Below are 144,179 nucleotides of genomic sequence, written 5' to 3' on the forward strand. Positions count from 1 at the left end.
CTAACCTAACCTAACCTAACCTAACCTAACCTAACCTAACCTAACCTAACCTAACCTAACCTAACCTAACCTAACCTAACCTAACCTAACCTAACCTAACCTAACCTAACCTAACCTAACCTAACCTAACCTAACCTAACCTAACCTAACCTAACCTAACCTAACCTAACCTAACCTAACCTAACCTAACCTAACCTAACCTAACCTAACCTAACCTAACCTAACCTAACCTAACCTAACCTAACCTAACCTAACCTAACCTAACCTAACCTAACCTAACCTAACCTAACCTAACCTAACCTAACCTAACCTAACCTAACCTAACCTAACCTAACCTAACCTAACCTAACCTAACCTAACCTAACCTAACCTAACCTAACCTAACCTAACCTAACCTAACCTAACCTAACCTAACCTAACCTAACCTAACCTAACCTAACCTAACCTAACCTAACCTAACCTAACCTAACCTAACCTAACCTAACCTAACCTAACCTAACCTAACCTAACCTAACCTAACCTAACCTAACCTAACCTAACCTAACCTAACCTAACCTAACCTAACCTAACCTAACCTAACCTAACCTAACCTAACCTAACCTAACCTAACCTAACCTAACCTAACCTAACCTAACCTAACCTAACCTAACCTAACCTAACCTAACCTAACCTAACCTAACCTAACCTAACCTAACCTAACCTAACCTAACCTAACCTAACCTAACCTAACCTAACCTAACCTAACCTAACCTAACCTAACCTAACCTAACCTAACCTAACCTAACCTAACCTAACCTAACCTAACCTAACCTAACCTAACCTAACCTAACCTAACCTAACCTAACCTAACCTAACCTAACCTAACCTAACCTAACCTAACCTAACCTAACCTAACCTAACCTAACCTAACCTAACCTAACCTAACCTAACCTAACCTAACCTAACCTAACCTAACCTAACCTAACCTAACCTAACCTAACCTAACCTAACCTAACCTAACCTAACCTAACCTAACCTAACCTAACCTAACCTAACCTAACCTAACCTAACCTAACCTAACCTAACCTAACCTAACCTAACCTAACCTAACCTAACCTAACCTAACCTAACCTAACCTAACCTAACCTAACCTAACCTAACCTAACCTAACCTAACCTAACCTAACCTAACCTAACCTAACCTAACCTAACCTAACCTAACCTAACCTAACCTAACCTAACCTAACCTAACCTAACCTAACCTAACCTAACCTAACCTAACCTAACCTAACCTAACCTAACCTAACCTAACCTAACCTAACCTAACCTAACCTAACCTAACCTAACCTAACCTAACCTAACCTAACCTAACCTAACCTAACCTAACCTAACCTAACCTAACCTAACCTAACCTAACCTAACCTAACCTAACCTAACCTAACCTAACCTAACCTAACCTAACCTAACCTAACCTAACCTAACCTAACCTAACCTAACCTAACCTAACCTAACCTAACCTAACCTAACCTAACCTAACCTAACCTAACCTAACCTAACCTAACCTAACCTAACCTAACCTAACCTAACCTAACCTAACCTAACCTAACCTAACCTAACCTAACCTAACCTAACCTAACCTAACCTAACCTAACCTAACCTAACCTAACCTAACCTAACCTAACCTAACCTAACCTAACCTAACCTAACCTAACCTAACCTAACCTAACCTAACCTAACCTAACCTAACCTAACCTAACCTAACCTAACCTAACCTAACCTAACCTAACCTAACCTAACCTAACCTAACCTAACCTAACCTAACCTAACCTAACCTAACCTAACCTAACCTAACCTAACCTAACCTAACCTAACCTAACCTAACCTAACCTAACCTAACCTAACCTAACCTAACCTAACCTAACCTAACCTAACCTAACCTAACCTAACCTAACCTAACCTAACCTAACCTAACCTAACCTAACCTAACCTAACCTAACCTAACCTAACCTAACCTAACCTAACCTAACCTAACCTAACCTAACCTAACCTAACCTAACCTAACCTAACCTAACCTAACCTAACCTAACCTAACCTAACCTAACCTAACCTAACCTAACCTAACCTAACCTAACCTAACCTAACCTAACCTAACCTAACCTAACCTAACCTAACCTAACCTAACCTAACCTAACCTAACCTAACCTAACCTAACCTAACCTAACCTAACCTAACCTAACCTAACCTAACCTAACCTAACCTAACCTAACCTAACCTAACCTAACCTAACCTAACCTAACCTAACCTAACCTAACCTAACCTAACCTAACCTAACCTAACCTAACCTAACCTAACCTAACCTAACCTAACCTAACCTAACCTAACCTAACCTAACCTAACCTAACCTAACCTAACCTAACCTAACCTAACCTAACCTAACCTAACCTAACCTAACCTAACCTAACCTAACCTAACCTAACCTAACCTAACCTAACCTAACCTAACCTAACCTAACCTAACCTAACCTAACCTAACCTAACCTAACCTAACCTAACCTAACCTAACCTAACCTAACCTAACCTAACCTAACCTAACCTAACCTAACCTAACCTAACCTAACCTAACCTAACCTAACCTAACCTAACCTAACCTAACCTAACCTAACCTAACCTAACCTAACCTAACCTAACCTAACCTAACCTAACCTAACCTAACCTAACCTAACCTAACCTAACCTAACCTAACCTAACCTAACCTAACCTAACCTAACCTAACCTAACCTAACCTAACCTAACCTAACCTAACCTAACCTAACCTAACCTAACCTAACCTAACCTAACCTAACCTAACCTAACCTAACCTAACCTAACCTAACCTAACCTAACCTAACCTAACCTAACCTAACCTAACCTAACCTAACCTAACCTAACCTAACCTAACCTAACCTAACCTAACCTAACCTAACCTAACCTAACCTAACCTAACCTAACCTAACCTAACCTAACCTAACCTAACCTAACCTAACCTAACCTAACCTAACCTAACCTAACCTAACCTAACCTAACCTAACCTAACCTAACCTAACCTAACCTAACCTAACCTAACCTAACCTAACCTAACCTAACCTAACCTAACCTAACCTAACCTAACCTAACCTAACCTAACCTAACCTAACCTAACCTAACCTAACCTAACCTAACCTAACCTAACCTAACCTAACCTAACCTAACCTAACCTAACCTAACCTAACCTAACCTAACCTAACCTAACCTAACCTAACCTAACCTAACCTAACCTAACCTAACCTAACCTAACCTAACCTAACCTAACCTAACCTAACCTAACCTAACCTAACCTAACCTAACCTAACCTAACCTAACCTAACCTAACCTAACCTAACCTAACCTAACCTAACCTAACCTAACCTAACCTAACCTAACCTAACCTAACCTAACCTAACCTAACCTAACCTAACCTAACCTAACCTAACCTAACCTAACCTAACCTAACCTAACCTAACCTAACCTAACCTAACCTAACCTAACCTAACCTAACCTAACCTAACCTAACCTAACCTAACCTAACCTAACCTAACCTAACCTAACCTAACCTAACCTAACCTAACCTAACCTAACCTAACCTAACCTAACCTAACCTAACCTAACCTAACCTAACCTAACCTAACCTAACCTAACCTAACCTAACCTAACCTAACCTAACCTAACCTAACCTAACCTAACCTAACCTAACCTAACCTAACCTAACCTAACCTAACCTAACCTAACCTAACCTAACCTAACCTAACCTAACCTAACCTAACCTAACCTAACCTAACCTAACCTAACCTAACCTAACCTAACCTAACCTAACCTAACCTAACCTAACCTAACCTAACCTAACCTAACCTAACCTAACCTAACCTAACCTAACCTAACCTAACCTAACCTAACCTAACCTAACCTAACCTAACCTAACCTAACCTAACCTAACCTAACCTAACCTAACCTAACCTAACCTAACCTAACCTAACCTAACCTAACCTAACCTAACCTAACCTAACCTAACCTAACCTAACCTAACCTAACCTAACCTAACCTAACCTAACCTAACCTAACCTAACCTAACCTAACCTAACCTAACCTAACCTAACCTAACCTAACCTAACCTAACCTAACCTAACCTAACCTAACCTAACCTAACCTAACCTAACCTAACCTAACCTAACCTAACCTAACCTAACCTAACCTAACCTAACCTAACCTAACCTAACCTAACCTAATAGGTTTTCCATTTTTCTTTTTCCATCCCATGACTAATGTTGAAGGTCCTATCAAAATCGGACAAGCCGTTTCGATTTTGGACCCAAAACTGTCAAAATTTCACAAAATGTCAATTTTGACAGATTTGACAGATAGTATAAATCTACACTTAACAATGTCACTTGGTGCTAAATTATATCCCAAAATGAGAATTTTCACTGAAAATGGCAAAAACTGTCAAACTGTCAAATTTGACAGATATGTGAAACAACACTAAGTACATTAAACTATGTCACTTAGTACCAAACTTTAACAAAACATGTTAATTTTCACTAAAAATGACCAAAACTGTCAAACTGTCAATTTTGACATTTTTGACAGATGTGTCAAACTACATTTTCCATCCCATGACTACTGTTGAAGTTCTTATCAAAATCGGACCAGCCGTTTCGATTTTGGACCCAAAACTGTCAAAATTTCACAAAATGTCAATTTTGACAGATTTGACAGATAGTATAAATCTACACTTAACAATGTCACTTGGTGCTAAATTATATCCCAAAATGAGAATTTTCACTGAAAATGGCAAAAACTGTCAAACTGTCAAATTTGACAGATATGTCAAACAACACTAAGTACATTAAACTATGTCACTTAGTACCAAACTTTAACAAAACATGTTAATTTTCACTAAAAATGACAAAAACTGTCAAACTGTCAATTTTGACATTTTTGACAGATGTGTCAAACTACATTTTCCATCCCATGACTACTGTTGAAGTTCCTATCAAAATCGGACCAGCCGTTTCGATTTTGGACCCAAAACTGTCAAAATTTCACAAAATGTCAATTTTGACAGATTTGACAGATAGTATAAATCTACACTTAACAATGTCACTTGGTGCTAAATTATATCCCAAAATGAGAATTTTCACTGAAAATGGCAAAAACCGTCAAACTGTCAAATTTGACAGATATGTCAAACAACACTATGTACATTAAACTATGTCACTTAGTACCAAACAATAACAAAACATGTTAATTTTCAGTAAAAATGACAAAAACTGTCAAACTGTCAATTTTGACAGTTTTGACAGATGCGTCAATCTACATTTTCCATCCCATGACCAATGTTGAAAGTCCTATCAAAATCGGACCAGCCGTTTAGAAGATACAGAATTTTTCCTCAAACTGAATTTCGGTCAAGTTCGAGTCGGAATTAACTTTTTCCATACAAATTCGGTCGAGGCGCCTGATGAAGGTAATAGCAATGTTTCTCTATATTTTTACCTCTAAAAAATTAATATCTCAAAAACGGTAAGAGATAAAAAAAAATGGACTTGAAATTCGAGCTATCGGCACCACGTAGTAGGTGCACGAGGTATGGCATGCCTACCTTATATATTTTTTTCAAAATTTTTGGACGCTAAAAAAAAATTAAAAAAAATGCAAAAATAATCTAACCCGGGTCTAAAATCTTTATTTATTATCCGATTTTAATGTAAAAAACGTCATTCGATGCGCAATTATTGAAATTTTGGGGTAGGGTAGAAACCAAACACCTAATTATTATAAGTTTTTAATAAAAAATTAAAAACCGTAAATTTTCAAAAAAAATGTATGGGAGGTACCAGACGCAGGGCGATTCAATACCAAAAGCGAAAGACCATAGATAGATCAGGTAAAAAAAAGCCCCTATGCCAAATTTGAACGAAATCGACCGAGAATAGACCCTATAACCTAACCTAACCTAACCTAACCTAACCTAACCTAACCTAACCTAACCTAACTCAGAACCTAACCTAACTCAGAACCTAACCTAACTCAGAACCTAACCTAACTCAGAACCTAACCTAACTCAGAACCTAACCTAACTCAGAACCTAACCTAACTCAGAACCTAACCTAACTCAGAACCTAACCTAACTCAGAACCTAACCTAACTCAGAACCTAACCTAACTCAGAACCTAACCTAACTCAGAACCTAACCTAACTCAGAACCTAACCTAACTCAGAACCTAACCTAACTCAGAACCTAACCTAACTCAGAACCTAACCTAACTCAGAACCTAACCTAACTCAGAACCTAACCTAACTCAGAACCTAACCTAACTCAGAACCTAACCTAACTCAGAACCTAACCTAACTCAGAACCTAACCTAACTCAGAACCTAACCTAACTCCGAACCTTACCTAACCAATGTATCATCTTAAAGACCAGGCAATTTGTGGGAAAATCTTAACAGCGCGATCTCATTTCGATGCCTTTATATGTAGGTGCCATCTATCGGCCTTACTTTTTAGTTTTTTTTTTTAATAACGCCATATGACTTTAAACAAAGATAGATATAACTCCGTAATGGATGGATACAGTCTAAGGAAGAAACGTGCCTCGAAAATCACAAAAATTTGATTCTCGATCAGATGGCGCTACTACTTTTGGCCTACTCTCGTATAGAGGGCGTTGATGGTTTCGTTTGTTATTTAACAATTTTAACGCATATCAGTGAAAGAACATGGGTCAAAATCATAAAAATAATTAATGCAAATAAATAAAAACATTTATCCATATTTAAATACATTTTATCGTATTTTTATAAATCTTCATTTTTAGTTTTAAAGTGTGTCGATAGATGGCAGTGAATTTACTGTGGTTACAAAATTTTATACGACAGTACCGCTCTATCCTATTATATCCTTTTTGATAGCAATACGTAACTATATAAACGTAGTGTTAAAATGTTTTAAAATTATGCCTGTTTATATGACCCTGTATTATCGTAGGTTCTATAATTGAATATGTTATTTCTAGCTGGTATAGAATTGAAGAGCCGTGGCCACGTCGTGGCAATTACACGAGACCGCATTACAGCCATTATTCTCAGAGAATGACCCTTACTGTTTAGCATTTGCAGTAAGAAAGCAGCAGTGTGTACTGTGTACACGCTGTTCTAATTTGTGCTCAGATCATTTTGAACACCTCACGCGCTTAGCGATTTCTCCTGCTAACTCTAATAATAAATAACAAATTATACTATCACTTGACCTTAACCTAACAGAAATGCAAGACTACTAGCGCCATCTACCATTGAGTAGAGGTAGCAGGTACCATACCCAACGCCAAAAATCCAGAAAAGAATAAAAATCTAGACATAAAATACCAACTTATTTAATAATTTAAACGAAAGTCAGAAAATGACTGTATAAATATTTGCACGGAGAGAAACCCACAGATATTCACTGAATTAATCAAAACTCCGAGCGCTAGTGACCTCCGGCCACGAATAGCGGAACTTCAAGTACACCTGCCGAGCAACAGGTGCCGCTAGCTGTACCCAACCGTAAGTAAAGATTTTCTGGATGGCACTGCGCCATATGTGTTGTTGTCGTCAACTTTAGACAATCAGATTTACCACATAAATCACATAATGAACGTACGGAGCCGTACAGCGCCAGCTCGTTTAGCCGTTACCAAAGATAGATATAACTCCGTAATAGATGGATTAGGCCGGGAAATAAATGCCCAAAAAAGGTATAGAGGGAAATGCTAGGAACACAATTTTTAACTAGTTAGGAGATGAACATATCAAAAGTCCCCGGCCGTAACCTTGGTGCTGGGGGGGAGGGGGGTTTGAAGGTTCCATTTTTCGGTTTTCGATTATATCTCGAAAACTATGCGTCTGAGCGACTTGGCCACTTATAAAAAATGAAAAGAGATTTAATTTGTTACAAGTTTTATTAAGTCAAGTTTTTCGATCTTGTATAGTTTTTGAGATATCCGCTGAATCCGCTCTTGAAGGTTTATTTAGGGCTCTCATTTTTATCTTGATTATCTACATCGGTGAAGCTGCTAGGCCGGGTTTGGGATAGTTTTCGTATAAATCGGGGGTGCTGAATTCATTTATGGTATCAACATTGACACCATTCCTAAGTAAAAACAAAATTTAAAAAAATGTTTTTTTATAAAACTCCTCTTTACGCTTAAACCGCCGAACGCCGAACCGATTTCGTTGAAAACGAGATTCGTTCTAATAAAAAAAAAAATATTAACGTTAGAGCATTCCTGAGAAGTAACCCTACGTGGGATTTCAGGGTTTGTCCAATGGCTAAGGTCACCCTGTATATATATATATATATATATATTAAGTAGGAGTTCTGTAGCTTCGTAAACAGTTCGCTTCATATATTCTTTAAAATTTGTATTAATTAATTTTCTTTAATTTTTTTTTTTGTTATCAATTGACATGATATGAGTAATTTAATGATGTCGTGAAAGTCGTGATTCGGGTCCCTCTTGTAGCTGATGAATTTCAGGCATAGGTCGTATGTTTTGTCTACGCCAGGGACCGGCCCGCTATCCCTTATCGGGGTTTTATAAGGGTATTGCGTAAGGCTTAACTCACCATACCCTTTGCCAGACGAAACCCTTTGTTTTGCTTTTAAAAACCCTTATATAAAGCTACCACATTTGAGTAATCGGTAGCCCAAATACCCTTACAAAACCCTTATCATCCGCTCACCAACACCTTGCATATTGCTTATAAGGGTTAGCCTTATCAAGGGCTTCCCTTTTAGCATATAAGCGTGTAAATTTAAGTCATCTACCTTGTTCATAAAGCACACATTACTTCGTATCCGAGCGATCGTCGGCGGCGACGGCGGCGTTCTTTGACTAGGCACGTATTTTCTTTCCTTTTCATACACTACCGTAGATATATACTAATCCTGTCTCTTTCACGCAAAGGGAAACCTTTATAAAAAGCGCTTAAAGATAAGGGTAACCCTTATTAAGAGCTAGCCTTATTTTTGGTTAGCTTTTCGGTAAGGGTTAGTCAAAGGTAAGGGTATGAATGGGCTTGCAGTTCGAAAGGGAAAGTCTTTCAATGTGTTAGCCGTGTTTAAGTGTCGCCCATTGAAAGGGTTTTATCGCGGAAAGGGTTGTCCGGTCCCTGGTCTACGCACGTATCTTCATAGATGCACTCTATCTCGTCTTACTTAGCGGAATCAAATTGCACAAATCTTTGCAGTGCCATCGGACAAGTATGTCGTAATGGTAAACAAAATTAAAATAATTTTAAAGGTCTATCATGGCTAGCCTTATTCATCGCTGAATGAGCTCTAAGGATGGTATTTTCTTCTTACCTTCGAGGATATCTAAGCCTTGCCTTGAGCACTGTTAAAATTGTAAACCTCCAAGTTTTGTAACATTAGAACTATTGGGATTATAATTACCCTATTTGAATTTTACTCGTATTTTATGTTGCTTGCTTGCTTGCTCCGATTTTAATATAATAATGCCCTTTTACCAAGTTTCATATTCCTACCTTAAACGGAAACTTGTACTACATATAAACTTACATCCATTTTTTAACCCCCTTAGGGGTTGAATTATTAAGAACGTTGAAATAATTTTTTTTTGTAATATTATGCAATGCCTTTCTAAGAAGTTTCAAAGAATTCAAAGCATTTGTTATGGTTTCAAATTTTCAACCCCTTTTTAACCCTTTTAGGGGATGAATTTTTAAAAATGCTGAAATTACTTTTCCTGTATTCTAATAATATGCCTATATACAAAGTTTTAAGTCCCGCATTTGATAAAAATTTTGATCTCCATACAAACTTTCAACCCCTTTTTCACCACCTTAGGGGATGAATTTTCAAAAACGCTGAAATTAGTTTTCTTGGTTTTTATAATATATCTTTTACCCAAGGTTCTAATTCATAGCTTGAAATAAAACTTGAACCCCATACAAACTCTGGACCCTCATTTCATCCCCTTAGGGGATGAATTTTGAAAAACTCCTTCTTAGTGGATACTAACGTTATAAAAACTACCCATTTTGAAAAATTCAGCTCTCAAATTCAGATTCAGATTTTACTCTGCTGTGCTATGCACTTTAAAATTAATAGAGAAATAATAAGTTCGTATCAATCATATCTCTGTTTACGATATTTATTTTTTCTGACATTAAATAACTGTTACCAGGTAACAACATTATGAATAAAGAAAGGTTTTGACGTACAAGGTAGGTATATGCAACCTTCTTAATGCTGTATTCATGCCTTTAAGTTGTTGGGTTGGATTGGTAACAATTTTATAGCCTTCATCTTTACTAATTTTAATACATTTCTAAGTGCCCCCCCCCCCCCCCCTGGCCGTTACCTATATTCGAAGCACGAAATAGACTTTACATACAACAAATGACGTAATAGGATCACCTCTAAAGGGGCCCACTGACTATCTTTCCACCGGACGATATCGGCCTGTCAGTTAGAACAAAAATTTGACAGTTCCGAACAACTGACTGATAGTCAGTGGGCTCCCTAAGGATCTCATCCAACGACTTCCCCCGATGTTGACTACCTAGGTACATCATTGATCTTCTCATTCGTCTCGTCGTTCTTTTTTTTCTTTATATTAACTAAGGTTTATTTTTTTTATTCCGTAGACCAAAGAGGATATAATAGGATAGAGCGGTACTGTCAAATAAAATTTTGTAACCACAGTAAATTCACTGCCATCTATCGACACACTTTAAAACTAAAAATGAAGATTTATAAAAATACGATAAATTGTATTTAAATATGGATAAATGTTTTTATTTATTTGCATTAATTATTTTTATGATTTTCACCCATGTTCTTTCACTGATATGCGTTAAAATTGTTAAATAACAAACGAAACCATCAACGCCCTCTATACGAGAGTAGGCCAAAAGTAGTGGCGCCATCTGATCGAGAATCAAATTTTTGTGATTTTCGAGGCACGTTTTTTCCTTAGACTGTATCCATCTATTACGGAGTTATATCTATCTTTGCGTAGACTAAAACGTTTCATGTGTAAGACATGACATTTCTTAGTACATGAAATGTCATTTTAGTCTACGGAATAAAAAAAACAGAATATAATACGACATCAAAATCCGTTCCTTAGAAAATGCACGAAAGAGCCGTCAACTCTGGCAACCCTGAGCCATGTTGGCTGGCAACCTTGGCACTTGGACTTGGTTCTTGGTTGTTTGCGGCGGCGGCCACGCGTGGCCACCGGCCACATCCGACACGCCTTACACAAGAACAAAAGGCTCTGCACTTGCATTGCAAACAGTTTAAACGATTAGGTATTTTATTATCCTATTGTCTATAGCCTAGGAGCGCATGCGCGCTGCATTACCATCGTGGTGGCAAACAAGCAGATGCCCTAATCTACTGGAAACTTTGTAGCTCCAAGGGCCTTAACGCTTATGACGATTATTTTTGGTAGCTTTTAAAAACAAGTACAGTTACCGTCAGCACCATTGTCTTGTCTAGTCTGCATTCTTAGTACATTTACTACCTGACCTCTGGGCGCGCAGCCAATGTGCCAATTGTTAGCGCTCCGTAGCGTAGTCATCTCTCTCTATCACTCTTCCCGACTAGTGCGACAGTTGCGTTTCGTTCCCTGCGGAGCGTTAACGATTGCACGTTGGCTACGCACCCTGGACGGTGTAGTTGTTTGGAATCGGCGCAAAATTTGATTTTGCCTATAAAAGCCAGGACACCAACAGGACATGTTGGACCCGGGACCCATGCACATTTTGGACCCGGGTATGTCCTTAAACTGCGTCCGGACCCGGATATGTCCTTAAACTACGTCCAAAAGAGAGGTATGGGCACTGTGAATGACACTTCGCTTTGTGTGGTAGGGCACAGGACAGCGGATGTCATTCCAGATCTAGAGCAGAGCCCAACTGGGGAAGTACCTCCACCTTACAGAAAACCGCAGCCAAATAACACTAGACCCTACTCATAGTGTTGTGTTCCTGCCGGTGAGTAAGGTTGCCAGAGCTCAACGAGGGAGAGGAGTGTTACGGTCGGCAACGCGCGTGTAATATCTCCGGTGTTGCAGGCGTCCATAGGCTACGGTAACTGCTTACCATCAGGCGGACCGTATGCTTGATTGCCACCGACGTGGTATAAAAAAAAAAAAAAAAAAAGGACAGGAACATCGAAAACTTTGGGGGTCATTTGTCGAATGGTACGTATTAGACTAATATTATTAAACCACAACATTTCACGTCGGTCAGTTTGTTGATTGTGCTTGATGCAACCCGATCGCATGTGCTGGTAAAGGTGACTGTCCGTTTCCAACCGCAGCTGCACTGCTGCTCCGACACTACTGCGGCGGCCCAAACGCGTCGGTGTTATTGTCAATTTCCATAGTAAAATGAATGACGATATCGACTGCACGTAATATGGTGATTTTAACGTTTTCCCGACCGCAGCTGCACTACTGCTCCGACACGTCGGTGTTATTGTCAATTTCCATAGTAAAATGAATGACGAGACCGACTGCACGTAGCATGGCCATTTTTGCGTATTTGGTGTATTATTGCAACTGCGGCTGCAAACCGCACGTCAAATCTGTCACCTGCACTGAATTGTCTTTGATCACAGATATTAGTAGTTTTAAGCAAAGAGGATATAACCACTACGTTCTAAGGAGTTATTACACCCACGGATAAACAACCCCGATGGTACCGTCGCCATATATCGCAGATATATCGGGGCGGCCAAGGAGCTCACAGATATCTGAACACGCCTTTATTGTCAAGGCGCTAGAGTGCATGTTCAGATATATTTAGCACCTCGGTCGCTCCGACATATCTGATGGCGACTGTAGTACTACTGTAAACTTTTTTGCTAATCTATATTGAGCCATACGAGTATCACAGAGCCAGTTAGGAAACTAGAATGATAGGTCCGAAAAAGAGAGTGTCAAATTCGGAAGTTAACTATAGTCTGGCAAACCCTTCGAGCAACACCGGCTTCCGACACGTCGGAAGGGAGGAGCCCAAGCGATATCTTACCGTACAAATCGTTCTGCCATTTTTTGCGGGGGAAAACGTGCACACAGTCGCACTTCTCACTCACTACTTGCAAAATCCAATCTCTAATTAGGATTGTTAATTTTTTTTTAATGTTCTATTTCGAAAACCATTTCGAGATATTAGGTTTTTAAACAGTTTCCGACATTTGCTGCGATATAATAATCGAGGATTGAAGATATTTCAACAAACCTTTGACCTTCTCGCGAGGCTGAATATAATAATGTCATCGTATAGTAAAAGTTATCGAACCATAGTAAATAAATCCGTCACTCACGTAAGTGTCAAAGATGTCATTGTCATCAATTGTCATAATAAAAAAATTCAGTTAAACCGCTAGTTTCTTACGATTTGATTTATAATTTTTAATACCTAAACAGTAGATTTTGATTGCTTAATATATCAAAAACCTTGTTTCCACTTGTGGGAATGATTTACAGAAATTATAGTCCGCGAAGACCTACGTGAAAGACGGTGTTGTCGTGAAGTTTATGTGGAATGGAATACTTCAAGTGTTACGCACAATATTGCTGTGAGGATCACGTCGATGTAAGTATAAAATTAATATTATTTTACTACGAATATTTAAAAGTCCATTTTGGTGGTCGGGTCACTATTACCTATTTATTTTCTGTGATGATGTGGCCAGAATATCTAAAGACAAACCGTTTAACACAGCTTGTCCGCTACTAGCTCCGTTTTACTGATTTGAAGTTAAATTCAACAAACAGACATACATATATGTAACTTGCAAGCAATAAATCATATACATACAAAAATACATAGTTATATTCAAAATACAACATGAAACTGAAAAGATAATTTCTAATTTCCAGGTACCTACAAGTTGCAGTTCAAGGCTCAAGCTGCTGATATCACGATCATGGCGGACAAAACTAAAGTTAATAAAGAGTTGTGAAAAATAAAACATGTCTTATTTTTTTACTTTTTTATTAATTTACGAAAAACCTGTTTCCCAAAAAAGTGTATACATTATATGTTCAACATGTTCTGCACGTAAGGTTGACATTGAGGGCTTTGTTTAGTAGCATTCAGTTGAAGTTGATTTAGGTTCTACTCTTGTTGATCCAGAAAATAATTGTATAGTTTATTATTAAATCTATGCCCACGCCCAGGCACTATTCTTGCTATAACTTTACATTCTCCGCCTTCTCTAGAAATTTGTACATTATATACATCCAATAAAACTAAGGTATATAACTTAAGGCAGATTTGTGGAATCAGCTTTCACAAATTTAGCGTATTTTGAGATTATTGATTTAGGGATTCAAATAATACGACGATATTATTTATAGATTCATTAAATAAACTGTTCTTTTATTTTTTCGTAGTTTTGCGAGGATAGCTATAAGCTCGACAGGGCACGAGCGATAGAGAGGCAAATAGAATACCGAATATCCGGCAAAGTGGCCAAATACCGAATAGTTGCCGAATATTCCTGGCAACTGTAATTGTATTGTAATATATCATATTATATAATGTCGTTTATGGTGACAATTTCTCATTTTATCATTGCAAAGCCATTCCTGAGCTAAATAAAAGAAGCAATCATTTATTTTTATTACAAGGGGCAAAGATGTTATTTAATACCTCATGGTAACATATTGATATCCAAACATACGAAACGATACAAAATTGAACCACGAGAGAAGCGAATGGTTTAAAATTTAGAATATTGACAGTTGCGGAGGTCTCAAGGCATGAGGGTTAAACAAACTGTGTTACAGTGCAACACGTAATTCTTCACACCAACACGAGGAAACCATTTATTATTCAAATTAATTTATTAAAAGTTCTTTCTATCGGCCAAGGCGAGGGAAATATCTTTCTTCATAAAGGATTTCTTGTCTCGCCCGTCAAGTTTTATATGGATGCACGGTCATATCATAAAGAGTGCCGTGCCGCCCATGGACACCTGCAACACAAGAGGGATTTTAATTTGTGTTTCAGTTTCAAATAGGAAACTTGACAATATGAAGTGTAAATTGCGCAATTACTTATAGCTCTTACAAATAATTTTATTTATCGCATCGGATTGTTGTGTGCGGTGGTCACCTGGTGGTCACGCATTTAGGCAAGAGGATGGGGAAGAAAATTTCACATTGTGAACTTACCTTAATGTTAAGAATAATTTTTCCTCTGCATTAATTTTATTTGAGTAATTTGATTGTATTTCGTCAATTATTAAGTCTCGTTCAATGTTGAATTGCTTTTCATTTAATCGGCAATATTATCTGAATAAAGGATCACCATTAAATATCAGATTTTTATTAATATTGCGTAGCTGCCTTCGTCGGACTCTGACTATTGTAGAAAGGCAAACTGGTCTTCTTTTTCATGTAGCATGTAGCATTATAGTCACTCGCTTCTTCACGTAAAAAATACAAAAGTAAATTAGTATTTTATTTGTACGTATGACATTATATGACTTGACATTGACAAGCCATCAACGAACGCTGTCGCGACTGCACGCCGCAACAGCCGCAGTCGTGCTGCTACAGTAGTGCGGCACCGCGTAACGTCGCAACTGCAGTGCAGCGGCAGTTACAATTGGACAGTCACCTTAAGAGAATCTTGAGAAATGGTATACTTATATCATTTCACAAAAACAATATTTGTACTAACTTCTATAACGAAAGCATTACCTAGGTACCCCATAGTCTATAAAGTATGTGAACAACGTAATATCGTTTCTATTTGTTTATTAGGTAAGTAGTAGCTGTACACGGTAAATGCTTTGATAACGGTGTAAGTTTTAATTGCTTGTTAGCAAGCAACATCAACAATAGCACTTGTTCCGTGAGCGAACAAACACAATACAGTCACTTTTCATAGTTTAACAGAACTGTGGGCAGTTGCTGACATTATTCCTTTAGGTTCAGTTACAGTGAGATCAAGTGTTGCTCTCACTCTCAACAGGAAATACCACTAGTTCAATTATAGGTACTAATCTCCATCTTTGGGATGCCTTAAGTTAGCAACAAAAAGTTGGCATATAAAAATAGTGCAACCACAAAGGTATTCAGAATTCCTAAACATATGCAAAGAAAGTGAATACGTAGCTGAGGAGAATGCCAAATGGCTTCATACGAGAAAGACATGGATGCCCCCGTAACGGACGCTTCAGTTCTGGCGCCGCTTCAGGCCGCCTCTCGACGGTATAACTCCGTGGTGTATCCCGCTGTAGCCACCATGCTGTTCTGGCATCTAAGCGGAATCTACGGATTCTATCTGTGCGTCATTTATGCTAAATGGGCTACGATTTGCTTTAGTAAGTATAAGCTTCGCCTGGATGCCGTGAATCCGAGAGTATTGGGTAAGGTTCTGAACTGAACATTTACTAGGTAACCGGAAAAATCATTAATGCTTACTGCTACTTCACTATTACCTAGAATAAAAGTGTTTTGCATCAAAAGTTAGACTGATTAAACATGTAGTGTGAACGTTCCCTGGGAGTGCTTAAACCGCCTCCTGGCCGTCGTGGCAGGGAGTTGGGACTAGGGCTCGCGGTCGAATCCGTGTTTCGTTTACACGTTTCGAATACCCGTTTCCGAGTAATACGTAAACGGTTTTCTGGCCCGTTCCACACGTTTAATTAAGAAACGTGTAGTTAAGACCCGTGTACACGGATAAACGGGTATTCGAAGATACGTATCTTATTTATCCGTGGCTCCGGACACGTCCTTGACGATAGTAGCGAAGGAACGAACGCCAGCTACAAATGAATAGACAAAAGATTCATGACGAGTTTCTGTCATATTTAACCGTGTTCCGTGGGTCATAGAGTCGAAATTCAATAAACGGTTTAGAAACTCCTTTCTTGAGCATGTAGTTTTTGCTTGCAATAGGTATTAAGAGTATTGACGCTTCTTATTAAAGTATAGTATTTTATATAGCACTTTAAATAGCTACTTTTTTTTACGTTGCGGGTTAGCAATATAATATAAAAACCTGCTAGTACCTATTAAAAAAAAATATTAGAACCATCGAGTTCAGTATGTAGGCAGGAAGTCAAACTAATGTTCGAAATTGGCATTAAGTAATTATTTATAAAAAAATACAATTTTAACTTGCTTCTTTATTTTAAGTTCAATTTAAGAACATGATATGAAATTGTATTTCTTGTCATATAATGTAGGTAAACCTTATAAAACAAAGTCCCCCGCCGGATCCGTATGTCTGTCTGTATGTTCGCGATAAACAGACCTCACCTATGAATGAAGTTTTTCTTTGGGAATGTTTATGTGTATATTTTGTTAAGGTTTTGTTTAAATTGGTAGAAATATGACGATGTTTGCTAATGAAGTTAGAAAAAATCACGCTGGCTTAATCGAAAACGCTGCTCAATCTATTTGATCTCAATGTATGGTGGACTTGTCTCTCTTTCATTGGTCTACAAAAAAGTGCGCCATGGCTGTCTGTCTATATTTTAAGAATAATTAACCCATTAATTACTTCTAAAAGAAACCGGACAAGTGCGAGTCGGACTCGCCCACCGAAGGTTCCGTACAAATACATCTGTAAAAATTTCAACTATCTAGCTATCACGGTTCATGAGATACAGCCTAGTGAGTGGTGACAGATAAATGGACATTGAACTCTTAGTATTATTAGGCTTCCGAAGTGAATACTTGTTACAGAATGTATTTTATTATGCTTGACTCTCCATGCGAAGCCGGGGCGGGTCGCTATAGTTATTAATAAACACTTTAAATCAACTTGATAAAATTGCACCTTCTCAATAAATTCTAATTGTTTTTACTTTAGGTAACTCTTACCACAGTAAAACGCTTTTTAGTGCGGTGCAGCTACAAAACAATTGAAAACATTTTCTTGTGCAGATGTTTTGACCTTATTACAACGACATAAAGCTTGTAATTGGCGGTGACACTTGTGATAATAGTTTGGGAACCTACATGTTTTCGACGATGACAAACAAAAGGATATTGGAAAACAATGGATGGATGGACCACCGGTCGGCAACGTGCGCATTTAAGTTTATTACCTGAACGCTAGTGCGAAAGTGACCAAAGTGAATTATGAATGATTACCAATTTAAAGATCTATCTTAATGTAATTAGCAATATTATCGCAAGTTATCCAAGGTAGTATGGGTTTTTATGGTTCTTGGGTAAAATTACTCGATAATCCCGCTTTTGTGTACCTACTAATAACTTTTTTGCGCCGTTGGCAGGTTTTTTGTTTTCGCAAAGCAGTAATAGATCCGAGATAAAAATAACCACGAAATAATTAAACTGTTATTTTTAATTAATATTGTATTCTGTCTGCACACCTATTATTAACGAAAATACTATACCATTATGTAATTATTAAAAAAAACTATGATCGATATCAAATTTTTGTAATTAACTTAGAAGCAATCGGTTTTATTAAATGATATAAATAGTTTAAAATAAAAATTATGTATACCTACTATTAAACATAGGAAGATTAGGAAGATGGCTCAGTACCTATGTTTTATCAATACGGTTAAAAACAATTTAAAAAAAAATTAATTGTGCGGTTTTATGAAACCACGATGCAAGTGAAACTTTTTTCGGATTGTAGGCATTTAACTAAAAATAATCGGAAATTAATTCGATTTACGGTATTGAAATCGCGGTTTTAATCTTAACTTAATAAATTGGGGCGATAGAATAAAAGCTTCACTTTAAAAATCGTACGACAAACGAATTCATCTGAAGTCAACATAATAATAGTGGACCTTGTTACCATTGCACATTGGCTCAAACTGGTTCGGAGTATTTGGACCCGTTCGGAACGGTCTTAAGTACCCGTGTAAACGGAGATACGTGTCTGAGATACGTTTCTTGGGAACGTTCCTTCGAAACGTTTTCGAATCCCGGCGGTTCCGTGTAAACCGGGTTCTTAGTACCGCCGGGCTTAAGAACACGGGTATTCGTATCGGCGTGTAACACGGATACCGGGAGCCCTAGTTGGGACAGTGCACTAATTAGGCACTGGACCTCCCAACATCTGAGTTTAGGTAATAACATAGTAATTTAAGTATGTTTGTAACTCTACGCAGAGTTTTGACGACCGGTCTGGCCTAGTGGGTAGTGACCCTGCCTGTGAAGCCGATGGTCCTGGGTTCGAATCCCAGTAAGGGCATTTATTTGTGTGATGAACAACAGATATTTGTTCCTGAGTCATGGATGTTTTCTATGTATTTAAGTATTTGTATAGGTATTAAGGGGCCCACTGACTATCAGTTCGCCGGACGATATCGGCCTGTCAGTTGTTCGGAACTGTCAAATATTTGTTTTAACTGACAGGCCGATATCGTCCGGCGGACTGATAGTCAGTGGCTTCGTTGTCTGAGTACCCACAAAACAAGCCTTCTTGAGCTTACCGTTAGCCAATTTGTGTAAGAATGTCCCTATAATATTTATTTATTTAACTAACAAAACATGGATTGTATCGTCCGAAGTAAATGTTTTTATTTTTTAACGAAAGAAGGTTAAGTACAGGGCCAGTTGGCGCGCTATATTTACCCATGGAGAGCAGTGAATTGGTATCAGGACCCATTTTATAAAGGTACAAGTTTGCAGATGTAAAACAACGTTTGAGACGCGCTCGACTAATGGCGAGATATTGTACCATTGTAACTTTTAGCTTTTTAAAATTAGTACCAGACCAATAGGGAATATTACTGCAATGTTCTGCCGCCAGAGTGCAGCACTAGTGCACATCCTAAACCATAGAGTAAATTATACATACTATGCCTTAAACAGATTTTTGACAAGTTTCCACTATGACATTGATGCATCTAGGCAATCCATACTAATATTATAAATTTTAATGCGAAAGTATGTCTGTCTGTCTGTCTGTCTGTTACCTCTGCACGCTTAAACCGCGGAACCGATTTAGTTGAAATTTGGTATAGAGATAGTTTGAGTCCCGGGGAACGTAGGGTAGTTTTTATCCCAGAAATCATCCTTTTAGGGGGTGAAAAGGGGGGTGGAAGTTTGTATGGGAAATCGATAAAAAGAAGATTGGATAAAAAATAAGCTACCCAAATTACTAACTCCACGCAGACGAAGTTGCGGGCAAAAGCTAGTAGGGTATATTACGCAAAACTCTGCGTAGAGGGCGTCACTAGCACAATCACAGGGCCTACCGCGAAACGCGAAAATCGAAATTTCGCATTCGACAAATCAGACAGATCGAATACGCAAGACGTACGCGTACGTAGTGTACGATACATAGAGGCAAAAACCGAACTTTCAATTTTCGTGCTTCGCGGTAGGCCCTGGGGTTGTGCTAGTGATGGCCTCTACGCAGAATTTTACGTAATAATCCCTATTATACCTATATGAACAAATTTATGTTATTTCCAGATATCATACTCTACATGTGCGCGATGCTGGGCATCACGGCGGGCGCGCACAGGCTGTGGGCGCATCGTTCTTACAAGGCGACCCTGCCGCTGCAAGTATTGCTTATGCTGTTCCAAAGCCTTGCCTACCAGCACTCGGCGCTTCGCTTCGCTCGGGACCACAGGTATACCCTCCTACAAGGCGATCCTGCCGCTGCAAGTATTGCTTATGCTGTTCCAAAGCCTCGCCTACCAGCACTCGGCGCTTCGCTTCGCTCGGGACCACAGGTATACCCTCCTACAAGGCGATCCTGCCGCTGCAAGTATTGCTTATGCTGTTCCAAAGCCTCGCCTACCAGCACTCGGCGCTTCGCTTCGCTCGGGACCACAGGTATACCCTCCTACAAGGCGATCCTGCCGCTGCAAGTATTGATTATGCTGTTCCAAAGCCTTGCCTACCAGCACTCGGCGCTTCGCTTCGCTCGGGACCACAGATACACCCTCCTACAAGGCGACCCTGCCGCTGCAAGTATTGCTCGTGCTGTTCCAGAGCCTCGCCTACCAGAAATCGCCGCTCCGCTTAGCTCACGACCACACGTAAAGAGTTCACAAACATCTTTATGTATTAGAAAGCTGAGTTCATTAACCAATTGCAGTAACTTATAGTACAAAAGAAAAAGTGCCCATGATCCCCAGTGGCCATCAGAGCTGGGATCGAGCCCGCGTCGTCAGTGTCATCGGGTTGCCTAGAGGTTATGGCGTCTGCCGCGAACGCAGAAGGCTCTCTCAATATTTTAATCTCAACGCCACTCACTTTTTCTTTCGTACATGACATCTTTTTAGTGTACGATAAATTGTGTTTTCCCAGGGCCCACCATAAGTTTAGCGACACGGACGCGGACCCGTACAACCCCGCGCGCGGGTTCTTCTTTGCGCACATCGGCTGGCTGCTGGTGCGCAAACACCCGCTGGCCATTACCAGAGAGAAGGGGATAGACGTAGTAGATCTATACCAGAACCCCGTGCTGGTCTTCCAGAACAAGTAAGTTGGCGAGGTAGCTTCTACAAGGGGCGAGGGTAAACAGGGAGGGATGCGTGGAAGAACTCCGTGTTGCAGTTTCAAAAAGAATAAGTACCTATGGGGATCATCATCGATATCCTGCCATCTCCATCCAATGTCAAAGTGCCGCACTATACAATATTAAGCAGTGTTCGCCATTTCAGACGTTTTTGGCCCTATGCTTCATAAAAGTCGTAGTGTACTCGTCAGCGTAACCATCGTGTCTGCTGAACTAACTTAATGCCAAAAACTAGAAACTTATTTGCCTTTGGAATCGATAAGCGGAAATCTTTCGGCTTGCCTGAAGTTGAAGTTTAACCGAATCTTCTGGTTCCAGGTACAGTTTCTACCTCACGAGCTTACTTGCATTCGTGTTGCCTGCGCTCGTCGCGACCTACTTCTGGCAGGAGAGTCTCAACACCGCGCACCACGTGTCTGTACTCCGCGTCCTCGCCGTCTGGCACGCCTTCTTCACCACCAACAGCGCCGCCCATAACTACGGCTACAGGCCTTATGATAATCGCATCATGCCGACACAAAACCTACCTGTAACCTTGATCACGCTTGGCGAAGGATTCCATAACTTCCACCATGTGTTCCCCTTCGATTACCGAGCGGCCGAACTTGGGAATAATTGTTTAAATCTTACAACGAGGCTTATAGATTTGTTCGCGTGGATTGGATGGGCATATGACTTGAAGCATGCATCTCCTGATGTCATAACGAAGAGATCGAACAGGACAGGAGATGGAACTGATCTGTGGGGGCGAGTCAAGGAGGATTTTGTGAGTGATTCTTCTAAATAATTTTGAAAACAAGACATTAGAAGATGTAACATGTGATGTGAACTCGATACGGAAGAAGACTGTATACCTATTACAGTTTATTGTGTTGTTGATACATTAATAATTACGTCGGTAGACATTCGCAAGCGAAAAATGCCTTATGTATGGAAACGACGAGGAGCCTGACTCAAACATATCAAATTGAAAAAAAAAAGAAACCACCCACGCCGGTCTACAGTTCATATTTTCATTGTTCTAGACGTCTGTTTTTTATTTATAATAAGAATTACGAATGTCTCACAATAACACAAATAAAAAAACCGGCCAAGTGCGAGTCGGACTCGCGCACGAAGGGTTCCGTACCATTACACAAAAAACGGGAAAAAAATCATGTTTGTTGTATGGGAGCCCCACTTAAATATTTATTTTATTCTGTTTTTAGTATTGGTTGTTATAGCGGCAACAGAAATACATCATCTGTGAAAATTTCAACTGTTGACAGACAGACAGACGGACAGAGGGACCTTTGGGTACGGAATTCTAAAAAGGAGAAACAATAATACATGTTTAATATAACGTATTCATTTCTTAAAAAATAAATCACATGACATACTCGTAAATATACCAAAGTATGTTTTTTTTTTCGCCAGAGATAAGTGTTTAATAAGGACTGTCACGAAATTTTAAGACCTCGTTTTCGTCTACGTTGCACCATCCACTACTACAATCATGTAACACGCGTCTCTGTAAAAATTATATGCCTTTATATTACTCACGTCATGGCGGGTATTTTCTGCTAAATTAAAAAATTCAGTAAGAAATCTCTCTCTTACTTGTTTGTGGTGCTGATGTATTCGGTTTCGCTTCATTCAGTTTGGGTTATCATTTGCCTCTGTGGGTTTTCGTTTTACGTAAAGTTTGATATTCTTTTTTTCTAAGAATTTTCTGCTGATCACTTTAATTTTCTTCTGCTGAGCCGTGCACTTTTCGGTGTTAGCTTGAATTTGTAGTTTCTGTGTTCTGTTAGGATCATTGTTTTGTTCCGCACTGGCCGTAGACTTAAGTTTTTCGGATGTATGTTGTGTGCGTGTGGAAGCGTTTACGGCGTGGTTTCTGTCATCGGTGCGTGTCCGAACACGGGTTCGCTTGATGACTCGTGGAAGGGGGCACTGATCGTTGCTTGACTGTAAAATAAAAATAAGTATACAGATATAGAGACGGTGCAAAGACACTGTCTAATTTTGGGTCAAATTCTTCGTTCACAGGAGTTAGAAAAATATGTTATGCGTGAAAAGGGTTCGGTCTATTTGGCATAACTTCCGTGACCCGAAACGCATCTGGCATAACTTATTTGGCAGAGCTGTTTTTCGACGAATGTTAAATTTGCAGAAAGCTTCAGTTTGTATAATATACAATAGCACGAATGTTTGCGAGTCCGAAACCTTTAGGCTATTTATAGCTTTAGGCTATTTATTATTCAGGGACCGGCCCGCTATCCCTTATCGGGATTTTATAAAGGTATTGCATAAGGCTTAACTCACCATACCCTTTGCCAGACGAAACCCTTTGTTTTGCTTTTAAAAACCCTTATATAAAGCTACCACATTTGAGTAATCGGTAGCCCAAATACCCTTACAAAACCCTTATCATCCGCTCACCAACACCTTGCATATTGCTTATAAGGGTTAGCCTTATAAAGGGCTTCCCTTTTAGCATATAAGCGTGCTAATTTAAGTCGTCTACCTTGTTCATAAAGCACACATTACTTCGAATCCGAGCGATCGTCGGCGGCGACGGCGGCGTTCTTTGACTAGGCACGTATTTTCTTTCCTTTTCATACACTACCGTAGATATATACTAATCCTGTCTCTTTCACGCAAAGGGAAACCTTTATACAAAGCGCTTAAAGATAAGGGTAACCCTTATTAAGGGCTAGCCTTATTTTTGGTTAGCTTTTCGGTAAGGGTTAGTCAAAGGTAAGGTTATGAATGGGCTTGCAGTTCAAAAGGGAAAGTTTTTCAATGTGTTAGCCGTGTTTAAGTGTTGCCCATTGAAAGGGTTTTATCGCGGAAAGGGTTGTCCGGTCCCTGCTATTATTATACTGATTTAAACTTCCACGATTTTTACTCATATTCACAACGACGGGAGTGACGGGACTTAATCGCGTAAAATAAGTTTTAAAATTTACCTCCGACGTTTCGAGCACGGCGTTGTCCCCGTGTTCTCGAAGAACCTATATATGAGCTTATTATTATATTGGCCGACTTTTGATACAAATAATTTTATTTTGCGTTTGTACAATTGTCCGAAACGTGATTGACATAATCTGTTTAGCATGATAGGTTTATTTATGCGAACGTTTACTTTGCACAAAACGTATTTCGATCCCTCTATTTGGCATAACTTTGAATACCTAAATTAAAAATTAAAAAACTACGCATCTGTCGTAAGCTACATTTGGTAGAATTGTTTTTCGACGAATGTTAAAATTAAAGAAAGTGTCCGTTTGTATAATCTAATTAGGTATATAATTATGGGAAGCTCAATTGTGGGAAACTCGTTTACTTTATTATTTAGAGCGAAAAATCAAAATAACACTTCATAACGGATTCTACCCTACGTTCAAAACCCGGAAGATAACGGAAGAAAACTACACAGAACCGTTTCAAAGAGGTTAGTTCTACAGAATCCAGTGCTACTATAAGAAAATATGCAAAAATAAAATATAAGAAAATATGGCCCGAAAAAAGATAAAAACATAAGGGTTTATAATATTATATAAGACTCATATAATATTATATGAGTCTTGCAAGTATGCAAAACTTTTCTATGCCGTAAGATTTTATGCTTGTAGTTCTTTATGCTTAATAGCGAATTAGGCAAAAAAATATTATTACAAGTAAAATTATGCGAAATGAAACAGATTTTTATGCCGAAAGATACAGCGATCAATAAAAATTATGCGTAGAGTACGTATATGCAACTACCCAGTACCAAGAGTGAGTTTATGCTAACAATATATTACGCCTAAAGTTATTATGCCGAATAGAATTATTCTAAAAAAATAAATAATAAAAGTAGGGAAATCGCGTGAAAAAGCTGTTACAAAATTATGTTTTCAAAACATTATAAATTATTTGGGTGGATCAACTTATTGGTGTTGTATTCTGTCCCTACCTGTTATAATAATAACGTGCTTAGGAGATGAAACGGCTTATGAACACTACAAATGCAAGTCTGATAAATTATACCATAAAAGCTGGGTATTAAGTTTTCCATTGTATTGAATTACTGAACTGTAAATTGCTGGACTGAAAAGTAAAAAAACTTGTATTGTCAGTACATATAAAAGAAACAGCTTACCTTATCGGCTACCCTTGAACCAGCACCCTTCTTAACGTGTTCAGGGAAGTACAGGCCGTGCGACTGCGACATCGAGAACCACTCCTCGTGTTGTTCCCGGGACCGATCTGGCGAGTACCTTATACTTGACCGAATGCTGGCCGAGTATCGCACGTCTAGTTCACTTTGGTCGGAGTTATCGAGACCCGAGGGCGGGAAGTCCTCGAGGCTTAAACATTTCTCAGTGTAACAAACTGGTAGGTTGATCGATGTGCAGTCGTTGGACGGTTGGTAATCGATTAATTCGCCGTCAGGTGGCTTGTTTGACAGATAGACTTCGGTTGGTCGATGGTCTATCGAGATCGGTCGGTTGTGCCCGAGTTTACGTTTACGTCTATATTGTCTATGTAGATCAGTACTATCTTGATTTGTTGAATGTTTTTCTGGGTTATCTGTATCTTTGCTTGGCCTGAAGTCGATCGTTTGCGTTTGGCTTAGAGGGTCTAAATCAGACGAAGATTTCCTTAATTTTGATAGATCAAGCAAGCGTTGGTCGAGGTCTGTTCGCCCAGATAAATGATGCTGACATTTTTTCTGGTCAGACAAGCACTGGTCGAGGTTTTCTTGATCAGATAAGCGTCGGTCAAGGTCTTTTTGGTCAGACTGGCATTGATCTCGATCCTCTTGATCCGACAGGCGATGATCGAAATCTTCTGGATCTGTCAATTGTCGATCTAGGTGTTCTTGGTCCGACGCGCGTTGGTCTAAGTCTGGAAGGTTGGGCAAGGTGTCTGTGTGTAGAGCGTCCAGACAGGCCCGATAGTCCGGGTCGTCCCGGTCGGAGTCGTGTTCGTCGGAGTCGTGCAGCGGGTCGGCGGCCGCGTCGGCCGGCTCCGTCTTCACCAGCGGCTCCTCGCCACCGCACAGCTCCACTCTGGAACATTTACAATTAATAGTATTAAGGGGCTACTGCAGCGGCGGATGCCGATTCGTAAACCACGCCCGATAGCTTCTTCCCTCCCCGCAAGCACGCACACATGGAAGAGCTTCGAGGCGCACGTGAAAGTAAAGCTCCATTTAACGTTACATATTCATTCTGTTTTGATTAGGGCGCTGAATGCTTTCTAATTAAAGAAAGTGTAGCTAAGAGATTCCCCGGTAAGTAACAGCAAAACATTGTAAACTTACTTGTCATAGATAAACGATTTACACGGTTACAGTGTAATATTCCAATATTTCCAATATTAACCACGGTCAATATACAGGGGTTCTCAGTGCAATTGCTATTCTATACTGTACCTGATAATTACATATCTCAGGCTATCGTAGTGAGGCGAGATTTATTGGCGTTAGGGTATTCAGTAGAAATGACTGAGGATCAAACTTATTATTAAGAAAATTAGCGGTTTGTGAAGTAGGCTCTAAAGTTAATGGTTTGCAAAACAGTTACTGACTTTACTCGAAGGAAACGCAGATCAATTCGTGGAAGGAACTCCAACAGCGTCCCAAATCGTTCTGTACAAAGACGTCTGTATCTACTGAGTTCAGAAGAGAGGGAAGTAGTGCGTGGTAAAATTAAAGATCTTTTGGGACGCGGGTATAATTCGAGAAAGTTGTTGCCCATTCTCCAGCTCTATTTTATTAGTCAAAAAAAAAAGCTGCACCACTTTATAGATTGACATCCGGAAAAGGGAAAATTGTTTGAAATTTAAGAAAATTAGGCAAGACGTTGTCGCTATTCTTACTGATAAGCCAATTTTAGCAGACCAAGGTAGGTGTTTAGCTTGAAAGGAGGTTAAAGATTTCTGTATGACCCATAACGTAATAGCCTACACCTGAGTACACCTTATAGCAACAAGCAGTAGTCGTGCTAATTTCATTAGAGTTTGTAGTTTCATATTAGAGTTGAATACCTCGTTAGAAACAACCGAAAGTAGCATAGTCAGGATGCCCTAATGGCGCTGGTGAGTACAAACAAGTGGTGTTGCTGTTTTTATATGTTGGGTTGTGTGTTATTGTTATGGTAAAAGCAGGGACCGGCCCGCTATCCCTTATCGGGGTTTTATAAGGGTATTGCATAAGGCTTAACTCACCATACCCTTTGCCAGACGAAACCCTTTGTTTTGGTTTTAAAAACCCTTATATAAAGCTACTACATTTGAGTAATCGGTAGCCCAAATACCCTTACAAAACCCTTATCATCCGCTCACCAACACCTTGCATATTGCTTATAAGGGTTAGCCTTATAAAGGGCTTCCCTTTTAGCATATAAGCGTGCTAATTTAAGTCGTCTACCTTGTTCATAAAGCACACATTACTTCGAATCCGAGCGATCGTCGGCGGCGACGGCGGCGTTCTTTGACTAGGCACGTATTTTCTTTCCTTTTCATACACTACTGTAGATATATACTAATCCTGTCTCATTCACGCAAAGGGAAACCTTTATAAAAAGCGCTTAAAGATAAGGGTAACCCTTATTAAGAGCTAGCCTTATTTTTGGTTAGCTTTTCGGTAAGGGTTAGTCAAAGGTAAGGGTATGAATGGGCTTGCAGTTCAAAAGGGAAAGTCTTTCGATGTGTTAGCCGTGTTTAAGTGTCGCCCATTGAAAGGGTTTTATCGCGGAAAGGGTTGTCCGGTCCCTGGGTAAAAGACTTGAGTAATATGGTACTATGGTAGTCTTTATCACCGCCCCAGATTACACAGAACCACCCGGAAACGTCGAATACTTGGAATCAAAAAAACAAAGATGGAATTCAAATAAACAAAAAACATAAACCACATCAGATCAGCATGACATCTTACGTAACTCGAAACAGCGACTGCACCGCGTGACGTCACGAGCCCCCCTCCACTTATAAGTATACCAATACCAACGAACATGAAAACCGAAATAGATATATTCTCCCAATACGGGTGGTCGCCGTGGGAGAATTAGACCGAAACCCTCCAGCAATACAAAACTCAACTCAACACAAAATATGACAGGAAAAAAAATATATATATATATGCATGGAGGAGGCCTTCACCCAGAATTGGGTCCCCAAAAACAGTCTCTAACTTTATTGTAAATTAAAAATGCAATTTAATGAAATGAATTTAAACTATATTTGCATCTGTAGGTAATATGTCTGAAAATGTAATTGAAGACAATTTAGTTCAATTATATTTGTAATTTTAACTTTATACATATATGTACTAAAATTGTTGATGCATTGATTGAATAATAACTTAATTGTAAGCTAGTGGTCAAATAATACAATTTCAATTTCCATGTTATACTTATATTCTTATAGTTATACAAAACTATGTCTATCTGCACAAAGAAATAAAAGTAAGAAAATAAATAAATAAATTGAGATACTAAAACTGATTACAAACTAAACTAATTAAGAATACTAAAAAAAAAAAAAAAAAAAAACTGCAAGGTGCAAGAAAATAAAATGTTTAATCTATAAATTGAAATTGTATAATTCTTTACTTATATCTACTTATATTTGTATCTACTTAGAAATATTGAATTGTTAATAAAACACCAGTAATTGAATATATTATCATAATTATGTAATACGTATATTGTCAGTTACTTACATGATATGTGTAAGTTATGATTGGTTGAATATTGGATTATGATTGATTTTATATAATTACTTAAGGATGAATCTATTTAAGTTATTTCTATTTTGTTATTGTTATAACTGTAATTGTTTGCTTGAATTTAATGTTTTTGTGGAAATAAATGGCTTTATTATTATTATTATTATTATTATTATGGTAGTCTTGGTGGCGATTAGCAGCTTAAATGCCATAATGTTGCCTTGGTGGCATTAGTTGGCCTCAGTGGCATTATTTGATCTAGGTAACAGTAGTTGGCCTTGGCGGCAGTAGTAAGCCTTGGTGGCATTAGTTGGCCTCAGTAGGATTATTTGACCTAGGTAGCGATAGTTGGCCTTGGTGGCATTAGTTAGCCTTGGTGGCATTAGTTGGCCTTGGTGGCGTTAATTAGATTTGGTGGCATTACTTGGCCTTGGTAGCATTAGTTAACCTAGGTGGCATTAGTTGGCTTTGGTGGCATTAGTTAGCCTTGGTGGTATTCGTTAGCCTTGGTGGCATTAGTTTGGCCTTGGTGGCATTACTTAACATATTGGTGGCATAAGTTGGTTTTGGTGGTAGATGCTACACTTGCCAACTGGCAAGGGTACCACGCTGTTAATAAGGAGAGAAAGAAAAAAGCTAGTCAGTTAACTCAGTTACTAATGGTATGGATGGTATTAGTATGTTCATTTGCTGGTGTTGTAAAGCGGTCAGAATGACCGAGCGTAGCTGTGTGTACATTACTACATTGGTGGTTTTATTGTTCACAGATGAGCCAGAGAGCAGAGATGATACACACGAGGACGTGTGATGATGCAGGACGGCCGTAACGGCGCGTGTATGGATGGTATAGAAAGGATGCCAATCTCTTATGGCAGAATTGTTGTAAAAGTGACCGCTTTCAGCTTTAAATAATAGTTCCTAATCTCTCCGGTGGTGCTAGTTAGGCTCTGGGACATGACACACATAACATGAACCATAATATGGTATATTATATTATAAGGCAACAAATAACCCGACCAAATTACGTAGGTTGTTTTTGGTAGTATTTCGGTGTATGGTGGCGCCGCCTAATTACTGTTTTTTGATGGACACTTTTCATACATAGAGATTTGGCTCCTTTATATAGTCTCCATGGGCGCGTGCTTTATTTAATTCAATTATTTTTGAATTGTTAAATTGATCGGGTAGTTGTGTTTGTTACTGACATTGACAAGTTGATCTATTTTAAGAGCGGGTAGTCCGTCCCGAATGGAGTTGTAAGTGTCATGGCAGCGCGGGAAGTCATTCATTGACAGCGCCCCGCACGAGATGGTCGCTTACAAACCCATTGGCTCTTAATCTTGATTTATTTTTGTAATCCTCGAATATTTTTGGTGTAAGTTCATTAAAACAAGGAATACAGTGATTTGATAGTATCGTGAGATTATTATTTTGTGAAATCCTGCACGTGCACGCCCACACGACACCAATATGTCAAACACGCCTGTTCGGCCTCCCGATACCCCGACATATGTAAATCAAAAGCCCCTTTTCATGTCCACATCATTTGACGATATTTGGGGACCTCGAGGAATCGCAGCGATCTTGGAAAATGTGTACCATCCTGGAGAAATTCACGTTTTATTCTAAATCTACGTTCGTTATGAAAATATGATGTAAGGCAACGCTTATTAAATTCTACACAGCAAAGTAGGCCAAGCAATAAGAAGGTATAGAGGGAAATGCAAGGAACACAATTTTTAACTTAGTAGCTTTGTTTGGACTAGTTAGGAGATGAACATATCAAAAATCCCCGGCCGTAACCCTGGTGCTGGGGGGAGGGGGGTTTGAAGTTCCATTTTTCGGTTTTTCGATTAAATTTCGGAAACTATGCGTCTGAGCGACTTGGCCACTTATATAAAATGAAAAGAGATTTAATTTCTTACAAGTTTTATTCAGTCATGTTTTTCGATATCTTGTATAGTTTTTGAGATATCCGCTCTTTAAGGTTTATTTAGGGCTCTCAATTTTATCTTGATTATCTACATCAGTGAAGCTGCTAGGCCGGGTTTGGTATCGTTTTCGTATAAATCGGGGTGCTGAATTCATTGCTGGTATCAACATTGACATCTAAGTAAAAACGAAATTAAAAAAAATGATTTTTTTAAACTCCTCTTTACGCTTTACTCTTACTTTAAGGTTGATTATGCAGGATAAATATGTGTTTTCTAGTTGCACAGAGCTAAAAACAAAAAATGAAGACGTAAGTTTGGATTTATTTTCTATCGAGAAAATTTTAAGCATTCGTGTTTCGACTAGTAGCAAACCCCTTATTATATAGTCAAGAAACATTTATCTGAAGATCACATCTGTTTGTTTCCGGGGCTAGCCACAAAGATCCTGTTATTTATCGATGCCTGCCCTTAATACCTAAACCTACGAAATACTCGTTCGTTTCTAATCGATCGCGGTCGAGACGAGAGTGAACGACCGCTCCGAAAACACCTTTTCATATTACACACATAGTCCCATTTTCCTCTCCATAATATATATGGTGACACTGGTGAAGTCTGTTCCTGACTTCCTGTACAACACACACACACATACAGCTGCAACACGTGTCTGTAGTGTAGTGACTGACCCGTTGTGGTCGACGTGTCTGACGACATCTCGCGGCGCGACCAGCTCCTCGGCGCGCAGCTGCTGCAGGATGGCCGCTATCACGACTCGCGTTTGTTCCTGTACAATTTCAATAAATATACACATTCAGCAACAACAGAACTTCTGCCCGATACGTATATAGGTATAGTCTAGTACCTACATGTAATTAAAATCTGCACCTTAATCTAGATCTGATGAAGCGCCTACATACATTTCATAGTGTATCTACCTAATAGTAACCTATAGCGCGCTTGTACCGCGTGACCGGTGAGCGAATGCTGCGCAAGCATGCACCGCCATCGATCCATTTATGGATCTACATGAACTTTTAGATACCGTGTAGTGTGCTCGCGGTGCGCCATGCGCAGTGCGCACGCGCCGCACTGGTTATATTACAAGTAGTATAGTACTCACATATGTGGCGTGGAGCGGCGCGCGCAGCAGCATGTGCGCGCGGTGCGCCATGCGCAGTGCGCACGCGCCGCACTGGTTATATTACAAGTAGTATAGTACTCACATATGTGGCGTGGAGCGGCGCGCGCAGCAGCATGTGCGCGCGGTGCGCCATGCGCAGTGCGCACGCGCCGCACTGGTTATATTACAAGTAGTATAGTACTCACATATGTGGCGTGGAGCGGCGCGCGCAGCAGCATGTGCGCGCGGTGCGCCATGCGCAGTGCGCACGCGCCGCACTGGTTATATTACAAGTAGTATAGTACTCACATATGTGGCGTGGAGCGGCGCGCGCAGCAGCATGTGCGCGCGGTGCGCCATGCGCAGTGCGCACGCGCCGCACTGGTTATATTACAAGTAGTATAGTACTCACATATGTGGCGTGGAGCGGCGCGCGCAGCAGCATGTGCGCGCGGTGCGCCATGCGCAGTGCGCACGCGCCGCACTGGTTATATTACAAGTAGTATAGTACTCACATATGTGGCGTGGAGCGGCGCGCGCAGCAGCATGTGCGCGCGGTGCGCCATGCGCAGTGCGCACGCGCCGCACTGGTTATATTACAAGTAGTATAGTACTCACATATGTGGCGTGGAGCGGCGCGCGCAGCAGCATGTGCGCGCGGTGCGCCATGCGCAGTGCGCACGCGCCGCACTGGTTATATTACAAGTAGTATAGTACTCACATATGTGGCGTGGAGCGGCGCGCGCAGCAGCATGTGCGCGCAGTGCGCCATGCGCAGTGCGCACGCGCCGCACTGGTTATATTACAAGTAGTATAGTACTCACATATGTGGCGTGGAGCGGCGCGCGCAGCAGCATGTGCGCGCGGTGCGCCATGCGCAGTGCGCACGCGCCGCACTGGTTATATTACAAGTAGTATAGTACTCACATATGTGGCGTGGAGCGGCGCGCGCAGCAGCATGTGCGCGCGGTGCGCCATGCGCAGTGCGCACGCGCCGCACTGGTTATATTACAAGTAGTATAGTACTCACATATGTGGCGTGGAGCGGCGCGCGCAGCAGCATGTGCGCGCGGTGCGCCATGCGCAGTGCGCACGCGCCGCACTGGTTATATTACAAGTAGTATAGTACTCACATATGTGGCGTGGAGCGGCGCGCGCAGCAGCATGTGCGCGCGGTGCGCCATGCGCAGTGCGCACGCGCCGCACTGGTTATATTACAAGTAGTATAGTACTCACATATGTGGCGTGGAGCGGCGCGCGCAGCAGCATGTGCGCGCGGTGCGCCATGCGCAGTGCGCACGCGCCGCACTGGTTATATTACAAGTAGTATAGTACTCACATATGTGGCGTGGAGCGGCGCGCGCAGCAGCATGTGCGCGCGGTGCGCCATGCGCAGTGCGCACGCGCCGCACTGGTTATATTACAAGTAGTATAGTACTCACATATGTGGCGTGGAGCGGCGCGCGCAGCAGCATGTGCGCGCGGTGCGCCATGCGCAGTGCGCACGCGCCGCACTGGTTATATTACAAGTAGTATAGTACTCACATATGTGGCGTGGAGCGGCGCGCGCAGCAGCATGTGCGCGCGGTGCGCCATGCGCAGTGCGCACGCGCCGCACTGGTTATATTACAAGTAGTATAGTACTCACATATGTGGCGTGGAGCGGCGCGCGCAGCAGCATGTGCGCGCGGTGCGCCATGCGCAGTGCGCACGCGCCGCACTGGTTATATTACAAGTAGTATAGTACTCACATATGTGGCGTGGAGCGGCGCGCGCAGCAGCATGTGCGCGCGGTGCGCCATGCGCAGTGCGCACGCGCCGCACTGGTTATATTACAAGTAGTATAGTACTCACATATGTGGCGTGGAGCGGCGCGCGCAGCAGCATGTGCGCGCGGTGCGCCATGCGCAGTGCGCACGCGCCGCACTGGTTATATTACAAGTAGTATAGTACTCACATATGTGGCGTGGAGCGGCGCGCGCAGCAGCATGTGCGCGCGGTGCGCCATGCGCAGTGCGCACGCGCCGCACTGGTTATATTACAAGTAGTATAGTACTCACATATGTGGCGTGGAGCGGCGCGCGCAGCAGCATGTGCGCGCGGTGCGCCATGCGCAGTGCGCACGCGCCGCACTGGTTATATTACAAGTAGTATAGTACTCACATATGTGGCGTGGAGCGGCGCGCGCAGCAGCATGTGCGCGCGGTGCGCCATGCGCAGTGCGCACGCGCCGCACTGGTTATATTACAAGTAGTATAGTACTCACATATGTGGCGTGGAGCGGCGCGCGCAGCAGCATGTGCGCGCGGTGCGCCATGCGCAGTGCGCACGCGCCGCACTGGTTATATTACAAGTAGTATAGTACTCACATATGTGGCGTGGAGCGGCGCGCGCAGCAGCATGTGCGCGCGGTGCGCCATGCGCAGTGCGCACGCGCCGCACTGGTTATATTACAAGTAGTATAGTACTCACATATGTGGCGTGGAGCGGCGCGCGCAGCAGCATGTGCGCGCGGTGCGCCATGCGCAGTGCGCACGCGCCGCACTGGTTATATTACAAGTAGTATAGTACTCACATATGTGGCGTGGAGCGGCGCGCGCAGCAGCATGTGCGCGCGGTGCGCCATGCGCAGTGCGCACGCGCCGCACTGGTTATATTACAAGTAGTATAGTACTCACATATGTGGCGTGGAGCGGCGCGCGCAGCAGCATGTGCGCGCGGTGCGCCATGCGCAGTGCGCACGCGCCGCACTGGTTATATTACAAGTAGTATAGTACTCACATATGTGGCGTGGAGCGGCGCGCGCAGCAGCATGTGCGCGCGGTGCGCCATGCGCAGTGCGCACGCGCCGCACTGGTTATATTACAAGTAGTATAGTACTCACATATGTGGCGTGGAGCGGCGCGCGCAGCAGCATGTGCGCGCGGTGCGCCATGCGCAGTGCGCACGCGCCGCACTGGTTATATTACAAGTAGTATAGTACTCACATATGTGGCGTGGAGCGGCGCGCGCAGCAGCATGTGCGCGCGGTGCGCCATGCGCAGTGCGCACGCGCCGCACTGGTTATATTACAAGTAGTATAGTACTCACATATGTGGCGTGGAGCGGCGCGCGCAGCAGCATGTGCGCGCGGTGCGCCATGCGCAGTGCGCACGCGCCGCACTGGTTATATTACAAGTAGTATAGTACTCACATATGTGGCGTGGAGCGGCGCGCGCAGCAGCATGTGCGCGCGGTGCGCCATGCGCAGTGCGCACGCGCCGCACTGGTTATATTACAAGTAGTATAGTACTCACATATGTGGCGTGGAGCGGCGCGCGCAGCAGCATGTGCGCGCGGTGCGCCATGCGCAGTGCGCACGCGCCGCACTGGTTATATTACAAGTAGTATAGTACTCACATATGTGGCGTGGAGCGGCGCGCGCAGCAGCATGTGCGCGCGGTGCGCCATGCGCAGTGCGCACGCGCCGCACTGGTTATATTACAAGTAGTATAGTACTCACATATGTGGCGTGGAGCGGCGCGCGCAGCAGCATGTGCGCGCGGTGCGCCATGCGCAGTGCGCACGCGCCGCACTGGTTATATTACAAGTAGTATAGTACTCACATATGTGGCGTGGAGCGGCGCGCGCAGCAGCATGTGCGCGCGGTGCGCCATGCGCAGTGCGCACGCGCCGCACTGGTTATATTACAAGTAGTATAGTACTCACATATGTGGCGTGGAGCGGCGCGCGCAGCAGCATGTGCGCGCGGTGCGCCATGCGCAGTGCGCACGCGCCGCACTGGTTATATTACAAGTAGTATAGTACTCACATATGTGGCGTGGAGCGGCGCGCGCAGCAGCATGTGCGCGCGGTGCGCCATGCGCAGTGCGCACGCGCCGCACTGGTTATATTACAAGTAGTATAGTACTCACATATGTGGCGTGGAGCGGCGCGCGCAGCAGCATGTGCGCGCGGTGCGCCATGCGCAGTGCGCACGCGCCGCACTGGTTATATTACAAGTAGTATAGTACTCACATATGTGGCGTGGAGCGGCGCGCGCAGCAGCATGTGCGCGCGGTGCGCCATGCGCAGTGCGCACGCGCCGCACTGGTTATATTACAAGTAGTATAGTACTCACATATGTGGCGTGGAGCGGCGCGCGCAGCAGCATGTGCGCGCGGTGCGCCATGCGCAGTGCGCACGCGCCGCACTGGTTATATTACAAGTAGTACAGTACTCACATATGTGGCGTGGAGCGCAGTGTTGGCCGAACGCTAATGCCATTAACCATTAAAAATTAACAATTAAAAAGGTTAATGGCCATTAACCATTAGCCATTTAATTCGGATTAAAGTTAATTCGGATTAAAGTTAATTCGGATTAAATTTTTGAGACGTTAATGGCCATTGAAGTTAATTCGGATTAACTTTAATTCGGATTAACTTCAATGGCCATTAAAGTTTCAAAAAATTTATTAAAATTACTCTCAATTGCATCAACGTCTAATAAAATTACATTCGTGATATTTTAAAATGAGACAGCAAAATGACCCTGACTGAACCCTGGCAGTAGTAGCAGTACCTACCTACTACCTAGTAGAATTCTGGTTTGGTGCAACACAGACATACGCGGTTTTGGTCATTTAAATCGTCTTGATGAGCACTTCGGAGAGCCGTACCCACGATAGAGCTGATGCTGAACCCTGGCAGTACCTAATGGATCTAAGGTTTGGTGCAACATAGGCACACGCTGTTTTAGTCATCCGACTCGTCTTGATGAGCACTTCGGAGAGCCATACCCATGATAGAGCTGATGCTGAACCCTGGCAGTACCTAATGGATCTAAGGCTTGGTGCAACATAGGCACACGCTGTTTTAGTCACCCGACTCGTCTTGATGAGCACTTAGGAGAGCAGTACCCATAATGGAGGTGATGCTGAACCCTGGCAGTACCTAGCGGAACTAAGGTTTGGTGCAACATAGGCACACGCTGTTTTAGTCATCCGACTCGTCTTGATGAGCACTTAGGAGAGCAGTACCCATGATAGAGCTGATGCTGAACCCTGGCACTACCTAGTGGATCTAAGGTTTGGTGCAACATAGGCACACGCTGTTTTAGTCACCCGACTCGTCTTGATGAGCACTTAGGAGAGCGGTACCCATGATAGAGCTGATGCTGAACCCTAGCAGTACCTAGTGGATCTAAGGTTTGGTGCAACATAGGCACACGCTGTTTTAGTTTTAGTCACCCGACTCGTCTTGATGAGCACTTAGGAGAGCAGTACCCATAATGGAGCTGATGCTGAACCCTGGCAGTACCTAGTGGATCTAAGGTTTGGTGCAACATAGGCACACGCTGTTTTAGTCACCCGACTCGTCTTGATGAGCACTTAGGAGAGCAGTACCCATGATAGAGCTGATGCTGAACCCTGGCAGTACCTAGTGGATCTAAGGTTTGGTGCAACATAGGCACACGCTGTTTTAGTCACCCGACTCGTCTTGATGAGCACTTAGGAGAGCGGTACCCATGATAGAGCTGATGCTGAACCCTGGCAGTACCTAGTGGATCTAAGGTTTGGTGCAACATAGGCACACGCTGTTTTAGTCACCCGACTCGTCTTGATGAGCACTTAGGAGAGCAGTACCCATGATAGAGCTGATGCTGAACCCTGGCACTACCTAGTGGATCTAAGGTTTGGTGCAACATAGGCACACGCTGTTTTAGTCATCCGACTCGTCTTGATGAGCACTTAGGAGAGCAGTACCCATGATAGAGCTGATGCTGAACCCTGGCAGTACCTAGTGGATCTAAGGTTTGGTGCAACATAGGCACACGCTGTTTTAGTCACCCGACTCGTCTTGATGAGCACTTAGGAGAGCGGTACCCATGATAGAGCTGATGCTGAACCCTGGCAGTACCTAGTGGATCTAAGGTTTGGTGCAACATAGGCACGCGCTGTTTCGGTCATCTGACTCGTCTTGATGAGCACTTAGGAGAGCGGTACCCATGATAGAGCTGATGCTGCACCCTGGCAGTACCTAGTGGATCTAAGGTTTGGTGCAACATAGGCACGCGCTGTTTAGGTCATCCGACTCGTCTTGATGAGCACTTAGAAGAGCAGTACCCATGATAGAGCTGATGCTGAACCCTGGCAGTACCTAGTGGATCTAAGGTTTGGTGCAACATAGGCACACGCTGTTTTAGTCACCCGACTCGTCTTGATGAGCACTTAGGAGAGCGGTACCCATGATAGAGCTGATGCTGAACCCTGGCAGTACCTAGTTGATCTAAGGTTTGGTGCAACATAGGCACACGCTGTTTTAGTCACCCGACTCGTCTTGATGAGCACTTAGGAGAGCAGTACCCATGATAGAGCTGATGCTGAACCCTGGCACTACCTAGTGGATCTAAGGTTTGGTGCAACATAGGCACACGCTGTTTTAGTCATCCGACTCGTCTTGATGAGCACTTAGGAGAGCAGTACCCATGATAGAGCTGATGCTGAACCCTGGCAGTACCTAGTGGATCTAAGGTTTGGTGCAACATAGGCACACGCTGTTTTAGTCACCCGACTCGTCTTGATGAGCACTTAGGAGAGCGGTACCCATGATAGAGCTGATGCTGAACCCTGGCAGTACCTAGTGGATCTAAGGTTTGGTGCAACATAGGCACGCGCTGTTTCGGTCATCTGACTCGTCTTGATGAGCACTTAGGAGAGCGGTACCCATGATAGAGCTGATGCTGCACCCTGGCAGTACCTAGTGGATCTAAGGTTTGGTGCAACATAGGCACGCGCTGTTTAGGTCATCCGACTCGTCTTGATGAGCACTTAGAAGAGCAGTACCCATGATAGAGCTGATGCTGAACCCTGGCAGTACCTAGTGGGTCTAAGGTTTGGTGCAACATAGGCACACGCTGTTTTAGTCATCCGACTCGTCTTGATGAGCACTTAGGAGAGCAGTACCCATGATAGAGCTGATGCTGAACCCTGGCAGTACCTAGTGGATCTAAGGTTTGGTGCAACATAGGCACACGCTGTTTTAGTCACCCGACTCGTCTTGATGAGCACTTAGTAGAGCGGTACCCATGATAGAGCTGATGCTGAACCCTGGCAGTACCTAGTGGATCTAAGGTTTGGTGCAACATAGGCACGCGCTGTTTAGGTCGTCCGACTCGTCTTGATGAGCACTTAGGAGAGCAGTACCCATGATAGAGCTGATGCTGCACCCTGGCAGTACCTAGTGGATCTAAGGTTTGGTGCAACATAGGCACGCGCTGTTTTGGTCATCTGACTCGTCTTGATGAGCACTTAGGAGAGCGGTACCCACGATAGAGCTGATGCTGAACCCTGGCAGTACCTAGTGGATCTAAGGTTTGGTGCAACATAGGCACGCGCTGTTTTGGTCATCTGACTCGTCTTGATGAGCACTTAGTAGAGCGGTACCCATGATAGAGCTGATGCTGAACCCTGGCAGTACATAGTGGAAGTAAGGTTTGGTGCAACATAGGCACGCGCTGTTTTGGTCATCCGACTCGTCTTGAGGAGCACTTAGAAGAGCAGTAACCATGATAGAGCTGATGCTGAACCCTGGCACTACCTAGTGGATCTAAGGTTTGGTGCAACATAGGCACACGCTGTTTTAGTCACCCGACTCGTCTTGATGAGCACTTAGGAGAGCAGTACCCATAATAGAGCTGATGCTGAACCCTGGCAGTACCTAGCGGAACTAAGGATTAGTGCAACATAGGCACACGCTGTTTTAGTCATCCGACTCGTCTTGATGAGCACTTAGAAGAGCAGTACCCATGATAGAGCTGATGCTGAACCCTGGCAGTACCTAGTGGGTCTAAGGTTTGGTGCAACATAGGCACACGCTGTTTTAGTTATCCGACTCGTCTTGATGAGCACTTAGGAGAGCAGTACCCATGATAGAGCTGATGCTGAACCCTGGCAGTACCTAGTGGATCTAAGGTTTGGTGCAACATAGGCACACGCTGTTTTAGTCACCCGACTCGTCTTGATGAGCACTTAGTAGAGCAGTACCCATGATAGAGCTGATGCTGAACCCTGGCAGTACCTAGTGGATCTAGGGTTTGGTGCAACATAGGCACACGCTGTTTTAGTCATCCGACTCGTCTTGATGAGCACTTAGGAGTGCAGTACCCATGATAGAGCTGATGCTGAACCCTGGCAGTACCTAGTGGATCCAGGGTTTGGTGCAACATAGGCACACGCTGTTTTAGTCATCCGACTCGTCTTGATGAGCACTTAGGAGAGCAGTACCCATGATAGAGCTGATGCTGAACCCTGGCAGTACCTAGTGGATCTAAGGTTTGGTACAACATAGGCACACGCTGTTTTAGTCACCCGACTCGTCTTGATGAGCACTTAGGAGAGCAGTACCCATAATGGAGCTGATGCTGAACCCTGGCAGTACCTAGCGGAACTAAGGTTTGGTGCAACATAGGCACACGCTGTTTTAGTCATCCGACTCGTCTTGATGAGCACTTAGGAGAGCAGTACCCATGATAGAGCTGATGCTGAACCCTGGCACTACCTAGTGGATCTAAGGTTTGGTGCAACATAGGCACACGCTGTTTTAGTCATCCGACTCGTCTTGATGAGCACTTAGGAGAGCAGTACCCATGATAGAGCTGATGCTGAACCCTGGCAGTACCTAATGGATCTAAGGTTTGGTGCGACATAGGCACACGCTGTTTTAGTCATCCGACTCGTCTTGATGAGCACTTATGAGAGCAGTACCCATGATAGAGCTGATGCTGAACCCTGGCAGTACCTAGTGGATCTAAGGTTTGGTACAACATAGGCACACGCTGTTTTAGTCACCCGACTCGTCTTGATGAGCACTTAGGAGAGCAGTACCCATAATGGAGCTGATGCTGAACCCTGGCAGTACCTAGCGGAACTAAGGTTTGGTGCAACATAGGCACACGCTGTTTTAGTCATCCGACTCGTCTTGATGAGCACTTAGGAGAGCAGTACCCATGATAGAGCTGATGCTGAACCCTGGCACTACCTAGTGGATCTAAGGTTTGGTGCAACATAGGCACACGCTGTTTTAGTCATCCGACTCGTCTTGATGAGCACTTAGGAGAGCAGTACCCATGATAGAGCTGATGCTGAACCCTGGCAGTACCTAATGGATCTAAGATTTGGTGCGACATAGGCACACGCTGTTTTAGTCATCCGACTCGTCTTGATGAGCACTTATGAGAGCAGTACCCATAATGGAGCTGATGCTGAACCCTGGCAGTACATAGTGGATCTAAGGTTTGGTGCAACATAGGCACGCGCTGTTTAGGTCATCCGACTCGTCTTGATGAGCACTTAGAAGAGCAGTACCCATGATAGAGCTGATGCTGAACCCTGGCAGTACCTAGTGGATCTAAGGTTTGGTGCAACATAGGCACACGCTGTTTTAGTCACCCGACTCGTCTTGATGAGCACTTAGGAGAGCGGTACCCATGATAGAGCCTTACCACCTACCTTAGATCCACTAGGTATTGCCAGGGTTCAGCATCAGCTCTATCATGGGTACTGCTCTCCTAAGTGCTCATCAAGACGAGTCGGATGACCAAAACAGCGCGTGCCTATGTTGCACCAAACCTTAGTTCCACTATGTACTGCCAGGGTTCAGCATCAGCTCCATTATGGGTACTGCTCTCCTAAGTGCTCATCAAGACGAGTCGGGTGACTAAAACAGCGTGTGCCTATGTTGCACCAAACCCTAGATCCACTAGGTACTGCCAGGGTTCAGCATCAGCTCTATCATGGGTACCGCTCTCCTAAGTGCTTATCAAGACGAGTCGGGTGACTAAAACAGCGTGTCCCTATGATGCACCAAACCTTAGATCCACTAGGTACTGCCAGGGTACAGCATCAGCTCTATCATGGGTACTGCTCTCCTAAGTGCTCATCAAGACGAGTCGGATGACTAAAACAGCGTGTGCCTACGTTGCACCAAACCTTAGTTCCGCTAGGTACTGCCAGGGTTCAGCATCAGCTCCATTATGGGTACTGCTCTCATAAGTGCTCATCAAGACGAGTCGGATGACTAAAACAGCGTGTGCCTATGTCGCACCAAACCTTAGATCCATTAGGTACTGCCAGGGTTCAGCATCAGCTCTATCATGGGTACTGCTCTCCTAAGTGCTCATCAAGACGAGTCGGATGACTAAAACAGCGTGTGCCTATGTTGCACCAAACCTTAGATCCATTAGGTACTGCCAGGGTTCAGCATCAGCTCTATCATGGGTACTGCTCTCCTAAGTGCTCATCAAGACGAGTCGGATGACTAAAACAGCGTGTGCCTATGTTGCACCAAACCTTAGACCCACTAGGTACTGCCAGGGTTCAGCATCAGCTCTATCATGGGTACTGCTCTTCTAAGTGCTCATCAAGACGAGTCGGATGACCTAAACAGCGCGTGCCTATGTTGCACCAAACCTTAGATCCACTAGGTATTGCCAGGGTTCAGCATCAGCTCTATCATGGGTACTGCTCTCCTAAGTGCTCATCAAGACGAGTCGGATGACCAAAACAGCGCGTGCCTATGTTGCACCAAACCTTAGTTCCACTATGTACTGCCAGGGTTCAGCATCAGCTCCATTATGGGTACTGCTCTCCTAAGTGCTCATCAAGACGAGTCGGGTGACTAAAACAGCGTGTGCCTATGTTGCACCAAACCCTAGATCCACTAGGTACTGCCAGGGTTCAGCATCAGCTCTATCATGGGTACCGCTCTCCTAAGTGCTTATCAAGACGAGTCGGGTGACTAAAACAGCGTGTCCATGATGCACCAAACCTTAGATCCACTAGGTACTGCCAGGGTTCAGCATCAGCTCTATCATGGGTACTGCTCTCCTAAGTGCTCATCAAGACGAGTCGGATGACTAAAACAGCGTGTGCCTACGTTGCACCAAACCTTAGTTCCGCTAGGTACTGCCAGGGTTCAGCATCAGCTCCATTATGGGTACTGCTCTCATAAGTGCTCATCAAGACGAGTCGGATGACTAAAACAGCGTGTGCCTATGTCGCACCAAACCTTAGATCCATTAGGTACTGCCAGGGTTCAGCATCAGCTCTATCATGGGTACTGCTCTCCTAAGTGCTCATCAAGACGAGTCGGATGACTAAAACAGCGTGTGCCTATGTTGCACCAAACCTTAGATCCATTAGGTACTGCCAGGGTTCAGCATCAGCTCTATCATGGGTACTGCTCTCCTAAGTGCTCATCAAGACGAGTCGGATGACTAAAACAGCGTGTGCCTATGTTGCACCAAACCTTAGACCCACTAGGTACTGCCAGGGTTCAGCATCAGCTCTATCATGGGTACTGCTCTTCTAAGTGCTCATCAAGACGAGTCGGATGACCTAAACAGCGCGTGCCTATGTTGCACCAAACCTTAGATCCACTATGTACTGCCAGGGTTCAGCATCAGCTCCATTATGGGTACTGCTCTCCTAAGTGCTCATCAAGACGAGTCGGGTGACTAAAACAGCGTGTGCCTATGTTGCACCAAACCCTAGATCCACTAGGTACTGCCAGGGTTCAGCATCAGCTCTATCATGGGTACCGCTCTCCTAAGTGCTTATCAAGACGAGTCGGGTGACTAAAACAGCGTGTCCCTATGATGCACCAAACCTTAGATCCACTAGGTACTGCCAGGGTTCAGCATCAGCTCTATCATGGGTACTGCTCTCCTAAGTGCTCATCAAGACGAGTCGGATAACTAAAACAGCGTGTGCCTACGTTGCACCAAACCTTAGTTCCGCTAGGTACTGCCAGGGTTCAGCATCAGCTCCATTATGGGTACTGCTCTCATAAGTGCTCATCAAGACGAGTCGGATGACTAAAACAGCGTGTGCCTATGTCGCACCAAACCTTAGATCCATTAGGTACTGCCAGGGTTCAGCATCAGCTCTATCATGGGTACTGCTCTCCTAAGTGCTCATCAAGACGAGTCGGATGACTAAAACAGCGTGTGCCTATGTTGCACCAAACCTTAGATCCATTAGGTACTGCCAGGGTTCAGCATCAGCTCTATCATGGGTATGGCTCTCCGAAGTGCTCATCAAGACGAGTCGGATGACTAAAACAGCCTGTGCCTATGTTGCACCAAACCTTAGATCCATTAGGTACTGCCAGGGTCCAGCATCAGCTCTATCTTGGGTACTGCTCTTCCAAGTGCTCATCAAGACGAGTCGGATGACTAAAACAGCGTGTGCCTACGTTGCACCAAACCTTAGTTCCGCTAGGTACTGCCAGGGTTCAGCATCAGCTCCATTATGGGTACTGCTCTCATAAGTGCTCATCAAGACGAGTCGGATGACTAAAACAGCGTGTGCCTATGTCGCACCAAACCTTAGATCCATTAGGTACTGCCAGGGTTCAGCATCAGCTCTATCATGGGTACTGCTCTCCTAAGTGCTCATCAAGACGAGTCGGATGACTAAAACAGCGTGTGCCTATGTTGCACCAAACCTTAGATCCATTAGGTACTGCCAGGATTCAGCATCAGCTCTATCATGGGTACTGCTCTCCTAAGTGCTCATCAAGACGAGTCGGATGACTAAAACAGCGTGTGCCTATGTTGCACCAAACCTTAGACCCACTAGGTACTGCCAGGGTTCAGCATCAGCTCTATCATGGGTACTGCTCTTCTAAGTGCTCATCAAGACGAGTCGGATGACCTAAACAGCGCGTGCCTATGTTGCACCAAACCTTAGATCCACTAGGTATTGCCAGGGTTCAGCATCAGCTCTATCATGGGTACTGCTCTCCTAAGTGCTCATCAAGACGAGTCGGATGACCAAAACAGCGCGTGCCTATGTTGCACCAAACCTTAGATCCACTAGGTATTGCCAGGGTTCAGCATCAGCTCTATCATGGGTACTGCTCTCCTAAGTGCTCATCAAGACGAGTCGGATGACCAAAACAGCGCGTGCCTATGTTGCACCAAACCTTAGATCCACTAGGTATTGCCAGGGTTCAGCATCAGCTCTATCATGGGTACTGCTCTCCTAAGTGCTCATCAAGACGAGTCGGATGACTAAAACAGCGTGTGCCTACGTTGCACCAAACCTTAGTTCCGCTAGGTACTGCCAGGGTTCAGCATCAGCTCCATTATGGGTACTGCTCTCATAAGTGCTCATCAAGACGAGTCGGATGACTAAAACAGCGTGTGCCTATGTCGCACCAAACCTTAGATCCATTAGGTACTGCCAGGGTTCAGCATCAGCTCTATCATGGGTACTGCTCTCCTAAGTGCTCATCAAGACGAGTCGGATGACTAAAACAGCGTGTGCCTATGTTGCACCAAACCTTAGATCCATTAGGTACTGCCAGGGTTCAGCATCAGCTCTATCATGGGTACTGCTCTCCTAAGTGCTCATCAAGACGAGTCGGATGACTAAAACAGCGTGTGCCTATGTTGCACCAAACCTTAGACCCACTAGGTACTGCCAGGGTTCAGCATCAGCTCTATCATGGGTACTGCTCTTCTAAGTGCTCATCAAGACGAGTCGGATGACCTAAACAGCGCGTGCCTATGTTGCACCAAACCTTAGATCCACTATGTACTGCCAGGGTTCAGCATCAGGTCCATTATGGGTACTGCTCTCCTAAGTGCTCATCAAGACGAGTCGGGTGACTAAAACAGCGTGTGCCTATGTTGCACCAAACCCTAGATCCACTAGGTACTGCCAGGGTTCAGCATCAGCTCTATCATGGGTACCGCTCTCCTAAGTGCTTATCAAGACGAGTCGGGTGACTAAAACAGCGTGTCCCTATGATGCACCAAACCTTAGATCCACTAGGTACTGCCAGGGTTCAGCATCAGCTCTATCATGGGTACTGCTCTCCTAAGTGCTCATCAAGACGAGTCGGATGACTAAAACAGCGTGTGCCTACGTTGCACCAAACCTTAGTTCCGCTAGGTACTGCCAGGGTTCAGCATCAGCTCCATTATGGGTACTGCTCTCATAAGTGCTCATCAAGACGAGTCGGATGACTAAAACAGCGTGTGCCTATGTCGCACCAAACCTTAGATCCATTAGGTACTGCCAGGGTTCAGCATCAGCTCTATCATGGGTACTGCTCTCCTAAGTGCTCATCAAGACGAGTCGGATGACTAAAACAGCGTGTGCCTATGTTGCACCAAACCTTAGATCCATTAGGTACTGCCAGGGTTCAGCATCAGCTCTATCATGGGTATGGCTCTCCGAAGTGCTCATCAAGACGAGTCGGATGACTAAAACAGCCTGTGCCTATGTTGCACCAAACCTTAGATCCATTAGGTACTGCCAGGGTCCAGCATCAGCTCTATCTTGGGTACTGCTCTTCCAAGTGCTCATCAAGACGAGTCGGATGACTAAAACAGCGTGTGCCTACGTTGCACCAAACCTTAGTTCCGCTAGGTACTGCCAGGGTTCAGCATCAGCTCCATTATGGGTACTGCTCTCATAAGTGCTCATCAAGACGAGTCGGATGACTAAAACAGCGTGTGCCTATGTCGCACCAAACCTTAGATCCATTAGGTACTGCCAGGGTTCAGCATCAGCTCTATCATGGGTATGGCTCTCCGAAGTGCTCATCAAGACGAGTCGGATGACTAAAACAGCGTGTGCCTATGTTGCACCAAACCTTAGATCCATTAGGTACTGCCAGGGTTCAGCATCAGCTCTATCATGGGTACTGCTCTCCTAAGTGCTCATCAAGACGAGTCGGATGACTAAAACAGCGTGTGCCTATGTTGCACCAAACCTTAGATCCATTAGGTACTGCCAGGGTTCAGCATCAGCTCTATCATGGGTACTGCACTCCTAAGTGCTCATCAAGACGAGTCGGATGACTAAAACAGCGTGTGCCTATGTTGCACCAAACCTTAGTTCCGCTAGGTACTGCCAGGGTTCAGCATCAGCTCCATTATGGGTACTGCTCTCCTAAGTGCTCATCAAGACGAGTCAGGTGACTAAAACAGCGTGTGCCTATGTTGCACCAAACCTTAGATCCACTAGGTAGTTCCAGGGTTCAGCATCAGCTCTATCATGGGTACTGCTCTCCTAAGTGCTCATCAAGACGAATCGGTTGACTAAAACAGCGTGTGCCTATGTTGCACCAAACCTTAGTTCCGCGAGGTACTGCCAGGGTTCAGCATCAGCTCAATTATGGGTACTGCTCTCCTAAGTGCTCATCAAGACGAGTCGGGTGACTAAAACAGCGTGTGCCTATGTTGCACCAAACCTTAGATCCACTAGGTACTGCCAGGGTTCAGCATCAGCTCTATCATGGGTACTGCTCTCCTAAGTGCTCATCAAGACGAGTCGGGTGACTAAAACAGCGTGTGCCTATGTTGCACCAAACCTTAGACCCACTAGGTACTGCCAGGGTTCAGCATCAGCTCTATCATGGGTACTGCTCTTCTAAGTGCTCATCAAGACGAGTCGGATGACCTAAACAGCGCGTGCCTATGTTGCACCAAACCTTAGATCCACTATGTACTGCCAGGGTTCAGCATCAGCTCCATTATGGGTACTGCTCTCCTAAGTGCTCATCAAGACGAGTCGGGTGACTAAAACAGCGTGTGCCTATGTTGCACCAAACCCTAGATCCACTAGGTACTGCCAGGGTTCAGCATCAGCTCTATCATGGGTACCGCTCTCCTAAGTGCTTATCAAGACGAGTCGGGTGACTAAAACAGCGTGTCCCTATGATGCACCAAACCTTAGATCCACTAGGTACTGCCAGGGTTCAGCATCAGCTCTATCATGGGTACTGCTCTCCTAAGTGCTCATCAAGACGAGTCGGATGACTAAAACAGCGTGTGCCTACGTTGCACCAAATCTTAGTTCCGCTAGGTACTGCCAGGGTTCAGCATCAGCTCCATTATGGGTACTGCTCTCATAAGTGCTCATCAAGACGAGTCGGATGACTAAAACAGCGTGTGCCTATGTTGCACCAAACCTTAGATCCATTAGGTACTGCCAGGGTTCAGCATCAGCTCTATCATGGGTATGGCTCTCCGAAGTGCTCATCAAGACGAGTCGGATGACTAAAACAGCCTGTGCCTATGTTGCACCAAACCTTAGATCCATTAGGTACTGCCAGGGTTCAGCATCAGCTCTATCATGGGTATGGCTCTCCGAAGTGCTCATCAAGACGAGTCGGATGACTAAAACAGCCTGTGCCTATGTTGCACCAAACCTTAGATCCATTAGGTACTGCCAGGGTTCAGCATCAGCTCTATCATGGGTACGGCTCTCCGAAGTGCTCATCAAGACGATTTAAATGACCAAAACCGCGTATGTCTGTGTTGCACCAAACCAGAATTCTACTAGGTAGTAGGTAGGTACTGCTACTACTGCCAGGGTTCAGTCAGGGTCATTTTGCTCTCTCATTTTAAAATATCACGAATGTAATTTTATTAGACGTTAATCCAAATTGAGAGTAATTCGGATTAATTATTTGACTTTCATGCCCATTGAAGTTAATCCGAATTAAAGTTAATCCGAATTAACTTCAATGGCCATTAACGTCTCAAAAATTTAATCCGAATTAACTGTAATCCGAATTAACTTTAATGCAATTGGTTAATGGCGGAACTAATGGTTAATAAAATTGATCAATGGTTAATTAAAATTAACAATTACGGCCAACACTGGTGGAGCGGCGCGCGCAGCAGCATGTGCGCGCGGTGCGCCATGCGCAGTGCGCACGCGCCGCACTGGTTATATTACAAGTAGTATAGTACTCACATATGTGGCGTGGAGCGGCGCGCGCAGCAGCATGTGCGCGCGGTGCGCCATGCGCAGTGCGCACGCGCCGCACTGGTTATATTACAAGTAGTATAGTACTCACATATGTGGCGTGGAGCGGCGCGCGCAGCAGCATGTGCGCGCGGTGCGCCATGCGCAGTGCGCACGCGCCGCACTGGTTATATTACAAGTAGTATAGTACTCACATATGTGGCGTGGAGCGGCGCGCGCAGCAGCATGTGCGCGCGGTGCGCCATGCGCAGTGCGCACGCGCCGCACTGGTTATATTACAAGTAGTATAGTACTCACATATGTGGCGTGGAGCGGCGCGCGCAGCAGCATGTGCGCGCGGTGCGCCATGCGCAGTGCGCACGCGCCGCACTGGTTATATTACAAGTAGTATAGTACTCACATATGTGGCGTGGAGCGGCGCGCGCAGCAGCATGTGCGCGCGGTGCGCCATGCGCAGTGCGCACGCGCCGCACTGGTTATATTACAAGTAGTATAGTACTCACATATGTGGCGTGGAGCGGCGCGCGCAGCAGCATGTGCGCGCGGTGCGCCATGCGCAGTGCGCACGCGCCGCACTGGTTATATTACAAGTAGTATAGTACTCACATATGTGGCGTGGAGCGGCGCGCGCAGCAGCATGTGCGCGCGGTGCGCCATGCGCAGTGCGCACGCGCCGCACTGGTTATATTACAAGTAGTATAGTACTCACATATGTGGCGTGGAGCGGCGCGCGCAGCAGCATGTGCGCGCGGTGCGCCATGCGCAGTGCGCACGCGCCGCACTGGTTATATTACAAGTAGTATAGTACTCACATATGTGGCGTGGAGCGGCGCGCGCAGCAGCATGTGCGCGCGGTGCGCCATGCGCAGTGCGCACGCGCCGCACTGGTTATATTACAAGTAGTATAGTACTCACATATGTGGCGTGGAGCGGCGCGCGCAGCAGCATGTGCGCGCGGTGCGCCATGCGCAGTGCGCACGCGCCGCACTGGTTATATTACAAGTAGTATAGTACTCACATATGTGGCGTGGAGCGGCGCGCGCAGCAGCATGTGCGCGCGGTGCGCCATGCGCAGTGCGCACGCGCCGCACTGGTTATATTACAAGTAGTATAGTACTCACATATGTGGCGTGGAGCGGCGCGCGCAGCAGCATGTGCGCGCGGTGCGCCATGCGCAGTGCGCACGCGCCGCACTGGTTATATTACAAGTAGTATAGTACTCACATATGTGGCGTGGAGCGGCGCGCGCAGCAGCATGTGCGCGCGGTGCGCCATGCGCAGTGCGCACGCGCCGCACTGGTTATATTACAAGTAGTATAGTACTCACATATGTGGCGTGGAGCGGCGCGCGCAGCAGCATGTGCGCGCGGTGCGCCATGCGCAGTGCGCACGCGCCGCACTGGTTATATTACAAGTAGTATAGTACTCACATATGTGGCGTGGAGCGGCGCGCGCAGCAGCATGTGCGCGCGGTGCGCCATGCGCAGTGCGCACGCGCCGCACTGGTTATATTACAAGTAGTATAGTACTCACATATGTGGCGTGGAGCGGCGCGCGCAGCAGCATGTGCGCGCGGTGCGCCATGCGCAGTGCGCACGCGCCGCACTGGTTATATTACAAGTAGTATAGTACTCACATATGTGGCGTGGAGCGGCGCGCGCAGCAGCATGTGCGCGCGGTGCGCCATGCGCAGTGCGCACGCGCCGCACTGGTTATATTACAAGTAGTATAGTACTCACATATGTGGCGTGGAGCGGCGCGCGCAGCAGCATGTGCGCGCGGTGCGCCATGCGCAGTGCGCACGCGCCGCACTGGTTATATTACAAGTAGTATAGTACTCACATATGTGGCGTGGAGCGGCGCGCGCAGCAGCATGTGCGCGCGGTGCGCCATGCGCAGTGCGCACGCGCCGCACTGGTTATATTACAAGTAGTATAGTACTCACATATGTGGCGTGGAGCGGCGCGCGCAGCAGCATGTGCGCGCGGTGCGCCATGCGCAGTGCGCACGCGCCGCACTGGTTATATTACAAGTAGTATAGTACTCACATATGTGGCGTGGAGCGGCGCGCGCAGCAGCATGTGCGCGCGGTGCGCCATGCGCAGTGCGCACGCGCCGCACTGGTTATATTACAAGTAGTATAGTACTCACATATGTGGCGTGGAGCGGCGCGCGCAGCAGCATGTGCGCGCGGTGCGCCATGCGCAGTGCGCACGCGCCGCACTGGTTATATTACAAGTAGTATAGTACTCACATATGTGGCGTGGAGCGGCGCGCGCAGCAGCATGTGCGCGCGGTGCGCCATGCGCAGTGCGCACGCGCCGCACTGGTTATATTACAAGTAGTATAGTACTCACATATGTGGCGTGGAGCGGCGCGCGCAGCAGCATGTGCGCGCGGTGCGCCATGCGCAGTGCGCACGCGCCGCACTGGTTATATTACAAGTAGTATAGTACTCACATATGTGGCGTGGAGCGGCGCGCGCAGCAGCATGTGCGCGCGGTGCGCCATGCGCAGTGCGCACGCGCCGCACTGGTTATATTACAAGTAGTATAGTACTCACATATGTGGCGTGGAGCGGCGCGCGCAGCAGCATGTGCGCGCGGTGCGCCATGCGCAGTGCGCACGCGCCGCACTGGTTATATTACAAGTAGTATAGTACTCACATATGTGGCGTGGAGCGGCGCGCGCAGCAGCATGTGCGCGCGGTGCGCCATGCGCAGTGCGCACGCGCCGCACTGGTTATATTACAAGTAGTATAGTACTCACATATGTGGCGTGGAGCGGCGCGCGCAGCAGCATGTGCGCGCGGTGCGCCATGCGCAGTGCGCACGCGCCGCACTGGTTATATTACAAGTAGTATAGTACTCACATATGTGGCGTGGAGCGGCGCGCGCAGCAGCATGTGCGCGCGGTGCGCCATGCGCAGTGCGCACGCGCCGCACTGGTTATATTACAAGTAGTATAGTACTCACATATGTGGCGTGGAGCGGCGCGCGCAGCAGCATGTGCGCGCGGTGCGCCATGCGCAGTGCGCACGCGCCGCACTGGTTATATTACAAGTAGTATAGTACTCACATATGTGGCGTGGAGCGGCGCGCGCAGCAGCATGTGCGCGCGGTGCGCCATGCGCAGTGCGCACGCGCCGCACTGGTTATATTACAAGTAGTATAGTACTCACATATGTGGCGTGGAGCGGCGCGCGCAGCAGCATGTGCGCGCGGTGCGCCATGCGCAGTGCGCACGCGCCGCACTGGTTATATTACAAGTAGTATAGTACTCACATATGTGGCGTGGAGCGGCGCGCGCAGCAGCATGTGCGCGCGGTGCGCCATGCGCAGTGCGCACGCGCCGCACTGGTTATATTACAAGTAGTATAGTACTCACATATGTGGCGTGGAGCGGCGCGCGCAGCAGCATGTGCGCGCGGTGCGCCATGCGCAGTGCGCACGCGCCGCACTGGTTATATTACAAGTAGTATAGTACTCACATATGTGGCGTGGAGCGGCGCGCGCAGCAGCATGTGCGCGCGGTGCGCCATGCGCAGTGCGCACGCGCCGCACTGGTTATATTACAAGTAGTATAGTACTCACATATGTGGCGTGGAGCGGCGCGCGCAGCAGCATGTGCGCGCGGTGCGCCATGCGCAGTGCGCACGCGCCGCACTGGTTATATTACAAGTAGTATAGTACTCACATATGTGGCGTGGAGCGGCGCGCGCAGCAGCATGTGCGCGCGGTGCGCCATGCGCAGTGCGCACGCGCCGCACTGGTTATATTACAAGTAGTATAGTACTCACATATGTGGCGTGGAGCGGCGCGCGCAGCAGCATGTGCGCGCGGTGCGCCATGCGCAGTGCGCACGCGCCGCACTGGTTATATTACAAGTAGTATAGTACTCACATATGTGGCGTGGAGCGGCGCGCGCAGCAGCATGTGCGCGCGGTGCGCCATGCGCAGTGCGCACGCGCCGCACTGGTTATATTACAAGTAGTATAGTACTCACATATGTGGCGTGGAGCGGCGCGCGCAGCAGCATGTGCGCGCGGTGCGCCATGCGCAGTGCGCACGCGCCGCACTGGTTATATTACAAGTAGTATAGTACTCACATATGTGGCGTGGAGCGGCGCGCGCAGCAGCATGTGCGCGCGGTGCGCCATGCGCAGTGCGCACGCGCCGCACTGGTTATATTACAAGTAGTATAGTACTCACATATGTGGCGTGGAGCGGCGCGCGCAGCAGCATGTGCGCGCGGTGCGCCATGCGCAGTGCGCACGCGCCGCACTGGTTATATTACAAGTAGTATAGTACTCACATATGTGGCGTGGAGCGGCGCGCGCAGCAGCATGTGCGCGCGGTGCGCCATGCGCAGTGCGCACGCGCCGCACTGGTTATATTACAAGTAGTATAGTACTCACATATGTGGCGTGGAGCGGCGCGCGCAGCAGCATGTGCGCGCGGTGCGCCATGCGCAGTGCGCACGCGCCGCACTGGTTATATTACAAGTAGTATAGTACTCACATATGTGGCGTGGAGCGGCGCGCGCAGCAGCATGTGCGCGCGGTGCGCCATGCGCAGTGCGCACGCGCCGCACTGGTTATATTACAAGTAGTATAGTACTCACATATGTGGCGTGGAGCGGCGCGCGCAGCAGCATGTGCGCGCGGTGCGCCATGCGCAGTGCGCACGCGCCGCACTGGTTATATTACAAGTAGTATAGTACTCACATATGTGGCGTGGAGCGGCGCGCGCAGCAGCATGTGCGCGCGGTGCGCCATGCGCAGTGCGCACGCGCCGCACTGGTTATATTACAAGTAGTATAGTACTCACATATGTGGCGTGGAGCGGCGCGCGCAGCAGCATGTGCGCGCGGTGCGCCATGCGCAGTGCGCACGCGCCGCACTGGTTATATTACAAGTAGTATAGTACTCACATATGTGGCGTGGAGCGGCGCGCGCAGCAGCATGTGCGCGCGGTGCGCCATGCGCAGTGCGCACGCGCCGCACTGGTTATATTACAAGTAGTATAGTACTCACATATGTGGCGTGGAGCGGCGCGCGCAGCAGCATGTGCGCGCGGTGCGCCATGCGCAGTGCGCACGCGCCGCACTGGTTATATTACAAGTAGTATAGTACTCACATATGTGGCGTGGAGCGGCGCGCGCAGCAGCATGTGCGCGCGGTGCGCCATGCGCAGTGCGCACGCGCCGCACTGGTTATATTACAAGTAGTATAGTACTCACATATGTGGCGTGGAGCGGCGCGCGCAGCAGCATGTGCGCGCGGTGCGCCATGCGCAGTGCGCACGCGCCGCACTGGTTATATTACAAGTAGTATAGTACTCACATATGTGGCGTGGAGCGGCGCGCGCAGCAGCATGTGCGCGCGGTGCGCCATGCGCAGTGCGCACGCGCCGCACTGGTTATATTACAAGTAGTATAGTACTCACATATGTGGCGTGGAGCGGCGCGCGCAGCAGCATGTGCGCGCGGTGCGCCATGCGCAGTGCGCACGCGCCGCACTGGTTATATTACAAGTAGTATAGTACTCACATATGTGGCGTGGAGCGGCGCGCGCAGCAGCATGTGCGCGCGGTGCGCCATGCGCAGTGCGCACGCGCCGCACTGGTTATATTACAAGTAGTATAGTACTCACATATGTGGCGTGGAGCGGCGCGCGCAGCAGCATGTGCGCGCGGTGCGCCATGCGCAGTGCGCACGCGCCGCACTGGTTATATTACAAGTAGTATAGTACTCACATATGTGGCGTGGAGCGGCGCGCGCAGCAGCATGTGCGCGCGGTGCGCCATGCGCAGTGCGCACGCGCCGCACTGGTTATATTACAAGTAGTATAGTACTCACATATGTGGCGTGGAGCGGCGCGCGCAGCAGCATGTGCGCGCGGTGCGCCATGCGCAGTGCGCACGCGCCGCACTGGTTATATTACAAGTAGTATAGTACTCACATATGTGGCGTGGAGCGGCGCGCGCAGCAGCATGTGCGCGCGGTGCGCCATGCGCAGTGCGCACGCGCCGCACTGGTTATATTACAAGTAGTATAGTACTCACATATGTGGCGTGGAGCGGCGCGCGCAGCAGCATGTGCGCGCGGTGCGCCATGCGCAGTGCGCACGCGCCGCACTGGTTATATTACAAGTAGTATAGTACTCACATATGTGGCGTGGAGCGGCGCGCGCAGCAGCATGTGCGCGCGGTGCGCCATGCGCAGTGCGCACGCGCCGCACTGGTTATATTACAAGTAGTATAGTACTCACATATGTGGCGTGGAGCGGCGCGCGCAGCAGCATGTGCGCGCGGTGCGCCATGCGCAGTGCGCACGCGCCGCACTGGTTATATTACAAGTAGTATAGTACTCACATATGTGGCGTGGAGCGGCGCGCGCAGCAGCATGTGCGCGCGGTGCGCCATGCGCAGTGCGCACGCGCCGCACTGGTTATATTACAAGTAGTATAGTACTCACATATGTGGCGTGGAGCGGCGCGCGCAGCAGCATGTGCGCGCGGTGCGCCATGCGCAGTGCGCACGCGCCGCACTGGTTATATTACAAGTAGTATAGTACTCACATATGTGGCGTGGAGCGGCGCGCGCAGCAGCATGTGCGCGCGGTGCGCCATGCGCAGTGCGCACGCGCCGCACTGGTTATATTACAAGTAGTATAGTACTCACATATGTGGCGTGGAGCGGCGCGCGCAGCAGCATGTGCGCGCGGTGCGCCATGCGCAGTGCGCACGCGCCGCACTGGTTATATTACAAGTAGTATAGTACTCACATATGTGGCGTGGAGCGGCGCGCGCAGCAGCATGTGCGCGCGGTGCGCCATGCGCAGTGCGCACGCGCCGCACTGGTTATATTACAAGTAGTATAGTACTCACATATGTGGCGTGGAGCGGCGCGCGCAGCAGCATGTGCGCGCGGTGCGCCATGCGCAGTGCGCACGCGCCGCACTGGTTATATTACAAGTAGTATAGTACTCACATATGTGGCGTGGAGCGGCGCGCGCAGCAGCATGTGCGCGCGGTGCGCCATGCGCAGTGCGCACGCGCCGCACTGGTTATATTACAAGTAGTATAGTACTCACATATGTGGCGTGGAGCGGCGCGCGCAGCAGCATGTGCGCGCGGTGCGCCATGCGCAGTGCGCACGCGCCGCACTGGTTATATTACAAGTAGTATAGTACTCACATATGTGGCGTGGAGCGGCGCGCGCAGCAGCATGTGCGCGCGGTGCGCCATGCGCAGTGCGCACGCGCCGCACTGGTTATATTACAAGTAGTATAGTACTCACATATGTGGCGTGGAGCGGCGCGCGCAGCAGCATGTGCGCGCGGTGCGCCATGCGCAGTGCGCACGCGCCGCACCGCGCGCCGCACGTCACGCACCACCACTGGAACCTGACCAATGACCACCATAACGTCAATAATCTATCTATTCAACTGATATGGGATTGTTTTTCAACCCTTCGCCAAATAGCGACGTGAGTATGTACATCGGTCTAACTGAGCAACTTATAATCAGGCATCGTAAGCTGCGAGCGAAATCCATTGAAGTACTAGGGTTGTAACTGGTTGTCATACGTCATTTCAATGGATTTCGGTCGCAGTTTACGATGCCTGCTTATAATACATACAAAATGACATTACATCGTGACGTCAGCATGTAACGTCCTAACGTCGCTATCGCTTAGGCCTGAATTACACTTGTAAGTTTTACTTACGTAAGTAGGAACACAGCTATATTACAGAATGAGATATGAATATCGTTATCTCATTCTAGCAAATAGCTTTGTCCCTACTTACGTAAGTAAAACTTACAAGTGTAATAAAACTATGAAAACGGATTATATCGCGTATATTGAATTTATAATACATCCCGACGTTTCGAACTCTTTACAGCGTTCGTGGTCAACGGGTGACTGAGGAAAACCACAAAATGCAAAAATACCCACATACTAAAAATAATGAACCATCATAGACTATAAACTTTAAGGCTGGTTGTACATGCAAAATCGGTTCAGAAGGCTAGTTATACAATACAATTTTATTTTTATTTTAGGTAAAGATAAATAAACGCGATTAAAAAAAAAACTACGCCGGCTCCAACCCTATACCTCGGACCCGAGAAGATTTAATTCCCTCCTAAATTGTAGGATCTTTTCAAAACATATTATACTGGGAATGTCCAACACCATCCAACACTAAGGTCTCACAGTCTATGTCTCGCTTGCTCCTTTATCAGATGGACTACAGGATCCCAAGCTGGTGGTAGAGAAAAGCCATCTTCCCTATTAAAGTTTGGATATTTCTTAATCTCAATGGCCTCGCGCAGCATTCTGGGTATGTATCGCTTCTCCTTGGCAAGAACCAGAGGCTTATCAAACTTCACTGAGTGATTGGCTTTATCCATGACATGCTCACAAACTGCAGACCTAGGTCGACGGTACTTGACATCAGCTATGTGTTCCTTCACCCGAGTGGAAATGCTCCGTTTCGTCTGCCCGACATATGATAGGCCACACTCACAGTTCAGCCTGTACACTCCTGCAATCTGTAGAGCGGTATTGCATTTTACAGGCTTCAGGAATTGTGACATCTCCTTCATTGGCTTGAAATATGTTTTTATAGAAGCACGCTTCAAGATGTGGCTGATCCTGTCCGTGACCCCCCTGACAAAAGGCAGAATGGCAGGCCTGCGCTCGACTGTGGGGATCTTAATGTGGGACCTCTGGTTGACCCGCGGTATCCTGAGCTCCTTCGCCTGGAGCGCGCGCCTGGCATGCTGGAGCTCCGCGGCCAGATGCTGGTCATCGGCTGCACAGGAGCCAATGAGAGTGCCCTCTCCTCGAAGTCCTCCAATGGAAGCCGAAGATATTTAAAAGATACGTAGATGACACTTTTACTATACTTCCAAAAAGTAGTGTTTCAACTTTCTTAGATCACCTAAATTCCATCCACAGCAAAATAAAATTCACTATGGAGTTGGAAAAAGACTGTTCTCTCCCCTTCTTAGATGTATTGGTAAAAAGAAATCCTGATAACACCCTAGGTCGCACTGTGTATAGGAAACCTACTCATACTGATAGGTACTTAAATGGCAAATCGCATCACCATCCCAGTCAACTTGCTACAGTAGGCAAATCTTTGTTTCAGAGAGCCCAGAGGATATGTGATGACCAGCATCTGGCCGCGGAGCTCCAGCATGCCAGGCGCGCGCTCCAGGCAAACGCGCTCAGGATACCGCGGGTCAACACAAGGTCCCACATTAAGATCCCCACAGTCGAGCGCAGGCCTGCCATTCTGCCTTTTGTCAGGGGGGTCACGGACAGGATCAGCCACATCTTGAAGCGTGCTTCTATAAAAATATATTTCAAGCCAATGAAGAAGATGTCACAATTCCTGAGGCCTGTAAAATGCAATACCCCTCTACAGATTGCAGAAGTGTACAGGCTGGACTGTGAGTGTGGCCTATCATATGTCGGGCAGACGAAACGGAGCATTTCCACTCGGGTGAAGAAACACATAGCTGATGTCAAGCACCGTCGACCTAGGTCTGCAGTCTGTGAGCATGTCATGGATAAAGCCAATCACTCAATCAAGTTTGATAAGCCTCTGGTTCTTGCCAAGGAGAAGCGATACATACCCAGAATGCTGCGCGAGGCCATTGAGATTAAGAAATATCTAAACTTTAATAGGGAAGATGGCTTTTCTCTACCACCACCTTGGAATCCTGTCGTCCATCTGATAAAGGAGCAAGCGAGACATAGACTGTGAGACCTTAGTGTTGGATGGTGTTGGACGTTCCGAGTATAATATGTTTTGAAAAGATGTGTCCCGCCGAGTTTGTTGCCGGTCCCATATTGGGATACCCTCCTACAATTTAGGAGGGAATTAAATCTTCTCGGGTCCGAGGTGTAGGGTTGGAGCCGGCGTATTTTTTTAATTTTTTTATTGCGTTTATATATCTGTACTTAAAAAAATTAAAATAAAAAATTGTAGTGTATAACTAGCCTTATGAACCGATTTTGCATGTACAACCAGCCTTAAAATTTATAGTCTATGATGGTTCATTATTTTTAGTATGTGGGTATTTTTGCATTTTGTGGTTTTCCCCAGTCACCCGTTGACCACGAACGCTGTAAAGAGTTCGAAACGTCGGGATGTATTATAAATTCAATATACTATATTATCCGTTATATGCGAATATGCGATATTATCCGTTTTCATAGTTTTATTTCATGAGTAACTATCGCGGTAACCGAAGACTACTTACTTACAAGTGTAATTCAGGCCTTAGAAGAGTTAGAAGCCGTGGAAAACAAGGACATTGCGATTTTGTCGGTGAAATATTGCGTTTGTGTATATTGTTGGCGTACAATTTTTTTTAAACTGCAATAAATGTCATATACTAGGAAAAAGTGACCAAGACCTCCAGTGCCCCAGGCTGGAATCGAACCAGCGTCCTCTGCTATCGCGGCAGGTGCCTGTGCCATTCGACACAAATTTCGACCTATGCCGCTGTGGCCCAGTTGCCAATTCTAGATTTCAAGTTCCGTGTAATGATAATGAACCACAGTAAGTTGCTATTCTATTACAAACCAAACCAAACGATCTCTGTTAGTGGCAAAGCAAACCTACATATAATAATATGATACGTTCCCGCTCACCCTTTGATCGTCGGTTTGTGGCACTCCGCGCACCGGTGACTCGGGACCACTTCCACATCATTCACATCTGATAACAACAACACATTTATACTTGTTGTAGCGCCATCCATAGTACTTATGTCTCGGAGACACATCAAATGCAAATCTATATCATCCTAATAATCAATCTAATTTCACGCTGTCCATAATAAAAACAGTATACAGTATGAGGCTGAGATGTGTTTGGTAATCATGGAAATAGAAAAGAGAGAGATTTCTTTTTTGTGACATTAGAAAATAGTAAGTAGGTAGTTAAAAAATACAGTGTGGAAAAAATTAATAGACCCTGGAGGGAAAGTGCCATAAAACTTTAAGTTAGCAAATTTTTAGGACAATATACTTATTTATTTAGTTTAGTAAGAAAGGTAATCCTGGTAGTTACCTGTAGTCCTGTCTGTTTTCATTCGTTTCCTGTAGACCCTCGAGGGCACCTGCACCCGCAACTGCTGATGGTCCGACTCCGACCCTGGCTCTGCTGACAACCCTAAAAATACCTTTATTGCACTAATAACAAATACATTTTACATAAAGTACCATCGCCCACACTGTTAGTGTTAACTGTCCATGGGTAAACCTTATTACTAATGGCATAACGTTCACCGGTGTACAGTTAAGAGTGTTGCTGATTGTACAGTCGAAGGCAAAAATATCGATCCAGACAAATGGCTCAAAAATATGTGAACACGACTTTATTGTCTAAGGCTAAAGAGCGTACACATATTTTTGAAACTTTGGGAATGTATATATATTTATGCCCTTGACTGTACAACTAGGTAACAACAAGGTAGGTCTTCTGCTATAAAGCAACTGGAGAGAAATTATTTATTAATTACAAAATGTTAATAACTGTAATAGATGTCATATATTAAGGAAAAAGTGACGAAGCCCTCCAGTGGTGAAGGCCGGATTTGAACCAAAAATCCGATGAATGAATTCGGTGGTGGAGGAGAAATTGTGACGGGTACCGTCGTGGCGAGGTGGCCTAGGGGTTCATGGCGTTAGCCGCGATAGCTAAAGACGCCGGTTCGAATCCGGCCTTCACCACTGGAGGGCTTCGTCACTTTTTCTTTAATATATGACATCTATTACAGTTTTTAATTTATATATGTATAGTAGTGTGACTACTTAAAAACACAAATCAAAATGTTTAATAAAATAATTTGATTTGTTCCCAAACTTGTTTACAAAATGTTATTTAAAAATAAAATCTTTATAATTTTGAAGAAAGTTTGCGGCTCAGAATACAGTAAACAATGAAATATTATTTTGGGAACTTGATCGTTAGGGCTGTCCCCATAATAGATCATAAAGGCCCATAATTTAATAATAATAATAGGGACAGAAGACACATTGTACAGTATAGTACCTATAGTACAAAGGCATTACCCGGTTCAGAAGTCTCATCAGCCAATCTGCAGTCTTCAAACAAGCACGAGTCTTCAGTGATGACCGGAACTTTTCTATAGCGACCTCCGCTGCTACTGGTCTGATATTCTGCAGAACAAGAGTTTCATGCATGATCAAATTTGACATACTTACAGGTACTAAGATAAAGATAGTTTATTTTTCAAGTAGGCATATTACAATACAAATAGTTTATTTATAACACCAAGTTACAGGTCAGGCTTAGATCTAGGAAATACATTAGGTATTGCATAATGTACAACAGGTACAGTACAGGTACATAAGTATATAACACAACAATGATACAATTTAAGTAGTTTTAGCTTAAAGGCCACAATGGAAGCTGCATCCTTTTTAATTGTGTCCGGCAGTCTGTTGTACACAGACGGTCCCATCACATACACCGACCTTTCGGACTTGCGTAGGTCGTGATCCGGTCACCGGTGTGACGAGCAGAGCAGATGGGCGAGCTTGCCTGCCTGCAGCCCGCGCCCGCAGCTCGACGCCGTAGCCGTAGGGGAGGAGGCGCAATGCGAAGTATTGCGAAGCAACATGAAGCTACGCCGGCTATAACCCTACCCCCCTCCCCCCGAAAGCCCTCTGCCCGAAAAGATTAAATTTCCTTCTAATTTCTAGGCTGGGGATATACCCAATATGGGCCCACTCAATATGGAAACTCAGAGGGACACATGTTTTCAAAACATTACATCTTATAATTAACATGCATAAAATTAAAACATACTGTTTAAATTACTATACAGTAACATACAGTAGCTACTTTCCTTTAGAGAAGTAAGATACACTAAATAGTGAAATAATAAATACACAAAAGGTCAACATTCACCTTCTGTTGTAGATTCAGCGGGGAGATCAGTAAACAGCTTCGACGCATCCCATTCATAAGGTATAGGCACAGCGTCTTTCGTCAGTCTCTTACGTTGCCCTCCTTCATTTCTAATGAACTTCTTTTCAAAATGATCAATGCAAATATATTGGGATTTGAGGGCACCTTTTGAATATTTTGCTATGCGGGGATTACCTAAAAAAGGTTTGTGAATATTTGTTTAAAACTTGTTTATTAAGGTCATTCTCTGAGAATATGTCTGCGGTTTCGTCTAATTGCCATGGCTCTATTTATACATTCATGGGTCGCGGCAATTAGACCGCAGACATATTCTTGAGAATGACCCATTTCTAAACTCTACACATGTTGTGGCGTAAAAAATGAACTGTTCAAAAAGATTGATTCATGTCTTACATCACTGTAGTTAACTACAGTGATTTTAAATTCTCATCCCTACTAAATATCATAAATAATAAAGTAATTCTGACTGTGTGTTAGAATAAAATAGAATAGAATTCATTTATTCATGGTAAACTACATTTCATACAAACGTTACCTCTTCGTGCTTCAACCGGTGAACCAATTTATATGAAATTTGGTACAGAGATGGTTGGAGGCCCGACATAGGATAGTTTTTATCAATCGTCATCATTATCATCATCACACGACAACCAGACGAAATCGCGGACGACGAAAATTGTAGATAACGAAAAGTAGTGGCTATTAGTGGGATACCATTGTTTGACATAATCGTTGAAAGTCATAATGTAATGATTGTCAGATTATCCTTACTCTTAATTCTGAAACCATTAACTTTTCAGGATTTTCGTAAGGTTATCCTATGCTTTATGGCAATCCTGATAAGAAAATTATGACTAACAACAATGAGGAAAAATAATACATTATGACTTAAAACTATATGGGAAACAATAGAGACCTGGTTATTAGTTAACAGGCTCTATAAGGCTATTATGTAAAGTTTACGTAGTAGATATTGGCGGATTTGCCCTAAGGCCCAGTAGGCCCAGGCCTAGGGCGGCAAGACATTAGGGGTGGCAGTCTATATGATGGGTGCTGAAAAAGGGGCGGCTAGTAAGTTACTACAGAGCCTGAGGCCTAAGGGGGCAAAGACTGTAAATCCGCCAGTGAATTCTCTGGTAAACACAAGGACTTACCACAATTTTGAATCCATTCTTCTAAACGCTTCGGATTTTTGATGGGGAACCGAAACAGTGATTTGTTAGATTTATACACCTCAGTTTTGCACTGCAAATACATACATCTAACCGGCATTCTGCAGGAAGCCTGGTTCAGATCACTTGATGAAGTTCAAATTCGAAACGGAGAAGATATGTAGAATGTTTGGGTTGGGTGACAAATTAAAGTCGCTGCTACACTACCAATAAGTTAGGGTTCAATTATTTTAAGATTCATTTTGATTTTCCGATTGCAGTTCAAGTCGGCATAATATTTATTAAAATAAAACGATATTATTTTGCCACAAACAAAGTTAAACAAAACAAACCAAACCAACAGCAATAAGTTGTGTAGAATGTGTAGTAGAAAGTTGACGTTGACACTTGACACTCAGAGTGACACATGTCACACATGCTTGATGACGTTGACGGTCGTTAAACGTTCCTTTACAGCAACTTCACAGACACAAGATTATAGAATGGCAAAACATTTTGTAGCATAACTTTGTATATCCTGGTTTTGCCAATATTTTAATAATTTATTTGTGAATGTGAATTTCAATAATACACACAATAATAATCCATGCATAATACTTCACATTGATATGTACAGTAATGTACGTTTATTCAAATAGATGGCGCTGACAGCAGAAGTGCATTAATGGTCTGACAACAGTGTTTTCGATAGTAACTAGCAATTGTTTAATGTCACTAAAACCTCAGAATAATGACTAAAGCATAGAAGTCGGGCAAAAATGCTTCGCAAATATGTATACCCGTGCTTTACTTCCTTACGAATTAGATAATGTGCCGAAAAGAGATGCATATATGCTTGTTATTTCTCATTTACGTACGGTGTCATAAGTTTGATAATTTGCTAGGGATGTGACTGTGTCGACTTTTTATATCGATAAATTATGCATAAGTTTATGTGCCGTGTAAAAGAATAATCACGAAATTGGCAAATTGATAATAGTCTGGCTAATGAAAGTTGAACCTGAAAAAACGCGGCAATTTCAAGAAATCTGTAGCAGGCGGCTCGTTGAAATGAAATGAAATGCGTGGAATACAAGGATTGCATAACTTTTATACTTTTTATAATTTTCATATTCTAAAAATCATTAAAAAGTATAAAAATTATGCAATCCTTGGAATCAAAGAGCCGCCTGATATGAGGATTAATGCATGTACCTAATATAGCTTTTATCTCATTTGCAGTCTACCACTCAGAACCGTCTAACTATACATCTCGTTTTTTTATCATTAGAAAGAAGGCGAGCGATCTTAACGTGTCGTTTTATCGAAAAACACTTTGAAAATAAGTCACAACAAATATACCTATAATATACGATCATTTACATAATTTTGCTTTCATAAGTAACATATTGCTATATTTATAAAAAAAACTTGTCAATAAAAAGACACGTGGAAATGGTTTACCGTTTTTTCTAATGCTAAAAGACTAAGTATAGTTTCTAGTCATGTACAGTCAGCTGCAGAGAAAAGGCACCCCCCCTGCATACAAAGTTCTGTAAATTAGTATGGACGTGGGGTACCTTTTCTCTGCAGCTGACTGTACCAAATAGGAAATGAAAAAAAAAACGTTCGTGTAATATTTTTTTATATTTAATAATAGGGAATATTACGCGAAACTCGGCGTAGGTGGCGCCACTATCACAATCTGAGGGTCTATCGCGAAACAAGAAAATCGAACTTTCGTTATCTAACATCTCTGTCACTCTTGCGTATTCGAGCGATAAAGAGGCAGCTAGATAACGAAATTTCGGATTCGAGTTTTCCGGTAGGTCCCCTGAAAACTTGTCAAAAACCTGTTAAAGGTACAGTATGAATAAGTTACGATACGGTGCACTAAAAAAGCTAGTGCTGCACTCTGGTGGCAGAACATCGCAGTAATATCCCCTATTCCTCGTCCTTTGGAAATCTGAAATAAAAAGTTGAGTTTTGTGACCAACAATATTAATAAAAGGAACATTCATCAATGATCATTAATGTCTTTTTTATTAGGGTTCCGTACCCAAAGGGTAAGGACGGGACCCTATTACTAATACTTCGCTGTCCGTCTGTCTGTCACCAGGCTGTATCTCATGAACCGTGATAGCTAGACAGTTGAAATTTTCACAGATGATGTATTTCTGTTGCCACTATAACAACAAATACTAAAAAGTACGGTCCCCTTGGTGCGCGCGTCCGACCCGCACTTGACCGGTTTTTAGTATTAAACTATAGTCTGGCAAACACAATCTGTCAGTAAGTAAGAACAAAGAAAACTATAGGTACAGTCGAAGGCAAAAATATCGATCCAGACAAATGGCTTAAAAATATGTGAACACGATTTTATTGTCTGAGCGTACACATATTTTTGAGACTGGGAATGTATATATATTTATGCCCTTGACTGTACTCATCAATTAAAATGAGACAGTCCTGGGCCAAACTATAAGAAAGCTGTAAATGTCGATAGGTTATTGATCTGAGGTCGATACATCACTATGCCAAAAATATAACCTTTCATACTTAGCAGAAAAGTTCGAAAATTTATGCAAAAATCTATATAGACTTGAATGCAAGTAATAATTACATAAACAATATATCGATTTCTATGTTTAGGGTCAGGTCCTATAAATTAATTTCTTCAAAATTGAACAAAACTCACCGATTAAAGGTTATCGGTTCGTGCGTATTTTATTTTCTTCCTGTATGCGATTTACAGCCCTCGATCACACAAGACATTATCACAAAGGGAACTTCAAACCATTACAAATAAAAACTCAACACGTTTTCCAACAATCTTTCAAGAATAGCAAGAATATAATTAAAATAAACCAAGATGACCGCTGAAACATCCCGAAATATTTCAACTAAAATAATACGACTATGTCAAGTTGTTACAGTTGACACCTACCTGTGAAATAACGAACTTATATTTTATTTGGCTGGATTATATTATAGAACCACATAGGACCATTTGACATTTCCCTCAGTTCATCTTATGACAATACTGAAAAAAACGAAAGAACTTGCGGATTGTTGTCTCACTCACTCATAGACAAAAAGTAATAACGTGTTGTGAATACGATATCTTTTACCAAGCTTTTATTTTTGCCCGGCTTCTTTGCTTTAGTCATTATTCTGAGACTAAAACGACTCGACTCGACTCTGGCATCGCGCTTGTGTAGAATTACCAGTCGAATAGAATTGTTAAGAAAACTAAACAACCAATATTTTTTTTAATATTTATCGAATGAGGGTTAACGCGTATGAATTCGCCGCTAGGGGCGCTAGTGTAGATGGTGGTCTTTTCCTCAGAATAATGACTAAAGCATAGAAGTCGGGCAAAAATGCTTCGCAAATATGTATAGCCGTACTTTACTTCCTTACGAATTAGATAATGTGCCGAAAAGAGATGCATATATGCTTGTTATTTCTCATTTACGTACGGTGTCATAAGTTTGATAATTTGCTAGGGATGTAACTGTGTCGACTTTTTATATCGATAAATTATGCATAAATTTATGTGCCGTGTAAAAGAATAATCACGAAATTGGCAAATTGATAATAGTCTGGCTAATGAAAGTTGAACCTGAAAAAAACGCGGCAATTTCAAGAAATCTGTAGCAGGCGGCTCGTTGAATACAAGGATTGCATAACTTTTATACTTTTTATAATTTTCATATTCTAAAAATCATTAAAAAGTATAAAAATTATGCAATCCTTGGAATCAAAGAGCCGCCTGATATGAGGATTAATGCATGTACCTAATATAGCTTTTATCTCATTTGCAGTCTACCACTCAGAACCGTCTAACTATACCTCTCGTTTTTTTATCATTAGAAAGAAGGCGAGCGATCTTAACGTGTCGTTTTATCGAAAAACACTTTGAAAATAAGTCACAACAAATATAATATACGATCATTTACATACTTTTGCTTTCATAAGTAAAATATTGCTATATTTATAAAAAAACTTGTCAATAAAAAGACACGTGGAAATGGTTTACCGTTTTTTCTAATGCTAAAAGACTACGTATAGTTTCTAGTCATGTACCAAATAGGAAATGAAAAAAAAAACGTTCGTGTAATATATAACTTTTTTATTTAATAATAGGGAATATTACGCGAAACTCGGCGTAGGTGGCGCCACTATCATAATCTTAGGGTCTATCGCGAAACAAGAAAATCGAACTTTCGTTATTTAACATCTCTGTCACTCTTGCGTATTCGAGCTATAAAGAGGCAGCTAGATATTATAACGAAATTTCGGATTCGAGTTTTCCGGTAGGTCCCCTGAAAACTTGTCAAAAACCTGTTAAAGGTACAGTATGAATAAGTTACTCTACGGTGCACTAAAAAAGCTAGTGCTGCACTCTGGTGGCAGAACATTGCAGTAATATCCCCTATTCCTCGTCCTTTGGAAATCTGAAATAAAAAGTTGAGTTTTGTGAGATAGGTAAACCAACAATATTAATAAAAGGAACATTCATCAATGATCATTAATGTCTTTTTTATTAGGGTTCCGTACCCAAAGGGTAAAAACGGGACCCTATTACTAATACTTCGCTGTCCGTCTGTCCGTCTGTCTGTCACCAGGTTGTATCTCATGAACCGTGATAGCTAGACAGTTGAAATTTTCACAGATGATGTATTTCTTTTGCCGCTATAACAACAAATACTAAAAAGTACGGAACCCTTGGTGCGCGAGTCCGACCCGCACTTGACCGGTTTTTAGTATTATACTATAGTCTGGCAAACACAATCTGTCAGTAAGTAAGAACAAAGAAAACTATAGGTACAGTCGAAGGCAAAAATATCGATCCAGACAAATGGCTCAAAAATATGTGAACACGATTTTATTGTCTGAGCGTACACATATTTTTGAGACTTTGGGAATGTATATATATTAATGCCCTTGACTGTACTCATCAATTAAAATGAGACAGTCCTGGGCCAAACTATAAGAAAGCTGTAAATGTCGATATGTTATTGATCTGAGGTCGATACATCACTATGCCAAAAATATAACCTTTGATACTTAGCAGAAAAGTTCGAAAATATATGCAAAAATGTATATATAGACTTGAATGCAAGTAATAATTACATAAACAACATATCGATTTCAATGTTTAGGGTAAGGTCCTATAAATTAATTTCTTCAAAATTGAACAAAACTCACCGATTAAAGGTTATCGGTTCGTGCGTATTTTCTTTCCTTCCTGTATGCGATTTACAGCCCTCGATCACACAAGACATTATCACAAAGGGAACTTCAAACCATTACAAATAAAAACTCAGCACGTTTTCCAACAATCTTTCAGGAATAGCAACAATATAATTAAAATAAACCAAGATGACCGCTGAAATTCCCGAAATACTTCAACTAAAATAATACGACTATGTCAAGTTGTTACAGTTGACACCTACCTGTGAAATAACGAACAAAATTTTTTTCCCCTCACTAGCTCGGAAAGCCGTCTTTTATCCTTTAAAACAAGCGGGGAAAAACGCATTTTATCCACTAGTGGGGAAAGTAATTTGACCTTGGATGGAGCGTGTTTAAATAGCTTTTGACAGATAACAAAACGTAAAACACTCATAATAATGGTTCTTTCCATATTAATTATCATTAAATAAATGGTTTCAGAATTTAATAAAAAAATACCAAATTTAGCTTTATTTATTATGACTTAATGATTTTAGGTCATAAACCTTAAATTCCATACGAAACATTTGTTTTTTTAAATGATGTTGAATGTTATTCTGAACTGAACGCACAAGTTGAGTCGATGCAATTTCAAAACGCATCATCAGAAATGTCAACATTGTCAACAAAATTTTTCTCACCGACTCCGACACGACAACTTCCAGAGTTTTCTGTTATAATATCGTATTATTGTAAAAAAATGGGTGATTCCAGTGATGAAGATGATCTAACGCCTGTGGATGTTGCACTTTCCTCGCTATAGTGAGGGGAAAAGTTTTGTGTTACACACGGGTGCAAATGTATTTTACTTCTCGTGTGTTTAAACACTCGCTACGCTCAGGATTCTATTTTAGAACCACTCGCTTCGCTCGTGGTTCAACTATAAAATCCTTTCGCTTGCTCGTGTTTCAATTCCACACTCGCGGGTAAAATACAACTTTGCACCCTTGTATAACAAATAACTATTATTTGGCTGGATTATATTATAGAACCACATAGAACCATTTGACATTTTCCTCAGTTCATCTTATGACAATACTGAAAAAAACGAAAGAACTTGCGGATTGTTGTCTCACTCATTCATAGACAAAAAGTAATAGCGTGTTGTGAATACGATACCTTTTACCAAGCTTTTATTTTTGCCCGACTTCTATGCTTTAGTTATTATTCTGAGGTCTTTTGGACCACCATCAACAGAGGCGCCAACTGGTGAGCAAAAAAACGATAGCCCTCATTAAAAAATTAATACTCAATACAAGATGAGTTCAAAATAAATAAATAAAACTGTTGGAGTGTCTCAGGTTTTCAGTGGCTCAAGTAACACCGTGTATAGTTGGTCAAGCTAATCTTGTCAGTAGAAAAAGGCGCGAATTTCAAATTTTCTATGGGACGATATCCCTTCGCGAATACATTTTTAAAATTTGCCGCCTTTTTATACTGACAAGATTTGCTTGACCAACTATATGATTGTAGAAGTAGTGGGCCTAAGTATGTAAGTATCACCTCGTAAATTATTGCAGGTGACTAAATTTACACTTTGTAGGTATACACTGTGTATTATAAAAAGGGTTGCAAGTTTGTAATTTCGGTACCTAATAACGTATAAGAGGGCCAATTATTGTTTTACACAATAAATTACAAAGACAACCCCAAAAACATAAATAAGCAGCCATAATTAAAACAAAAACCCGTACAGACTGGGCGATTAAAAACAAAAGAGAAACACTTTTATAGCAATTCATTTTAAATGCTGAATTTAATAAATGCTTGAGTGAGTGGAGCACTGTTACTGTTTCCTTTGAGACGGCCAGAGAATGCTGAAGAAAAATGGGCCCTCCCGGGTCCGGGTGGCCACCCCGAGGAGGTTTGAATAAAGAAAAGTTAAAATTTTCTTAAAACCCCTCTCGGGTGGGGTGGCTCTATCTATCTTCGTTTAAGTATTGGCAAAAATGGCCCCCCTCGCCTCTCGCTCGCACCCGCCGATGTCATTGGTCCCTTTTTAAAAGAGCCAAATTAAAAGTGACGCGGCTTTTGCTGTATCGAGGGTTTTTGATGAGAATTTGCCTTTTGTATATTTTAAGGAATATTAGGTATGCGCCTATTCTTAGACGTATTCAAGACACTTCTATATCATTAGGTACCTTAAAATGGATAAAAATAAGGTATATAATGTAAAAAAAACCTGTCTAAACTAAATGTGAAATTTAATGACCCAGGCGTTAAAGTGTGTATTGCATTGTTTCATTCCGATGAAGGAAAACATCGTAAGAAAACCTGCATTAATCTGCGGGGAAATTAGGTTTGTAATTAAGTTATTACCAATTCGCATTGAGCTAGTGCGGGGACTATAGTGCCCAAACCTTCCTGTGAAGGTGCCCAACTGCCCACCCAACCAGTCCGCCGCGCCGGACGATATAGGCTTGTCAGTTAGAACAAAAATTTGATAGTTCCGAACAACCGACAGGCCGATATCGTCCGGCGGACTGGTAATGGGTGGGGACCCCTTGAGAGAGGTAACTGGTGCTCAGCAGTGGGAGGGACGTACAGCGAGCTGCAAAATTGCATGGACACTACAAGAATGATTAAATTTACGACGTAAAATGTCTTAATATCTTTTGCGATCTGCTCATTTTACGTAGCCTGCATTTTGCGACTTGGACATTCGAAAATTTTAATAGCGTTGCAGTTAGCGGCTATCCAATATTGACGGCAATCACACGCGAGAGTATCTTCAGGAGTCTGAATACTATCCTACATAACATATTTTACATAGTTACATATTTTCAAAGCCCATGACCCATATAGCCTATGTAACCTATGGTCAAAAATTCAGTGTATGTATGAGGAAGACACATCGGCATTGTGATGGTGCCACCCACTGCTAGTGCCAACAGGTGGTTCTTATGTAGGTAAGTACGTAGCGACAGCAGAATACACAATTCGTTCGTGAATATTCGAGATCTCCAAAATATAAGTATTTTTTTTAATACCATGTCGGTGGCAAACAAGCATACTGCCAACCTAACGGTAAGCGGTCACCGTAATTAGTCACGTTGCCAAACCTATACACTTCTCCGAAATTAAAAGTGTCGGTATCCGTTGCCCTGAATCTCGACAATGCCCAATAGATTTTGCGATGTTGAGAATGTTGAGATCTCATTTCTTTTTCTTACATACAGTGAAACAGACGTAATGTCGACATGATGTTGCGGACGCTCCCCTCACCCCTCACCCCGGGAACGAAAGTTGTGCCCAAGTTGCTGGAACTTCGCACATTTTCACTCACGGAATATTCACTTTCTTCCCTTACTTAACTTTTTAAGTAAAGATATCGGCTTGTGGTCGATAAACTATTAAGTACCTAACTTTCAATTAAAGCTAGGTTTTGACCGATATATTGTTTTTTTTTGTATAGGATAAATTAAGTATACAGGGTGGATTTTAAATGGGTTTACAATAACTGTAATTTTCAATCTTAAAATGCCGCTTAAACTGTGACCTACATTTTTGATTGCTTTGAAAAGTTTGAAGGTAATATTTTGTGCGTAGGTGTTCATCTGTTTTGATCGATCTACCCCCATTGAGTTTCGTCTACAAACAATTTAATTTGAGATGCTAAGAGAATCAATTCAACGAAATATAATGTTAACGGGTCATTATAACAATTTTGTATCGGGAATCTTAACATGTATACTCGTCGTATAAAAATAGAAATATAAAAGTTATAAAACGCGCACCTTTAAAATAATCTCCCCTAATCCTAAAACGCGGGTGACACAGAGAGTGACGGGGCTAAGTCTATTATACTAGTATCTTCTATGACATATTTCCTATACATGTGGAGGTCACAGCTCACTGGCCTCGCATCGAACACTATTGTTTTGTAAGCGATGAGAATACGAGGTCTGACTCGCGCTTACGTTATTTTTAAGTCTTTTGAATATAAAGAATTAGTGAAAAGTGGTATAGTAGAACACTAGTAATAACCTTCACGGCTAAGCGGGTGACTGCGAGGCGAGGCGAGGCGAGGCGAGGCGAGGCGAGGCGTCACGAGCGCGAGCACGAGCGTTGCCATGCAGACACGCGAAGATTATTACTCGAGTTCCTTTGGGACACGCTTTGTATGTATGTATGTATAATAGGGTGGGGACTGACATTTGCCAGAAACGTTTTGCATCATGTATTGCTAATGACATATATGCTATAAGAAAAAATATAAATGTCAATATATGTAAGTAGAAATTATTATGAATAATATGATTCACTTTTTTTTTACTTTTTAGGGTTCCGTACCCAAAGGGTAAAAACGGGACCCTATTACTAAGACTCCGCTGTCCGCCTGTCCGTCTGTCTGTCTGTCACCAGGCTGTATCTCATGAACCGTGATAGCTAGGCAGTTGAAATTTTCACAGATGATGTATTTCTGTTGCCGCTATAACAATAAATACTAAAAAGTACGGAACCCTCGGTGCGCGAGTCCGATTCGCTATTGGCCGGTTTTTTTAAACAACGACGTAGGTCACGCTTTGATAATAACAATGAAAGAGAGCGGTGTACCTATTGATTGTTGTGTATAAATGATTTACTTTTTAGGGTTCCGTACCCAAAGGGTAAAAACGGGACACTATTAATAAGACTCCGCTGTCCGTCTGTCCGTCCGTCTGTCCGTCTGTCTGTCTGTCACCACAGGCTGTATCTTATAAACCGTGATAGCTAGACAGTTGAAATTTTCACAGATGATGTATTTCTGTTGCCGCTATAACAACAAATACTAAAAACATTATAATATAAATATTTAAATGGGGCTCCCATCCCATACAAGAAACGTGATTTTTTTGCTCTTTTCGCACTTGGCCGGTTTTATTTAGTATTTAAGTACCTATTAAAAGAGTTTTTTTTTGATATATGAAAAATAAACGATATCCGAAAGTCAAAATTTAATTAATTAATGGTTTATATATATTATCATCTTGAGGTGCGTTGTAGCTGGCTGGAAAGGACCACCAGGCAAACGCAGACAAGGGCGACCACAAACTAGGTGGATAGAGGACATAACAAAGCACGTCCCGTGCAACTGGCACACCAAGGCTCAAGACAGAGAGAGTTGGCGCAAACTGGGAGAGGCCTTTACTCACGAGGAGGTCCGCTCATTCAAATAAAAATAAAACCAATAGTGTTTAGATATAAGTTAAAATTAATCAATATAATATTAGATTTAATCTTAGATTGTAAACAGATAATGAGTCGGCATAAAAGGCTTTTTTATTTATTTATTTATTATATATTATCATTGCCATTTAAAAATGTAAGTAATCCTGATTTATCCGCATTTATAATTTTCTTGCTCTCTATATAAGTATATACCGGATGGGGCCTAACTTTTAACGTTTTAACACGAGCAATTAACTTAAGCACCTAAATTGTACTTATTGTTGTGTCTTAGAATAAATTTTAAATGGTGCTAAAAATTAAAACACGTTATTTTAAAGTAGTTGAACATTAATGTTGGTCAGTTTGAGGAGTACAGCCTATAGTTTAATTTTTGGCTCTTGTTACAAATCCCACCCGGTATACTAAAAAAATACTGTAAACGTCTATTACACATTCTTAATTTCTTACTATTAAGTAAAAAATAATCATTTAAGATCATGTCCGCGTAGCCCACTTATTTAAAGCCACCCTGTAAAGTTTGAAAAAAAGGTTACAAGAGTGACCATTATAAATTATACACTAGTCTTTAGGAATTGGCTTATGCCTATGATGCATGTTATCTCATAAGTTAGTGTTAAGTATATTGCCATACCCTTACAGGGTTCATGTGGAACTGTATTAAATAGTTTTAAGAACTGTACACAATATGAGTGCAATAAACAATTCTAATTCTAATATACAGCATGACTAATATACATATGTATAGTCATTGCCTCGAGAAAAATTTAAGTTTATTTTCCATTTAAAAATTCATCCTCGATGAATTCCATAATACCTATGTGGTTGAAGTACAGTCGAAGGCAAAAATATCGATCCAGACAAATGGCTCAAAATATGTAAACACGACTTTATTGTCAGGTGTAAGAGTGTACCTACACATATGCGGGTGGAGCGAAGTGCGAGAGGAATTGTTGAGGTTCTGTGAGAAGATGGATGAGCGTCCTTCAACAGTTTGAATGTGCTTATTGTATAATAATATTATTAGTTTACCTGTTTTTGTTTTTAATTTGTTTGTAGTTTTGCAGTGACTTTGTATATTTCATACTGTTATGCTGTACAACTATTTTTAAAATAAAATAAAAAAATAAAAAAATAAATAAATATTTTTTAAACTTTGGGAATGTATATATATTTATGTCCTTGACTGTAATAATAATGTAATTAATTTCGATAAATTCCTTTACTGGAATATAATATACGCAAACATAAATGCATTTGCGGGTAGATCACTCTAAAATCACAAATGTTGTGTAAGATGTATATGATTGCATACAGAGTGTATTGGTGGAATGTGTAATTCAATGATCGTCTTTGTTATTAATAATTAAAATCGCATACCGACTGCCCGCAAGGGAGTACAAACCATTGTAAGCAAAGCAACACTAGCATTAAACATGAATCGGATCTACAGACCCAGTTACACTGGAGAGCACGAGTCATAGCAATTGCAATATGAAGTCCTGCATCGCGCTTACGAAATTTTTAAACTAAACTCATATAAGTAACCAGTATAATGTTAGCTACACGGAGTCAAGCAACCTCGGCCAAGACAGCGCCGCCAGGCTGGTCTCTATTAAGCTGGCGGACCCTGAGATGAAGCCGTGAGCTTTAACGTGACCCGATTTCCTAGCCAAGCGACATTACTGCCGAGGATTGCTGCTATTATAACCTACCTAGTGGGTTACCGTGACTCCTTTTTTGTTCTCTGTTTGTTTCCTTTTATGCATTTTTATTTCATAATTGTATTAAATCTTTTTGCTGGATGAATAATAAGAAATACCTTCTTTTTATGGGTATTCCCCGAACGAAACTTATTTTTTTTATTGATATACCTGGGAGTTATTAACAGGAATATATTATGCCGTTTTGATGATACATATGCCATATGCCATTATGCAAGCGAATTTTTATACCACTAACAAAGGTTTATAAGGAAGGCTAAAATAAAAACGTCCAATATTCATTTTAATATAAACCAATTGACAAATGTTGCCGTTGACCCTCCGCCTCCGCTCCGCCACAATATACATAATATGGTTTAGTTGAATCTTGCCTAATTGACGACTGTTTTTCAATATTATTTCTTATAAAACTTATTACAAAAAAAAGAAAACCGACATCAAAAAGGATAAAATAAAATATCCGCCCCCGCTCCGAGTCGTTCCTTGTGCAAAGGTTGTCCGTGGGAATTAATCTAGCGTGGAAATGCTGCGAACATCATGATGGGCACCTTTGCACTGGGAACGTCAGGGAGCGGTTTGTTTTTTAGGGTTCCGTACCCAAAGGGTAAAAACGGGACCCTATTACTAAGACTACTGTCTGTCTGTCTGTCTGTCTGTCCATCTGTCTGTCACCAGGCTGTATCTCATGAACCGTGGTAGCTAGACAGTTGAAATTTTCACAGATGATGTATTTCTGTTGCCGCTATAACAACAAATACTAAAAAGTACGGAACCCTCGGTGGGCGAGTCCGACTCGCGCTTGTCCGGTTTTTTTTTTAATTTATAGTTTTAATTTTTATTAGGTACTTAGGTAATATTTTTCTTGTAAACAGAACATTGTAAGAACTAGTTTTAAATAAATATATTATATTTATTTAAGTAAATTCGTTACCAACTGATATAATATTGTCTTCGGTTACCGCGAGAGTTACTCATGAAATTGATGAAATAAAAACGGATTATATCGCGTATATTGAATTTATACTACATCCCGACGTTTCGAACCCTTTACAGCGTTCGTTACCAACGACACAGCTACCAAGTACCTACTGATATATTTACGAACTACCTCGAGTCCTCAACAGAAATGGGTGTCTTTCATCCCTTGTTTAACAAAAATGGCATTTCAAACTGTTTTGATAAGTCAGTTTTTTTTCTATTAATTTTTTTAAAATGTGTTATAATTTATGATTGATGAAGTATGTTTATGCATAGAGTTTATTTAAATAAAAGCTGGAGCTCGTTAATTCCGACTTATGGTAATGTGGGACTTGGCTGGGGCTGGGGCTGGGCTGGTACTGCTGGTCGTATAAAAACTTCTGGAAAACAATCTAGATTATTCCACTGCTCGGATAACTAGAGGTTAATCTTTATTTTGCTGTTTAAAGGATGACTCCGACTAGAATGGTCCGGGGTCCGTGTCCGGACCGAGGCGTCCGTCACTTCAGTTGTCTATACCTACTTAAGTAGTAAGCATTACTTACATGATCACCATTCACTCGTCATAAAAAAATTAAGTGTTGGAAAAATCGACCCGGACCCGGACCGTTATACAGTTACCTATTCACTTTAAACTCCTCCTTAAAGGGGTCCACTGACTATCAGTCCGCCGGACGATATCGGCCTGTCAGTTAGAACAACAATTTGACAGTTCCGAACAACCGACAGGCCGATATCGTCCGGCGGACTGATAGTCAGTGGGCCCCTTAACACTATCTATGCCCTGCCCTTGGCTCTGTTCGCGTAGTTGATACTTGCCCTCCTTAATAGAGTGTGGTTTTCCAAAAGATAACATGACAGACACTATTATTTCCATTGCACAAATAAGTGCCCCTACCAAGATACAAGGCCAGCTTCGGTTATCAAATGTGCTGTCCTTGTCTAAAAAGGGCCGGTGAAGTGCTACTACAAGTGTTAATTGTCTAATTTACAATTGAAAACTCCTTTTGCTGGAATAATAGGACGTACGGAAGTAGATAGTACGGAACCCTAAAAATGATATGTTCTGATACGTATGATAACTAAAGTACTAAAAGATGTTCAACTTCAGTAAGGCCCTGTTTACACAGTTCATATAATTATGTGCTACTCGCGTTTAGTCGCAAATGTATGAACTCGCGCTAAACACTAATCAATGTGTAAACAGGCCCTAACATTTAAGTATAGTTAATGTATAACACAGCTATTTTGTATAACAAAGTAAGTAGAAGCATAGAATGTGTTAACAATTTAAATATAAACCATCACTTTGGTGATAAATAAAGAGTGGCTGTGATCTGGTGCTAATTCACTAGTCTAGTGGTTTGTATTTTACGAGTAAAATAAAGGAGTAAGCTTGTAAGAAATTAACAGCGTAAAAGTCCGAAGGCGCCCGAATAGCCCCTAATTTTATTTCAGCAAAATTGAAAGCGGCCGGGTACAAATTTTAATATCTAAGGGTGGTAGATAGAGCTATTTATATTTTTCCACCCTTCTTTTGGCGATTATTATTCTGTTCCGATGGGTGGGGCGGGGTGGCCGCCCCTTGGACTCTTTCCTTTTTGCTTCTTAAGTCCATCTTGAGACAGAATAGCGGAAACTATGGAGAGGCTATATGTGAAAGGTTTTTGTTTTTTTTTAAGTAGGTAAGTAGGAATAAAACTATGAAAACGGATTATATCGCGTATATTGAATTTATAATACATCCCGACGTTTCGAACTCTTTACAGCGTTCGTGGTCAACGGGTGACTGAGGAAAAATTACAAAATGCAAAAATACCCACATACTAAAATAATGAACAATCATAGACTACAAACTTTAAGGCTGGTTGTACATGCAAAATCGGTTCATAAGGCTAGTTATACACTATAATTATTTTTCAAGTAAAGATATATATATATACGCGATAAAAAAAAAAAAAAAAAAAAAAAAAAAAAAAAAAAAAAAAAAAAAAAAAATTTTTTTTTTTTTTTTTTTTTTTTTTTTTTTATCGCGTATATATATATATCTTTACTTGAAAAATAATTATAGTGTATAACTAGCCTTATGAACCGATTTTGCATGTACAACCAGCCTTAAAGTTTGTAGTCTATGATTGTTCATTATTTTAGTATGTGGGTATTTTTGCATTTTGTAATTTTTCCTCAGTCACCCGTTGACCACGAACGCTGTAAAGAGTTCGAAACGTCGGGATGTATTATAAATTCAATATACGCGATATAATCCGTTTTCATAGTTTTATTTCATGAGTAACTATCGCGGTAACCGAAGACAATATTAGGTAAGTAGGGTTTTCTGATCATCTTGAGACGCAATAGCGAGATTTGTTGATTTTGGGTTGAAATTATACAATTTTATTTGAAATCTGGAAAATAGCCTAATTTTGTAAGTCTTATGACTCTCATGTTGAGACTATTTTATTATTGCATATTTGAGCAGCAGGAAGAAATATTGAGGCATTACTTTATTACGCATGTATATCGGGCAACACGATGAATAAAATAATAGATTACAGACGTAAATTATGTACCTAATTCATTCTCTCCTCCTAATTTTGTTAGTGGGTAACAATAGCTACAGCAGTAAAGTTGCGGAAAGCAGCAACTTCGTTAGCGCAGCGGGCCGAAAGTTGACGCTTTCCGTTAAATTTTTTTTAACGTTTTTTAATTGCAATAATATACACGTAATTAATGTTACTAACGGGTTTAACTCGTTAAAATTTTATACATGTCACGGGAATTGGGTATTGTTAATACTGACACCGAAATGATCATAACTATTTGAAACGAAAAGGCCAAAGTGAAATGTTTCGAGTATTACTAAAACAATACATAGTACAACCTATACCTTATCATAAACCTTTTAACTACAAACGAAGGTATTTTCACATTATCCAGCACTAAATTGAATGATTCTTTTATTGTTTTGTGTTTTGTTTCTAAATAACAAATTATCTAATCCGCGTCTCCATGGTACGCCTGTGCCCTGCTTCTGTCACTTACCCCTTTTACTGGAAAAACCGTGGCACCTACCAGGAAGGGGTCGATATTTAAATATAAGAAGAGCCCCCCCCTTTTTTCCCGGGGGTCCCCCCCGGATTTATGGATCTGGCCTGGAGTGGCGTAATTACTTATCTCCGCGAATACAAATCAATCGGCGAACAAACCTAAAAACGGCTTGTTATGAGTTTCCCTGTTTCCCGGTTTCGCTAATTTCTTTAGATCGTTGTGTTTGTTTGATGCTTGTGATGCTGTTTGACTTTGCTAATGCAATTCATGTTGTACGAGGATATAGGGGCCAATTTCACTCAAGAAAGTATACATTGACGTACCGACCATGTAGCCTTATTATCCTTTATTACCAGACGACACACCGTGCCATATCGAATGGAAAATTAGTCGACATGGCCCTGCATGGCATTCCGCATCGCCATATACCCATTAACAAAGCGTGGCCACGTTACACCAACCATTACTTTCTCCAGTCAAATTGGGTTACAGCTGAAAGTCAATTTTATTCATTCATTAAATTTATTATCGTGCGAGATTTTTCTATTTTTCCTTTCCTTTAAATAATTTGTTTAGCCAATAAATGAGGCTGCTGAAAATCTACCTAGGTACTTACGTGAATTAATACAACGGCCAACTGTGGGTAAGTCTGTTCGGAATCTTTAGATGTGATAAATATAGTATTTGTTAAGTTTTAAAATGTAAAGATATATATAATATGTTCAGTTCCGATTGCAATACTGCCTGTCTTAGGTTAGGATGTAGGCTGTACTGTACTGTACTGTACTGTACGTGTACTGTACCTGTGGAGTGTGGACAGACAGCACTGGCAGCACTGGCAGCACTGGCAGCACTGGCAGCACTGGCAGCACTGGAACAGTCGGAAGAGGCCTAGCTATGCCGACAGGCACACCACACTGACACATTCTATAATATAATTATAAACGATAATTATCTCTAAACTAAATAATTAAAATTGTATTTACAAGTGTTATATGGAATAAAGGCTTCTTTAATTTAATTAATACCTGTATTTACCGATACCATAATGTTAAAAAAATAATATCAAATAAAAGTTTAATGTTAATTTACGATATTTGTGACATTATCAAACAAAAGGTACCCATTGTCGCTTGTCAATAAGGTTGATTTTCAATTGAAGCTATATGGAAATAGCGCCTTATTGACACAGACAATAAGTACCCTTTTGATTGAGAATGACACATTTGTTTAGGTTAGGTTTTAGATCACTAGACGAGCGTTAGGTATAACCGCTTCATTTTATTTAGAAATGATTCTGTCAATTTTATTTGCATATCTAGTAACTTGACAGAATAAATCCTACCAAAACTTACCGTTAAATATTATTTGTTCTCATAGGAATTGGAAATTATAAACATCTTATAAACTAGATTACAAGTTAAACGAACAGTGCATACTTAATTATAATTATTACTAAAACATACGCAGGTAAGTTGATAATCGGCATACAAACTAGTTCTGCTGCTGTGTGGCGCGGCGCGGCGCGGCGCGGCGCGTCGCCGAGGGCATACTGCATGCATAGTATACTGATATACTCGTATGTAACTTCATTCACAAAAATACGCCTGTAAAAGTAGGTAATTCATACGAACTCCCAAATAGTTGCCTAATTATTAGTAATTACGTACATACCCTTAAAACATAAACATTAAATTAAATACTTATTTCCACATAATTTCCATTTAAATGAAATAGATAACCCCCCAGCAATCAAAAAGTTGATGAAACGGCGCGCTCACGCCCAGTGCCTTGATTTTTGTGCGAAAGTCCGTGGAAGGAAATTGTCAGCCGACGGAAATTGGACGCGCCTCCGTGACCGGCGACTACTGCCAGTACTGCCAGTGCCAGTGCCAGGGCCTGCTAATATTAACTATAACATTTTTACCGATATTTAACAATTTAACTGATTGGTTTTCATCGGAACTTTGTGTACAAAATTTCATATGATAGGTAATTTACCACTAACGTTTCCGTGAAGGGAAACATCGTGAGAAAACCCGCGAAGAAATCTAAGGCGCATGTGAAGTCTCCAACCCGCATTGAGCCAAAGTAGGTACTATCAGGATATCCTAAGATCTCTCGCGTCTGAGAGGTTTGTGCCCATGCCCAGCGGTGGGAGATGGGAGTAGTGGGACGTATGGCTGAATTTATTTAGTAAATTAGTTTAACCAAGGTATGCAGTAAAAAAACTGTAATAGCAAAGTTAATAAATAAGTACCTTCAATGTGGTGGTTGTACGAGTAGAGTAAGCGGCACTGGCAGTGACGATGACGAGCAATCGGTCGTCTACCCTAGGACAGGTACAATCAGTCAGGCATCAGATATATCGGAGCGGGCGAGGTGCTCAAAAGTATCGGAACACGCCTCTAACGTCTTGATAAAAGGGGCTTTGTTCAGATATTTGTGAGCACCTTGGCCGCTCCGATATATCTGATGGCGACTGTACATCTCGTCCCAGACAAAGGAAAAATAGAAAATAGGTATACGCGAGAAAACAGCGCGCTAATAAATTGGTGCTCCGTCCGACCATCTCTGAAGGACGAGACGAGACGAGACGGGAACAGATATAATTCGGTCCGTACAAATATTATATTTTACGAGTAGAAGCGGTGGTGGCCGAGTGGATGTGATGTCCGACTTTTAATCCGGAGTTCCGGGTTCAAATACCAGATCTTGGAAAAAACATACAGGGTGCGAGGAAAAAGTCATTTTTGACTTTTTTTTTGATGCCAATCTATTTAATTAAATTAAGCCACTGATTATGATTATGATTATGAAATTTTATTCGCATTTTTCTATCTCGCCCATCAGTCCTACAGTATTATGGTCCTTAAACGTAACAGGACTGATTGGCAAGATAGAAAAATGTGAATAAAATTTCACGGTTTCTCTGTAGTAAATGTATGGAAAAAGTTTTCTTTAATTTGTGGCTTTTTAAGTATTACCTTAAGTTGACCCCTAGGAAACTATTGATACTGGATAGGAATGGAATCGATTGACATTAAGAATAGCATGTGAAAAACAAAAGTTTTCATTTTCATACAAATTGTATGGAAAATGTCATCCTCGATTTGTGGCTTTTCTAGACGTTAATTTTGTATGGTCCCATACAAGCTTTTGATCCTGGATAGTAATCGATTGGCAGAAAAAAAAGTTAGTTAAAAATTACGCTTTTCGCGCAACCTGTATGATTTTTCCAAAATCTGTAAACGCCAATCTTCATTAATTTGAAATCGACGAAAGGTCTTCTAAGTCTAAGAACGTTTTTGCGTAGCAGCACGGGATCTGGTAGCTGCCCTCACTGACCCAATAAGAAAATTCAACCTGTATATATAATACCTATAATACTCAATGTTACCTACTGAAATAACAATTAAACATTTACTTTTACATGTTCCAATACTTCCAATACTTTCAAATACTTGACGCGTAATCCAGAAAATTTCACATCTGACGTTACTTCAGTAACCTCGTATTTTTGACACTAGATTTTAAATTGAACTCTAATGGGTTTGGTTTAAGGTTGCTTATATATTTGTTTAGGCTGTGATAAGAGGATGAGAGGGTAAGATAGGAACGTGAGGGGAGATATTTTAAGATCCCAATAAGTGTGTTCGATAAAGTTTTGTATTTGTCTTGCTTCTTATAAATGTAATATCGAGTCGAGACTCGAGAGTCGAGTCACACCGGCGAAAACGATTCAACAAATAAATGTAGCTTTTTCAAACAACTCAAGCAAATTTTCTATATGCCTTTCTGAGAAGTAATGTATTTGAAGTATACGTATATGTGCGGTTGAATATGTGTATATATTTTTATAAATGATTTGCAGTCTTTATATTTATTTTATAGACTTTCTATTCAAAGCAAAACTTTTGAAGCAACTATAAAACAAGTTAGCGCGTCGCTGTTCTAATCTTGAATCTTGACTTGAACTGCGACAAGGGACGTCACACGCCTTGCCTTAAATACTACTTTATCTTTTACTTACAAACTGTCGTTTTTGGATTTTCGGTACCTGACATACGTAAAAAGTAAAAAGAATGGGGCAATTGGCAACTGTCAAAGGTTTTCTTAAATGGCGCCAGCATAGGTTGTACCTCTCTTTCGTTTGTTCTATGAGATTTGGCTTAAAAGGCTATTAGGCTGTAAAAAAACCTGTGTGGGTCGGATCAAAACCTAAGTAATTAAGTCTAATAGGTTTTCCTGTAATCTATAGGTAAATATCTATTTTGTGTATTTTTTTTTTTAAATTTTAGACCCAGTAGTTTCGGAGATAATTTTACGCATTAAAACTTAATTTTGCACTTAATATTATATAATATAACAAATAAAAGTGTACTCGTCAAGATAATTAATTGTACTCATGTAAGTGAATTGTAATATTCTTATGAGTAATAAAAAATCTTTAAACCTTTTTAACTAAAATATAACCAACTACCTGTAGCCTGTAGGTATCTCTGTACCTTCATATATTTTATGACCTAAATATGTAATCATTCTTAAATTAGAAACATACATATCAAAGTGAATATTAATTAGAATACAATAAAAGTCTAACTTAGTGTACATACCACGTACATACAGTCAGCAAAACTCTTAGCTTAGCACCCCATGCATTTGTATATGCATTATGCACTATATGCAGGGCAGGGGTGCTAAGATAAGAGTTTTGCTGACTGTATGTACATATTAGACACTTTTTCAATATCATTTTCACTTCGCAGATTCCGAACTCGTAAAACGTTGTGAATCATTTGAAAAAAATAAAATAATTATCGCTTCACTAGACTTATATTGACCGGGATATAGACCGTGATTACCTTTTGTATTATTTGTGAGCTCCCGATATTTCGACGCAGTTACATGCATCATGTTCACGGGTGACTCTAAATCAATCCGGTCAATATAAGTCTAGTGAAACTAACCGTGAATCATTCAAAACTCTAATTATCGCTTCATTTTCAAATCCCAACTTTTAACAAGCGAACTTTAAAAACAAACGAAACTAATTATTTTTTCCCTCAAATCTTGAAGTAGCGCAATCTATATAGCTTTCCCAGAATCCTTCTGAAGAAGACAGTTATAACTCGACCACGCATCGAGACCCCTCCGTGGCCTGGCTTTGTATGGGTTGCGGGGGGGCGGGGGAGGTGCGAGTAGAATGGTCGAGTATTTATTTTATTTGGGAGCGTCATTTTTGCCGCGGCTCCCCTTTCGCGGATCGTTTTTGTAGGGCGTCCGGCGAAGGCGGTGGTGCTCTGTAGTGGCCTGAAACGTTATAATTGATGCGTTACACATTTGGAATAATACTGTTACTAATATTATCTTCGGTTACCATCTTTGATATTCGTTATATAGCACAATTTAAACGGATTATTTACAATTAAATGGAAATTTCGCCATGCATTTTAAATAATAATATGCGATGTAAACCATTTGAATAGTTTTATTTAGTTAATTATGTAACCAAAAATTGAACCAATAAAATATTGGTGGGAAATATTTGACAAGGTTATTTCTAGAGAGCGTTTTATAATGATTTAAAAGTCAAAAATTGAGTTATCAAATGTCAAATATTGAAGGTATTTACTTTACCATTACAGTTTTTTTGCTGCATATCTTGGCTAATATGACTAGGTAAAATTACTAATAACTTTATCAGATACATTTAAAATCTAATAAATATTTAATGCAAGAAATCAGATTATTAGTTCCTCGTAGTGTCAACAAAATAATAAAGATTCATATAAGCAAGATTTTTAAAAAGGGGGACGGTCTCACAGGAGGAGCGCGTCCAGCCTTCCTATCTTTTTGCGAGACTTTACTTTCTTCAAATAATTGTATAGATAACGGGACAAAGCGAACCCCCGCCCCCCGCGGGGGACATTTTTCCCCGCTCTCCCCTTTTGATCACGAGATTTTGACGGCAACATTTAATTATCCGAAAAAAGCGTTGTTATAAAATTTAAAACGCTTTTGTTTTCGTATTTAGTAGGTATTCTCTTTCGACATTATTTTGAATTTGTGTTGTTTCTATTGGCATTGCTTTTTTTATGCCGAGTCCACATATTGGGCTAACGTAGGCCAATCTAAGGGACGCATTTACGCGTTAGAGGGAGCAAGTGATATTGCTATCTCATTCCACCGCATAGCTGCGTCCCTTAGATTGGCCTACGTTGGTCCAATATGTGGACTCGGCATATATTCAGATAATTTGCAGCCACACATATCCCGCAGCCACACATACCCCGCAGCCACACATAACCTGCAGCCACACATATCCCGCAGCCACACATAACCCGCAGCCACACATACCCCGCAGCCACACATATCCCGCAGTCACACATATCCCGCAGCCACACATACCCCGCAGCCGCACATATCCCGCAGCCACACATATCCCGCAGCCGCACATATCCCGCAGCCACACATACCCCGCAGCCGCACATATCCCGCAGCCACACATATCCCGCAGCCACACATACCCCGCAGCCACACATATCCCGCAGCCACACATATCCCGCAGCCACACATATACCCCGCAGCCACACATATCCCGCAGCCACACATACCCCGCAGCCACACATATCCCGCAGCCACACATACCCCGCAGCCACACATATCCCGCAGTCACACATATCCCGCAGCTACACATATCCCGCAGCTACACATATCCCGCAGCCACACTTACCCCGCAGCCACACATAACCCGCAGCCACACATATCCCGCAGTCACACATACCCCGCAGCCACACATAACCTGCAGCCACACATAACCCGCAGCCACACATAACCCGCAGCCACACATATCCCGCAGTCACACATATCCCGCAGCCACACATACCCCGCAGCTACACATATACCGCAGCCACACAACGTTTTAGGAAGTCGCACTTACGTCTTCATTCATCATACAGCGATATATAATATATATTATGTCGTCTCCATAATATACAGGGGCAATATGATACCTGGTGACCGATTTCTTAGCCCTTCACTTATAATTATAACATAACTGATGATAATGAGTGACCATGGTGTGTGATGAGTGATGACTGACTGTATCTATGCGTAAGCGAACAAATTCTAGGTCTAAGATGCATACCAGTAACTTTCAGTCAAATGAAATGTGACTGCAGAATGATTTATGATGCGGCGACGGTCGCCACCAGACTACACCACATGATGACTGTTGTCACCATTGATTGGCTTGAGTTGAGTAGGTACGAGTATCACTGGAAACAAAGAAACGGAAGAGTATTAGAAAAATATTAAAAACAACGACAGGACAGAAAAAACACTTAGAATAAAAAAACCGGCCAAGTGCGAGTCGGACTCGCGCACGAAGGGTTCCGGACGTTCCGGTACCATTACGCAAAAAACAGCAAAAAATCTAGTTTGTTGTATAGGAGCCCCACTTAAATATTTATTTTATTCTGTTTTTAGTATTTTAACATTTAAAACTTTCGCGGTTTAAACACATATTAAATCACATTTAGAAACGGGTCTATCGCGAATTTATTTCGAAACGTCGGTAAATAAAGGTAACAAAATAAATTCGCGATAGACCCGTTTCTAAATGTGATTTAATATGTTTTTAGTATTTGTTGTTATAGCAGCAACAGAAATACATCATCTGTGAAAATTTCAACTGTCTAGCTATCACGGTTCATGAGATACAGCCTGGTGACAGACAGACAGACAGCGCGGAGTCTTATTAATAGGGTCCCGCTTTTACCCTTTGGCTACGGAACATGTCATTTAAAAATTAATAATGTTTGTCAAAAAAAAACTAAAATTAACATATGTCAGTGTCACGCTAAATGCACGTGTAATAGAAAAGTAAATAAATGGTTCAAAGTAAATGCTAGAACTTAAGAGTCCCCGGCAAGCTCGTCCGAATTGCACCTTCCCATACAAACGTAGTTCCGCTCTCATTTTAAAACTACATGTTGGATTGTAATAAAAATGCACATACAATGACATGAGGTATATGGTATATCTAGGTCTGTAATTAGTTTATATAGCTCCAGTTTATAAAACAAACGAAATAGAGCAATAACAAGTTTTGTATGAAAACCTTACTCGCTGTATTTTTTTTTACTGTGGTAGGTATCTGAAGCTACATAAACTAATTACAGACCTAGATATACCTTATCCTATTGTAAGTACAAAGCTTCAGAGCAATCTAGTCATTTTAAAAATGAGAGCGTAACTACGTTTGTATGGAGAACCGAGCTTGCCGGGGACCCTTAACAAGTATTATATTCCAGAGCGGGGATGGGACTTGGCTCTTGGCTCCATTGTAAACATGTAAACAAAACTTCGCTGGTGTATTAACATTATTTTTTAATCTTTTAACCTTGTTTATTTCACCAATAAAAATTGCCTAATTATATATTTACTAAGTATGTGTACTTTTTGAATGTACTGAACTAGTGATTTGCAGGTAGTGCAGGTACCTTGGATTGGATTAAGATTAAATTACAAAATTAAAGTATGGAGTACATTTAAAAGTTGACTTACAACTTCTGTTTATTTATTTTTTAATTTATCAAACGGCCCAATTTATGAAATACGCCAACGGCGCTAAAAATCTTCTATAAGTAATTATCAAAACAAAGAAATTAAAATTCCCGTCATCCCTCAACTACTGCCATTTCCATCTCAATAACTTTATTCAAATCAGCCCCCTTAAACGAACCCTTCTTTTTTTACTCAAGAGAGCGACAGGGACCGCTATACGGAACCCCTGTAGGCAAGAATGAGAGCGCCTTGACCGTTCGAATTTTAATTTTCTTACAATTTGAATCTTAATTTTTCGCGGGGCGTTTTTCCGTCCCCCTTCCTCTTGGGGTAGAAATAGCGCCGTCTCGTTCCGGTTTTTTCTTAGGGGGGAAGGGTGGTTATTGTAGGTATTTAATTTGTTTCTTCGCTATCTCTTCGTATTCTTTTGACGTTTTTATTCATCTGTTTTTTATTTGTTTTGTTTGTTATTTATTGTGTGGGGGTGCAGGGAGTTTCCGAGACAGGTAGTAAATTGTATAGGATTAGATGCTATAACTACTTTGCTTGGAAAGATAATAAGCAACGTTGACATGTTTACTGTAACTATGTTTTTTTTACAATGGGCAACAGCGAAGTTCGCAAGCTGCGGTCATCTCTCTTTTTCTCCAATTAAAGCCAAAGTGACAGAGATAGATGCTCGCAATTTGCGAACTTCGGTGTCCGCGGTAGGCCCTCTAGTCTGAAGTTATCATACCTACGACACTTCGGTGCCAATGTGTGATATACATATATGATACCGTTAATGTGTGATATACATAATATATGATACCGTCAATTTAATTTGATGACGAACAACGAAGGGAGCTTAATGAGTTCAAGTAAAAATCTACAATAATATATGTGATTGATTTTGTACCATTTGTACCACGAATAATAAGTAACAGTTGCACCTACACCTACCCAACTACAACTAGCAAAACAGTTGTAATTGACAGTATATTATATGAAATAAATAAGTTTCTAACTTAACTAGCTTGATTACAAATTAGATTATTGTACATATCTAATACATTAGCACATTCGGATTAGGACTAACTTCGAAATGTCTAGAACAGTCCTGTAATTTGGTATGTATATAAATTAAAGGCCCCTTTTTCATGTCCACACCATTTGATGTTTGGGGACCTCCAGGAATCGTAGCCATCTTGGAAAATGTGTACCATCCTGAAAGAATTCGCGTTTTACTCTAAATCTACGTTATTTATAAAAATACGGTGTAAGGCAACATTAAAGCTTATTAAATTCTACACAAAAAATTAGAAGAGAACGTAGATTTAGAGTAAAACGCGAATTTCTCCAGGATGGTACACATTTTCAAGGTGGCTGCGATTCCTCGAGTTCCCCAAATGTCAAATGGTGTGGACATGACAAAGGGGCCTTGAATTTATATACATACCAAATTTCAGGACTGTTCTAGAGATTTCGAAGGTACATGTAGGAATAGAGGACACCTTTTTTCATCAAAACATTACGACTAGTTATTAATCTTTTCATGTATTTTTTTATATTTCTACAATACATCGAAAGATAATTATATCATCTTCTTTCACAACTTTTCTGCAGCGGGTTTCGGTCATTAATAATCTGACCTTAATTTATGAAATTGCTTTCTTTTCACCTCGTTCGCACTTATTTATAGGTGTAAGTGAGCTGTGTCGAGTGTCAAATATCTAATCAAGAACAGATTCGTGAAATTGGAATGTCTCTTCTGGACAGCGTCTGAAATTGTCTTAATTTTTCATCTCGTCTCGCCCCGCGGCCCGCCCTGCCCGCGCCTCCCCTCATAATTGTTTTTAATTTAACGCGAAACGAGAATCGCAAGACTTGTTACACAATTCCTCACTTTGTAAAAGATTTTAATTAAAAACTCGCTATTTATGTTTTTTTAAAGGTCGAGTTTTACTCTAAATAATTTATACAAGTTATTTTACCATTTTTCTGTAGCCACCACCACCACTTTGTCTGGCAAATAGTGTAAGTTGTATAAACAAATATTTTCAATTTCATTTTTATTTTCAATTTGGTGGTACAGTCGTGGTTTTTATTAGTGACTAAAATCGAAGAGAATATATAGTATAGAGGGTAATTGTCATAGAAAATTTTGTAGTCACAGTAAATTTACTGCTTTCTATCGACACACGATTAAAACTAAAAATGAAAATGTATAAAAATAAAAAAAAATGTATTTATATATGGATAAATATATTTTTTTAATTTGTTATAGAACGCCATATGACTTTGACCCATGTTCTTACACTGATATGTGTTAAAATTGTTAAATATCAAACGGTGCCGTCAACGCCATCCAGCCGTGTATAGGCCAATGGTGTGGCGCCATCTATTCGAGAATGATTTTTCTTAATTTCCGAGGCACGTTTTTTGCTTAGACTTTATTCATCTTTATACGGAGTTACATATGTCTTTGCTAAGATGGTTGGGCAAACTATATTAGTAGGGTCATACCCAGTTTTAGTGCAAAGTTGTCTTATCCACAGACAGGAGTAGGTCATACACATATGACCTACTCCTGCTAATGGCCTCATCATATTTCAAAAGGGTAAAATTCTATTGTATTTTTCAGCATTGTATGTGAGGCGGCGTGACTGCGCCGAACCGGAAATGAAAACTATCGCCATTTTAAATGAAGCCGCCCGGCGCGGCGACCGCGGGGGCTGCAGGCTGCAGGCTGCAGGCTGGCGGGCTTCCAGAAGAATGTGTCTGTCTCCATCCGCTTCCGGCTTAAAGCCTTGATTTACCGCTTTCTTGGGACACTTTTATTTTTACACACAGAAAAAAGGTATATTAACAGAAAGTAGGTATTTTCAAACGAACTTACTACTAATGAAAACTTATGTTTGAGTCGGAAATGCTCCTGTGGCACTCCTTGCAAACATGATATAAATAGCGAGGATAGGCAAGGATTGACGTTGACCTAGTCAAAGACGACCGTTTGGACCCTTTGTCGCTGCGGCACATCTAGCTGGTGGCTTTAGCCATATATATAACTAGGTGTAGTACATTTATACACACCGGTCTAGGTGTTCAGTCACCAAACCCGTTGTCTAAACACCAATACATAACTCGTCTGCAATAGACGCAAAGGCCTGGCCCCTATTTCACCACGCTGACAGGTACGACAATTGTCGAAATAACTATTACTGACGTCACAGGCCTCCATAGGTTACGGTAACCACTTACCATCGGACGGGCGGTGTGCTTGTTTGCTACCAAAATTTTAATTAAAAAAAACTCCATTATATTGCCAATTAATAAGTACTTACTTTGGGAAGCTATAATGACAATTGTCACAAGAAACACGACAATTGTCACGAAATTCCGACACAGAACTCATTTCATGTCCAGAATTACCGAAAATTATTTTAAATCTGTGACAATTGTTCATCATCATCATAAACTTACTTGTATTTTGCCGATATAATAAAGTTTTTTTAAATAATACATTTATGGTACAAAGCGGTAACCGTAGCCCATGGGGCCACGTCACGTGGAGGTGACGTCAGTAACAGTGATGTCGACAATTGTCGCACCTGTCACCGTGGTGAAGTAGGGGCCTGATGACATTTATACGTACATAATATGGCTATATCTATTTCCTTTTAGCTTTTAACTAATATTGTAAATATAATGAATCATCTTACCGTAATACGACGAATTAATTACGATACGATAAATAAAGGAAAATCACGCTCTAACGACATGATTATAATTTTTTTGTTAAGAAATATGATATAATATACCATACCTCTGTCACAAACTTTGTTGAACATTCCATTAAAAATCCGTTTAAAAAATGATTTAAAAAGGTCCTACCTACTTTAAACAAAAAAAACGAAAGTAATTTTAAGTAACGTCATTATATTCAAGTTGTATAATATCTATGTACAGCTATAGCGTCACGGGGGAGAGGGGAGCGGGGCGGGAGGGGAGGGGAAGGTAAGGTTTTTACAAGGGGAACCACCCTACTTTTATTTTTTATCGACGTGAAGTTATTGCCGGCACGGCTCGCTAAAGTACGGGACAAGGACAGTTTAATTTAACAACTTGTAAAAAATCTAATATTGCAAACAATATTTTTTGTCATTATTTAAAATGTAGTTTTTAGTTAAAATAATATCTTGTTTTACTATCGTTAATAAGGTTATTAACTTCCTAGTTCTCAACATGCTAATGCTCAATACTATAGTAGATGACAACCAATTATTTTTTTCAAAATTATGTTCTACCATTTCTACCATTTTTTTGCCGTAGTTAATATTTATATACATGACAACAGTTTTCTAGCACTAATGATCACTGAGATAAGCCTCGGGCGCGGGCGCGGGCGCGGGCGGACAGGCTGATTGATGGACCAGACCAATTCGTGTTTCTTATTTTTCACGAAAACATGGAATTAGTAAAAGCCTCAAGATAGAGATTTAGGTACAACAAATTTCTGAGCGTGCTAATTAGATTGTGTCTTATAAGGAAACTTGAAATATAACTAACTTGCAATCTCATCTAAAATCGTTTAATTATTCCTGCCACCACTGGTATAAATAGCCTACTCTCCTTGACATTTTTTTACATCTTATTCTGTTACATGTACTAAATTATTAAGGTCAAAAATATCAAACAAATCGATTGTAAAACAAAATTCCCTATCAGATACATGTTCCTATCAGATTCATTTGCTGCTAACTAACTATACCTATTAATGCCTATTAATCATTTTTGGGGAGTTATTTTCCGTTTTTACCCTTTATAGGACACACTTACTTGACCACTTATTGTTTTCTTTTTCTTGTGCAGAATTTTTAGGAGTTTAATGTTCACGGATGACTACTATGCCATAATACGCAACAGAATTGGCTCGTTGCTCTGCAGAGTGCGGGCCAGCTCCAACCCCATCCTGACCACTGTTGCGGGCCGATACGACTCACCTATAATGCGGCATTTTGAGTGTGTCATAACCGCTATTAGGTGATAGTTGTTAGAATGTTATTGCTCTCTGTTTTTGTTTTGTCGCTTTCTATTTTTTGTTCCACTAACACTTACATATTAATCTTAATTGTTACTAAACATTATGGGCCAGTGTTGTCATAAATAAATAAATTGAATTGAATCAAAAAGGGGATGAGGCTTGAATCGTGTTTTTTTTCATCTGGACCATTAAAGGGTTAAATTATTTTAAAATTGTCTAAACTAGAAAAACCTTTACCGTACTTGCGGGCTCCCGTGCGCCGTCCCTCGAGGTGGCAACAAACTTGGTCCCCGCGAGGGAGAAAAATAAATCTAAATTGGCCCAATCCTTTCAAATCCCCTACTTTTTCTGGCGCCATTTCCAAGAATAATTGCTGCCAACTTAAGAAACTTCCTCGCTATTGGTATCACTCTTACACGCGATTCTAATCCTTATTTGTAAGGGTTAAGATCGGGTTTTAAGAAGGGTTTGGGAGAGGTTAAAAATGTTAATTTCCTGAGATATATTTTACGGTAAGTTCATTTTATCGACTGATTTAGTTCGTTGGGCGCCCTCTTTATGTTCCTGGTAAAATTCAATATTTTTTCTTTTATTCTGACTTTATAACTCGCGTTAATATTGAAATTTAAACTTAAGAAGTATTATATAAAAATTATAACATATTAAATAGCTTTTTTTTACACATTATATATATAAAATACATTTTCCACACTGTTAGAATATAGGTACTTATAGAAACATGATTTTATGAGACCCGACCATATATTTTACGTACAAAGCACATCATAAAAAATAGTTTCATTATTTCTTGTTATGTACCGGATGTGGCCTGTCACACGAACAAACAATGTAACTGTAGGCTGTAAGTACCTACTCCACAAACTGACCAACAATTTTTCAGCGACTTTTGAAAATAACTTGTGTTTTGATTTTAAGTACACTTTAAAGTTTATTCTAAGACGCAATGTATTGCAAATTTTGTAATATTTAAGGCGTGACAAGCAACATCAATAACAGTGATAATGGCGTACATTGAAGTAATATTTAATTTGTATGAAAAATAGGAAGTCGTAAGTCTTCATAATTTTTAAAAGTTATTGGACAAAAGTGTCGCCGTTTGAGGAGTACAATCTATGTTTAAATTATTTGCTCGTGTTACATTACAGGCCACACCCGGTATAAGTCCGCCCGGTATACCGGTATAATAATAATATCATATGGTGCATAAAAGCTGACGAGCTAGAAGTAACGAAAAGTGGTTGAACTACACGCATGTTTCATAATTTCCCAATAATAAAAAACAAAGAGTCCGCCCTTCCTGGCGTCTGAAAAATGTCATTAATACTGTAGTTCCTGGCCGCCTGACGTAATGGCCCACTTCCGGTGCAGCCGGAAGTTGGCGGATGTAGTTCCCAATGTTCACGTAACTATAGGTATATAATTTCATTTGTTCCATCTTCCTTTCAACAAAAACTCTACTACATACATGTCAGGTTAGTCAACCTATTACTTAACGGTGTTCATATTTACACCTAAGATAGCGTTTTTAACTTCTTTTATTTGAATTACCTACCAATAGCAAACATAGGGCATTCCCTGTAAGCAGGGAAAGGTCAATGTGAACCTACTGAGCCACCCAGTTTTGCCACACTGTAATTTAAAAGAAGAAAATTATTCGAGAAAGGTCGGAAGTAAATTTTAAACTTAATTTTACGCGATTATATGCCGTCGTTGTAAATAATAATAAAGAAAATTATTGTTTGACAAATTTAGAAAAAAAAAATGCATTTTTATATCTTACATACTATTACCGCTTAGTTAAGTTAAAATACTCAATAAATGCTTAGTTTTACATTTGGATAATTTTTAATCTAAAATACCTGCAAACTTACAAAACCGAAGTGTAAAATCTTTAAAAGTCTTGCACTGTTGGAAACTGCCAAGTCGAACCGAAACCGTTCGCACCTAACTACGAAGTTGGATGAAAAATTCGACTTCCGAACGGCGCCGGCAAATTAAAAACTTTCCAACACTCTCGCTTTCCAACTCTCAAACTATTCGGGGCCATTTTGGTTTAAAATTATCTTTGAGTTTTTCGTTAACTTGCTAGTTTGGATAACCTGACTTTGGTTGCTGGGGTTAAACTTTAAATTCGACTGCAATTTTAATATTAATATTTACTCTCAGGATAGGGATGTTAATACTGTAGATATAGCGTGAAATATTTATAGGTATGTAGGTGTACTTGATTTTCTTCTTCAGTAAGCCATTATTGAATATCTTCATTTATATACTAGTATAGGAATTTTTTATTTATGAATCCTAAGCGATATTAACAATAAGAATATATAGTCTTACTGCACTTTCAAATAATAGAACATATTTAATTTTATCCCAAAAATAAACATGCAACAAGATCATAATGACAACCATAATCTTTACAACGTACCTTAATCTAACAAGATAAGAGAAGTTCCTAGTATCATACTATTTCCTAATCTTTTTTTGCCACCCTTATTAAGAACTGCTTTCACCATCGTAGCAAGGGATTTACGACTTTTTGCAAAGGCCGTTCGGACTAACAACTGCACCACGATTTCGTGGCTTCAGCCTACCCGCTGCGTATAATGACCTAACTCCGTACAGTTATAACAGTAGATACCTCTATTCGGAACTGGGAGGGAAGTAGTGTCGTAGGGTAGTGGCTTATGGCAGGAATTAGACCGATAACTGATAATGACGCGAGGGAGGTGTTGATTGGTTTTTGTTTCTTGCAAATGGCGCTCGCTTTTCGCGTTTTGTTGTGATAATAATTTTGTTTTTGCGAATGATTTCGGCGTTAATGATAGACGGAGGATTTATTTTCTGAAGGGGTGGCTTTATGATTTAAAGGTGTTGCCTTTTAGTTATGAAAACAAGGTTTATGAGAAGACAAAATAACTTATATATGATACTCACTGTGTAATACTCATGAATATTTTTTGTACTTATTTAGCTCGGTTGTATGCATAGCATTTTTTTTGGCGTGGCACGTGTAATGGAGAAAGGTGGGGTAAGACGCACATTGAATATCTAGAAAAAAAACTATTTAACTGCATTTCAAAATTACTACACGGTTACACGGTTTTGGTTTAGTATAAATAAAGCTTATTATAATATTGTCTTCGGTTACCGCGATAGTTACTCATGAAATAAAACTATGAAAACGGATTATATCGCGTATATTGAATTTATAATACATCCCGACGTTTCGAACCCTTTACAGCGTTCGTGGTCAACGGGTGACTGAGGAAAAATTACAAAGTGCAAAAATACCCACATACTAAAATAATGAACAATCATAGACTACAAACTTTAAGGCTGGTTGTACATGCAAAAACGGTTCATAAGGCTAGTTATACACTACAATTATTTTCAAGTAAAGATATATATATATACGCGATCAAAAAAACACCACTCACCACTCACCACACACACACACACACACACACACACACACACACACACACACACGCACACACACACACACACACACACACTCAGTCACCCGTTGACCACGAACGCTGTAAAGGGTTCGAAACGTCGGGATGTATTATAAATTCAATATACGCGATATAATCCGTTTTCATAGTTTTATTTAAAGCTTATTATGTAAATAAATATGCCAAAAACATTGTCTTTTTTTATAAATGTTAATCAAATCCTTGAAATCCTTGAATCCTTGGTTTGAAATCTTGACTTGTGAATAAATAAAATTTGTATTTGAATAACACAACAGTAGGTACTGATTTGTAAGATTGACAAGTTTTCGCAGCGGGTGCGGAGGGGAGCGATCTTTGACTAATTCTCCAGAAAATCTCATTTGTATTTTGTACCCTTCTTAATGACGTGACTGTATACGATGTGCTTAATTTGTATTTTTTGTTGCCAATGCTTTATGAATTTCATTCAAGATCTAGCGTTTAAACCAGCCGATTGATTTCAAGTCTTAATACACAATAATGTTTTTAACATAGAAACGGTCATTTATCGCAAAAAGTGGAAAGAAAAAGCAAACAAGTTAATAAACATTATAAATAAATAGCCCAAAGTCCGCGTAGTATAGGTACAGTCGACGTCAAAAATATGTTTACATTTTTCGCCGTATTACAAAGGAGTAAGGTGCAAAAGTGTAAATATATCTTTGTCGTCGGCTGTACTACCGGTTCATTACTTATTATCATCTTAGTTTCGCTATCAGTCCGTGTTTATGTGTTTGTTTGTCTATCTTTATAATCATAGTCATACATCTATTAGATCCATCCGCCCATCTTAAGTGTCTTAGTATTACCTATAAACTATAAAAGTGTAATTAAGATCATATTGTTGTCCTGTACTGAATAAATGAACTCTTAAAATAGGTTTCGCTAGAAATGCAATTAGGTACGTCTTCAATTCCTTCAGCCTATTTCAGGGCAATTTATACATTTTCTTAGCAAGTAGCTTGACTAACTGCAATCTTCATAAATATAATATTTTACAAGAGACTGCAGAATCAAAAGAAACTCATCGCCCAGAGCGTCAACGTCTTGAAAGCTGTTCGTAAAGAAACAGCAAAAATGGGAGGCGCCTTTTTTCTCCCCTTTTTTGTGGGGGCAGTTTGCAATTTAAATGCTATCTTCCATAATGAGTTCGACTGGATTTTACTGCATTTACATACTAATACTGATGAGGAATTAAATATCCTGAAGACCTTCGGGATCTCGTAATCCGTACGAAATGTTTTATAAAAACTTTGATGATAAGTATAGGTATATTCAGTTCCAGTTTCAAGCTACTCATATTAGGTATAGGTAGTATAGGTAGGTAGGTAGGTAGGTACCTGGTACCTACTTGTAGGTGTAGGTTATTTAATAAGGTAAACTGGCAGAGATCCCTTAGAAGGATACGTTCATGTACTTGTTTAATGTGTCTCTGATATTTATTTATTTATTTTATTTATTTGGCTCACAAAACAAGTTACAGACAATTTCAGAAATTAATACAATATTAGCATACAGTTCAGATCTAGACTATAACTCTAAGCATGTGTGCACAGAAGGATTAGAAGATTTAGTTACAATTTATTGCTAGGGAGGTGAGATGCCATTTCTACACAAGATTATGGACAGAAAAGTAAAATAAACAGTAGCAAGATCCAGTTTACAGAGTTGCGTGCGCTAGTAATTAATCTACCTAAGTCTAAAACTAAAACTAAATTATACTAAATATTTTCAACTAATTAATTAATCAAAAAGCGTTTACGGAAATTACAATTATGAACGCAGCCTATGGACACAAAATTTTGCGGATTTTATTTTTGAATGTGGGTAAGCTGCATTCAAATATATCTAAGGACGGATTCTCGGTAACGGTTTCGTTATATAAGCGACACATTCTTGTTATGGGATTATAAAATGATGTGTTGTTTTTGTAGATCTGTAGATGAAATATTTTGAGTGAGGGGTTGCGAGATTTGTATCGAGTGACAAAATTTAGAAGAGAAAGAAGGGTGGGACAGTCAATTTTGGAGTGTACAATTTTGTAAAGTATTAACAGTTCGCTGCACTTCCTGCGATTTGCAAGGGATGGAATATTGAAGTACTTGAGCCTGCTGGCATATGATCTGAGGCTGCGACCAAGCTGGAGCCTGAAGCTGAGGATATTAAGAAACTGCTTTTGCACTTTTTCTAACCTGTCGACGTGAGTGTTGTAATAAGGTGCCCATATTACAGATCCATACTCTAAAGTGCTCCTAACCAAGGAACAGTATAAGTATTTTAAAACGTATGAGTTTTTTAAATCCTTGGTAAAGCGAGATATAAAACCATTAATCTTGAAACCTTTTGAAATCAAGTACTCATAGTGAGATTGGAATGTTAATTTTTCGTCAAAGCAGATACCAAGGTCCCTAATTACGGATGTACGATTAAGCGTGAAATTATTTAGAGAATAATTAAAAATTAACTTTTGTTTTGACGTTGAGAAAGAAATTACGTAACATTTATCCGTATTTAGGAACATACGATTGGAGATGCACCATTCTGCAATTGCATTCAAATTACTCTGAAGGATTTCACAGTTTTGGACGTTAGTTATTGTTGAGTAGATCTTGAGGTCATCTGCGTACAGTAAGCATGGACACGACAGACGCTCGACTAGGTCATTAATAAAAACAACAAAGAGAAGAGGACCCAGGTGCGATCCTTGAGTAGAGAGTCGTGTGGATACAGAGCGGAGACTCGCCTGCAGCTTAACCTTTTCCTGTTCGAGTGTTTTAATTTTATCGTTTTGATCCGCGATCTCGGACTTGTGAGTTTGCTGTTCCGCACAGATAAAATCGGTGGTGGCTGTGAAATTCTTCTCGATATCGCGTACTGCACTCTGAACTTCCTCACGGACCATTTGCTTCACATCCTCTTTGATGGCATTGCGAACCGTGTTCACGAATGCTGATAAAGAATTATTTAATTTTTGCTCAATAAGTGCGGAGACGGAAGTATGGATTTTCTGGTCAAGTAAGGTACTTATATTACTTAATGTCACAGTGTCGTCTCTGAGATAATTTTGTGGTGTAAGAAGGCACTTGTTCTGAGTTTCATCAAAATTGGAAACGTGCATGCTATTGTCGAGTGACATGTCCAAACTTAGGTTCCCCTGTGGTATCTGATGTTGGCGTACTGGCGTGTCCGGGCGGCTCCTCAAGCGGCGAGTGTTTACATTAATACAACTCGGGCACATCCATGTTTTAGCATAATCAGGAGAAAGCGAGTCAAATTGTGTTTTACTGATATTTAAGCATTGCCTGTGGTATAACCCGGGGCAGCAACTGCACCTAAGCACATCATCAGTTGGCTTAATTACATTTCCACATTGAGCCCCGCATTCCATTGTGAATTAATATTATGCGTGAGACTTAAACGGAACAAGTAGTGCCCTCTAGCGGGTGCGCTCGGAGACACCAATATCGGCTATGACAAACAAAGTCAATGTAAATCATTCACAACTGGTTAGAGGTTTAATTGTTATAGTAGTTCGTATGGCTTGCAATAGATGGTGCTGATATTAAAAAGCGAGATGACACAGCTGATTTTGACGTATTAATATTTTAATGATCACTGTATAAGCTTAACTTGCGGCGGTGTTGTGATAAAAACAGTTTTAATTAGATTGTATGAAAATTGCACTCAAGTTAAGTTCAGAATGTGAAGTGACGGTTGATTCACTAGTGTATTGCACGGATAACGGGATTATACCGGTATGTAAGTCACAACGCACAGTTTTTCCTCTTTTATTGATTATATCACAATGCACTGAGTTCAATTGTTATTGTCACATGTAAGCACTATCACTATGTATTTGGCGCAACTGGTTTATACGTAATTAATGTCTCGTTACTATTTAAATATAAAGTTTTTATAACTGGAGAGTATTTTGACATCTTTACTAGAGGGGCGCCCCCTAGCGATATATATATTATGTACTTACCTACTTGTTTTGTTTAATAAAATATTTTGCTATTTATTTAGTAAGTAGTTTATCGATACAGTATGTATTTCATATCTTTTGGAATTGTTTTTATTTTTACATCAATTATATATAGTAACATTTGTATTTTCACTCAAAACATTAAAAAGTTAAATTAAATTAAATATGCTTTTGTGTAGGTATAATTTGTAGCATCTAGAAATAAGTAATTACCTACGTACAGTTAACAGTACCTATAACTACTACATGCCACTTCAATCGTCCGGTTTTCATTTATATTTTCTTTATCACGACTTTATTAATGACTTTATTGATCATTTTAGAAATGTTAAAGTTTAAGGTATTATAAGATCGAAGAATGTGTCCTAATAGCTCCAATAGACTTGTAATGGCAACTTGTAAACTTCTTAAATCACTTTGTATCGGTGTTTTTCCAAAGTTTCCGCTATTTGCCGTAATCGGCGCCATTTGTCGGAAAAACCCGAGCCGAGCCGAACTTCGACGATTTGTTGCCGGTTGCAAATTGATTTGATTTCGGTTCAGTGCGGTTCACCAATACCTACAGTTTACATGGAAAGTGTTTTTTAGTAAAATCAAAATGAGTACGATGCAAAAGTGTCTAGTTAATTACTTTTGTTTGGAGTCGACTATTGGCATGATGCATGTTTTTTGCATGAACAGGCAAATAATCATACATCATGTAAATATTAATGATTTTTGTTATAAGTACCTAATGCTTAAACCTAATACCTATTATCATCATCGATCAAAGATAACGTTAAGCGAAGTTTCGCCTAATAACATTATTCAAGGCAAAGATAAATTCTATTTAAAAGTAAATTGATGCAAAAATTAGCGCCGTCAAAACAAATTTTTCAAAATGCCTCCGGCTCCGGTTTCTAAGATGGCGGCCGTCATTAGAGACCCGGTTAATTAAAAAATCGTGTCGAATCGCATATAATTGATACAATATACATCGGGGAAGAGGCGCGGAGAAAAGATTCTACTTTCAAGTCTGTTCAGGAGAATAGTATAATATTGTACACCATTAAGATGGTAGGCTATGGCTTTAGTGCCTATAAAATGTAACACATTTTTTGTATACCTATAGTCACAATATAGTTATTTGTTTTACAAGGGGGCAAAGTTGTTGTTTAACCTCTCGTGCTAATATTGATACCCGAGCAAATAGTAAATTACAGGCTTATGAAATGTGGATCTATCGTAGAATGCTTAAGATAAAATGGACCGACAAAGTTAGTAACTAAAGAGTCATGTTATTAATGAAGAAAAAGGTGGAAGTCGTAACAACTATTAAAGAAAGGAAAGCTTCATATTTCGGACATATATACTTATAGAAACTCAAAATACGACTTGTTAAAACTAATAATTGAAGGGAAGATTGAGGGGAAACGAGGACGTGGCAGAAGAAGAATATCATGGACAAGGAACATAAGAGACTGGTTAGACGTGGACAGTACAGAAAAACTAATTCGCATGACTATGGATAGAACGGCATATAGGCATAAGGTCGCCAACCTCTGGGATGGAGAAGGCACTTGAAGAAGAGATAGATTCCAAAAACTGCCACTGCAAAAGTGCCAGTGTTATTTATACGAGTACGTCATCATTTCATAGAAGTTTGACGTTTAAAATAACACCTGCACTTGCACTGCGTGTGCTGTCAAAACCTCTGCAGACTTTCTTGGTCTAACTCTAAGTCTCGTATATAGGTATATTTAAGGTAATGCTTAACATACAAAAAATAAAACATTTAACAAATTCGAACAATTCTACTTCTATTTTCCATAAATAGTTTACAAATTCTAATTTCCGCTTCAGAAAATTCAAACAATAATAAAACATTTAAGCTTGACATCTTGCTGGAGCTCGAATTTTTAAGGAGCGCCATTTTTGTCCACCCACCCCTCCCACTCCGCGGAAAAAGCTTTTGAATTTGGAACAAAAATGCCCGCCAATGAGCGCCCGTGGCGGATAACCGACAAAAAATACAATCGGAACGGGGGCGTTCAGAAAAACGAGGGGTTCCTTTCATTTCGATATCGGGACGAATCGATTTTGTTTCGAAGAAAATGAGTTATTGTTTAGTTCGTTACCATTTTCCGGGTTACAATTTAAGGATTTGTTTTATTGTTAATTTTGAGCAGTATTTTTGATCAGTACGCAATAAATATCGATATCACCAAAAACAACTGTTTGATATTTATTCTTAATTATTTTATTATTGCTTCTGTTAACTCAAACATACTTTATGTTATAATATCGGCAGGGAATTAGACGGAGTAAGAATATGCAAAACTGAAAATTTCAGTATCAAGCTTTTTAATTCGTATCAATTGGTGTCAATAATGTTTTAAGGCAAATACTAGGTATAATGAAGTGCTTTATTTTTCTTTTCTTACCTTATTCTTGTTTTAGTGAAGACTTGGTCGGTACTATGTGATATCTTCATAGTTTGATATCTGTTTGGGTCACAAGAAAAATGTAAAACATGATGCATGGTCATTTGAAAAAATCTAATGAAATTTCACTATGGCTGGATAGCTTAAATTATTACACTTTATTGCAAAATTTCCAAACAAATGAGTCAGAACTAAAATTAGCGGAACACTTTCAACATCACCATCACATGGTCAATACACAACTGAGTAACCCTTCGCGCGGCCAGGTGGGTCAAAAGTTGTCTTACCGGTTGTCTTCCGAAGGGGACACGGGTCATAAAGGCCCGCTCAACCCTTGCTAATAATGCCATTATAATATTTGGACCTATTTGAGTATCCAATGGGTTGCTATTGTGATTTGCGGAACTGACCTAACCGGTTTTTTCGCAGTTTGCCGACACTAGTGTTGTGACAAACTTTCGTAGTATTTTGTCGATTTATATCTTTACCATTTTGTCAGATTGACTAGGTACCTTAGGTAATTAATACGATGCATTTAATTAGACAGCGCAATAATAAAACACCGACTTTAAAAAAGACTAGCGTTAAAAATAACCACCATTTAAAAATTAAAATTAATTCTGGCTAATAATGTAATCAAATAAGCTTAGAAATTATAAATAACGAAATAATAAAGTTAACCGCGGTTGAACGGTGTTTACGGCAGCTAAAATATTATTCGTTTCTAAACAGTGTCAGTCAATATCGACAATATCGATAAAGCATCTCACTCAAACGACACCCCTACTGGCAGGACAATGCACGATTGTGGACAGCCATAAAGGAGCCGATTTGCATACTCGCCGGACCGGTTCTCACGGCGTGGCAGCTGTCCTGTACTCGTCTTCGCACCTCGGACCCCGACACCGACCCAGCGACCCTACGACGCCTGAAGGCGTAATGAGTTGGATTGTGTCCTAACGGTTGCGAGCTTGAAGTTACATACTTCACTAAATATTGTTTGTGCTTGAAGTTCTTTTCTTCACCGCGTCTAAAGAAATGAAGTTATATTTATTTTTAATTTTTAGAGATTTGTAAATATTATTTCAATATTACCTCGATAGTAACTCAAGTACCTACGCAATATCATTGATATTTAAGTTACCAATCGCTTTTTTGGTGAAGGAAAACATTGTGAGGAAATTGGACAGGAAGATGATGATGATCACCTCGATACCAAATTAGCGTTGACCATGAACGCTTGTTTCACACGCATCTTGTTAGAAACGGTAAAATAATTAATGAACTACATAAATAACACAAAAACAAAATATCAAACATGATGGAAACTGGCCACAAGTTGATATATGTTAATACCTTATTTTCTGCATAGTCTAAACTTAATCTACATGTACCTACTTGTTATTACTAGGCAAATCCAGAATTATTAACTAATCATAACAAAGGACTAACAAAAAAACCAGTATCTCAAAATATTCACATGAACCCAAATGGACCTCAGAATCTCATCAAGATTTCTTTAACACCAAACCGTCTTCCCATTGTCCTTAATTCTTTAAGACAGTTTAGGGTTAGGGGGCCGCAAATGAGGAGCAATTAATTTGAATAACAATGGGTCGATCTGACCCTTCTGACCCTGGCGTTTTTTCCGCGCGCGTCGGTAGGGTTAAGTCTTTGTTTCCGAGGTGTCTTGAGATGATCTTGCGATATTTGAATATAGTATGAGAGATATTTTATTTAAGTTTCAATTTCACAATAATCACAATACGTTTTCCCGGTTTTTTTTTATTGAAATTTTTATTCTTCTTTTAAAAAACGGTTTCCATCTTTGTGATGGTTTCGCCAAGTCAAAAGTGTGCTCGTAAAGCATGAAGTTGTTTGGTATCTGCTATTAGTAAAGTGTTAGCTGGAGTTTACAAATAACCACGATGGATTGTCGTGTGTTGACTTAACAATGGTTAAACGTGTTTCGAGACTAAAGGATGACTCACACGCTAGACCGGGCCGTGCCCGGGCCGAGGCTTCCGAGGTGTCATTTTCTATGACGGCTGATCGGTGATCACGTGGTGCTTTCCATAGAAAACGAGCCCCGGCCCGGCCCGGTCTAGCGTGAGTCATCCTTAATTCTTCATTCACTTATATATTATGGTATCAATCTTACACTTTAATCAATATTTATAAACAAAAAACAAAAAATATTCTCGACCCGACGTCGTCGTTTTCAAGTTCAACCGTAAATCTTTTTTTGTACTTACATTTTTACAAAATAATTTCTTTGTGACACTAGTAGGTGCACCATGTAGTAGTAATAGAGCCATTTATTTCAATAAATATTACACTAGTTTACAAAACATGCAGTGGTTTTTGTAAATAGATTTAGTATTAATAATATATTCATAATTTATGCAGTTTAAATTTATACAATTAGTAAGATAAGTACTAAATTTCGTTTTAAAATTATTGTTTCATGCATTTTTATAATTTAATTCTATAAGTAATTTAATAATTATTGTATTTATTTATTTTATAAATATTTATTGAGATGTCCATTTGTGGACATAGGCCTCCTCCATCGTGTGCCATGTATTTCTGTCTGCGGCAATTCTTGTCCAGGCTACGCCAGCCACGGCCTCGATGTGGGACGATTTATTTACAAAAACACGCTAACATGAACAATTTACCACGTCTACGACAACGAAGACGGAGTTCAATACGAAAGAAAAACGGTGCCGGTTCAAAGTATACTTAAACACAACTTTCGGAACAAATTAAATTATTTTATTATTTTTTTTTTTTCTTTTTTTTTCTTTAATATATGACATCCATTTCAGTTTAGTATCTACTTAAAAACATTTTAAATATTTGTCAACCTCCCATAACGGTACACGCATACATTCTTACAATTTTGTATTCAGATTTATAAAATACGATAGAAACTTGATTTAAATTTAGAGTAAATATTTAGGTAAGTACGTGCGAGTACACGAGGCAAACGTGACACACATCGGATTGAAGTATAAAAAAACCGGACAAGTGCGAGTCGGCCTTCCCCACCGAGGGTTCCGTACTTTTTAGTATTTGTTGTTGTAGCGGCAACAGAAATACATCATCTGTGAAAATTTCAACTGTCAGCAGACAGACGGTCAGACAGACAGACGGACAGCGGAGTCTTAGTAATAGGGACCCGTTTTTACCCTTTGGGTACGGAACCCTAAAAAGGAAGTGAGTTGACCGTGACGTCATTGTGTTTCATATAAATTCCATATTAGCAAATCGTTTTGACAGTTCTAAAAAAGAAACTGCTGATTTGACTAGCAGGAGAATACCCTATTCATATCCTGTAATTAAAATCAGAATACGCCTGTTAGTCACTCGGACGAAATCGGAAACGGAAAACGAATCGAAACGAATTAGCTTAGTAGGTAGTGTAGGTACCTAATTTACGATGGATACACTACACGGAGTTATATCTTGCACTACACAAACATAATCCCACCCAAATACGAAGCAAAGACTGCTAAAATCATAAAAAATGCGTCAATGCAATTTAGTAAACAAATATTATTTTATTACGTATCAAAGCATCAATGTGTGTGTTGTGTGAATACCGACTGCAGTTTTCACTCATTTAAATTCATACCAGTTTTAAATAGTTTTTGTTATGCAGGTAGGGTATATTAAATAAAGATAGAAAATACACTTAGTGACGATAATGTCGCCAAGTGTGTTTTTGAAATATGCACCCATCATGATAATTTATCTGTATAAGAGAGGAGGATTGCGATGCAAGTAAGTGTAAGGTGTAAGTAATTTCAAAGATAGATATAACTCCGTAATAGATGGATACAGTCTAAGGAAAAAACGTGCCTCGAAAATCACGAAAATTTGATTCTCGATCAGATGTCGCTACTACCTTTGGCCTACTCTCGTATAGAGGGCGTTGACGGTTTCGTTTGTTATTTAACAATTTTAACGCATATCAGTGAAAGAACATGGGTCAAAATAACAAAAATAACTAATGCAAATAAAAAAAATCATTTATCCATATTTAAATACATTTTATCGTATTTTTATAAATATTTATTTTTAGTTTTAAAGTGTGTCGACAGATGGCAGTGAATTTACTGGGGTTACAAAATTTACTATGACAGTACCGCTCTATCTTATTATATCCTCATTGACTGTATCCATCTATTACGGAGTTATATCTATCTTTGGTATAAGTTACTCTATGGTAATTTTATCGGACAATATCAACCGGTCGTGGGACAAATGCCTTAAAATAATATAAAAAGCCTATGATATTAGAATAGACTGGTCATATCAAATCTCAGATTAAAATAAATAAATAAACCGGCCAAGTGCGAGTCGGACTCGCGTTCCAAGGGTTCCGTACATTACACAATTTTTAGCAATGTATCTTTTTTGTGGAACGTGAGTGAAATGTCTTCAAAAACCCCGTAGGGGTCGGAATAAAAATTAAGTATGTAAGTCCGACTCACGCTTGACTGCACATTTCTAATAGATTTTCCTAACATCTAATAGGTAAAGAAGTTTGAAGAGAGAAGAACCCTGTAGTTATGGAGATAAAGGGGGCGGGGAAGGGGGGGGATGGTCATTTGTTGGCTGTTTTCTTAATTAACTTCTAAACTATTTATTTTAAAATTACAAAAAAAAATGTATATTTGAGATTCTCAAAATGAGATCTTCCATTTGATATGTAACACGATAATTATATTTTAAAAAACTTTATTTTTTAATTTTCTCATTTACCCCCCAAAAGTCGCCCCCATGTTTAAAATTAATTTGTTTACACAAACTTACATAATTATGTGTACCAAATTTCAATTTAATTGGTCCAGTAGTTTTGGAGAAAATTGGCTGCGACAGACGGACAGACAGACAGACGCACGAGTGATCACTCTATAAGGGTTCCGTTTTTTAGGGTTCTGTACCCAGAGGGTAAAAACGGGACCCTATTACTAAGACTCCGCTGTCCGTCTGTTCGTCTGTCTGTCTGTCACCAGGCTGTATCTCATGAACCGTGATAGCTAGAGTTGAAATTTTCACAGATGATGTATTTCTGTTGCCGCTATAACAACAAATACTAAAAAGTACGGAACCCTCGGTGCGCGAGTCCGACTCGCACTTGGCTGGTTTTTTCCTTTTGAGTTGTTTTGAGGTACGGAACCATAAAAAAAAGGCTTTAATAATTTACGAGACGATCGTGATTGAGACATCTGTCGCCCAGTAGTAGAACTAAACTAACAGTGCCACCTAGTGCCAAGTAGAAGATAACTGCAAACCGCGACATCTAGTGAGTATACCAAGCAACTTTGAAATCATTGCCCTCTATGTTTTAATAGGAGTACTAAAAATAACCACGCCATCTAGCGCGCAATAGAAAAAGCTTGCTATAACTGAAAATAAATATAAATAATGTCATTTGAATGTTCTTATAACGTAATTCAATTTTAATTATATATAAATAAAAGACTGCTAAAACTTTGTAATGGAATACAAAAAGTTAGTATAAAAACCAAATTTGATAAAAATTATAACTTCTACTCGACAACAGAGGGCGCTAGTAGTCCGTAAAATGCAACCCTCGAGCTATTTTTAGACGTAGCATTTCAGCTGACGGAGGGGACCGTGAGAAGGGTCGAAGCGTACAGTTTTGATGTAACGCTTTCCTTCTATCTATAATTTAATACTTACAATTATAACTCGTTGGTAGTGAGCTTATCGATTCGTTTGAGAATAATAAATATCTACATCGACTTATTTTAGTTGCTTGGGGACACTTGGGGCGTTTTAAGGAAGGAGTGAAAAAGTTTATGGAGTCAGCAACGCGTATGTGTCACCCCTGTAGTTGCAAGCGTCTGGTGCGTTAATGACCGCCTTGAAGCATCAGATGTCCCTTTTTGTTATGCGCTTGTTTGCCATCAACGTTGTAAAACAACATTTGAGATATAATAAAATTCACAAGGCAGATTCTAGATAATTGTACAAATTTAATGGAAATTATCGAAAATAATTAATTAATTAATTTTACAAATAGTAATAATCTTAATTAGGGCCTATGTCCTACTTGGTACTACGTATCGCCGGTCGTCAGGAAGATAGGCTATTTTCGTTTCCAGAATTAGAAGTATTAAATTAACCTATACACTTTTTTTAGGAACTCTTCCTAATTCTATTTACATATCAGTATCGTGATTATAATAGTAACTTAATCGGTTTCACTTCCTGTCTTTGGCACCATCTTCAAATTACCGCCTAATTTTAAAACTACCTCCATTAATAGTTTCCAAGTCGACAAATCTTGTAAGGACGATAAATGGGCATAACGGCCGCATCCCGCAGGAGCGTAGCGTAACGGCCGTAACTCACAAGTTCCGTTTTGTTGCGGCCCGTGTAATGATGATTGGTTGGTGACGTATTGTTATAAACTCTCAAGAGGTATGTACCTACCTAGTACCTACATAGGAATACGCCGCTCCCTCGTGCGTTGATGCTGCTCAATGCGCTTCTGACATCGGCACGTGCGGGCCTAGCCAAGATGGCTGAAACGAGACGTGCGGGCCTAGCCAAGATGGCTGAAACGGCACGTGCGGGCCTAGCCAAGATGGCTGAAACGAGACGTGCGGGGCTAGCCAAGATGGCTGAAACGAGACGTGCGGACCTAGCCAAGATGGCTGAAACGAGACGTGCGGGGCTAGCCAAGATGGCTGAAACGAGACGTGCGAGCCTAGCCAAGATGGCTGAAACAGCACGTGCGGACCTAGCCAAGATGGCTGAAACGAGACGTGCGGGGCTAGCCAAGATGGCTGAAATGGTACGTGCGGGCCTAGCCAAGATGGCTGAAACGAGACGTGCGGACCTAGCCAAGATGGCTGAAACGAGACGTGCGGGGCTAGCCAAGATGGCTGAAACGAGACGTGCGAGCCTAGCCAAGATGGCTGAAACAGCACGTGCGGACCTAGCCAAGATGGCTGAAACGAGACGTGCGGGGCTAGCCAAGATGGCTGAAACGGCACGTGCGGGCCTAGCCAAGATGGCTGAAACGGCACGTGCGGGCCTAGCCAAGATGGCTGAAACGAGACGTGCGGGGCTAGCCAAGATGGCTGAAACGAGACGTGCGGGGCTAGCCAAGATGGCTGAAACGCCAATCGAAACTTGAATAAATTAGGTAAATAGTCACGTGAGATTTCGTAGCATCTCGATACATTTTTTTCTATTCGTTTGGCGTTTGTCGACGTGCGATTGTTATCATGGCTAGGCCCCTTGATCACAGATCGAATCTTCATTTTGTGTTTTTGAACATTTTTACCGACATTAATGACCAGCACATGTCAACAGGTTAACTTCGCACCATTAAGCCCGTGCCCGTACACACACACACACGCTGCCCGGAGCTGTTCTCTAGTGGCCGGTTAATTCCTGACAGATTGCCCTCTCGCTGGAAAACCTTTTAAAAATAAGAAAAAACGTGTGAACAAGCCCGTTGGCGAACATCAACACGTTGTATGAACTTTTTTTGGAGCATTCCATCAGTGCAGCTTCCGAATGATACTTATTGATTTCATATAAAAATTTCAAGAAACTATAAAATTGAAGGATGGAAATGAGTTTTGGTTTATTAATTTTACATATTTATAAACTCTAGGAAGGTTATAAAGCGAAAATTTTATTTTCTAGCATTTCCAGATGTATTTCAAAATTAGTATTTTTAATACAGACTTTCTGGTTTAAAATTATTTAGTAGAACATAAAATTATGTAACTATATAATGACAGAAGAATATCTATTACTTAAGATTTTTGATAGTTGAGCTAAGAACGTCTTTAATTTTATTAGAAAACAAATAGTCAAAATGCAATAAAAATTTAAAACATTTTTTTTGTATTATTTTACTTACATTTACTGCAAAAATATATATATTTTATATTTCATACCTACTAAATAAACAATTTACACATGAGTATTGTTTTGTTGACAAAAATCGATCTAGGTAGGTAATAACCAGTTAAAATTATTTCAATGACATAAGTACTAACTACACATTAGGGGATGAAGACATCATTTACAGCTAAATAAAATCCCAATTAGTGTAATAAATAAAACTGTTAAAATGAACATATTAAAATCAGTTCCCCATATTAAAGGTCGAAGACACAGCATATGTTAACCTTTCATATGTGTGTAGTGGTAGTGGTTAAAAATCGTGGGTTCTAAACCTCGGTTATGCTGTAAAGAGCAGAAAAACCCGATCTAAAAAAATGCTAAAATACGACTAAAAATTCGGTCAGAATCCTTATCCGTACACAGACTGATGTTAAAATCCACGTCCCCTATTCTAGCTCTGACCAGCCGCCGTCCAGCAAATTAATCACTCGGGGAAAAATCTGTTAACATTCTGGAAAAAATGCCACTTAAAATGCCATTTATATTCCGGAAAAATGGAAAAGGGGCGCATACTAATGAAGTTACAGGTGTTTTCGTGTTCATTGCTTGTTGCAATTTGCTTAAGTGACTGCGAGCTTTTTTAGACTTTATCTTTATGTTGGTACATTTTAGGGGAGGTTTTTTGTGTTTATGGTTGTAAGGGTGTGTTTTGACGTAAAAATTTTTGTCACTGCTGAAGGTTTCGTTCCATCATTCCAGCGTTTTTAGACTTCCGTTCCGTTCCGTCTTGATAGTTACGCCTCGTGATTAATTCCTTTGTTTTTGGCTCATTAATATTGTTTAAAGTGTAATATTGATAGCTTATTAATCTTATTATACAGTAAACTAATGTGATAGTGTGCAGTGAATGGAGAATTAATGCTGAAACGCGTTTAAATACCATTTCGCAGTCAACGGCCGGTAGTCCACGTGCTACTTGTAAAGTTCAGCTATCCCTTTACAAAAGCTTGGTTTACTAAATTTAATGTATTGCCAAAAATCGTTTCCCAAAGTATTACTTCCAAAACTATTTTAAGCAAATTATCATTTGGCAAAATTTCATTTCGCAAATTTTCATAATCCAACCTAACCTAACCCAACCTAGTACGTCATTTTCATTTCGCAATATGGGGTTGGGAAATGAAATGGTTGCGAAATAAAAAACTTGCTAAAATTTCATTTGGGAAATGAAACTGATGCCATAAGTTTGTTAGGGAGTGAAATTTGGTGAAAAATATTTTGGCTAAACGGCGGTACCCCCAAGAGTTTATATATAAAATCACCGTAACACTGTCTTGTACCAAAGAGGTTGTACTAACCGTACAATTTTAGCTGTATTTAAAGCTCCTAAGACCTTGACACTGGCGAAATAGTCCCACTGGACATAAGCCATTTAATTTTAAAAGAATGAATGAATTCCAGCGTTTCAAGTATAGATACTTACTGAACGCAACTGTAAAATGATGGCAAAAGATTTATTCTAATTTAATTCGGCATACAGAAAGCTTAAATAACGAATAATATTCTTCCAAGGTACATAGATTTGTTGTAATTAGTTTTTTTCTGTTCCAGAACCTGCATTGGCTTCGGTATATTCAAAGATATATGTAAGATAAATAAAGTCTAAGGAAAAAACGTGCCTCGCGGAATATCAGAGTTATACTTGAATAGATGGCACCACACCTTTGGCCTATACTCAGGTAGATGGCGTTCGTGACACCGTATATTTAACAATTTTAACACATATCACCATATCAGTGAAGGAACATTTTCGTCGGTTAAAAAAATCATTTATCCATATATTATGTATACATATATACATTTTTTGATATTTTTTATACATTTTCATTTTTAGTTTTAATTATGTGTTGATAGATGGCAGTAAATTTACTGTGACTATTAAAAAAAATCTTTTTAATTTCTCATGCTCTGAAAGTGGGTCGTTGTTGTTCTAAAAAGTGTGCAGAAAATGATACGTTTCTGCTCTAGAGCACTGTACTTTCTATGTACGTTTTTTTTTCTTTTTTTTACGATAAGCAATTAAAATTTGCCTTCATTTCCCGTTTTTAGTACCTAGGTACATATTTATTCATGGGTATTATCACAAAATAATTCAAACTAGCCTTCGTTTTTAAAAATTTATTCTGATTAGAAATATTCTGATTTGATTTGTTATGACGATAAGAAATTGCCTTTGTACTGTATGCTGTCCAGGTCCAACCAGAGACCAGTAAATGTAGTAGACAGACAATGCCCATACAATTATAATCATGATTATTCCGTGATTATTATATTAAAATAAATAACGATAGTCAATGCATTTCCCCCCGAAAAACTGTGCTATGAAGTGTTGCAAACAATTTATGTACCCACCTCTCTGACGTTTGCTTCTAATCTGGCTTAAGCAAAGATAGATATAACTCCGTAATAGATGGATACAGTTTAAGGAAAAAACGTGCCTCGAAAATCACGAAAATTTGATTCTCGATCAGATGGCGCCACTAGTTTTGGCCTACTCTCGTATAGAGGGCGTTGACGGTTTCGTTTGTTGTTTATAATTTGAACGCATATCAGTGAAAGAACATGGGTCAAAATCATATAAAAATAAAAAATGCAAATAAAAAAATCATTTATCCATATTTAAATACATTTTAACGTATTTTCATAAATCTACATTTTTAGTTTTAAAGTATGTCGATAGATAGCAGTGAATTTACAGTGGTTACAAAATTTACTATGACAGTACCGCTCTATCTTATTATATCCTCTTTGGGCTTAAGTAACATGCTGTATCTTTTATCCTACTGTAGGTATGTCTATTCAATTTCGCATAGAATCAATGTCGCATGGCAAAAATGGCGGACACTCACCGGAGCTCTTTGTGATCCACGAATGCCCATACGTACAAAGGGTAAGGTGTACAAAACTGCGGTGAGACCAGCAATGCTGTATGGTGCTGAGTGCTGGCCGGTTAAGGAAACGCACGTCAAAAAGCTACATGTGGCCGAAATGAAAATGCTTAGATGGTCAGGTGGAGTTACAAGAATAGATAAGATACGAAACGAACTTATCAGAGGCAGCTCCAAAGTTACTCCCATCTCCGAAAAACTTACGGAAACGCGGCTAAGGTGGTACGGCCATGTTATGCGGAGAGACGACGGCCATGTCGTGCAAAAAGCTCTAGCTCTGCCAGAAGGCAAAACAGGTAGAGGAAGGCCCCCTCTGACGTGGTGGACGAGTATGGCCAAACTATTGGAAAAAGCCCAACTACCCAACCCGACAACTCAAGACAGATCGTCTTGGCGCCGAAGGATAAGGAGAGCCGACCCCACCTAATATGTCTATTCAATTTAACAACATTGGAAGATGTGAAGGTTCACAGTGTCTGAGAAATTAATAAATAAGATTTGGCGGTGACACGGGCAAGGGCAGTATCCGCGCGGTGTACTCCTTACATCTTGTGATCTCATTAGTGTCAAAAGGGCATCCACGTATTGGCTTCGGCGCCGCGCATGTCTTCCAAATGTCCGGAACACTGTATCCGTGATGGGTAAAGATTTGGTGGTGTAAAGGCCACAAGGAACTCCTAACATGGAACTTGTCTCCCACTTGACCGCACATTATTTCCTTTTTTCCGGCCCTGCGGGAAGTGTTAACATTCAACCCCCCGCTGCCGGTGATACATCCGGACGCATTTACATGTTTTATTGTGGATTAGCATTCATATGTTGGAGAGGAAAACAATTGTTACGCTGCTTTTATAATTTAAGAATTTAAAAAAAAACGGCCAAGTGCGAGTCGGACTCGCCCACCGAGGGTTCCGTATTTTTTAGTATATATTTGTTGGTATAGCGGCAAGAGAAATACATAATCTGTGAAAATTTCAACTGTCCAGCTGTCACGGTTCATGAGCCTTTTGACAGACGGACAGACGGACAGACGAACAGACGGACAGACGAACAGCGGAGTCTTAGTAATAAGGTCCCGTTTTTACCCTTTGGGTACGGAACCCTAAAAAGCAGAATGAGGTGGAAAATATGAATTATTTACAAGTAGGTCAACAATTTATGAATCAAATACTGTTACTATTACTGTTACTGTTACTATTTTTGTTGGAAATTATAATAGGCACTAGTAATTATTAGTAAGTGTAGCGCTTTGAGAACGCGGATTATTTGAAGCATATAACTGAAAAGTGACGAAACGCAGTGGATCGTAGCGGCACGGCCGCGGCACGAGAGCGGCACGAGAGCGGCACGGGTGCGGTTCGGAACATAAATTTTATTGCTATTACATCGGCCCGCGCCGCGCCGCAAGATTCACTGGGTGGAAATTTTAAGATATATGACTTGGGGAGCGTCCGCAGATTCGCGCAAAATTTGGGAAATTATAGAGTTTTCATCAATTATGAAGTCGTATAAAAAGGTAGGCCGACGTGGTAATGACAGGTATCGTCAGGTGACAAGCAAAACTCACTAATTACTAAAAAATAATTAAACAAAAATCAACCTTATTTGGAGAAAAAATACGGTTCACTATGGCTATGAACTTGTGGTGGTACTTAGTGACTTGCTTGTCACCCGACGGTATAATGTATCTATCGCACAGTTCTGTGATCTATCGCTTTTTAACGATAAAACCGCCTGTTGTTTGCCTCTATTCAAGATTTTTTCTTAGACTGCACGACTTCTACTATTCATATTGAACTCTTTAGGGCCGGTACAGACGGACTGCAACCCGACTGCAACTTGTATCGAAACTGCACGCCGACGTTGCAGTTGGCTTGCAGTCGGCGTGCAGTTTACATACAAATTGCAGTCCGTCTGTATCGGTCTTTAGGTATTTATATCAGATTACAGCTTTTGAATAACTATTAAAACTGACCAATTTTGTTGTACGGATGTGAAGTTTGGACGCTGACTCAGAAAGAAGAGAACAAGCTCTTAGTGGCGGAGAGGAAAATCTGGCGAAAGATTCTGGGGCCTATCAGAGAAGATGGAACTTGGAGGCGCAGGAATAATAGGGAGCTAGAGGAGCTGGTTGCGGTGCCCAATATAATTGGCGAGATCAAAGTCACACGACTCCGCTGGCTTGGTCACCTGGAGAGGATGGGAGAGGATCGTGCTGTGAGAAGAGCGTATGTGGGGCGCCCGGGCGGAAAACGTCCGTCTGGGCGTCCCAGATACCGCTGAAGTGACGAAGCCCTAAAAGACCTGTCCGCCCTCGGAATACCCAACTGGCGTGAAGTGGCGCAGAATAGGGCAGAGTGGCGCTCTCTGGTGTCAGAGGCCAAGATCCTTTTTGGGTCACTGAGCCAGTAAGCATGTCAGTATTAAAACTCTGAGCTCTGTAGCGTAGCGATCATTGTTCGTGGGGTCCATAGATTAGTACGGGTACCTACGAAAATGGGCGAAAATTGTCGAATGTGACTTCTTAAATTTGTCTTGGTCCTTCGTCTAATGATTCTCTAGTATGGGTTCCTTCAAAATAGGTTCCTAAAGGGTCGCCAGCACGCTTGTGACCTCTGCCGGCCTAACCAAGGGGACAATCGCTTGCGCTACGACAACCAAACGTTTTGTGTCTCTCTATCACTCTTCCATAGTGCGACAGTGACAGTTGCGTTTCGTTCGCTACGGAGCCACCATCAGGCGGGCCGTATGGTTGTTTTCCGCTGACGTAGTATACAGGGTGAAATTTTAACCACTTGCCATACTCTGCGTTCTGCGTAGTCACTTTATAGGTCATACTGAACAACTTTTATTATGTATCCAAAGCCGAAATCGAGGAAAAAACCGGCCAAGTGCGAGTCGGACTTGCGCACCGAGGGTTCCGTACTTTTTAGTATTTGTTGTTATAGCGGCAACAGAAATACATCATCTGTGAAAATTTCAACTGTCTATTAGCTACTACGGTTCATGAGATACAGCCTGGTGACAGACAGACGGACAGATGGACAGACGGACAGCGGAGTCTTAGTAATAGGGTCCCGTTTTTACCCTTTGGGTACGGAACCCTAAAAATTTTCTGTTTCATACATTATTAGCCCAATCCATTTCCGCCTTATCTGCCGACGCTACATATTTTATTAGGTCAACTTCTAACAACGTCTTTGCGTTTAATCAAAGGAAATTTCCAATTAAATTGATTACGATCAGAACCAACATCCCTTTTCGGGCCCAGATTGCTACGCATAGCGCACATACTTATACTGCGAGGTACATACATAATAGCGGTACCTACTTATACGTATTTATACATATATTACGCTTGTGAGTAATTTCGCTTTCAATATATATTAATTATGGATGGTGGTGCTTAATAATCGGGTTCGTTCTAAGGATTTGAAAGTTTTGAGACAAAAATCGTCGGCACCGGTTTTAAATTAAGTTTATTCATTTGTCAAGGTTATATGTTATAAAAAATATACTATAAATTTATTTATTTATTTAAACTTTATTACACAAAATATTTATTTCATTTGCACACTACATTAAAAATAAAATACAGAATTTGAGAAAATCTTAAAAAATAATATTTAGTTACATGTAAAAAATCCGCAACGCAGGCTTCGTCACTTTTTTTTTTGTTTAAATAAAATAACCGTCACGAATCGCACCTGGCTCAAATGTCCCCATTACGCTGGCAGCGTAACCGCGCTGAATATATATCCAGATTTTAAAAATATTTAAACGACAAAAATATCATAACATAACTCAATAACACATACATTTTTATATATTCAAAGGTCAGAGTTATTCGTATTTGTTAGCCATAAAATATGACGATATTTCCTAATTTAAAGTGAGAAATGAGAAATATAAAATCGTCTGTGTTCGACGCTTGGAGCTTGGAGAGCCTTTACACCTCCAAATCGTATTAGTTATTAGTATTTTCTCTAATATATTGGGACTCAAATCCAAATTCAATGTATTATGAACCCTAGTAGTAGTAAATATTTATTTTAAGATTATTCAAATGTAACGTTTACCCACGTATTGGCTGTAGTATTTATACATATTACTATGTGTGTATTTTATTTTTCATAATTATATGTTGCTACATAATGTCACTAGGATTTAAAAAAAACATCTACCTACAACCTATTTACGTTATTCTAACATAAATATATATTATAATTGCTAAACGCACTATTTAATCAATTTCCCCCCCCAACATGGAGACTGTCCCCCCAAATTTATCTCCAAGTTATAGGTAAAGCTAACGGACCTAATCAGCCATGTTTAATTAAAGTCATACTCGATCCGAGCTCACGAGAACTTACACAAAGATACCGAAATAACTGAGACTTTGGGTCTCGCCAAGTTTTATTCAATCCGCGTTTCGGCATACCCAGTATCTGTGGGATTATAAATGGTTATAACGGGGTCCCTTTGTTTGACATAATTATTGAAAGTTATAAGTAATGATAGACAGTAGTGTCGCAGCGACACGTCGTCTGCTGCTGTGTACGGTCGGGTTTGAATTTGTACCGCCAGAATTACTTATTGATTCACATTAAAATATAATTAACTACCACATCAAAATTCCACCATTTCCTCGCAACAGTCCCAACATAACACAGGGCCACAACATAAACATAAAAGCCGCAATCGTAAAGCCGATCATAATCCAACATACACGCAACATACAACATAAAACTTCATCATGTAAGCTCCCCAAGACGATATTAATATTAAGACTACCCTCCTATACTAAAATATTTTCACATTCTAAAATCAACTTTAACTAACTACATTTAAGATTCAATTTCCTTAAATTGTCATTTATCAATTTTGTCATTGAAATTTGAACTTTATTTGGTCTAGCTAAGGTCGGGGTTAGGTTGAATAGGGCTGGGGAGTGGGGCTGCGGAGGATGGGGTTCCTTGGGGTGAATGTAAAAACCACCCCGCGATCGACTTATATGCTGTATCAAGACGCGAGTACGCGCCAGGTGGATAAGGCCGTGAGTGAATCGGCGTTTTGTTTTACTTCACTGCATACTTTTGTAGGTTACCTAGTAGCTTAATTCTTCTTCTCCGTCGAAATACTCTGGCAGAGCAGTCGTGGTCACATTGAAGTCGTTGAACAACGAACGATTCTACGCCATTTCTCCCTGGCAGATGCTTCTCTGGCATATGTGTTAAGTGGGGTGTTGGTAAGGGTTTTTATCTGATCCGTCCGACGCATTGGGAAACGTCCTCTTGACCTACAACCATTGACCCGTCCCTGAACAACAAGAAGTCTCTCCATGGCCTGCTCTCTGCTCTCCACGTCACGTCACATGTCCGAAGTATCTGACGATACGCGCTTTGACCGTAGCTGAGAGCCTCTCTTTCACCTTGAGTTCTTCAAGGGTGGAGATATATGTACGGTGTTGTGTCCATAATACTCGCAGCATTCGTCTCCAACACCATATTTCGAGCGCGTCGATTGACTGTCCATGTCTTAACACCATAGAGTAATATAGGGAATATATATAGGTTTCCACACTAAAGTTCAATTAATGCGGTCTCTAGCGCATTAATTGAACTTTAGTGTGGAAACCGGACTAATCCCAACAAGGCCTAGTTTCCCCTCTGGGTTGGAAGGTCAGATGGCAGTCGCTTTCGTAAACTAGTCTACGCCAAATTTTCTGGATTAGTTGCCAAGCGGCCCCAGGCTCCCATGAGCCAAGGCAAAAAGCCGCGATACAAGCGAGGAAGATGATGATGATATCATTAAACTACGATAAATTCTAGAATTACATGAATGCTGATATAATTTAAAAGATTTTGCCAGAACAAATCCAATATTTTATGGAACTAAGTACATCAACAAAATAAGGAAGTTACGTTCCATTGGCCTGTAATGCAAAATCATGATTTGAGTATACTTAGGAGGTATCGATATGTAGTTTCTAATAAGTTAAATCGTTAAGTATATTTAGGTACAAAAGGCGCGGTTAAAACGTCAAAATTTACCAGGAATTAATAAATTTAACCGTCTTAATAATTTTCAGTAGCGACCTTTTGCACCCCCGCGTGTGGCTCGTTTCTCGCGGCTGTGCGCACTTATTATGTAGTCTCCTCACCTATATACTGCGGCAGTTTTAGACTTCATATATTAACTATTTACTGAGCAAGTGCTTTAGAAATATAATATTATTTAAGTAAGTAACATTATAATTAATGTATAAAGTTTGGCAAGGGCGTGGAATAGGTGCATAACTGACAAATATTTTTTTTATACTATGAAATAAAATGTATGGGAGGCATAGGACTAATTTCTTTTGGTAATAAAAAAGGTTGTGAACCCCTGACTACAGATATGTACCATAGCTATTGCCTGGGAAACCAATAGAAAAACGCAGCAAAAAATTAAGGCGCAAAGTGTCAACCAGCAACCTTCCACATCGGATATTCAAAATCCGGATATTAAAATCATAATCCGATCGTTCGTAACGTTACATTTAAGTATTACAAATTTTAGAAGCAAGGAATGAATTTGAAGATCTCGTTTCCTTCTACAAAAGTAAACCTGAAGTACTGGAAGAGAGGCCTATGCTCAGCAGTGGGCGATAAAGGGCTGATATGATGATGATAATGATGATGAAACCTGAGGACAGATAATACAGTTATCAACAATCCGTTTACTATGGACAAAGATAGATATAACTCCGTAATAGATGGATACAGTCTAAGAAAAAAAACGTGTCTCGAAAATCACGAAAATTTGATTCTCGATCAGATGTCGCTACTACCTTTGGCCTACTCTCGTATAGAGGGCGTTGACGGTTTCGTTTGTTATTTAACAATTGTAACGCATATCAGTGAAAGAACATGTGTCAAAATTATAAAAATAATTAATGCAAAAAAAAAAACATTTATCCATATTTAAATACATTTTATCGTATTTTTATAAATTTTCATTTTTAGTTTTAAAGTGTGTCGATAAATTGTCGTTCTTTGATCCGATTTAATACAATACAAGACAAATACTCTTTATTGCACACCTCATTACAGAAAACAATACATACATATAATACCGAAAAATAGGTACTTACATTTAAAATTACAGGTATTAAGTACCTACAGGTATTTAAGGCGGTTCCCTGGGCCAGAAGGCGAAAAATCTCCTTATATGATCATGTTTTTCTAAGAGGCGTTGATATTCGTAGACGTGGAAAAAATATATGTAGTTCTTTACTATATTATCTTTAATAACATAGCTTCCGATACACGAATTATGACACTTCGCTCGATACTATTAATTCCCAAAGTTAGGTACTAAATGCTGCTGCTGATCAAGTCATCATTTGGTTTGATATTGTATAAGAAATATTTATACCAAACAAAGACGTGTGCTAGTGAAATGGTATATTTATAAAATTACAATAAAAATAGTATTATTAGTAGGTATTAAATTAAGAAAACATTTTATTTTAGTACCTACAAACTAACTACTTTATTATTAACTAAATTATAAGTAGATTTTGTTACACCAAATTACTTGTGTTGCGTCAACCTTTTGGTCTGATTTATAATTTGAATTATCTAATCTACAGGATAGGTACCTGCGTCCGCCCACGTCAACCATCGGTGCCATTTCAAATCAGGCTTATTCATTTACTGGACCCATAACGATTAAAGTAAGCAGTGTGAATAGTGTGATATTGGGCATTTTTCTAGCGATTATATCGAATTACATTTTTTGACGCATTATATAATTTATTTCTAAATATACAAAACAGTCAAGTCATATGGATACTTACAGATCATGAACGTCGTAAATCATCGAAGGTTGGACCTTGAAAATAATATTGGCGTTATTCATAAACGCGTTACATGCCTGAATCGTACGTGAATCGTTTGTCTTTATCTGTCATTTTGATTTATGTATTTGTAAGAAAGTGATAAAACATAATCTAAGTAATCTAACTAAATCAGGCCCGTAAAGTTTTATGAATAAGGGGGTTTATATGCTTTATATTTATAATATTCTTATAATATTATAGAGCCCCACGAATAAATGACTTCTCAAATTTAATATGTTTTTAATAATGCCTTCCGCGCTGACAAGTCGCGGGTGGAGGCACTTTTTGTATAAATTTTACAGCTGAGTAACATTAACATCTTCTGCTAGGTACTTATTAAATACTTAAACTAGACTTGGTCCTAAACTGAGCTACCGTCGTGGCTCATAAGCTCATAAACTGATTTAGTTAAGTGGAAGGGTAGGACCTACCTGCCTTGAAAGAGAAGTCACGAATCTTGTGAGAGAAATATCGCGGATACATTAGAATATGCGTCCCTTCCCTTGAGGATGAATGTACATTCAGATCACGCTGCGAGTTCGGATTGAAATAGTGAAATTATATGCGTATAGGTACCTACGTGGGGGAGTATGGAGTATGTCAGTTATTTTTGGTAAGTGTAACGAAAGTGCCGGAAAACCAAAATTAACTTGAATATCTTTGTTTAGGTAAGGCCAGATATTTTCAAAAACCGGCCAAGTGCGAGTCGGACTCGCGTTCCAAGGGTTCCGTACTTTACACAATTTAAACAATGTATTTTTTTATGTGAAACGTGAGTGAAATGTCTGTAAAAACCTCGTAGGGGTCGGATCAAAAACTAAGTAATTAAGTTCGACTCACGCTTGACTGCAAATTTCTAATTGATTTTCCTGTGATCTATAGGTAAAGATCTATTTTGTGTATTTTTTTTCAAAATTTTAGACCCAGTAGTTTCGGAGGAATGGTCATTTTTTGCCTATTTTCTTGAATAACTTCTAAACTGTTTATCCTAAAATCATAAAAAAAAATATTTGAGATTCTCACAATGAGCTCTTTCATTCGATATGTAACACGATATAGGTTGAAAAACTTTATTTTTTATTTTCTCATTTACCCCCAAAAGTAGCCCCCGTGTTTAAAATTCATTTGTTTACGTTACATGTTCGTCTTTGGGTCACAAACTTACATATGTATACCAAATTTCAACTTAATTGGTCCAGTAGTTTCGGAGAAAATAGGCTGTGACAGACGGACAGACAGACACAGACAGACGCACGAGTGATCCTATAAGGGTTCCGTTTTTTCCTTTTGAGGTATGGAACCCTAAAAATGAGAGAAACAACTCCCACAAAACCAAATTATATTGGTTTTATACTCATACTCATTTATTGATAATATTCTTAAAATATTACATGTCAACATGAGAAAATAGATTTATATAATTAAGTCATAGTAACAAAATATGTTTAGAATTAAAACGTACTTAATAACGTATTAAAAGTGGATCATGGTTGCAGTATTGGACTATAGCTGGGTGGTGTTACGGTAGACTAACGTTATTTACTTATATAATTATATCGGTGATCGATTCAAGTCTGAGAACAGGGCTATAACCGCGAAAATTGCGGGAATTTTTCTCTGTCACTCAATTACGCGTTCATTGCAGTTAAAGAGAAAGATCCCCGCAATTTGCAAATTTCGGTTTTCGCGGTATCCCATCAGGAGACATTGTTGTCAGTTGTCATCTACATATTTAAGATGTTAGGTTAATAATGTAAGGTATTTTAGGGTTGTCTGAAATAATATCTTGCTCAGCGAATTGCCCCAATTATCTTATTATTATAGGTACTGCGTAAGTATTAAGTATATGTTCACTGTTATCTAATTTCTACGTTATTCAGAGTACGCTTCGCGCAAAATTAAGCCAAGCGATTTTTGGCAACATCGTTATCACTGGACAACTTTTACCCTCGTAAAACACATTCATAATCTCATTCCCGGCCGGGAATAAATTTTACAGCGTCCAACTAAAACTGCGGACTAAAAATTTCCAACGACGTAATAAAAATTAATACCGTTACATTCCGCATGCAAGCCGCACGCGAAGGGAAAACATTACCCCGTTTCCCAGAAATCCCCAAAATTAAAACTAAAACGCGCGACCCGAATCCGAACGCACACAACTATAAAAACAACCAATGAACGTGCCGTATTTAAATTCGGAACTATAAAAGCAGGTATCGCCGACCCTCGGTAAGAAGTTTAAAAATATAGAAATAGTTATAGGACGCCAGGGGTGGGGGCAGGGGGGGCGGGAGCAGGAAGTGGGGTTGAAGTAGCGGGGAATTTCTGCGTCGGGCGGGGTGTCTCCTAAAAACGGTTAAGTAGCCCCCCTACCCTCTATAACTATTTTATGCGGTCCCCTTAGAAAGACAGCGGAGATGGGGCCGCGTGATACTATAGGCGCGGTTTGGGGGAAGTGAAATTTTAATATGTCTAGTCGGTTAAGAATTCATAGCGGATTTATAATTAAATGTCTAATTAGGGTATAGCGATGTTTTCGTGCGTGCTTATGAATTTTAACTTTTTAGCTAAGCCGGTGTTGTTATGGGTTCTCTAATTGGCTATTCAAGTCGCGTCAGGTTATTGTTGTTGTGGCGAAAAGGTACCTATCTATGGCATTGTGTACCGTACCGTACGGTATCGACGTTTGCTATATAAAAATAATGTTAATAATATATTAATCTGAATAACATATTTATTATAAAAATAGTTTGTTGTCTGAGCACTTCTATTTAGTACTAATAATAAGTCTGAAAATATTTTATCCTATCCCAATTACTGTCTAAATTGCTTATTATTATTTTTAAAATTTAACATTAAATAAAGATAGACACTTAGCAAATTTATTTACCGTATGGCAAGTTTACACTGAAAGTTAAGCACGTGTACCTTATAAAAATTAAAACTACTCTTGCTTAGTTAAGACACGCTTTTACTTATTCCAATGTAATTAGGTAGTTTAGTAACACTCACACTAACATCTCACTTTGAAATAAAATAACATCTTTCGTAACACCATAATTATATTATAAGTACTATAACACGAAACGATTTTCACCAAAAATACATAAATATGAATATCCTTCGATCGTAACACCACCGCGGACACGGTACAAATGATTACCCAGCCAAGTCCAAAAAGCCGACAACGTTAAAAAGCAATATAAAACATGTTTTACGTGAGAAAAAAGTACAATGGACATTTGATGGGGCGCACCAAATTCACCTGCTTTGGTTCTTACGAGCAGGTTTCGAAAATATTTAAGAAAAGGGAGCATCCCTCACTTGGTTACAAGTGGCATAACCAGTTTTTATTTATGTATTTCGATAAGAAAGAGTAGTGATATCCTGATATCTACAAATAAAATCGACTATTAAAGGGGAATCCTTAAAAAGATTTGAAATTAAAATTCTTATCTTAATCAATTGAGCAAATAATTAATTTTACTTTAATTCCATTACAAGTCTACAAATTATTATACTTACATGAAAAAGTCGTGGATTTGTGGGTGTTCTTCGGCATGTGTCTGTATTAGTTTATTAAGTATAATTAAGAATCTATATCCTTTTATTGTACCTCAATGTTCTGTTTATATATTTGTAGATGACTTCAAAGTCCTAACTTTTTTCAAAATAAGAGAATAGGTATACGGTACAAACTAATAAATGCTTGGAAATTAAATATATATATATATATTACTTACTTTTATTAATTTTATAATGATTTTTATTAATCACAAAATGATTTAAGTTTATTTAGTTCCAATACTGAAGACTAGAGGTAATGTCCAAGAAGTCCAACAATCAAACTTAACAAATGCTTTAGAAGAATCAGTGTCCATTTTAAAACTAGTTTACAACAAAGCTACAAAAATTCACACGACCAAGAATCCCAGAAAACGAGTCTTTTTATCACAATCGCGTCATTTCTAAACTAGTCCTTCCATAATCGAACCCCTTTTCTAGAACAGGTTGGGACTTTTCCCGAAATATTCCCACACAAATTGTAAAGTAACAAATCTCAGAAAACCTGTCGCTTCAAGCCAGATAACAATCGGACAAGACACGAATCAACATTGTATAAAAAAGACCGGTTTGAGTAAAGACTGGGGTAAAAACGAGGTCGATTTGGGGTATCTCAGTTTTTGTTAAGACATTTTACTCTTAAAAACTTGTTTTTTTACAATGGTGACTTAAATAAAAAATAAAGTAAAGTTTGCATGTCCGAATTTACAAAACTGTAATTGCGACATTCATTCAATACAAGAAGTAAATTAATTCACAAACACGATATACTCATGGAACACCCTAAAGTGTATTTACTGTTTACAAATCAAAATTGCAAGATTACGGTACATTCACAGTGAAGAAGATGTTACAATATTTTTATCTGCCCATCATAGCAATAGATTCATCTCCGTAATCTCATCAGTACTTAATAATAGAATTTAATGTTTTTACGTTTAGTATTCAAGCGTATTATAACCACAAAATACACGTCAATAATCGATAAATACATGACTAATTCAACTTTAATCCCAAGAACGAGCCAAATGTTGCCAACCCCTGCTCGGCTGCTTAATACTCATGTAAAAAGCCAACGTCTAAGGCTGTGAGGGCGCGAGTACACACCTGCAACGCGCTGGTGTGCGTATATTTTCATTTGAATAGTTTTTGCGCGGTTGTGTGGGTGTGCCTGTGTGCGTTAATGCTGTATTGATTTAGCCGTGCGAAAAGTTGGCAAGACATTTTTGAGTGCAAGTGTAATGGGATGCGATGGGACGAAGGCAACTTGTTTTATTTATACTGATATGAGATGGAGGGTGTTTTCTGTATTGACTGTGTTCTCTGTATTGTGGTCTCTTAATAGATTTGAAATTGAATATTTGACGTGATTTGTTTAGTCACAGTTAGTAAATGTTAAGGTACCTGCACCAAAATAGGCCTATCGTTATTTTTATCTTTTAGTTTTCTTATGTATAATATGATTTGCAGTTTTGTGTATGGTACTAGCCTACTAGCGAACATGGATGCAAAATTTAAACCCAATCAGAATCAGAATCATCGCAGAATCATCGCATTTATTCGTGATAAACTATGACATACAAAAGTATAAAAGAACAAAGAAATATAAACATAAAAATAAATAGTTTACCACGAAATGGTCCCGCCTCAGCATAATGCTAACCCAAAAGTCAGCGCTGATCTTCCGGCGAAACCATTTTGAGGGCCACGAACGAACGCAGCTGTACGACACGGCCCTATTTTAAAACACAGAACGCGACTTTGCGGCGGCGAATGGGCGGCGATCAGCGCCATCTAATCTGCCGGTGAGATGTCATGATGACATAGAGGGCCATGTCGTACATGTGCTGATTAATGTATTATTTATATAAAAAAATAATATATAACACTAGTATTTGGTACAAGCAAAAGAAAATCAACGTGATTACATAACAAAAACTAAAAATACAATCTTACAATATAAAATAGTGGATGTGTTTACTTTGCCAAAGTGAAAGTTCGTACATACGACTGACAATGAAAGTCTCCAAGTTTGTTACAATTGTTACACGAGGAAGATGAATTACACATATAGATATAAATATAACACACAATAGTGAAGTAAGAATTGCAAGGCAGCGACAGAGATAGAAATGCCAACAAAACAAAATTATACAGTCTCATTGAGTTAACATAAGGATAGGACAGAAAAAATCAGGTATCTATATTTATATTATTGGTTTGCTCACAAAACAAGTAATAAACCACATAACTACATAACTATTGGGATAAAAAATTACATTAAATGAAGCTAGTATCGTGTCTTAAAGTCTCCTGTTGCCGCTGGTGTTGTAGTGTACATAATTTAAGCTTTGCTTTAAAACTTACTACACTTTGTAGGTTCCTGAGAGGTGGAGGAATGTTGTTCCAGCAGCGGCTTGCCATGTACCTAAAGCTCACACTTTTAAAAGTATGAAATCTTGAAAGTAGGCCAGCTTAAGAACCAGGTCTTCTGTGGTGTAGGTAAGTACCTCGGGTTTTCTACTCAAATATAAAAATCTGAAAGGTATGTCTGTTTTTGCGGCAGTATTTACATTTACAACATGACGTACAAATAGATACTAACAATTTTTTTAATGATTTTCAGTTACAACAATATTTTCAGGTTTTTACTAACTTACAAGTTGACTACGAAGTGATACGAACAACATGATTAAGAAAGTATAAACATTATAGTTCATTCATGGTCAAAACCAATGTAGCAAATGACGTCATATTATAAAAAACCACTTTATATTTGGAAGAGGTAAGAATTAGTTATAACATTCTTTACCACTTAAATATTTTCATACTTGTACCTACACAAAATAACGAATCAAGCCTTAATATAAATTTTTTTTCCTAAAAACCGAACCAAAGGTTGGCGCGCTTTAGATTGAAAAAGCGATGTCTAAGGACGAGGGAGGCGGGGGCACTTATATTTTAAGATGGCTTCCGCACGTATCGACGCGCCACCGACCGCCGCGCCCTGCCGCTGCCGGGAAAGGTTTACGACCGCTGACACTTTTACTGGCTGCTTAGCATCTTCTATTTCGTTTCGAATGGGATTTTGAAAATGGAACAGTTTGGAATTTATAACGACTTATAATAGGGGAAAGTAGGTTGTTTTGATACCAGTATATTAAACATAGGAAAATGGATGTTGTGGAGTTTTATTATTTATGGAACTGCTTAATATGTAGATAGTACCTGTAATTTTCTAAAATATGTTTATACCTACCTAAAGTACATTTAATGCTGATGCACATAGGTGACATTATAGGTAATTATTATTTATTTATTAGGTATTTTAAATAACGAGCTAGGAGTTGTGACATCCTGTATCAAAAATGTATGACGTCAAATGTATTTTGTACTTGTTTGTGTTGTGTATTTATTTATTTATTATAAATACTACTTTTAATTAATTAGACGGGAATTAAATTATATCCACACAGTACTTATGCAATAAAACGCAAAATGAACAACTCAAACTTTAATTAATCAAAATTAAATGTTTTTAATATTCTATATTAAACCAGTATTATTGAATCAAAGGTACTTTCCCCTATAATTGAAGTTACTAATGAAATATAAATAAAATTAAAATAATAAGATCAAATTTGTAAACATAAAATAATCACACACACACACACACACATTATACGTTATAGTAGCCGCAGCTGAAGGAGATGGCGCTATATTCCACATTATGAACCAGCTAGCTAACTAAAATAATGGGTTCAGGATGCTGTTGGGACTGCCTCGTTTTTGCAGCACGTCAGGTATGTTCGCGGAGGCGAGTACTGACTGCTTCGGTGCGAGACAGTTCCAACGGCCTCGTGCGCCTAGTGTTAGAGTCGCCTGCTTGCGCCTAAACATTGAGACAATGTACATATGGGGTCCAGAGGCGTTTATAAGTTATTATAGGTTTAACTAACATATATAGGCTTAAGCGAATGTATACTAACACTATGGACGTGGTCTGAAAATAAAATATATTGTATTGTATTGTAACTAGACTAGCTAGCTAGGTCAAGCGGCAACTTTTGACAATACAGTTCTTCAACAAGACAATCAAGTTACCACAGAATGAATGGCTCCGTACAAACAGCAACACTCTTAACTGTCCATCGGTGGACCTTATGCCTTTTGTGATAAAGTTTACGACCTGTCAGTTAACACTAACAGTGTGGCCGATGGTACATCGCAAACAGCTCTGTTTGCGGCTGCAATATCTATACATACGTACATTTATTTCCCTTTCTTCTTAATCGGCGCCGTAGGCCGCTTGCCCGGGCCCGCGAGCGCGTACTCCAGCATCTCCTCGATCTGAACCATCTCCTTGCACCCGACGGGCAGCGGGTTCCCCTCCACCCTGCAGGTCAGCAGTCCTCGCGGCTTCCTCTCCATGTCTCTCTGGTACACCAGCACCTCCAGGAACTTCACCACGCTCGGGTAAGACAAGCCGTTGTACGATAAGTTTAGTAGATATAAAATGTTGTTCCCCAAACAATAAGTGACCTCGTCCCGGTAAGTAACATTGTCAGAACTGTACGGATCTTTAAAAGTTGTCAGACTATCCGCTATAGTTCTAGCCTTCTCATAGAAATACGCGTCCGAGTAACAGGCGCTTTTTTCACTGGCTATATCGTCTTTTCCTTTCGCTTTTAAACGTGGCGTCGACTTAACTTTACCTTTAACCATATCCGTTACTCGTAAATCTTTCGCTATCTGTATTACCGCGGCTTGCTTGTTTCGTAAATAATCTATATGTCTACTTTTCATGTCCATAACTTCTTGTGGTTTTAACGGGAATTCTAATAGAATGTTGAAGATGGCCGCGGCTCCTTCGTCGGTAATGAAATTGTCAGCCAGATTCAAATACGCTAGTTTTGTATTCATCTTCAATGCTTCTCTAATACTTCGCACACCGACATCTGTAATCCTATTGCTGGATAAATTGAGAACAACAAGAGTACTAGATCCAGGTTTAGGATGATATAATTGAGCTGCTATCAAAGCTACAATCTGGTCGTTAATTCTGCATCTAGACAAAGATAAATTTCTTAAAGAAGAAGTGTTTTCGAGAAGCGTATAGTAAGTACCTTCGCTTAAGAAGCAGTTGTCCAAGGTGATATCAGTGATTCTAGAATTGGGGAGGAAGTTGACGATTTCATAAAGGACGTACTTGTTAAGTCCTTGGTTGATGGTGAGGCTGGTGAGGTAGATTTGGAACTTGATGATGAGGCCGAGGATCTGCATGAGCATGCGGGGGAGGTTGGTGTTCTTGTCGAAGCGGAGGCCGACGAGGTTGTCGGCGTAGTCGTAGACAGCGTGGACGCGGATGAGGTCGGTCTCCTCCTGACTGACGCTGGCCTCGTCCTTCGCCTGGTCGTCCACGACGGACGGCAGCCGCGGCTTCGACTTGCCCTTGGACTTGCCGCGGTCGGTGGTTACCGCGCTTACGTATTCGTCTGTAAAAGACAGGGATTTTAGAAGAGTTGCTATACTGAAACTTAAAATACAAAGGTCATTTATTATTTATAAAATCATTTTATGATGCAGGTACTGTGTAAGTAGTTTTAGCATAGTAAAATAGTGTGGTTAAAATTCCTTGGGCTTCTGAATTTAGGTTATTCACTCGCTAGAGAGTTGATCACAGTAAACCAATGCAGATTGGAGACTTCATTCACACATACTTTTTAGTTTGTTCGCAAAAGTATGCAGGGTTCTTTGCGATGTTTTCCCTCGCTGATATTTGATTTGATTTTGTATGAACCTGGGTTCTAACTACGACCCCAGTACAGCACTATCCCTTTCACTTGTACAACTTACTCTGAAGGTTCCTGATAATGAGCACATCCTTGGGCAGCTGCAGCTGGGCGCAGGCCCAGGGTAGGAAGGCTTGAAGGTCATCGGGTTCTGGACGTTCTACCATCTTGTCGGTGTTGCTGGACTTGTCCATCGTGTCTGGAATAACAGCGTTCTACCATATATGCTTACCCATCATCATCATCATCATCACCACCCACCCGCTTAATAATAATGACTTAATATTTATCAAGGAGGAGGTTCGCAATTTATTAGCACCTTTGTTTGTTGCCGAGCGGTTGAGGACGGAGGACGCTGGTTCGATTCCAGCCCCGGGCACTGGAGGCCGTGGTAATTTTTTCCTTTGTATATGATATTTATTTCGTTTATAGTTTAAATAGTATTGCGTGACTAGGTACTTGTAAAAAACACAAATTAAAATATTTTCATAAGAAAGTAATTTAATTTGTTCTTAGAGTACAGTCGCCATCAGATATATCTGAGCGGACAACGTGTTCACAATATCTGAACACGCACTCTAACGCCCTGACAATAGAGGAGTGTTCAGATATTGTGAACGCCTCGGCCGCTCCGATATATCTGATGGCGACTGTACCATTTTTTTTTCTTTTTAGGGTACCGTTGCCGAAATGGCCACAGTCCGTCCGTCCGTCTGTCTGTTTGTATAAGCAAAGAGAATATATATAGTAGATACGGAGTTACATATGTTTTTGGTATAAGTATGTCACGGCCATTTTACTTGGAAATTATATAATATCTTTTAATGACATTTGGAAAAGTGTTTTTTTTTTATACTACGTCGGTGGCAAACAAGCATACGGCCCGCCTGATGTTAAGCAGTCTCCGTAGCCTATGTACGCCTGCAACTCCAGAGGAGTTACATGCGCGTTGCCGACCATAACACTCCTCTCCCTCGAGCTCTGGCAACCTTACTCACCGGCAGGAGCTGGAACACAACACTATTAGTAGGGTCTAGTGTTATTTAGCTGCGGTTTTCTGTAAGGTGGAGGTACCTTCCCAATTGGGCTCTGCTCTAGATCTGGAAGGACATCCGCTGTCCTGTGCCCTACCACAAAAAGCGAGATGTCATTCACAGTTTTGGACGTAGTTTAAGGACATACCCGGGTCCAAAAACGTCCAAAAAGCGTATTTTATGAGCCGCTATATATTTAGTGCAAATTCATCGTGTTTGAACAGCTGACATCAGGTCAGGATCCTGGATGGGATGGGATCGAGATTATGATTTTTTAAATGATCTCGTGCATTGGTTTCCGGAAAGCGACTGAAACTTTAAATATGGAAAACTATTGTCTGCAAATGATGGAATTTAACATTGTTTCGTTGGTTTTGTTTATTTTATCGTTAAATGTTCCAAAGTAGATAGTTATTTATCGAGCGAAACATGTCGAGCAATCTTCGACTTAAAATACGTGAGTGACCCATTTCAATAGGTATATTGAAACACGTTAACAATAATTATATTTTTATGTAATATGAATTAATATTTCTCTCTCTAGGAAACAGATTTTAGTCTTATAATAGTGATAATGATATGAACAGTACAAAAACCCTTAAGTCAAAAAAAATATGTGCTTCCTACTATTCTAGAGCTTGCATACAGTATTACAGTTGCTATTACTTACAGTAATAAAATAAATAGAAGTCAACAAACGTAATATTAATGTCTTATTTATATCTTCAGGTTTCGAGAGATGCAGATAACAGGATTATTCAACATATTGCAGTCCAGATGAAGTTTAACACTACTGACATTTGTTTTAGTCATTCTGCTATACATGTCCACGGATTTAGATTTTAATAAACCGGATGGAGTACACGGGCCAAAAAGTGTGTCCACATGAGAAGTCAAAGTGGGCGGTTGCATCTCTTTCTAATTAGGGTGACCATAAGTCATATGTATGTGGGATATTAGGATAAGTTGGAATGTATAGTTTGGCCAAGATCTTTTTTCATTCATGCATAGGAAGTCAGAGAGAATGGATATAGTTTTTTTCTCCTCTGTTAAACGCTTCACAAAACCTTACTTAATTTAGTCGTTATAAAAGCTGTTACTGATGACAGACAGACTGACAGACGGACAGCGGAGTCTTAGTGATAGGGTCCCGTTTTTAACCTTTGGGTACGGAACCCTAAAAATGGTCACGTTTTTTTCATTTGTAGTCTGCCTCTTTCGCACTCATGGTATGTTCATATATGTAATGGCTTCTCTTTTGCACACTTCAGCTATTCTTTAAGCGTCATCGTAGTTAATTGCACCATTTTTTTTAATTTGCCGCCTTTGTGTACTGACGGAAATGTGTGTTCAACCTATATAGAATATTATGTATAAATGTGTCTGTAATATTTAAGGATTTTGGATTTAAATTTTGGCAATTATATAGCTCTCATTACGTGCACAAATAAATCATTTATCTCTATCTATCAACCAAATAATTAAACATGCCGAAATAAAGATATACTTATTTAGGTAAACTTATTTTTACATTAAGTAAGTACGTAGGTAATAAGAACTCTGTAAGGCCGATTCACATCGTGCCGACATCATAGTCACCCTAATGAGTTTGACAATGTTTTCTTGTATTTTTATCGTAAAGTTTAATAGTTGAGGCTTACCTGTGAAAAGATATACCACAATCAACAACTTTCACTTCTGCAACCTTTCACACAACATCTTTTACCCATTTTATACTTTATTTCGCAAATAAATCTTGAGCGCCGCCATTCATGTATTTTGAAAATTTCTTTATCAAGTTGGGGATACCAATTAATATTCAAAGTTACTACAATGTCTACCATATTAAAATTAATGTATTTTTTGTTGTGCACATGCTTGGTTAAATCAGTTAATAATATTGACATTATAACTATTTACAAATTACGTAAAAGATATCAGAACCGCACTCTGAATATAGCACTTAAATAATATAAGAAGGTATTTAATTTTAGTAGTTATTGATATAAATACTACCAAAATGGTATTTTTTTAACATTGGCAACATGTGCGAGTGGGACACCGCGACCCACTTTTGCTATCTCATGTGGACCGTTTTCTCTAGTCTGGTACGAACACCTTTCTGGCTCGGTGATAAGGTTCAATTTAGTATGGCAAAAAAAGTGACAGTTCGCTCCTGTTTAGGGTATAACTTCATGTACATGTCATATAAGATGACATATGCATTAAAGTATGAGTATAGAAAGAAGCCTCAAAACGGTGGTATATTTTATATTTTAAGGTAATATTGATTTTAATTTTTTACTGTTTTGTGTAGTATGTTATACTTGACGAAATATAACTTGCATCGGTCTCTAATAAATAAATAAATATTATAGGACATTCTTACAGATTGACTAAGTCCCACGGTAAGCCCAAGGAGGCTTGTGTTATGTTTCGTACTTTTTAGTATTTGTTGTTACACAACAACAGAAATACATCATGTGTGAAAATTTCGACTGTCTAGCTAACACGGTTCATGAGATACAGCCTGGTGACAGACAAACGGACAGACAGACGGACAGTGTAGTCTTAGTAATAGGGTCCCGTAGTTTTACCCTTTGGGTACGGAACCCTAAAACATGCTTAGAAAAGTATGTTTCAAATTAATTTAATTATTTTGAATAGTTATTTTAAGCAGTATACAGACTTATTACAGTAAGGCTTTCGTGGTAATTTTTAATTTGTAATCCTTTTGACCTAATTTCATATCGATTTAATACTCCTCCCTCATACTTGTATAATCACCAATTCTCAACAAGATGTTACAAATACGGCACGGCACGTATAATACGTATAATGTATATAAAGTATCAAATTCGCCGGGAGACAGCATAAGACGCGAGCGAACTAATGTAGCAGTATGTATAATTATGTAAATAAGTAAGCTCCCCCTTCCCCCCGCGAAAGTACCAACGATATTATAACTTCGAGAGCGGGGTACGTGGTGTGGAGGAGGCTTTCGTTTCCCTGGCGCCTATTTTCCCGGATGATGATGCTGATAAATAACAAGTGCGAGTCGGACTCGCGTTTCAAGGTTCCGTGCATTATTTTTTTATGTGAAATCAAAAATTAATTAATTAAGTCCGACTCACGCTTGACTGCACATTTCAAATAGGTTTTCCTGACATCTATAGGTAAAGAACTATTTTGTGTATTGTTTTCAAAATTTTAGACCCAGTAGTTTCGAAGATAAAGCTCTTTATGGTCATTTTTTACCTATTTTCTTGAATAACTTCGAAACTTTATATCCTAAAATTATAAAAAAAGTATATTTGAGATTCTCATAATGAGCTCTTTTATTTGATATGTAACACAGTAGAGTTTTATAAAACTTAATTTTTTAATTTTCTCATTTACCCTCCAAAATTGACCCCCATGTTTAAAATTCATTTGTTTACGTTATAATACATGTCCGTCTGTGGGTCACAAACTTACATATTTGCACCAAATTTCAACATAATTGATCCAGTAGTTTCGGAGTAAATAGGCTGTGACAGACAGACAGACGCACGAGCGACGAAGTGATCCTATAAGGGTTCCGTGTTTTTCCTTTTGAGGTACGGAACCCTAAAAACTACCCTATGTCCTTTCTCGGGCCACAAACTATCTCCATATCAAATTTCATCTTAAGAGCCAACAGGAGTAGTCATTTTTTCATACAAACGTTCTCGACATTTTCCTCTCTGGATATTGGCCCTAGATGAGTAATTTTTTTATATGAGTTCAATATTACCAGTAAGTGTCTGTGTCTGTACGTTTTGCTTTTTTTGTATTCTTGTTTATTATAAGAACTAGGTTACTTCAAATAGCGCTAAAAACGGCCAAATAAATGCGCCGTAAACAGACGCCTAGCATACAAAATCGGCAACAATAAGCGCAAAAATCAAAACTTTCAGACACAGATCATTTCTTTCTCATTCCGTTCCCAAAATTTTGTTACGATTGGTTCACTTTTGGAACTTTTAGAGGAGGAAAATGTCGAGAATAAAACCTCGATTTCTGAGATTTTTACGCAGGATTTTTCGCCGCTGCAGCTGCAGCTGCAGTTGTAATTTTCGCACTAATTTTAGGAGGCGTCCCCGTCAGCGTGACGGAGATATTTATCTAAATTTCTAAAAACCTGAGAAAGAGCTGAGCTAATATATCCTGCAGGTTTGACTTGAAGAGGTAACAGACAGATAGGCAGACAGAGTTACTTTCGCATTTATAAATAATCATCATCATCATTTCACGCAGGCGAAGTTGCGGGCAAGACGGCAAGAGCTAGAGGATACTACATAGTACACTACACGTGACCCTTTTGTCCTGCTTCAACGCACACAGTTTGTACATAATTTTACACAATTTCTGTCTCATTTTTATTATGGTATTTTTTCTGTTGTGTTTGTAAAATGTAAGTTATTGTAATTATTTTGTTTTTTTTTCTGATGTGTTTGTAAATTTATATTGTGTGTAATTGCAGCTGCCAAATAAACTATTTATTTATCTATCTACACTTATTCCTATATTTATATTATTGCTATATATATTGCATATATTGTCCACAGCGGTGTCTCCGGAACGGCGTGCGTATCTTCATCAGTCTGGGGGCCTACCGCAAAAATCAAAATTCGCAAATTGCGGGGATTCTTCTGGTTTTCTCCAATAAAGGCGTAATTAGAGTGACAGAGAAAGATGTCCTCAATTTGCGAACTTCGATTTTCGCGGTTATAGCCATAGCCCTGATACTCGTACTTACAAAAGCCGTCTCCACACCAGCGGGGCGCCGGCACGATTGTTAAGAAGTGTTCGCGCGCCATCTTGAATCTCATCGCAGCCTCACCGCGCTCATTACTTACCGCGAGATAATACATACACATACACACGTACATACACATACATACAACGTGGCTGTGGGCGGGGAATACCTCTCAATTTTGAATTTCAGCAAGGAGTAACAGCTGTATGGCGCTGGGTTCCTTTGAAACAAGACGAAGAAACATTTAGCATGCTTTTAGAGTTTTAGCTATCTACAAATTTATCTATCTATTATTATTTGTGTCGTTTTCAATTAAAAGGTACCACATTGTCGCTTGCCATAAGGACGCTCTGACAGGTTATTCGTATTAAGATACAATCCAATTTCGTCCTTATTTTAAGCGACAATGTGGTACCTTTTGATTATAAACGTCACATTTGACGACCTGTTTGGCCTAGTGGGTAGTGACCTCTATTAGTGACCCTGCGGCCTGCCTATGATACCGATGGTTTTGGGTTAAAATCCATCGGGATTTTTTTTATTTACTATTCGTTTATAATTTTTATTCTGAACAATAATTATTTGTTTGCATGAAATTATAATTTATTTATTTATGACTTTTTTAATAGGGTAGAACAACAACACCTCAAGTATTTCTTAGCTCATCGTCTTTACTGCACTTGCTTCACATGCGCACAAAAGAACGCACATGTGACATGTGAGAAAGATAAAATAAGATAAGATCAGCACGCCTAGCAGGAGGCGACTTCCTTCCTATGATTCCGCCATGGTACAGTCGCCATCAGATATATCGGAGCGGCCGAGGTGCTCACAAATATCTGAACACGCCTCTATTGTCAAGGCGTTAGAGTGCGTGTTCAGTTATTGTGAACACCTCGGCCGCTCCGATATATCTGATGGCGACTGTACGAATAACGACATCTTTAAAATACAAGTAATACGAGATATGAATGAGTCATGAGTCCTTCGAGGATTTTTAGTAATGTTGTATACCTACATGGAAAATAAGCTTTATTTTGATTTAGATGGTTAAATTTAATACAATATATTAGCGAAATAGTTGTTGCACCTATCCATCGTATTTAACATCTGCCTAGCGGAAATAATGTGTCAATTTTTTTGAGATCTATATTTGTGCCATTTTCAACCAAAAGGGTACTTATTGTCGCTTGTCAGTAAGGCGCTATTTCCATATAGCTTCAATTAGAAATCAACCTTATCAACAAGCGACAATGTGGTACCTTTTGGTTGAAAACGTCACATTTTTCGTTGTAAAATGTTCTTATTACGTAGCTACGTTGCTAGAGTTAGATCAAGACAAGCCTGCAGCGATTTTTATAGCACAAGCAGTGCAAGTGTTATTTTAAACGTCACACTTCTATGAAATTATGACTTACGAATAATACTTGCACACTTGAGTTTGAATTTAAGCGACAACAATTATGTAGAACAATTCGATTGTCGCAGGTACTTTTGGACGCGAAACTGTAGAAATATACTCGTACAAACATCAACATTCTTAACTGTCCATCAGTGGACCTTATTACAATATGCATAATGTCCACGAATGGGCAGTTCTGTTTAGGCCGTTCCTTCGGTTTGCCGCTGTCGCTGTCACATTTCGCAAGAAAGAACGGGAAAGATCATGCGCGCCAAGTGTCAATTTTGATCGAATTTTGTCGATTTTTATTTATTTTAAAAACGTTAGGTACCTTACAATATCAAAATTCGAAAGCTATGAAATTACTATTTAAGTTAAGATTGTTTTTCTTCTTTTTTTGTTTATAGTATCACATAATAAATAACCGAGTAAAGCTTGATTAAAAGTCCGAGTTAGAGGTTACTTTGGGAATTAATTGTATCGAGCGAAGTGTCATAATTTTTGTACCAGGAGCTATGTTATTAAAGATAAAATAATCAAGAACTACATATATTTTTTCCACGTCTACGAATGTCAACGCCTCATAGAAAAACATGATCATATAAGGAGATTTTTCGCCTTCTGTTTGGTTGTACTTTTATTTGGAGAAGTATTCCAGGGTGGCAGTCTGGCAGATACTTCTGGTGCGTTTTCATCCGCTACAGATGGTGACTGTACCGCTAACTTACATAAAGATAGGATCGATATGCCCGGCGCGGCGAAGAAGACAAGTTAGATTGCGTTCTTCGTTCTCCAATTTCGATGCGGAACTTGGCTCGTTCCGAGTTGTGCGTACTGTCTACTGCGCCACCGTGCACCGTGCACCGCCGCGGCACAGAATAAAGGGGCCCACTGACTATCAGTCCGCCGGACGATATCGGCCTGTCAGTTAAAACAAAAATTTGACAGTTCCGAACAACTGACAGGCCGATATCGTCCGGCGGACTGATAGTCAGTGGGCCCCTTAAGTAATAGTATTATCAAAGATAGATTTAACTCCGTAATAGATGAATACAGTCTAAGGTAAAAACGTGCCTAAAAAAACCCCACGAAAATTTGATTCTCGATCAGATGGCGCCACTACCTTTGGCCTACTCTCGTATAGAGGGCGTTGACAGTTTCGTTTGTTATTTAACAAGTTTAACGCATATCAGTGAAAGAAATGGGTCAAAATCATACAAAAATAATTAATGCAAATAAAAAAAATCATTTATCCATATTTAAGTACATTTTATCGTACTTTTATAAATCTTCATTTTTAGTTTTAAAGTATGTCGATAGATGGCAGTGAATTTACTGTGGTTACAGAATTTACTATGAGTCTAGCTATCACGGTTCATGAGATACAGCCTGGTGACAGACAGACAGACGGACAGACGGACAGCGGAGTCTTAGTAATAGGGTCCCGTTTTTACCCTTTGGGTTACGGAACCCTAACAATGATTAATTTGTTTCTTTATTAGTCAAATTTTACAACCAGACTGAACAGCAAAATTAATAGGCAAAAGAAAATAAATAAAACATTTATTAAGTACTGACGAAATGAAGAGATTTTACATTAAATTCAATAGGTATGTCAAGGCACATAGCAGGCACAGTCGCGGGAAGGGCTAGTTTATCACAATAAAGGAAACTGCAATCTGGTTATTAATGACCAAAGAGGAAAAGGCACAAAAGGGAAAATAATACGAAAAGGATTCTGACCGCTTTCAAGTTTGCCTTTTAATTCGTTATCTTGACATTTTCTTTTAAATTTTAATGAGTTGAAAATAGAGTTGATTTCAATGAATAGTAATTACATAGAATTCGAATATAGTTCAGCGGTGACTATGATAATAACCGATCACAAAGTCGTATCTTACGTCAGCGTCAATCTCAAAAGTAAGCCCTAAATGGTTATTATAAGGTTGATTTTACAACGATGTTACTAATCATGTAAGTTGTTTGTTTTGTAATTATTGATATTACATGGTGTATATTTATTATCTGTGGGGACTGAGGGTCTTCCGACCTTTTTTGCGGGGTTTTATATTTTGTAGCATCTGCTGAAGATAACAGATAAGTATTCTCATAGAGTAACTTATACTAGAGCGGTACTGTCATAGTAAATTTTGTAACCCCAGTAAATTCACTGCCATCTGTCGACACACTTTAAAACTAAAAATAAATATTTATAAAAATACGATAAAATGTATTTAAATATGGATAAATGATTTTTTTTATTTGCATTAATTATTTTTATGATTTTGACCCATGTTCTTTCACTGATATGCGTTAAAATTATAAATAACAAACGAAACCGTCAACGCCCTCTATACGAGTGTAGGCCAAAACTAGTGGCGCCCTCTGATCGAGAATCAAATTTTCGTGATTTTCGAGGCACGTTTTTTCCTTAGACTGTATCCATCTATTACGGAGTTATAGCTATCTTTGGTATTCTGAACTAATGCTGTTCGTAGCGAGGTATATTTATATACATACTTACACTTAGGTAGGTTTGTAGGTAGTTTTTTAGGGTTCCGTAGCCTACCCTTATAGTTTCGCCATGTCTGTCTGTCCGTCCGCGGCTCTGCTTGGTGATCGTTAAGTTTCTCTTACTTTATGATTTTCTCAAAAAAAGCAAAAAGTGGGTCGCGCTAAACCGCTAGGGTATGAGTATGCATTCGAGGTAACATTGTCCGAAGACCTTTTCCAAGTGTACTGTTTCATTTCAATTGTGATTACTCATAGAGTACGTCTGAATGTCTGCCAAATTAAACCAGTTTGACAGTACTGGCTTCCCTCGAATGCGGCTGACCCATACGTAATGTATTTAAAATTGTATCTATCCAAAAATAAATAAAAACTTTGATAGCGCGATGTAGAACTGCAAATTTTTATGCGGTTGGATTGAACGAAATTGGACTTTAACGCGCGGGAATAAGGGTTGTAAGTGCTTCTTAGCGTATTGTCAAATACTGGCCCAAATCGTTTTGGGTTTATGGTGCTTTGTTAACTTGGAAAAATATTTATTTATTGACTTTATAGTTAATTTGATTTTGAAATGTTGTTAAAGATACAATTTAATAAAGATAATTTAAATAGAATTTTACAAAAATGGGTACATCTAAGTTGTATAAATAAACACATTAAAAATATGGACATATCAGGCTTAAATTTTAAATAAATATTTTTTATACATTTTGGCAATAAAGAGGTAGGTATATTTTAAAGAGCTGTCTGGCCTAGTGGGTAGCGTGTACTGTGTGCGTGCCCTGCCTATTAAGCGGATGGTCCCGGGTTCAAATCCTGGTGAGGGCATTTATTCGTGTGATGAGCACGCATATTTATTCCTGTCATGGGTGTTTTCTATTTATTTAGGTAGGTATTTACAAATATTTATATATGTACTCGTATTGTTGTTGTCTCAGTAGCCACAACACAAGCCTTATACAGATACAGATTTTTATTTGTATAATTAATTTTACATATCAGTAAGTTATTGAGCTTACTGTGGATCTAGACAATTTGTATGATAATGTCTTGTAATATTTTGATTTATTTATTAAATACAATATATTTACAGAATGATACAAATTTTATGTAAACAAAATAAGAAAAGTGATAGGTATTCTGAAATAGTTATTTTCGATACAAGTGCGGAAAAGAGGAAATTCGAAACGAGTGGCGATAAATTAAAACACGACCGCAGGGAGTGTTTCAAATCGACACGAGTTGCGAATTACCTATTCGCACGTGTATCGAACAACGTTTTACAGTACATATGGCCCTTTAAACTTTCGACATATGCACAAAAAGTGCTCTTTACGCACTAGTGCGAGAAAGTAGCACCATATGTACTGTAAATCAAATAGCCTAATACATACCTATTTCGAATGCCCTAAAAGGGTGTCATAAATTGACTACCTTATTTGTAACATCTTATTATGTATCATGACAGTAACTATTTATTAATCTGTGTCATGACTATGCAAGTGCTATGCAATAAATGAAATATGAATTGTGTGTAAGTAATTGCAAATTTTCAATTTGAATATAAGGAATCGATAGCTATACCCCGTTTTTTTAGCATTAGAAAAAAAAGACACGTCAAGATCCTGTAGTTTTATCTAATGCCAAAGAAAACGAAGTATATGTACCTATACCCTTATACCCATTCTTAAAAAAAAATAATTGTGTAACTTTTATGGTGTTAGGGTTCCTTACCCAAAGGGTAAAAACGGGACCCTATTACTAAGACTCCGCTGTCCGTCTGTCCGTCTGTCTGTCTGTCTGTCACCAGGCTGTATCTCATGAACCGTGATAGCTAGACAGTTGAAATGTTCACAGATGATGTATTTCTGTTGCCGCTATAACAACAAATACTAAAAACATAATAATATAAATATTTAAATGGGGCTCCCATACAACAAACGTGATTTTTTTGCTGTTTTTTTCCGTAATGGTACGTACGGTTTTTTTATTGAATATTTTTGAGGTTCATGTTGTGTTGTTTTGCTTTGTCATTATTTTGCAGCTTACATAACCCTCGGGGTGTAGTTTGAACACTTATAAACTTAATATGAAATTACAACAATAATTTAAAACGCAACCCCATTGTTAGCGATCCAACCTTTGTGGTCTAGCGCGGATGCTACTTATAAAACTATGATTTAAATATATGTCATAAAACATTCGCTATAAAAACAAGAAGATATGTCAATACATTCAATGTAAATACAATAAATAATATTCTGATTTATTATAATAACAAGTTTTTATTATTACAACAACAAAATCAAGAATATAGTTCACGCCTCATAGGCGCGTGAACATTTGGTGACCCCGACGTGATAGTATAGGTCATTTGGTGACCCTAACGCTCTTTGAGCTACAATCTTCTATCGAAGCGGCGCACGGATAACAACTGAGTCAGTCTTCAATAAACCAACATCAACCATCAACCACGAGCACGGAGCACGGAGATTATACAGGAACCCTTGCGTGAAGTGTTTGAGTAACGTAAATTACGAATTTCATGGTTGCCTTAATCCTGCTCTGCATCAGGTTGTATTCTTCTATTATAACGTTAAAAGCAAAATATTGCATTGATTTAATACTTACATTTAATTTTATTTATATTTACAACAATTATATTTTAAATTACAAATAGTCTGGTCACTTCAGACAGATAGTCCAATAAAATACAAAAAAATATTGAAAATTTTCTTGAAAATTCTAAAACTATATAAGAATCAAGGCATACGCAAGAAACGAGACTTGCGCATAATTTGCAGCATATTAGTATGCTCTGATAATAGCGTAATTAAAATTTCAGGGAATAAACTATATGTTGCCTTCGAAATTCTTCCGGAGATACGGGTGTAAGCTGGTTTTCTGCGTAGTTCTTCCGCTTGATCGCGAGGATATCATCACTACACGTGGACAGCTCTCCTATTTGCCGCCTGTTTAATACGGTGGCCTGCACGGTTTGAATTTTAATTTATTTTTAGTACAGTCTGTTCAATTTATTTATGCCGGTTTCTTAATTGTATGTGAATTTAATTGTATTTACAAAATGTCTGAAGAACTAAAGCCGCTAGTTCGCAAGCGCGGCACTATAAAGGCAAAGGTTACTTTATTTGAAAAATATGTTGACACAATAAAGGCGATTTCGACTGAGAACTTCACTAAGGCTCTATTCGGTGAACTCCAGTTGAAACTAGGTCGATTTCAAGAATTGTTATCTCAGTTTGATGAAATTCAGTCAGAAATTGAAAATTTAGATGACATCAACTTAGCCGATCAGCTTTTAGAACGTGAGCAAGTTGAGGATTCTATCATAAGATTGATTTCATTGTCACAATTGATACTTGAGTCGAACCAACCAGCGACTACTAAATATGCCACCGCTGTTTCTCGGGCCGAAGGTTCAATTCATTCAAATGGCAGTTCTCAGGCGT

The 144,179-nt window shown here is 40.4% G+C and overlaps 3 protein-coding genes and 1 non-coding gene across 5 annotated transcripts; 2 read left to right on the forward strand and 2 right to left on the reverse strand.

The window, feature by feature from the left end:
- The first annotated feature begins 16,074 nt into the window (after positions 1-16,074).
- On the forward strand, positions 16,075-22,385 carry LOC134751471 (acyl-CoA Delta(11) desaturase-like). Its single transcript, XM_063686874.1, has 4 exons — positions 16,075-16,390; positions 20,481-20,643; positions 21,327-21,500; positions 21,856-22,385. The coding sequence occupies exons 1-4, from the start codon at positions 16,198-16,200 to the stop codon at positions 22,322-22,324; spliced, it is 999 nt and encodes a 332-aa protein (XP_063542944.1). The 5' UTR covers positions 16,075-16,197; the 3' UTR covers positions 22,325-22,385.
- Positions 22,386-22,861: 476 nt separating this feature from the next.
- On the reverse strand, positions 22,862-63,596 carry LOC134751483 (uncharacterized). Of its 2 annotated transcripts, none has more exons than XM_063686900.1 (9): positions 63,203-63,596; positions 62,028-62,222; positions 61,166-61,273; positions 60,162-60,251; positions 59,741-59,807; positions 56,366-56,471; positions 31,860-31,957; positions 25,667-26,579; positions 22,862-23,487 (listed from the first exon to the last, which is right to left on the reverse strand). In XM_063686900.1, the coding sequence occupies exons 1-9, from the start codon at positions 63,318-63,320 to the stop codon at positions 23,173-23,175; spliced, it is 2,010 nt and encodes a 669-aa protein (XP_063542970.1). In that variant the 5' UTR covers positions 63,321-63,596; the 3' UTR covers positions 22,862-23,172. The 2 variants fall into 2 exon arrangements, with proteins under 2 accessions (XP_063542970.1, XP_063542969.1); XM_063686899.1 differs by having other exon boundaries at positions 60,162-60,263.
- Trnas-cga (transfer RNA serine (anticodon CGA)) lies at positions 60,751-60,823 on the forward strand. Its single transcript has one exon. It is a non-coding gene; the product is annotated as a tRNA-Ser (tRNA).
- Positions 63,597-129,462: 65,866 nt separating the features above from the next.
- LOC134751505 (uncharacterized) lies at positions 129,463-131,176 on the reverse strand. Its single transcript, XM_063686923.1, has 2 exons — positions 131,047-131,176; positions 129,463-130,715 (listed from the first exon to the last, which is right to left on the reverse strand). The coding sequence occupies exons 1-2, from the start codon at positions 131,174-131,176 to the stop codon at positions 129,463-129,465; spliced, it is 1,383 nt and encodes a 460-aa protein (XP_063542993.1).
- Positions 131,177-144,179: the final 13,003 nt, after the last annotated feature.

Source organism: Cydia strobilella, chromosome 22 (assembly GCF_947568885.1).
Source record: "Cydia strobilella chromosome 22, ilCydStro3.1, whole genome shotgun sequence".
In the NCBI taxonomy this organism is placed as follows: domain Eukaryota; kingdom Metazoa; phylum Arthropoda; class Insecta; order Lepidoptera; family Tortricidae; genus Cydia; species Cydia strobilella.

Bases quoted from the DNA above. Each gene is read 5' to 3' on its own strand.
- LOC134751471 (XM_063686874.1), top strand. From the start codon at position 16,198: ATGGCTTCATACGAGAAAGACATGGATGCCCCCGTAACGGACGCTTCA. The intron at 16,391-20,480 runs GTAAGTATAAGC...TGTTATTTCCAG, and splicing joins ATGGGCTACGATTTGCTTTA to ATATCATACTCTACATGTGC. The intron at 21,501-21,855 runs GTAAGTTGGCGA...TTCTGGTTCCAG, and splicing joins GTGCTGGTCTTCCAGAACAA to GTACAGTTTCTACCTCACGA.
- LOC134751483 (XM_063686899.1), bottom strand. From the start codon at position 63,320: ATGCCGGTTAGATGTATGTATTTGCAGTGCAAAACTGAGGTGTATAAA. The intron at 61,274-62,027 runs GTGAATGTTGAC...CTTGTTCTGCAG, and splicing joins CGCTGAATCTACAACAGAAG to AATATCAGACCAGTAGCAGC. The intron at 31,958-56,365 runs GTGAGTACTATA...GAAATTGTACAG, and splicing joins CGCCGCTCCACGCCACATAT to GAACAAACGCGAGTCGTGAT.
- LOC134751505 (XM_063686923.1), bottom strand. From the start codon at position 131,176: ATGGACAAGTCCAGCAACACCGACAAGATGGTAGAACGTCCAGAACCC. The intron at 130,716-131,046 runs GTAAGTTGTACA...GTTTCAGTATAG, and splicing joins CATTATCAGGAACCTTCAGA to CAACTCTTCTAAAATCCCTG.